The sequence below is a fragment of the Epinephelus fuscoguttatus genome, linkage group LG7 (assembly GCF_011397635.1).
Source record: "Epinephelus fuscoguttatus linkage group LG7, E.fuscoguttatus.final_Chr_v1".
Classification (NCBI taxonomy): domain Eukaryota; kingdom Metazoa; phylum Chordata; class Actinopteri; order Perciformes; family Serranidae; genus Epinephelus; species Epinephelus fuscoguttatus.
The window spans coordinates 39,226,878-39,371,056 of record NC_064758.1 but is presented as its reverse complement, the minus strand read 5'-3'; the positions used below and the strand labels follow the sequence as shown (position 1 = coordinate 39,371,056).

Genomic DNA, 144,179 nt, shown 5'->3' with positions numbered 1-144,179 from the left:
TCTCGCGAGAACTCTGGATTTCCAGGATACCAGCTGGGAACCACTGCTGTAGATTACTGGGAGAACATTAGTGTGATCAGAGGAGACAAAAATCTAACTTTTCTGCAAGAAGTACAACATATCATGTTTGGAAGAGAAATGGCTCTGCATATGACCTTAAAACAAGACGAGGTCAAAACCTAGTGTATGGCTGGACCGTGTATGAATTTTGAGAGGGCTTTTATATCAAAACAAGGACTTTTAATTTAAAACAGGAAGTGGTCAACAGTCAGACTTTTGTTTGCTTTGACTTTCACCTCACAGAGCTGTTGTGAGTTGGCCCCGTTGTTGCTGTCCAGCCCAAAAACTCCTGTGAATACATGTTAAAATGAAGACTAGTACACTTAGACACAGTCACGTAGCAGAAGGGAGCTGCTTTCTGAGGAGTTCTGCACATCGATCAAGATCCTTTTCTCTTTACTGAACACCCTTCTCTCTTAAGCTCCAGGATGGATGTACGTCTCTGTATGACTGGTGGAGGCTGCACAGCCTTTAGCCACTATCAGAGCCAAGCTCCGCCAATAATGGTAGCTTGTAAAGCATCTTATTGGCAGCCACACCCGTTCCAATGATTTAAAACATAATATTCACTTCCTCAGCATTGCATCTCTGCTTTTCGCAGATGATGTAGTTCTGTTGGCTCCATCACACCATGACCTCCAGCATGCACTGGGGCATTTTGCAGCCGAGTGTGAAGCAGTTGGGATGAGAGTCAGCACCTCCAAGTCTGAGGCCATGGTTCTCTGCCGGAAACAGGTGGATTGCCTTCTCCGAGTTGAGGGAGAGTTACTGCCTCAAGCGAGGGAGTTCAAGTATCTTGGGGTCTTGTTCATGAGTGAGGGTAGAATGGAGCGTGAGATGGATTGGCGGTTTGGTGGGGCTTCTGGGAGCTGAACCGGAAAGCAAAGCTTTCAATTTACTGGTCTATCTACATCCCAACCCTCACCTATGGTCATGAAGGTAGTGAAGAATGAGATCACGGATACAAGCGGTGGAAATGAGTTTCCTCCGTGGGGTGGCTGGGCTCAGCTTTAGAGATGGTGTGAGGAGCTCGGACATCCGGAGGGAGCTCGGAGTAGAGCCGCTGCTTCTTCGCATTGAAAGGGGTCATTTGAGGTGGTTTGAGCATCTGACTAGGATCTACTGGGCGCCCTGCTGGAGGTGTCCCGGGCACGTCCCACTGGTAGGAGGCCCCAGGACAGACCTGGAGGGATTACATATCTGATCTGGCCTGGGAACGCCTTGGGGTCCCCCAGGAGGAGCTGGAAAATGTTGCCGGTGAGAGGGACGTCTGGGGTACTTTGCTAGGCCTGGTCTAGTTGTATGGAAGGACTCCTGGGCGGAGAGTTGGTTTATGATTGATTGTGTATTGATAGGTGAAAATAGATCAGGGTAGGACTAGACAGTCAGTCTGCTTCTTCCCACTCCTTTGTTGCCGATTGAAAATCTGTTATATATGTTCACTGTATTTTTTACATATACATAGTTTTTGTTCAAAATAAAGTATATTCAATTCAATTCACTTAAAAAAAATCCATTTTTAGGCAGTAATCCTCACAAGAAAAGACCAAAATAAAATGTAAATCCCCACCTCCTCCCCCACCCCCTAATAATTTCCATACACTTCCTAACTAACAATATCTGACAAGCATAAGTCATGATCCAATATATTTTGGAAACCATTAATTTCTGATGATATACAGCATAATTTTGTCATATCTCTGAGTTTCCAGGGGTATTGAAGGAAGTGAGGAAAATCGCCCCATCACAAATGGCCATTAAAACCCAGCTTTGATTGATCTCTATATTAACTAAAGAACCCACTGAAGTTATTTGACGAGGAAGTTGGGAGACAGTGCTTTATCATGCTCGTTCAATGAGTCATGGATTAAGTTGCGCTGCAGTGTGGATATCTGGCACGTGTCACAGGATCGGAGCGAGGAAAGGATAATGTCTCAGTCTGGGGGTGATGAGATTTGTGCTTCAGACCTGTTATGGACTTCGATTTCTCCTCGAGGAAACGACTGCGAGGATACACAGCCATCTCCCAGTTATAGAGCTCTTGTTGCCATCTGTTATGTAACTCCATACATGCCATCTGTCATATCAAGACAGATTATGTATGCGTTAGCTGTGTTGCTGTTTGCATTAGCCGCTATAACACCACTTATCTCTGAGTAACATGTCTCCTTCCTCTCATTTCAGTCAATTTACATGTATGAACAAATCTTGCACCTGGTGCATATTTCAAAAAGACTGTTAAAGTGTCAAATTAAAGCGATTATTGTGTGGGATATTGCTGTTTTGTGAATGATGGACTCGAGGAGAAAGAGCGGCGGGATGTTTATAAATCTTAAAAAGCTGTCTGTTGTGGAGCTTTGCGTTTCCCTCAGCCGGGTGTCACTGTCTGTGCGGAGCAACAAGACAAAACACTGTGTGACTGGGGAATGTGCAAGGTGAGACGTGAGCTCTAAAGTGAATCAAATGGTTGATACGCTGGGTATTGACTGCCTTTGGAAGCTTAATAGGAGATTTAATAGGCCCAGACAGAGAAACAACTTACATTTTTCATGAGGCTATTTCTCAGGGGTATTCATGTTTGGACAAGCTGACAAACCTACATGATATTTATAAACAGTGTTTTGTGGTCGCTACAATTCATGTGTCTCTGAGGATCATTTTGGGCTGGATTCTTCCTTCTCGAGCAGAGGGCCCCAAATGGATTTCTCTCAAAATGAAACACAGACGTACCTGCTCAGAGAAAATAGGCTCTGCAGTACAGTACGGTTTCTTCACAATGTAACTCTACGGATAAATACCTCTGAAGCACTTCATCATAAAGAGCCCACAAAGGCAGATCGCGGGGTATAATTCAGAGAATATGCAGTTAATACAGCGTGTGAGAATCTGTGGATGGATCTATAGATAGATTTTATTTTCCAGTTTGTGGGTTTGTTTGTTTTCTGTCCTTCTGTGAGCTCGATGGAGCATTCAGTGGGACTGTAGGTGTGAGCTGGATCCTAAAAATTACTCTTATACGTTACTAATTTGCAACAGGAAATACATTTTAAACACAACATACTGGCACCATGATTACGTTTTCTATTAGTAAAACAATAAAATGTCAATTAAAGTTTTTGCTAAGTTGCAAAATGTACATGTCAGGAAATCTTTAACTAATAACAAGTTTTGTTTTCCTACAGTATCCTTTCCTAGCACCTAAAGCATGATTAAGTGTAACTAATGCTAGATAGCTTCTATACCTGGGGGCTTTCTGCTGCCTGTGATAGGTATTTTCCCAAAGCTCTGCCTGAAAGACGGAGAGTCACTCACCACATATCCACCCACAAGCTTCATCACTTCTTCATAGCTGCAGCTGTCCACAGTTAAAATCCAGTTTTGGTTGTGTAACCAGTGCAGGGCTACAGGCGACCTCAGAGGGCACACAGAGGGTGTATTTCCTGGAGCTTCACATTCGTAGTGGCCGAAGTGTTTCAGACCAGAGGTTTGAGGACATGTTTTTTGCAGTGGAAAAAGTTTTAGTCTGACTACCTGCAGCAACAGTGTTCTTCTCATCTTCAAAAATAGCTTGATGCTTTCTAACATGCGTGCGCAGCGCAACAATTATGAAAATAAGTCTGCTGATGCGATGTTGTATTTCAAGTCAGTAGTGACAAGATAACAAAAGTAACATTATACGAGATGTTTGGTTTTTGGGTTCAGGTTACTTTATTGATACCCAAGGGTAAACTAGTTTCGCAGTCGAGAGTCAAAACACCCATCACAGTTTGAACAATCAAAATAAAACATAGAACATAGAGTACAAGAAACTGTAATATTATTACTGAATTTTATTAGTAATTACTAATAAACGTGTTACTGCTGAACACTGGTAACAAAGTAAATGTAACATGTTGTGTAACTAATAACTTGTTTAGTAGTCTTGCATAGCCAGACCTGCCTCGTGCTGTAGATAGAGTTGGCTGAACCCGTCATAATTCTGCACTGAAAGAAAACAAAACCCTCTGCATTGTTTGTATTTCTTTAAAGCAATCACGATCAAGTTGGATGGTGATAGGCTCAGGGGGTCCATGTCATTGGTCCGACAGCCCATTGGTCCGACATCCCATTAGTCTGACGTCCCGTTGTTCCAATATGTGAGGCTAGAGGCTATACTAGGCTATACTGTATTTGTGTACCATAGAGGATCAGCAAACGCAGCAAAAGTAGGCTACTGGTCGAGATACAAGTGTCATAGAGAGAAGAGAGTGAAACACCATAACCTCCTGTTATTAACTCTGGGGTCGGGGTTGTGTTGGGAGCTCTCCACGGTGCTGAACGGCTCCCGGCGGGTGTATTTCTGCCTTGATGGTGCGCCGCGACCGGCTCTGGGTCAGCTGGGAAAGGCTTGAGGCGGAGCAGGCTCACGGCTTATGTGTTTGTCACTTTCTTTTTCATTTTAACCCACACCATGATCTTTTCCTGACCCTAACCAAGTGGTTTTTGTGCCTAAACCTAACCAGACCTTAACCACAGGGCATCATGATGATTTCGGAACAACAGGACTTCAGAACAATGGGTTTAATATGGTCGGAACAATGGGCTGTCGGACCAATGGGCAGACCCTGACTCAGGGCACAGTAATGCCCTTGTGAAATAGTGTTGGATGGGAACGTGGCGGAACACTTGCATGTGAGAAGGTGAGCTCTGGCATTAAAATGGCTAACGCCCCTCAAAAAAACAAAGCAACACATAAAATATTGACGGACTAGGTTGCTAGCTAGTTCATGGGTTGTTGTGTGGAGACTGAAAATGTTTACATTGTATGTTCATGCAAACCACAGATACGCTACATTTGCACATATTATACAGATCATACTAGTGTCTCTACAGTGATGTAGTATCTGAGCTGACTTTGTCATCTGGAGGTGGAGGGGACGGTGGATGGCATGTCTCCTAGCAAGACAGCTACCAAGTTGCAGTCAGTGTTTGAAACCAACAACACCAGTTGTTTTTGGCGTCACATCCCGGCATTACTGAGTGACGTTCAGAGGTGGGTAGAGTAGCCAAATGTTGTACTCAAGTAAGAGTACTGATACTTTAGAACAATATTACTCAAGTAAAAGTAAAAAGTAGTCATCCAAATAATTACTTGAGTAAGAGTAAAAGAGTATTTGGTGAAAAAACTACTCAAGTACTGAGTAACTGTTGAGTAACGTCTGATTTATTTGTAAAATAAGAACATGAACGTAATCAATCAATCAAAAATAATAATCTGCAAATTCATGTATTTTAAATGATACACCTTTAACTAAAACAAAAATAAATTAAATCTTTACAAACAAATCAAGGCACAAGAAACACGAATATATTCTTATATATACTGTACATATATATATATACATACATGTATATATGTGTAATTATGTACTCAGAGGTGGGTAGAGTAAGCAAATATTGTACTCAAGTAAAAAGTATTTTGCATTAATACTACTCTGGAAAGTACAATTTATCAAAAAAGTTACTCAAGTAAATGTAACTGAGTAAATGTAACTAGTTACTACCCACTTCTGGGTAGCCTCAAACCTGGGTGTTTTTCATGGACACGTCGTGGTGTTTCCCAGCAGTGTTTGAGCCACTTAACCTGAGTATTTTTCACCAGTCCATCCCCGATTTTTCAGCAGCTTTTGTGCCACAAAACTTAGGTGTTTAAAGCCAAAGCATGATCTTCTTCTAACCACAGCCAAGTGATTTTTGTGCCTAAATTTATTGACACCTTCACCACAGCGTTGTTGAGAAACATAATGTTTCAATGTGTCCGTTACAAAATAATGTATTAATGTAACGTATCCATGGCTATCAAAAACAAACATTTTATTCTGCTGATTGGGCTTATTTCACAAAGATGCAGAAGGCATGTTATCAGGCAGCCAATAACAGGCTCATACCCACAGTCTGCTTCCTGTGACCATGACTACTCGCTAAATAAATTAACTTTGGGTCTTTTTCTGTTGATCAGTGTCAAAAAAGCCACATGAAAACAAACAAACAGAGGGAGAATGGCCCGACACTCTCCCAATGATGAACAAGGTTAGCGTCACAGAAAATGAAATGCATCGTGCCTGCAGACTCACAGCTCTCTGACTGGGCTGGCTGCAGCCTCAGTCATCCGATGCACCCTCTCCTGTGGGAATGGATTTAGTTGGATTTTTAATTATCCGTCTCTGATTTCTAAATTAGTTTTTTATGCCAAAACTAATAATAACAATAGACAGTGATGGATCTTGGGAGACTCAAATATGCTTATGAGGAGACAGATTGTTCTCCATTGAGGCCTTCAGAGACTACCACCCCCACTTAGAGGCCTATAAGCAAATAAAAACACTTGTAAGACAATTAAATGACACAATTACACCAAGGTCTTAATCATTATTCTCTATAGCAAGAGCATTCGTCCACGTCTCATTGATACCCCAGCCTAATAATTCAAATATTTTTGCATTTTAAAGCTCTGTGTTTCCTGCTAGACTCCCAGTTGCTGAATGGAAATCAGTTTTGTAGTCACCAGGCTTTATATTCACACGACAAGCAAATATGCTGACTTGATTCAGCAAAATAAAGATGATGATTTTCAGTAATGTAACAGTGGAGTCTGCAAGTGAAGCGATCCTGGATGTTGGAGAAAGTGTCTTCTTCAAATCACAGCAATAAGTCTTCCTCTCCAACTGGGTAAAAGCTCACCCATCCGTCCACCCACGCACAGCCTCTGTCACCACCGTCACACACACACACACACACACACACACACACACACACACACACACACACACACACAGACTCCTAGACAAACCTTCATCCTTCATTTACTGGCACTGTCTCTGTGTCCCTCTGTACAGCTCACGCCAGTATCACTATATTTGACCGAGCTACACAGCGAGGTTGGCTCCGCTGACAGTTCGAGGTGAAAACACATGATTATTACCCAAAGGCAGCATACTGTATCCTAGCAGCTTGGACACCAGCTACAGAGGAGGATAGACAGATGGATATTTACTAATTCTGTGTGCTGCATAGAGACTGAGCAGTCTGCTTTGGATCTCTTGGTGTGTACCATCTCCGGGTTTGGCAGCAGAGTCCGAACCGAGACCCTCTGAATAAGCACATCCTCCTGCTCACATCTCAGGAGACTTAATTGTTGCTGGACATTGTTTGTGATTCCTGCCAAGTTGCCGAAATAGTTTCCCTCTCTTGCAGCTTTTTGTAACCCTCACACAGCAGGGTCCCTGCACTGTTATTCTCAGCCCATCATCAGATTCATGACTATGGAAAAAGCTGATGGGACCAAAATAACCACCGTCTGAGTTGCATCATCAGTCACATTACGTCCTCAGGGTCAAACACGCAAACCGCGAGGTCCCGATGGTGCTTGCATCTTAAATTCGCTCAGATTTTCTGCTTGTCTGACTGGTGTGTTATGCGGTTCATACACTGGCAAAACTTTGCTGAACTGTGTAATGAAATGTATTATGTTTCATATCGTGCTGATCTTAAGAATTTTATTGAAGATTAGAAAATAATGAGACTAAGATGGAAAAATATCCTCAATATTAAGTTAAGATACAAATTAAAGCCTCTAATGATTTAGTCAGAACAACATAATTCAAATATATTACAAATACAATCTCCGAGGTTCATCATGTCACTGAAGCATTCTGGTGAGGAAGCCTCACTCAATATTCAGAAAACAGAAATTTTAAAAGCACACCATTAACAAGATTAAAGAGATATCCTGCCAATTTTTAACCAGCTTTGTATCAAAGCAATGTGGATATTCTGTGTTTGAGCTGTGATAAACTCTCAGCTCAAATCCATTGGATGATGCGAAACATTTTGACAAGCTCTGGGGATGTTACTCAAACTACAGATCATGCTTCCTTATATTTTTATACCAAACTATGAATACGTTACATTTGTGCATTTCATATGTGTTATATCAATGTTTCTTGAGGTAGAAAGTGGTTTCTGGCACAACTTCACCGATTCACAAGGTGCATGGAGAGTGAGGAAACACTGAAGAATGTCAAAAGAGCTCCAGCAACACTTGTGGTATGGAAAGAAACTTTATTGACCGACGCGTTTCGGCTTGTGGCCTTCATCAGGGTCATCAATAAACATATTGCACACATCATTTAAATAGGTTCATTTGAAATTGAAAAGGTAGAAAAAAATAAAAAATGCATGCATGTGACCAATCCTGTGCATCCACATATATATATCTCAGCCAATCAATCACTAATAAAGGTGAGTGTGTTGGAAACACATGAGACCTTTGGACCAACCAGAACTGCCAGAGAAGTAAGGGGAGTGTCTAGCAGAGGTGTAGAAAACACCATGTTTGGTCGTGAACTAGAGAGCAGTAACATGAGGAGATTTGAAGTGCTGTACACAGAAAAAATGAACAAAAATTAAAAATAATAAAAAAAATAATAAAAAATAAAAATTAAAATTAAAAAAATAGCAATAAAAAAGGAAAAAAGGACCAGCAAAGACAGCAAAAAATAATAAAATATTAAAAGATAAAAAGATAATATCATACTAAACATTGTAAAGAGTACATTTTGTAAATACACTAGATAAAACACACATAAAACCCACTATAAAAAATTACTAATTGAAAGATCCTCATTCATACCCTGTGGGGAGAGACATTTCAGATAATAAATCCAAAATGCTTCTCTCCTTTTTCTCATGAAGTTGACATTACCCCCTCTTTGATTTGGTTTAATGACTTCAATGCCTAAGAAAAACAGAGAAGAGAGAGGGTGATTCATTTCATTAAAGTGTCTCGCCACAGGACTGGTGAAGTCCTTTCTTTTAATGGCACTCCTATGTTCTGTAATCCGCTCTTTAAGGGATCGGGATGTTTCACCTACGTATATTTTTTCACATGGACATTTTATTAGGTACACCACATTTTTTGATTTACATGTTATCAGGTCCTTAATATTGATAATTTTATCAGTGACAGGATGATTAAACTGTTTAATATTTTTGGTGAATTGACAGTTTATACAGGTACCACACTTGGAATTGCCTTGGAGATGATTTATTGCAAGTTTGCTGTTTGTGACTTTAGGCTGTTGGTATGCTTTGACTAATCTGTCCTTTATGCTTCTTCCACTTTTAAAAGTGACCATAGGTGGATCAGTAAAAGTGCTTTTTTAAAGATGGATCATTTTGGAGAATGTGCCAATATTTTAGAATTACACTTTTAATATTTTTGGTTTTGGGTGTGAATGTAGTGCAGAATACCAGGTTCGGCTTAGGTTTTAAAGATTTCTTTATTTGTAAATATGCATCTCTGCTTTTTGAGTCCACCTTTGTTTCTGCGTTTACAAGCCAGTCTTCTGGGTAATTATATCAGTGTTTCCAAAGTGATAGTATTTTAGGTGACTTTGTTGTCTAGAGGTGGAGGAGGTGGTGGATGGCGTGGCTTTTAGCAAGACATCTACCAAGCTGCAGTCACAGTTTGAAACCAACAACATCGTTTTTGTTTTTTTTTTTAGCAGCACATACCCACCGCCATTACAAACATAAAGAGTATAGAAGCCAGTCGAGGGAAAGAGAGACCCCCGACTAACTGTCTCAGACTCAGACCAAACTGCAAAACTAGGCAGCATGGATCAAATATTACTGAATTGCCTATTTCTTGCTTTAAATGTCTTCAGAAGCACACTTTATTGCACCATCTGGCTGTAAGACAAGAGTTTGTGAACAGGAAGTGGGCGCCAAACTGTTTCGGACGAGCAACTCGCATTATGTGATCCACCAGCGGGAGCACTTATTGGTCCCATGCTGCACTGTGAAAAATAGATGCTGCAATATTTTTTTTCAGATATTAAAATTTGGCAGCACTGATCAAATATGAAGCAACATTCTGTTAGTAGCCTAAGATGTTTTCAGAAACATATTTTAGCTTTCCGTCTGTCACGTGATGCCCTGCAGCCCAAAAAGGCTTTTTCCCATAGACTTACATTGCGAAATAAAATCAGTGGATACATTTTTGGAGCCTCACAACCTTTGCAAAAGGATTTGTCTCAGTAACAGGATTTGATCCATTCAGTGTGATAACATTTGGAAAGTTGAGAAGAGCTGCAAGATTAAATCTTTTTATCCCCAGTCAAGTTCGCAGAGTGCTAAACCGGAAGTTAGTCGCTCGGTTGCTCTCAAAAGAGCTCAGCTGCCACAAGTTGCTGTTGCACTTGCTTTATGGGCTGCGCAGGGTTGAAGTATAGTGCCAATGATCCCTAGACCATCTGAGCAACTCTCTTAGGAAGTAACAGGGCCCCACTTTCAGTGCTGTATCCAATTTTCCTAGTACATCCATGGTTAACAGCCAGCCGCCATGCTGTTTCAAACGAGCAACTCACATTACAACACCCACCAACAGGAGCGTTTATTTGCCCAGTGCAGTACTGTGCATTCTGGTAGTTGTAGGTTTTCTATATCTTGAGCCACAACATAAGTCAAAGCCCCTTTACGCTGTTTCCTCTGGTCATCTAGCACCAGCTTCAAATGTATTTGCATCTTTCCACTGCATAGACAGAATTTGGAGGGTTTTTCAGGTCTGTGAACGCAACACAGACAGAGCTCTTCTGTTTTCCTTCAGCAGCAGTTTGAAAAGTTTGAGTCAATAATTGATCAGTCAGTCCCATCAGAGCCAATCAGATCAGATGGATGGATGAGAGGAGCAGCTGTTTGTGAGTGAGAGCAAACTTTGAGAACCACAGAGTGAAAGGTTAAGTTTTATTTTCACTGCGTTTGGAGTACACTCTGCACTGTGAGACTGTGGAGCAATTAACAGTGTTAATAATAGTAACTTTTATTTATATAGCACCTTTCATACAAGCAATGCAGCCAAAGTGCTTTACAATAAGGGCAGTATAGGGACTGAATGCCTCACTTGAACATAGACATAATGGACAGGGCAATTTACTATAACAGGACATTTAAAACAGTTTAAAACATGGATTAACAACAAGTGATTAATAAAATCATAGAGCTGTAAAACTATAAATCATAAAATCAAGTCAGATTTTAAAAGAGTTGCAGCAGCGTGAAGCATAAAAAGAGTTTCAGACCTGTAACAGGAAGTCAGAGCTAGTTAAAGGCTAAAGTGAACAGATACGTGTTTAGCTTTCTTTTAAAAATATTTAGTGAGCTAGCTTCCCTGATATCTAGACGTAGTGTGTTTCATACAGCTTTGGCTGCATCCCCGATCTTCGTCCGGCTGTTGTTGGGAACCTCCAATAAACCAACAGCAGATGATTGCAGTGTTCTTGGAGGCAAATGGACGTTTAATTATCATTAGCCATGTGTTTAACTTCACAGAAAATAAAGAAAATAAATTAATAACAAGCTCATTTCTAGAAGATAACCAAGGGGTCCGGTGTATGAAACACAGTAAAACAAAGGCCAATTTGGTACAATACTGTATAGTATACTGGACTAGCTAACATATCACATCTGATCACATGCAACAAATATGAAGGACACTCACAAATTAGATGACTACAGAACCGCTCTCCTTTTTTTCTCCCGATTCCAAGGTAGCTTGGCAGCTGCCATACCTCGCCATTCCCAAATGACGCCTATGGTCCCAGCCCATGTAGGGCTTTGTATACAAGGAGGAGGAGCTTAATATAAACTCTAAATGTAACAGGAAGTCAGTGCAGAGCAGCTCAGACTGGCCTGATGTGCTCTCTCCTCTTGGTTCTGGTTCATAGTCAAGCTGCAGAGTTTTGAATGAGCTGAAGTCTCTTAGTGGTGTTTAATTGATGGTATATATATTTCAATTGCACCTACAGTTAAGAAAAAATAGAAAATCAAAATGTTAAAGCCGACGTTTTAATCATGGCAGTTTACCACCAATGAATGAATGTTAGGGAAACCCTGGACTGATAGATGATACTGCCATTTGTAGTGTAATGTCACTGTACAAGGCTAAAAAAATGCCTTTAATTATTTAGTGAGAACAACATAATACACCAATATCTAAAGGTTCATCGTGTCTGAAAACATTGTTGTGAAAAAGCCTCTAACATTCATGTTGGGGTGAACAGAAATATAGGAGGAGGCACACCATTACCAACTCTCTCAGTGGGATAAAAGAATCGAGGCAAAGCCCCTGAAAGCATCTCAGCAGTTTGCATTGATCTTGATCAGTGTTTCAGTTATGAACAGACAATGGAAATACATGAAGAATCATTGTGGCACAGAGTGAAACCGACACGCACTTTTATCTAGCCTCGTAAATATCTCTGAAGAGAGTCACAGGGAAATGAACTCTCAACAGTACAGTAAATAACAGCGTTAAGCGTCGTGGCAGAGCTGCGCACACGTTGCTCTGCACTTGACCTTGACGACTTTCAACTGTCAGTTTCCAGCCTGTTTATACCATTATATTACACTGTATTCTAATAGTGTTATTTTCAAGTTAAGATATGTCACCAAGAACACGATTAGCATGATTACTGGATATAAGTTGCACAGAATGATTTGCAAAATAAGGTTATCGTCACACTCATACTGACACAAAAGCCAGCCTTGTTATCTATTCAGCACTCGTGTCACAGCGTTAATACTGCAGCTCTGTCAGTGAAAGCCACTAGCCCTCACAATGAAGCAATCCAAGTGTTACTGACATGTTTTGTATCGCATGAGTCAAATCCCACTTGGGTTGGCGATTATAATAATGATGTGACGATGTGTTATTGGTCCCTGTGGGGAGGTTCTCTTTCTGTTTGCCTACTCTACAGGGACGTACCGCTTTAGGATGCAGTGTGTTGCTGAAGGACACTTCAGCAGGGCGGATGATTGCTAATACTGGAGTCTGAACCCAGATCCTGAAGATGATAGCGCTCCCAACTCGCAAAGCTAACCCGCTGATCTTGATGTGTTGTACAGATAGAGGGTAGTGGATGTTTTTGTGGTGTTTCCTGCACTCTGAGAGATAAGGCGCTCTGGCCCATTAAGTTTATTCCCCGATTTAATGCAGAATTTGTTTACTCGCACTTTTAATTCAGTTCGTGGCGCGCCAACAGCAAGGTTGCTCTAACCCTTAGCAGGTGAGGAAAAGACACAGCAACCTTATTTACCAAATTACAGATGCGTATGGATAGTCGTGCCAAGGGTGTTTTAGATTGAGATGCGGTCATGAATGGAGGGAAGTATTCATGTGGGAAAGCTGTCGGTGGGATGAATAAACACTCCCAGTCCGGGGATTTAGATTGTTGTGACATGCCAGCTGAACATCTCGATAAGTGTTTGGAGACACAGCTAAGGTAAAAGGATGTTGGTCCAGATCATTTCTCACATTCTTAGTGACATTTAGCTTTTGTTAAACCACAACATCCACAGTTAACCCGACCAAACTGGCCCCTAACTTGCTTTACGTAAGTGTCATCTAAAACTGAATCTGAACTTTAACACCCATACTAAAGCTATTAGGTCTGTTGTGACGACCAAATCTCCTCAGGCTGCTCTTTGTTTTGTATAATTTCTTTAAAAACTCTCCAGCTAATTCAGAATGCAGCAGCACGTGTACTAACAGTAATTGATTGTATATCAGTATAGAAGTTTTCTTGTTACATAAAATCTGATTTCAGTATAATAAATGTCAGTTCCATCAATACATAATAGTGGCAGTAATAAACAAATATCAGTGTTTAGCATAAGGCACGGTCATCATTCAGTCTCCTTGCAGCTTGAGGGCAGAAGCTCTTCCTGAGCCTCTCAGTGTTGTCCTGGTGTAACCGTCCGCTACCTTCTTCCCAACCTCAGCAGGGTGAAAAGGCAGTTATCCAGCTGGCTGGGATCTTTAATGATTCTCCTGGCCTTATTTTTGCAGCGCCTGGTATAAACATCCTTTATATAGGGTGAAGCAGCGGCTATAGTATATTCAGCTATGGGCGCTGCTCTGACCTACATAAAGGATGTTTTTGTTGTTGTTTCAACTCGGTCTCACTCTGAAGTTGTCGAAATATGGCACTTGGGCTGTGACTTTCGGCGTCAGACAAAGAAGAAAAAAGCCGTCCTTTCACTATGGCATGACATGCAGCCAGTTGCCGTAATGGTTTATTGGCACCCAGTGGGGTCAGGGGGAAATGCAGCAGGACATGAATGAAAGTTAAGGCCGTCAGACAAGGTGTGGGTGGGAGGGGTGGTGGACGGGTCCAACTTCCACCGACTTTCACTCAGGAGGATGGTGTTCCCTTCCCATAAGTTTGTAAAGCCAAACCCTGCTCTTTTTTTCCTAAACCCAACCACGTGTTTTTGTTGTTGAACTAAAAAAACATAAATGTCTTGGTGTTGTACTGACATAGTGCCTTTATTTTGAAAGAGCCCTTATGTAAACTTTAAATTTCCCATGAAAACTGAAGTATATTTTGAAAGAACTTGACACGGCGTCCTAGAACGTCAACAACCAACACACCCAGGGTACCTTGCACGTCGTATCTGGAAGTGGAACGTCAATATGTAACGAGATTGGAGTGAGAATGTGTTGGCTGTTTTTGATTTTTGCAGCCCTGCCTTCCAGAAATTACATTTATATGCAACTATTCTGAAACATCAAATTACATTTTCTTATATTTAGGGCTTTTAGCGTAAATGATTAAACGCATGCTGCTATTTTGGCCACCGCCTGTCTGTCAGAGGTTGTTAATGAGTTTCAAAGCTAGAGTGAAAAATCTGGTATCAGCTACTGTCAGGAGTAGCTCCACCCAGCTCCACATCCAGTGTTGGGCAAGTTCCTCTCAAAATGTAATGAATTACATTATACTAGTTACCTTCATTTGAAAGTATTACTCTCTATGTAGAGTAATAAGGTACCTATACAGGCAGCCTTAGGACACAGAAGCAGAACAGGATACATTGTATATTGTTTTATTAATGGAAACACACTGAACAGGATAACACACAGTAAGGCATAACACACATCAGCGGCACTGATGTAGTCTGTAGTGACATTACAAGACACAAAAACCTGGGGAATGTTTTTTTCTGTTGGCGCACTGGTGGATCAGTGTGGATAAATGAAAAATGAAAATAATCAACAGTTTGTCTAAGGTGGTAACGAGTTATGTGACATCATAAATGTAATAATAATAACCATACTGGTAACGTGGTAAAGTGGTAACACGTTATATTATGTTACTACTGCTTAAAATATATCATCCACAACACCTTCAAAACGGGAGTCCCCAAACAATGGTTGATGCCATAGTGGCTATGTCTGTTATTTCATGACGTCACACACAGCCCAGAGGAAGTGAAGGGTAAGGGAAACGCTTACTATGCTATTTACAGAGATAGCACTGGCAATCTGAACCAGTCAGTGGCGGGAAAAAGCACATTTAATACAGGACGCATTTGCCCCCATATCTACCGTTTTAGCTTGTTTTGCGGCTCCCGGCTGCATCCACCTCCCTCAATACTGAACCAATTTTAAAACGAGTAGTACCTATGAATCATACGCACACATACACATGGGGAAATAGAGCCCAGGTTGAAAAATACCGAAGTTATCCTTTAACTCGAAGTAACTAGGCAGTGATCATGTTTTCACCACAACAAGACTATCAATTAAATTTACTAATATGCAATGTAATTTCTAGGAGACCAGGTTGTTTTTTGTCTTTCCTTTACCACTACCCCTTAGTTTCAGTTTGCACTGCATTGTCAGATTTGATCACCAAATTCTCAGTGAAGTTTCTCTACAAAGTTAAGATGGAATTGAGGTTTTACAGGTGGCCTCACAACAAATTCTCAGTGCCTTTGCTTGTTCTGCATCCAATCTCTTGAGAGCTGATTTGGCTGCTGTTCCTCAACAAAAACAACCATAATCTAATCTTGATCTTATAATTTCAAATTGTATATCCTGGCATGGCACTTCGTCACAACTTTCTCTATGTGATTTTTTTTATGTTAGTCTTTCATTAATACGCACTCCCGAGATTTTGTTAGTCATCGATCTTCTGCCCATAAATAAACAATCACATTTACCTACCTTGTTACCTTGTTTTTAGCGAGATATTGCAGCATTTCCAGTGGCGACAGAGGCACAAAACTAGGTGTTTTTAGTGAGATATTGGCTTCATTTCCAGCAGCAATTGTGGCGCCAAAGTTGGGTGTTTTGTAGCCAGGCATCGACACCATTTCCAGCCACAATTGTGGTACCAAAGTTGGGTGTTTTGTAGCGAGACATCGGCAGCATTTCCAGCAGCAATTGTGGAACCAAAGTTGGGTGTTTTGTAGCCAGGCATCGACACCATTTCCAGCCACAACTGTGGAACCAAAGTTGGGTGTTTTGCAGTGAGACATCAGCAGCATTTCCAGCAGCAACTGTGGAACCAAAGTTGGGTGTTTTGTAGTGAGACATCAGCAGCATTTCCAGCCACAACTGTGGAACCAAAGTTGGGTGTTTTGTAGCCAGGCATCGACACCATTTCCAGCCACAATTGCGGTACCAAAGTTGGGTGTTTTGTAGTGAGACATCAGCAGCATTTCCAGCAGCAACTGTGGAACCAAAGTTGGGTGTTTTGTAGTGAGACATCAGCAGCATTTCCAGCCACAACTGTGGAACCAAAGTTGGGTGTTTTGTAGCCAGGCATCGACACCATTTCCAGCCACAACTGTGGAACCAAAGTTGGGTGTTTTGCAGTGAGACATCAGCAGCATTTCCAGCAGCAACTGTGGAACCAAAGTTGGGTGTTTTGTAGTGAGACATCAGCAGCATTTCCAGCAGCAGTTGTGGAGCCAAAGTTGGGTGTTTTGTAGTGAGACATCAGCAGCATTTCCAGCAGCAGTTGTGGAGCCAAAGTTGGGTGTTTTGTAGTGAGACATCGACAGCATTTCCAGCAGCAACTGTGGAACCAAAGTTGGGTGTTTTGTAGTGAGACATCAGCAGCATTTCCAGCAGCAACTGTGGAACCAAAGTTGGGTGTTTTGTAGTGAGACATCAGCAGCATTTCCAGCAGCATTTGTGGAACCAAAGTTGGGTGTTTTGTAGTGAGACATCAGCAGCATTTCCAGCAGCAACTGTGGAACCAAAGTTGGGTGTTTTGTAGTGAGACATCAGCAGCATTTCCAGCAGCATTTGTGGAACCAAAGTTGAGTGTTTTGTAGTGAGACATCAACAGCATTTCCAGCAGCAATTGTGGCACCACATTTCTGTTTTTTTTGTAGTGAGACATTGGTGCCATTTCTAGTTGCGATGTCGCACCAAAGCTGGGTATTTTGTAGTGAGACATCGGCAGCATTTCCAGCAGCATCTGTGGAACCAAAACTGGGTGTTTTGTAGAGAGACACTGCCTGTCGTGATTGTGGCCAAGTTTGTGTCAAAACAAAACTGTTTCATTTTTATATGGAGGGCAATATTGGGGACATTATTTAAAGAAAACCTTGAAAATGGTATATAAAGTGGGGAAATATACTTTCGGACAGCAGGTCCTCTTACTAAATCCTTTTGGACAGCCCATGTGTGTTTTGTTAACATTACAAACACCACAGTGTGTAGTGTCACATCTGCGGGTTTGACAAAATATCCGTATTTTAGGACCTGGGACTGAGAACAATATAGTGAGATGTTGTGAAGCTGAAGTGCAGAGAGTTTTAACTCAACAGAAGGTGCAGTATAATTGGACTGAATATTGGTCTGTGTAAGGCTGATTTTTAGCCCCTGTTAAAAAATACGAGGTAAACACCACAGGAAGCGATAAAAACCTTGGGAAGCAGATGTTAGTGGCTAATTGTGAATGAACAGCGATGGGGAAAATGTGTGCTGTAAGTGGTCGTCTGGGTTGAAGTGGGTTTTTTTTACATACCATCTAGATTAATGCCCTCCAGGATAAAGGTGATCAACGGACTCCAATCAATTCAACTTCACTGCAGACCATTTTACAATAAATAAAAGTCTGATTGTTATAATCATATTCATTTAAAACTTATATAATATCCCATTTCAATCTGAGGCACTAATCTTTGAAATTACATTTCCTCATAAATTGCACAGCATTTACTGTGTCTAGCCAGGTCGAAAAAATTTCTTATTCATGAGAGAGGTTGTTATGAGAGATGTAACAGTAACTGTATTAGTACAGATCCATGCCGATGTGAGACGAACAAAGCTATAGTAACAATGAGCAGTTTATTTGGATTATTCAGTGTTATACTAAGGGTTATAGGGTTAAAGCCAAACTGATATTAAAATTCAGTTTTGCTATCAGTGTAGTAAACATATATCCTTAGTGTTTTGACTTTTGTATTTATTTGGTAAAGTTTTATTTCTTTTCTGCAGTAGTGCCTCTTACATTGGTGTTCTCTCGGAGACAAGAACCTTTGGTACCGACAGACAAATAGTCTGTAAAGGTAATTTGATGCAGTATCTGTGTGGGCAGGTAAACAAACTACTTAATAACATTACATCAGTTCCAATGGCTCCACTGGCAGTTGCTTATTCCCATCTGTAGTCACTCATTAACAGTGTTGGGCAGTAAGGCATTACAGTAATAATGTTACTTTATCCAGTAATGAGTAGTGTAACTAATTACTGATAAAATTACAGTAATAATATTACAACTACTCCAAAACCAAACAACTCATTACAACGTTACTTTTGTTTTCACATCACTGCACCTCAGCTACTATGACTGACAACACAACAACGTGAAGCTCCGGGAAATACACCCCACCAAAGGTGAGCCCTCCTCAGCTGCAGAGTTCAGCTGTAGCCCTGCGCTGCCTAAACAACCAAAACTGGATTTTAACCATGGACAGCTGCAGTTACAGAGAAGTGATGAAGTTTATGGGTGGATATGTGGTGGGTGGAATGTTGCTCCATGAGTGACTCTCTGTCTTTCAGGCAGAGCTTTGGGAATACAGTGAGAGGCAACAGAAAGCTCCCAGGTAGTCTCGCTCACCAGACCTTTCTCAAGAAAAGAAAGGTCTGGCTGGGTCGACTCTCACTGTAAGATTGGAGACAAAAACGCCCTGGCTGCTTGTATTTCTTTCAACCAATCACAATCGTTCTGGGCGGTGCCACAGCAACGGTGCGCTTGCAAAAATATTCCCGGGGGGAAACAGGTTTTGGTGTAACACGCCCACAAAAATATCGCCTACAGGACGCGAACCATGGCAGAAAAATGGCTACATCCCCGCAAGATCAAACACCTCAAAAGTTAGTAAAGGACGTGTTGAAAACGGTTGAAAACTGCTACACAACCGGAGGTGGTAGGGCGGGACTTCAGCGGGTGGCTCGTTCCGCCCAATGAGAGGCTGATCTATGAAGCGAACTTCCGCCCACTCAGACTAGCTCCCAGGTAAAAATAAGCTATCTAGCATTAGCTACACTTACCAGCCATTACCCTGATATAATCACATAGAGGCATACATCTAAATTTTTGGGAGATACGCAAATATGAATTTTATAGGGCGTAATGGGAAAGTAATATAACCAGTAGCCTGGTGTAAAAATTACTGTTGACAGGGAGTAATAATTAAAGTCATATTATTACTCAACTTGCTCGACTTGTTGAGAGTTACTTTCCTATTCTTTATATTGTTAAGCTGTTGCCACCATCATATTGTCCATTGTGCCAACACAGTATGAGTTTATGGTGAACAGCAGAGTTGAAAATGTACAAGGGTCTTGATGCAGTCACGTCCAAATATTTAGTTTTATCGTAAATTTGGCATTTACTTGGGGCGTCGGTGGCTTAGTGGTAGAGCAGGCGCCCCATGTACAAGGCTGTTGTCGCCACTGTTGTCAACTCCTCAGTAAGAAAAGTAGCTATTGGCTGTCCTAAAAGTCGATAGAAGTCGCTAAATGACATCATCGCCTTATTTGCATAATTGTCCATATGCATGTAATTGTAATGGCTGCTGTAGGAGAGAGGAATAACGTCGTGGGAGAGACAAAAACTGAGTAAAAAAAACACCCTGAATATGTTTAGAACTACAAATGAACCTTCTTTCAGTGATTAGACAAAGAAAATTTTACATTTACATCCCGCCCTGACTGTAAACCAGGTTGGGATCAGCCAGCGGCGGTTCCGCGCTTGTGCAATTCACTTGCAGTCTGGACGTGGAGGGGTTAATATCTCCTGCTCTGACTGCTGCTGGGAGGGAGGACTGGGCCATCTGTGAGTGCTTTGGGGCGAGAGAAGGGCCCATGGCAGCATCCGCTGCCTGTTGAGAAGAATAAAAATGATATGTGCTCTCACAACAGAGTCTCCAGAAGTCTTCAGTAACATCAGAAAAAGTCGCTAGATTTGTCGCTAGTCGCTTTTTTGAAAAAGAGTCGCTAGAAGGGTCTGAAAAGTCGGTAAATATAGCGACAAAGTCGCTAAGTTGGCAACACTGGTTGCAGCAGAGGCCCGGGTTCGACTCCAGCCTGTGGCCCTTTGCTGCATGTCACTCCCTCTCTCTCTCTCTCCCCCTTCACGCTCATCTGTCTTATCAATTAAAGGCTCAAAAATGCCTGAAAAAATATCTAAAAAAAAAAATAAAAAAATAAAAAAAAAATTGGCATTTACTAGGGATGTTCTTGGCGACAAATTTCCCTGTCGACTTAACTAAACTTTTAATTAAGACCAGTGGGCTAGTCTAAGAAAGGGAAAACACTCAGAAAACAGTCAAAATTTAGCACAATTTATTGTTAAGTATTTGAAGCATTGTCCCAAAAAATATTGTGTGCATTAAAAACCCTTTGAAGCCTTCAATCACAATCTTCAACAACCATGTCGGATTTTAAATGCCGCTGAAGTATGAGACACTTTGCGCCGTGCGGTATGAATGTGAACATGACGGCAACTCAGTCAAAAGTTAACCACTAAATAAAAACATTGCCTCTGAAATGTGGGGCACATTGAACCAGATTATCTGACGAAAGTGTGTAATAGATTTCAGCTGAAATGAGAGGCATTTTGCTCCGTGCAGTGTGAATGTAAACCCTGCACATTATCTGACATCAACTCACTAAAGTTAACAAATAATATAACGTGTCAGAAAAGCTTAATTGCTGCTGAATTCATTTTCTAGATCAAAGTACTGCCAAACTGAGCATATTTAGTGAGAGGACGTCTCTCCAATTTCCCACTGTGCTGTTTTAAAACTACTTGAGCATTACCGCGGGGAGGGCGACTGCTGTCTGACAGCTCTGTAGCACCCACTAGTGGCAGGTGGCTGCATGACCGTTAGACGGCCTTGTACATGAATAAATTGCCTTCATCGACTAATATTTCTGGTGCCGACTAGCAAGGGGGCGGATGTGTAATCGTTTAGACAACTAATCACGTGCATCCCCAAAATTTACATTCCAGTAATATGACAGATTCAATTAATTTCAAATATTTTTGATATTGTCAGAAACAACATGGCGCTGGCTGATTAGGACGTTAATCAATCATGTGTCTCTTCATTGATCCACAGTGCTATTTAGCCTGTGTATCACAAGTTGCCGGCCCAGATACCCCTAGGTCCGAAGCCGGTTACATTTTCCTATGCAAAGTAATACATCAAAGTTCCTACGTATCCCACGTAATGATGAGCCAGTAATTTGTGCATAACCTATGTATTTTTAAAGGCTGCAATTACGTGACCAATGTGCTGACGGGAGTTAAGACAGAAGTGTATTCGAGCGGTCGAATCAGGAGGAAGGTTGAGCGGTGGATGGGTCACAAAACACGAGACTTTCCTCTGGGAGTTTCCCCGAGAGACCAGTGTTTGAAACCATGTGAACTTGAGTGAGTAATTTCAGGGTACGTCCTCATCATGGTTGTTTTCCCAAACCTAACCATAGTAATTTTACTTGCATTAACCCTAACCTATGTACCTTTATGTTAATTAAACAACTTACAATAAAGATGTGGGGTCATTCACGAGGCGCTAATTCGTGCGAGCATTTTCGTAGGATATCATACAAAGCGTTGAATGAGGATACATTTGTATGAGAATGGAGGGCAAAGGACCAGAGTACGGCCAGCTTGATTTCTAGAATGGCAATATGACATCAGCCTGAAAATGGCCGTTCATTTCAAGTATGTACCCCAGTCTCAATTTATTATTCAGCAAAACACAAATAATGCGATGGAACCAAATATTTATTCCACCCAAAGTTGCTTGGTTATAATTATTCGGGTGGGCAAAAATCATGATCGACATGTCTGTGTTGCAGCCTTTCTGTTTCTTCATATAGATTCTCATCACTGTGGATGGCCACAAGATGAAAATGCCCATTCTGTCTGCAACATAAACTTTGATTTTACTAACCCGTCGTTTGATTTAACCCACCACACATTACTGAAAATGATCATAGTCTCCCCCACACAGCAGGCAGCGGGCTGAGACCTGACCGTTCTGGTAGTGAGGCGCGGGTCAGTGTTTTTTAATACTGCACCTACCGACTTGTTAAGAGACAGTTTTATGTGTTATGGTGGGAAAACTCCATAATGCCAAGGACAGAGACAAGACCGAGTGCTGCGGAGCTGTCCGAGGTGTGTCTCTCTGAGAGAGAGGGAGGGAAAAAGAGGAGAAGAAGAAGGTGAAAAGCAGACAGCTGAATGTTTCTGTAAGTCATTAATAACTTACTCACACTGCTTTTTCACCGTCTGAGCTGCCCGCCCACACCTGTGGTATCTTGTGTTTTTTTCCACAGCGCGCATCATAGTTCTATCATTCAGGGAAACTTGAGAACAAAAGCCTGGTTTGGCAGCTGGATTTCTTTCATACCCTGCAAACTGTATATCAAAATAGAGCTAAAATCCTGTAGTTTTTTCATTTGTAGTCTTTGTTCATTTTCTCCAACAATAAACCTAGTCAAAACATAAATAAACGCAAATGCAGCATCATTGTAAATTAAGATTACTCCCTTCAACTGAAGGACATATTTCCTGTATATCTTTACAGTAATTAGTTTTTTATTTGTAAATACAATTGCATTGCCAATTAATATTAGGTTAAAAAATACAGCATTTGTGGATTTAACATGACTTCTGTATAAACCATGCTGACTTCTGGTCTTCTGTCTGAATACAGAATCAGAGATGATTTCGTTGGTGGAACAGAGGTAGATAATGTAATGTGAATGTCTTTGTGCACCTCGAGTTTACTGTAATTCTTACCGTGTACCATGAGCACATTATTACTCTTAGCTTTCCTTGCCTAATTTAAGCATATTGTAAACCAACGCGGTCTCACTCCAAAGTCGTCAAAATCTGGCGTGACTTCTAGCATCAGACACCTACAAAAAAAGCTGTCCTCTCACGTTGGTATGATACGCAGCCGGATGACTGTATTGTTTAACGGCGTCCGGGGGGAAACGCAGCAGGACAACAACATGAGTTAAGGTGGTGAAAATCCGAGTAGGCCAGGAGGCAAGTGTTTGCTTCCTGTAAGACTGTAAAGGCAAACCCTGTTCTTTTTTCCTAAACCTAACCATGTGCTTTGTTGCCTAAACCAAACCCTGTGTGTGTGTTGGCAAAATTCAATTCACGATGTTGTTCCAACATATTGCATTTATTTTGAAAGAGTCTGTATGCATGTAACTTGACACGGTGGCCCAGAACTTCAACAGCCAACACACCCAGGGTACCTTACACGTCTTACCTGGACGTTGAAAGTCCATGACCAAATGTCAGTATGTGACAAGGTCCATTTTTTGTGTTTGAAATGCAAAAATAAGTCTTTTTTTGGTAGCCAATAATTGTGGATTTGTAAAAGTATAGCACTATCAAACATCCCTCAAGACACTTGCTTAAGAAACCATTTTAAGCTAATTAAAATTGAATGAATAACTCACACTGCTTCCAGTTTTGGTGTGTGTGTGTCAGTGGGCTGATGGCACAGTGAGAGAAGAACAGAGCACTAATGTGTCTGAGGTTTTTTTTCAGCCATTTCCATCGCTTATAACAATCAAATAATAAGCGATGGAAATGGACTTATTTAGACTCCCGGAGGCTACTTCATGTCAGTTTAAGTCTTAGGCAAACTTGTGATTCATCAGTGTTCAAATTACACTCTGGCTTTCAGGGGTTTCTTCTTGTGTGATGTGAGCAGGGATAATGTGGATGCTACTTGACACGCTCCACTCACCGGAAGACCGTTGCAGACCAAGTAAATCCCCTCATGGCAACAGCACTTATAAATGGCAGTGGCCACCAAGCAGGACAATGCACCATGCCACACCACAAAAACTGCTCAGGAATGGTCCGAGGAACAAGACAAAGAGCTCAAGGCGTTGACTTTGCTCCCAAATACCCCAGATCCCAATCTGATCGAGCATCTGAGGGATGTGCTGGTACCCTAGAGGTACCACCGATCCGATAAAGGGCGCATGGAAGTATGTGGGCAGTGATGGTAACATCGTTTGAAACGGACGTATACATTTTCGTACGCAAAGGGAGCATAAATGAGCCTTTAATGTTCTGGCTGATCGGTGTATTTATATCAGCACTCTAAACATTTCTATGAGTTGTTATTTGAATCAGGCTTTTATAAAGTGCTGAAATCATTTCTCTATAAAAAGAATAAGACTAACTTTATTGTAGAAAACTTTTTGAGCTGACGGCACCAAGTGCTCTCCACGGTGAAGAAAAAACAAAACAAAAGCGATATTAATAAAGCATAAGCATGTACATACACCTACATATACACATAAACACATATATACCTGTAAGCATGCGTACATATACACGTGGCTGCACGTACAAGTAGGCTTAGATGTAAAAATGGGCTCGACAGAAAACACTGATGAAGACAGCGTGTGTGTGTGAGTGAGTATCAGTGCTGGACTGTTGAGGTAAAACATTGTGCAGCAGAGCTGTTTTTGATGGGACACCAGCTCAGTAAACATGATTCTCCTTAATGAGGCATTGAGATTGAGAGACGAGTCAAAATCAACAACTGACGCTGCTTACAAACAAAGAAGGTTTCAATACTGTTCCATTCAAAGAAGATACGAACACACACGATGAGTCGAATCAGAGGGTTTGACGGACAAAAGCAGCTCAAATTTCAAACAGATCAAACGACCTGAGCTGTGGAACTTTACTTCTTTTCCTTGATTGAATTCTTCAGGGGGAAAAATGATTAATTGCTGGACTTGAGAAATGTTACAGCAATCCACATATGACTGCTTTTGAACTTTTTTTCCATTGATTTTCAGAGTGATTAAGGGGCACTTTGAGCTCTCCAACACAAGCGCAAGTAATTGCCAAGCACAGAAGAATGAGTAATCTGTTATTCAAATCCATTGAATACTTTCCTTTATATTAGAGCATATTTTGCACATGAATGTTTCAGGTGTTTAGTTTTACTGTTTTAATATTCTAAAGCTGAATCTTCAGAAGATCACAGACCGTGATGACCCCTCTGACTCTCACATAGGTGCTGGGCTTTCTAAAATGCCACCAAAATGAGTGAAACACATTTTGCTGTAGTTACATGTAAATGTAGACTTGAAGAGCTCTCAGTTTTGAGCGATCCCTTTTCATCAAGGGAAAGATGTTTATTCAGCCTGTAAATGAATCTGTGAATTTGGTACGGATGACTTTGATGTCTGTCAAATCCCATAGCAACATCGTCTAAATAAATGAGTCACAGCTAGAAGCCCAGGTGAGATGCCTTTCGACCATATAACACTGAATACATGTTCTTAAATGTTCTAGAGGGATATTTAAGCAAATCATTACCACATTAATGTTTTCAGAAGATAGTGTAATTATCCTAAAAAAGCAAAAATCGCATTTGCAGCTGCTGTTCTGCATCAGCACATCCAGCAGGGTGAGATTTCACCGACTGCAGTCAGTGTTTGAGAAACACTGAGTGCCTCGCAAAAACCCTGCCTCCTAGGAATGACACTTTTATACTACTGGTTTGTTTTGCCAATTTCATTTTGCAGGAAGCATAATCACTGCCTTGGATTATGTTCACCTGTACTTTTTTTGTTCAAGTGATGGAAGTGTGCTTTTATTCCACCACATAAGGTGCGGGGAGGTGAATGTGGTTGTATGAAGTGAGACTTCAGCACTTGAGATCAGGGTTCACAGTCTCTACAGGTTTATTTAAGGCAATGAAAGCACTGTTTGAGAAATATTGTGATTTTTGTGAAGTGGATACATCTTGGTTTGGGTTTTAAGTCACTGCTGACTTTTTCTTTCCATGATTTTTTTCTCAACCTTCAAAGCTATAGTTGGGGACTTTTATGAAAATAACTTTGTCATATTTGCTGAAACTGTCAGCATATCCTGTACTACACTGCTCAAAAACATGAAGGGAACACTTAAATCACCCAGGAGATCTTGATGAAGGAATTATTGTTGTTGAAAACCTTTTCTGATGTACACTGTATAATTTGTTGAGAAAAAATGACGTAACAACAGTCAGTGGAAACCAAAATCATCAACCCACTGATGGCTGAACTCAGAATCACACCGAAAAGTAAAACTTCTAATCACAGGCTGATCCAACTTGTGTGCATTTTATCATGGCATTGCATCCACTCCCAACAGCATCTGGGCATGATTCTGATGAGTCGGTGGATGGTGTCCTGGGGGATCTCCTCCCAGATCTGGATCAGGGCATCACTGAGCCCCTGGACAGTCTATGGTGGTACTTGGCAGCGTCCGATGCACCGATACATAACCTCCCATAGGTGCTCGGTTGGATTAAGGTCAGGGGAACGAGAGGGCCAGTCAATGGCATTAATGCCTTCATCATCCAGGAACTGCCTACACACTCTTGACATCCCAGGGTCCAGGGCCCACTGCACCAGGAGGAACCCAGGCCCTGCTGCACCAGGAAGAACCCAGGGCCCACTGCACCAGGAGGAACCCAGGGCCCACTGTACCAGGAGGAACCCAGGGCCCACTGCACCAGGAAGAACCCAGGGCCCACTGCACCAGGAGGAACCCAGGCCCTGCTGCACCAGGAAGAACCCAGGGCCCACTGCACCAGGAGGAACCCAGGGCCCACTGCACCAGGAAGAACCCAGGGCCTGCTGAGCCAGGAGGAACCCAGGGCCCACTGCACCAGGAAGAACCCAGGGCCTGCTGAGCCAGGAGGAACCCAGGGCCCACTGCACCAGGAGGAACCCAGGGCCCGCTGCACCAGGAGGAACCCAGGGCCTGCTGCACCAGGAGGAACCCAGGGCCCAGGTCAGGGGAACGAGAGGGCCAGTCAATGGCATTAATGCCTTCATCATCCAGGAACTGCCTACACACTCTTGACATCCCAGGGTCCAGGGCCTGCTGCACCAGGAGGAACCCAGGCCCTGCTGCACCAGGAGGAACCCAGGGCCCACTGCACCAGGAGGAACCCAGGGCCCACTGCACCAGGAGGAACCCAGGGCCCACTGCACCAGGAGGAACCCAGGGCCCACTGCACCAGGAGGAACCCAGGGCCCACTGCACCAGGAGGAACCCAGGGCCCACTGCACCAGCATAAGCTGACACTTGCTTTGAGGATTTCATCCCAGTACCTAAGGGCACTCTGGGTACTGTTGGCTATGACGTGGAGGTCTGTGTAACCTCCCCAGACCATCTCTGACCCACCACCACACTGGTCATGCTGGATGATGTTACAGGCAGCATAATGATCACCATGGCGTCTCCAGACTCTTTCAGGCCTGTCAAATGTGCTCAGTGTGAACCTGCTCTCATCTGTGAACAGAACGGGGCACCAGTGGCGGACCTGCCAATTCTGGTGTTCTCTGCACGGTGCTGAGCTGTGAGCACAGGTCCCACTGGAGGACGCCAGGGCCTGATGCCACTTTGATGGCCTGACGTTGGGCTCGACCTCGAATTCCCATTTCCTTAAGCAGCCTGGTAGTTGACTGTCAACTAAGCCTCTGCAGCCAACTTCCACTGAACAAACCTTGGCTTTCCAGCTGTGTTGCTCAGTGTCAGCTGCCAGCCCAGTGTGCTCGAGGTTCTTGTGTTTGTAAGCCTTCTCCACAGCATTCTCCCAGGGCACAGTGAGCTTAATGATGTAGATGAGGCGCAGTGAGATGGGAAGTATAGCAGCTGATTCAGATGTGCCAGGAACCTCCAATCTCATGCCCCTTCCAGTTGGCTGGTGTCTGACTTTCCTGGACAGGCCTTGGGTTGTTTCGCCCCCTGGACAAACTCTTGTAAGTGTGGTAAGGAATGATGTAGGAGGGAGAGCAGAAAGGTGATCAAAAATCATCAAACACAGGAAGTTGCTGTTCATTCCCTGTTTCCAACCAACATATTTTTTTAAAAAGTGTTCTCTTAGGTTTGGTTGCCATCAAACAACACAATGACACCTACTCTAGTTATCCTATCTCAGTATGTTCTTGCTAAAAACCTGTCAAAGCACAAAAATGAATTGTGATATGTATGAAATTATGCAGTTACTTCAGATTTGATCACTGCAATCAGTTGAAGTTTGGTGTAAGTGTTGTCGACGTGGCGAATGCATCTGTACACTCGGAGCTCATCCTATCGAGAACCTCAAGTCAACACACTGCAATTAAGTCTACGACACCACCTTGAAACACACTTACAGGGCGAGGACTCTTTTTTGTTGGAGCTTCACATTTGAGCATAAAAGCTCTTTAAAATGCAGATTTAATTTTCAAAGGGTAAATATGTCTCGTTTATGCAAGTCAACGTTGGTATTTATGGATGATGTATGGTTCTGTATACGGAGGAAGAACTGCAGGAATCAGTTGTTAAACCTCATTCTGGGTTTGAGGGTTTAGGAAGTTATTATCAGCTGTTTAAGAACACACATCAAACTCTACTCAGCTGCATCATGTTTAGCTTCGGGAAAGGTCATCGGTTGATCAGTTGATGCCAATTGCTATTTACTCACATATCCATCATAAGACTGTCTGTGTATTGGTCTGTCTTTTCAGACTGGGAGATGCTTCACAACTTTCATGCTCATTGTCCATCAGAGCCACTAATGCACTTTTGATTTGAGTCATTCTTGAGCTGCCATGCCGGATAAGTAGTCCCTCCCTCCCCCCACCTCCCCCCCTTTTCCTTGCTTCAGGGTTTCACTGGAGACAGATGACAGAGACAATGGCAATTCATCTTCATCATGCTGTCCGCATTACCATTAACGTGCAGCTCTTTTCCTTATATAATGCAGCGCATCTCACTCACGAATGCAGTCAAAGGAAAAGTACAATATCCTGAGAGCTGGGCATGTCATCTATGGTTAATGTCATCAAGACGTCAAGGAAGAGTCGAGTTGAAGTTGACAGGGCTGGCCCACAAATTCTCCACGTGTGTTTAATATGAAATTACTTGCTTTATCTACTAAATTATTTTACCAAAAAAGGAAAACACATAAAAGAAGTATAATTTCAAAAGAGTCCATATGGAGCAGTGAAGTGTATATACAATCAGCTTATTTCTCAGGTGTAAAATGTAATAATACAACACAGAATATTGATTTATTCTATGGGGAAGGCCTTCTGTGGCTGCTTCACTCCCACTCTATTTCAGATGCACGCAGTGTGCCAGCACTATACACAACCTGGACTTTGTATTTATTTAAAAGATTGGATTTTTGATCAATAGACTTCAGGAGGATATGCTACAATGTTGTGCATGTGCTGTGCTCACTGACCAGGTAAATTATACTATTATCATACAGTTACCTCTGCAGACACTGATATTTGCTGTTCTATAAACTCCACCTGGAATTGATGGACGTATTGTGATTTAGCTCTCTTATTCTTACTTTCCCTTCCTGAGAAATGCTTTGCCAGAAATATCTTCCTCTCCGCAGCGCTCAGTCCCCTCTGGATACTGACAGCTGCCTGAATTACAAAGGTAGCAACGTGAGTAATGAACCAACTGAAATCTCATCATATAGAGCGACTTTGAGTTACCCTGAGCAGCCCCTCTGACCCTAACCCCAGCCTCTGAGCCTCGCCAAATGAGCTTTTCATTTGCTATTCAGAAATCAGAATGAGGCATGTTGCAGGCACAGAGGTGCTCTGAAGAATTGCACTGCATGCAAACGTGGTTTTGCAATCCTTAAGCCCAACAAATCAGCAATTCTGTTCCAAGCTTATTTGCATACAGCAGTCACATATTCTGCCTACGTGCACAGCGTGGAAGTACGAGTTTCACAGCAGCCCTGTTTGATGCTCATGAAATTGTTTGGAATTTCGTTTAAACTGTATTGAGACACGTGCTTTTATGCGTATCTTTTATAGATTTCTGTGAAGCAAAACATGTTATTATTTAATGTTCAACGCTCTGATCTGGTTAATGTATAATGCACCAGCATTAAAGGCCAAGTTTAATAGAGATGATTGGAGTTGTGATATGACACACCACTACATCCTGTCTTTGATCGAAAATGTCACATTTTGAGATAACAGGTGCCTCGAGAGAAATCAGCCATCAGCATGAAATACAATATTTGGAGTTTGTGCAACTGGGAACTATTCTGTTAAACTGACTTTTAAATTACTGTAACCTGCTCAGCACTGGTGAAATTAAAGTAAAATTTGTTTCAGACTATTAGAGGTCCAGTGTGTAGGATTCAGGGGATATGTTTGCAGAAATGGAAAATATATTCAGAGCTGTTTTTTCATGAGTGTATAATCACCTGAAAATAAGTATCATGTTTTCGTTACCTTAAAATGAGCCGTTTATATCTACAAATGGAGCGGGTCTTCTTCCACTGAGTAAGCCATGTTGTTTCTAAAGTAGCCCAGATCAGACAAATTAAACACTGGCTCTAGATAGGGCCACTTGTGTTTTTCACGTCAGCTACCGAAGTTCTCCTACATGCTAGACACACAGGAGAAGTAGGAGTTGTTGAAATCTACAACCTTAACGCTAGATGCGACTAAATTCTACACACTGGATGATATACTTTATGAGTTGGACAGCATGTAATTAACATGGAATTTACTAATTTCTTTTATACTTTGAGCAGCCACTAGGTGCGTTTCCATTCACTTGTTTTAACAAGCATTTTCAATTTGGCCAAAACAAATAAAAGCAGAGTCGGAAAAAAAAATCTTGAAATACCACAAATGTTTTTTACAACTGGAGGAGATAAAAAAAAAAGTGTGGGTATCGATTAAAGGTAAATGCCACTAAGTGCAATGGAAACAGATTCAGCGTATTAATGATGACATACAGTCATTGCATAGGCCACTGCAAGCTCTTGTCATCATCTCTGGATGGCTAGTTTTTGATTTAAAAAAAGGACAGAAATTTGAATTTTCTTTGGTTAAAATTTGTGTTGCATTGTGATGGAGACCCACCAATGTATAGTGCAGCCCGCAGAGGAGGTATAATGATAAAGAAAATACATGATGCAGTGTTTTTGTTTGAAACTATAGGTTTGAAATCCTACAACTTGTCTCCCAAAAAATCTGATTGGACTTGATTAAGACTCAAGCTATTGTTTGACAGATTTTATAAAAATATCAAAACATTTTCAGAACCTGCAATAACTTTTTGGCCACTTGGGGGCAGCAAAACAAGGTGCAAACACAACACAGACGCATCACCTTTCAAAGGTCCCGTGTAAAGGATAATGTTTAATTTACTGTATAAGTATTTGAAAATAAGTATCTTTATGGTTTTTTTGGGGGGTTTTTTAGCTGAGAATGAGTAGTTTATATCAACACAGCGAGCGGTCCTTGTCCACAGAGTTAGCCATTGTTGCTATGCTATATTTCTCCAGTAGCCCTGACTGGAAAAAAACAAACGCTGGCTCTGGATGGGGACATTCACATCTTTCTGTTTTCACATCAGCCACTGTATCAGCAGCCCCTTTGTGATGAGCAAAACAACATTGGGAATACACAGATTTTTACTGTGAAAGTGCTTTATTTTAGTGTTTTTACCAGTTTAAATCACCTGGTTTGTTTGTTTTCAAGAGAAAGAGACCTCTACGATTAATTTTGCTCCTGGTAAAAACCTCCTGAACAATGAACACTGAAGGGATTCTAACCAGGAGCTCAGGCTCGGCACATGGAAGAAGTTTCTGCTAATTACAATCTGCTGTCCTCTCCGCTAGTTGCCACTGAATCCTCCACACTGCTCCTTTAAGATAACATGGTTAACTTGGCAGCACACTGCTGCGTATTCACACATCTGGCAGGTACAGAGCATTAGCATTCATTGGGAGTCACCTTTTCAGCCACCTGAGGAAAGTCCAATATTCTTTTGCTCTGTTTTTGGTCTCCACTCCTGAGGGAAATATCCACTTCTTTAGCTTCTGTTTGCTCCACTATGTTCACTAGCTACTGCTAACTTTGTCTTGCCTGCCATTTTTTTTTAGTAAAAACAGTTTCCTGTTGCAGCCAAAAATGGTGCTGATGACACCTGTGAGAGTGAAAACCAAAACAAATCAAAAGAGGCCTTTAGAGTCAGATGATATTATGTGTGTTTTCATCACTTTCACATACAAGTGGTCATGTGATAAACTGTTAATATAAAAATATCTGTGATAGCTGCTTTAAATCTGGCTAACCCCTCCGCAGAGGGAAAAAAACAGAATCGTGTTGTATTATATGTCTTTGAAGTGCACTATTATACATCTAACTACAGCTGAGCTTAATCTGAAATAAAAAAGGAGTCTGAATAATCTTCACAGTGCTTTAAAGGTTAAGAGGAGGTGAGGTTAAAACAGTGATTATCCTCTGTCGTCCCGTCCTTTTGTCTTGTGTGTGTCTCTGGTGTACTGAACCATCTTCACTCCAGTCAGGTATCCCACAGGTTGATGCCATAACAGCAGCTGCGTGGCGGCGCGTCCCTGCTTCACTAAGGAGGAAATCAAAGGCTTCAAATCTCACACTTGGCCCGGCACCTTCTCTAACAATGAACGCTGGGAGGCTGGCTGCCACCAGCTGAATGTTTATCATAGAGGAAAACTGCTGCGCTTATCAGGTCAATTCTTGTCTGTTATGCTCAGAATGCTTTCTTTAAGACATGTGGCGAGACTCAAAAATAGGAACACCTCCCAAATATAATGCAGTCCATCACAAACGGCGTCACACATTATGGAACAGCAAATAGTGGAAATTGCAGAGCCGGTGTTTAAACAGTACAATGTCTTGTTGAGAAACTGTTGCCTCCATCTCCCTCCATGTGGTTACAAAAATGAGTCAGTGAAAGGAAAGATTCAGATCCTACACGCGTCGTGGAACTCTAATCTTTTGCTATCTGAAGCACGTAGCTGTCTTATCTGCAAAGTTGTTTACTTATTCAAGTACTGACTGACGCCTGCAGGCATACAGAGGAGAAGATTATGAGTAATTAACACTTTTTTAAAAACAGTCTCCATTGTCCTTGTTGGATTCAGTTGTTGTACTTGTAGATGTAACCTAAGCAGACTGTGTCAACATGAACAGTGATGTCTGTAAAGTCATACAGCGATCTGCTTTGTCTTGTCAAAGTGGGAGAGGGATTAGGGACAGATCGGAGGGGTAATTTTATAAAAGGGCCTCCATGTGGGTCTCAAGAACATGCAAAGTGATTGTTGCTACACCTTGTCCTTTTCACAGCAGGTACTGTAGCTACAACTGTCAAGCTTTTCATTACAGCACAGTGATAATGACGGCAGATTTAGCACTTAAATTCACAGTATTTTATTTTAAAAGCACAGTTTAACCTCCTGAGACCGAAGATTTTGTTTGGTATGGGTATGTGGAATCAGTAGGACGTGATGAAAATAAAAAAAATATGAAGTGTCTTTGAACAGGAAGTGGGGTTATGGGTTTATTTTTGATAGTCACTAGTGTGTAATCAAATATAAAACTTTATTTCAGTGCCTAAACACTGAAGTGCAAAAACAAAATTGCAAACAATGCAACATTAGTTAAGTGTTTTCTAACTCTATGGGTTAAAGAGTCACTGTTTAAAGTGGGATATATACTTGTGCGTTAGCTCTATGTGTAGCTTACGTCGTAGCTTATGCACGTGGCCTGTGCTGTTGTGAGCATTTATTCTTGTGCGGTGGTGTGTCTGTGTCACTCTGCAGTTACACCTCCAAAACACTAGTTGGCGGTGGGGTTTCTAAGAAGTGCTGTAAATTTTAGTTGATTCAAAACACACATTAAACACACATTAATCATGGCTTAATAGCAACAATTTCAAACACAAGTACACAAATCAGCTTCACTATAACTCGCAGCATTCACAGACACACACTTTTGGACACATTTTCCCCACAAATAAAACATGCTAATGTTTTTAGCACAAGCCTATGGCATTTTACATTGTATAAATTAGCCTAGCTGCTAGCAGACTTTTCCTCTACTCATATGAAACCAGGGACAACAGCAACATTTAACAAAGGTAACGTTACAAAATTTGGTTCCTTTACAACTCACAAGGTTCACTGACAGAACAACTGTCTTATACTAAACACATTTTCCAAACAAATACAACATGCTAACGTTATTAGCACAGGCCTATAGCATTTTACATTGTATAAATTAGCCTAGCAACAAGCAAAGATTTCCTCTGCTCATATGAAGCCAGGATAAATCACACACAAGACTTAAAATGCTATTTTTGTGGAGGCTTTATTGTCTTCACAATTTATTGTTTCTTACCTGTGAAATTAAAGTAAATAAAAATAAAAACAAAACTTCTGAAAGTACCACACCACTGACTACCACTCCATTCACACTGAATGAAGCACTGGTATCAGTATCACTTTTAGGGTACTGGCATTAGTACTGGCATAGTAACTTTTTAAACTGGTACCCAGCCTAATGGCTTCACATCAATGTGGACTTAAAATGAAGTTAGATTCAGGTAGATACGTTGGTGTCTGGTGATTGGTTAGGTAATACTGAATCCCCCTCCCCCACAGAAATCCGATGGAAAAGGATGGGACAGTTGCTGGAACGAGATGTAGAGAAAAACACCTGTGCCATTGTAAAGCACAAAAAGTGCTTTGACTGTCTGCACTGTTACTTCAGAGCTCTGGAAATAAAAAAAAAAATCCCGTTACTTACATGAAGGTTACTTACATGTTTTAAGGCACAAGATCAGAGCTGCAGAGCATGAACACAATATGCAGAATCCACTTCATAACATTTTTTTTAAAAGCTGTGCAAATCCACATTGAAATACGGCACATTCTTGTGCATATGTTTGTTAAAACTGTGGGTATTGTGGACAGCTTTTATCACACCTGAAGTGAATGCTTTTTTCCTGCTCAGAGAGGCTCATGTTTTGTTTTACTTGGATTAATGCTGAGTTATAATTCAGTTCAGGGGTTATGTGTCCCACCGGATGCAATCAAAGTGAATGGTGCTCTGCATATCTCAAACCAAGTGCTGGAAACAATCTGCGTAAAGTGCTACACTGTTTAGAGGAAATATATTCAATCACTACTCGATATTGTCCTCTGAAATGCCTGTGGAAAGGTCAGATTTAAGTTTGAAATTCAACACGGCACACCTGCCACTATATAGCTTTGAGGACAGTAAGAACTCATGTCACTAAAATTCTCCCTTTTCTGGGGCGGCTTCTTTTCCCTCGCAGCCACACAACCATAAAATCACAGAGTGTAAAGTTCTCAGGATGACCTTCTGTTTGCTGTCTAATGAAATTCATGTAAAGTCGAGAGATATGCAGTTTACTTAAAATGACTTTCTTGCTGGATCTTTCTTATCTCGTAAACAGTCAATCTGACGGCATGAACCCACCCGGGAACAAATCAAGCTGCAGTGGCAGATAATCTCCCAGCAAATGATTTTAGGATCAGATTCATTAACAGAGGGTATTATTGCTTTTTCGAGATGTAACACAAAAATGAGAGAACGGGATGTAGCACATTTACCGCCACTTTAATTCCAAAGAAATACAACATGTCAGATAAAAGGTCATTAAAAACCTCAGTTTGTTGTTCGTTCATGGCACCAAGTAACGATTACTGATGACACAGACTGCATGTTTTCTCTGTTTCAAAATGTTTGACACATTGGCATTCATGTTATAAGTGTAGCACCACGGTCTATGTTGCAACAGTCCACCTGACTGGTCCACCTTATTGAGTTATATACAGGAGTTTTTATTTCTGAACAATTTTAAAGACCAAAGCCCGGTGTTTATAGTAGTGATACAGTTTTATGGATAAGCTGACACAATGGATCAGCTGTGTTATACCCTTAGTCCCAACAGTCTCTAAGAAATATATAAAATAGACATAACCTCCCTACAATGCATAACTTGGTGGCAACACAAAAATAACATCAAAGCAAAGTCTACAACAAACCGTTGCAGTTTTAAACGTGTCATTAACGTGGTTGTGAAACAGTCACTGTTTGGTTCGATTTAGGGAAAGAAAATTTAGAGAACAAAAAAAACTTGGTTAAGTCAAGAAAAACATTGTGGTTTTGGTTATAATAAGTACGTTCAGGGCGTGAGTGACTTAAGGCCCATACACACCAAATAGGCTCCAGAGAACTAGTGGTGATGAAGGTCCACTGTTGTGCTGCCTGACATTGCCATGTGTCAGCCAAGAAAGTTGCACATGAACACACCGCAAAGACTACAGCCAACGGTCAACCAACACGCACATTCTGCACCTGCGGAAAAGAAAGTAACGCTCCACACCAGCAGATGGCAGTCGTCTGTAATCATCATATATAAATGGAAACCATCTTGACTAGTTAACCAGTTAGCACATTAACAAAATAATCCAGTGTTGAAAGGACAGAGCATATTTACGGCGCACCAGGAAACAGTAACACAAACCATCAGGAAGTGTTTCTGCTAAAAAGATAAATGGCTAAAGAAAACTAATCTTATGTAACAACTTTGTTTTGGTCTCCCTTCCTTTTTGATTTTAGCCTTTTGTTTACTTTCCTCACTTTCATTTCTCTTCGTACGCACTGACGATCACTCTGCCAATCAGAGTGATTTCATTCACCGATGGGCTCCGCCTCCATCAACGTAGATTCAACATGCTGAATTGGCAGAATAAAAAAGCTGCTTGAGGGCCAATGGAGGCCGTCGTGGGGCCACCATGCGGAATGGACACACTGCAAAGACTAGGGCAATAGATGCTCACAGACAGCCCAACATTAACAGTCAGCCAACTGCTGGCTTGGTGTGTCAGGGCCTTTGAACGTACGTACTTTGCATAGTCACGTAAAGCACTGGTTCCCCATTAGGGGGTTGCCAAAGCTTCATGGAGGGTTGCGAGACCTTGATTTTAAGGAGAATAATAAAACTTTAATTTTAATACACAGTAGGCCAGAAAAGAAAACTGAATGATATTATTATTTTTAAAGTTTAGATTATTATTAAAGCTATAAACTTAAATCTCGCAGGATAAGGGCGAAGTAAAGACCTAAACACAAGCTAGATCCACAGAGCCTTCACTCTCTGATAAACAGTCTCGTCCTGCATTAGAAAATACACAATTAAAACAACCAAAGTGCTGATAGAACAAGGACCAAGCATCAGAATGAAGAAAACGCTGAAACTGTCAAGACAGAAGCCTATTAAATATGAATGATGTTAAAAATGAAACAAATGACACAACATTCACAGGAAATAATTTGCTCATAATGCAGCAAAATCTCTCAATTTACACAAACTTCCTGTAGTTACTGCGTTCACTATTTGGGTCAATTGTAGTTTATTAACTGATCTGTAGTTTTATTGATATGCACTGAATATAATAAGAAATATTTATCACCTAGTCAGGGGTCATCAGTTTACTCAATGATAAAAAGGGTTCCTTAAGTAAAAAGGTTGGAAACCACTAACGTAAAGTACCGACATAAAATACTTTGCATAGCTACGTGAAGTCCATGAAGTTACATAACTAAGTTGGCTTTAAACAGCAGCATTCTGGTTGAAAGTCCATGTTTGTCCTACCTACTTTTTTATACTGGACTGGTGTGTCGACGCAGGATGTTCTCATCCTAAGTCGCCACTTTGTCAGTGGCCTTCCACGTCTACATTCTAGGAACCATCCTGCATCTGCCGTTAATGTCTGGCACGCCGCTACCAACACCGGGACATCAACAAAAGCACATGGTTAGGTTTAGAAAAAGCAACATGGTATGGCTCTACATTTATACGGGAGTCAAACACCCCTGCCATCCAGCCGCATATCATACCATCGCAGGTGCTGTCTGGCTGCATTGCGAACTGACGCAGCCTGTCTGCATATTACGGTGTTGTGTGGCTGACCAGCGGCATATCATAACACTGCGAAAGGTTACTTCCTGCCTTGTTAGAAACTGACTCCACCCAGCAGCGTACCATACCACTGCAAAGGGTGGCTTTTGGTATCAGGTGTCTGATGTCTAAATCTCTGACAGTGGTGTCATTTGACAATTTCGGAATGAGATCAGGCTGCAACACCTCGACAAAAGATCCTCATTGACTTTGCATTGGTATTGTTTTGTGTTGCCAGCATATAACTTTAACACATTTTGTGTCCACCACCACGTAATGTCAAGAGTTTGTCTGCTTCACATATTTCTCTGAGACCGAGCTGTCAGTTCAGCCTGTGTGCTCTAAACTCTGACTGACTGTGAATGGCTTTGAGCTTTTTTGTGTGGTGATCAATACCGCAACTCTGCTTTTTGATGATTCTCTCTGAAAATGATCTTCGTACTTTCAATAAGTCAACGTCCACTTGAGATTCACAATGTACAACTGTAAACATTTAATGTTCACTTTATACTTACATCATTCTATGCTTTTGAAATACTACATTAAGTTTCTCTCGCAAGACAACAAGTTAAAATCAGCTCATGAACAACTGTAGGCTCATATTTAAGGCCTTTTGTACCATGACAAAATCAGATAACTCTGGTTACGACATAAGTGCACTATTTCTGTTTCCACAAAGGCTGAGCTTGAACACTCACACAGTAAATTCAGTTCACTTTAGGACATCTCTCAGAGCCCCACCTCTACTCATCACTGGCTGATTTGGGAAAAGACAAAAAAATCAAAGAGCCATGAATGAAAACTCGATCTCTGATTGAGAGTGCTGACATCCAAAAACAGACAGAAATATTATAGAATATTTGAATGTAAATGCACAGAGGCTGAAAAGTAGGACCTGCAACAAAAAAAAAAAAAAAACATTTTCACACATTCGTCAATGTATAACAAGACAAGATGGTGTTAAAATGTCTTGTGTTTAAATTTGCATGCAAATGCAAACCTACCAAGACTTTCCGTCATCGTCAGACATCATACGCCTTTTTGCAAGACAGTGATATTTTCTCACAAATGAAACTGTACCAAGAAGAAGGTTCGTTAAAATGTAGATTCAGCTGCACCCTGTGAATCTTCAACTATCCCTAAATTGTTTTTCCAGTTTCTCTTCCTTTCAACAACCTGTACATGAAATGGGTTTTTCATTCCAATTCCGAGACATAATACGAACATAAGATACAGAAAAATAAGAAGAAAGAAAGAAAGAAGACAAAAAAACAACAACACGTGTGCCATCTTTGCAGCAAGCATGGAGTGAGACTTACGGTACTTGCTCTGTTTCAATTCTCTGATGAGTTCTACAGTCACAGACAGTTGTTCAGATTGCAGATGTCTCTGTCTGTTGTCGACTAAATAAATTATGTGTTTGCATACAACATAATGTAGATCTTTGAAATTGAGGATGTAAACTAAAACACCCAGATTCAGAGTTGACTTGTGCAACACAAAAATGAAAATGTTTTGCAACCAGAAGATTTGTGTACATATCATATTAATAATCACATACTGGCATGTATGGAGGCTGAAGTGTGCCATATTGATTAATAATGTATACATTTGAATATCTTTTTATGTAATTATCAATTCAATTTGCATTTAAATTATACCATTAAATAGCAATTTATGAAGAAAAAAAGTTTTTAAATGACTAGTAATGATATTAAAACTTAAAAATGGTCTAAAAAAAATGTTTAATTTTATTTACTAATGTACATTTTTGTCACACTTACCTATTTTGTACTGTAAAATTTAAAAAGTCAAAAAAATTGGCTCATGCACACCTTTGAAGAGTCTCCTGAACAGGTGCGTAGGAAAAAACTTCAGCAGGTCAAGAAAGAAAAAAGATTCCCGCACACTGTTGCTGAACTTGCAAAATATTAAATGGGACAAGGCAGCTACGTTTCGGTCATTAACTCTGCCTGATGAAGGTTGTAATGACCGAAACGTAGCTGCCTTGTCCCATTTAATATTTTGCAAGTTTGGCAACAGTGTGCAGGAATCTTTTTTCTTTCTTGTACCGTGAAATTTAGAATCAGAACCAGAAATAAGACGTAATAATAAGACGTTTAGCTAATTTTTGTGCCCTAAAAATTAAAGGAGGTCCATCCCAAAGAACAGCAACAGTAGATCCTAGTCGCCAACTTTCCGAATCTTAAATGAATTAAGTGCTGCAGGGATGATGTGTATTTGTTGGCCAACCCAGAACTTAACGTTTGGTTCCCTCGTCAAAAAGCCAATGGGATTTTTCCATTGGATTTTGGGTTATTGTGAAAAATAAGCGCTGTGGTAAACAAAAGTTCAGCAAGATAATCTCCACAAAGGAACACCACTTTCATGTTTTTTGAAGTAGAAATGCAAACACCAGAAGTAAAAAGCTAACATTAAGCTACAAACGAGCTACAACATGTCGCATGACTTTGACGTCACCACCAAGCGCGTTCTCATTCCAAAGTTGTCAACTACCACTGCTTTGTCAGTGATTTCAGCATCAGACACCAACACCAAAAGTCACTTTTCACGGTGGTATGATACACCAGACAGAAACTTTTGCGGTGTTATAATGTAGGCTGACCAAATGTCCTCTTTTGCCCGGACATGTCCACTTTTCACGTCTTGTCCGGGGCGTCTGGGGGTCTTTTATAAACTGATGATAATGTCCGGTTTTCCGTGTGTTTGTGTGTGTTAGAGTGCAGCACGGGCCACATATTTCTGTCTGAACCTGAACCGAGCCCAACATTATTTAATGACCAAAGCACTGAGTTTGTGTCACACAGTGGTTACAGACTATTTAACAGGCCGGGCGTGCGCCGTGGGTGCTCAGCTGCAGAGAGGGAGACCTCCATGTTTGAGATGGAAGCAGGAGGCGGGAGGTCCGACGCTTCGAGCGAGAGGAGAGGGAGAAATAAAACAAAATAAGATAAAATAGGAAAAACCTGTCTCCCTCTTTTATTTTATTTTCAGCGTTTAATCAAGGTGGAGGCGGGCGGCTGGAGGTCCAAGACTTCCATTGAGGGGAGAGGTAGAAACAAACAGCCAGTGTGTGTCTGTGTGTGTTATGTTCAGGTGTTATCACGTAAATAACAGTGCCCAAGCAATAAACAGGACAGACAATAGGATTTTATTTATTTTTACACTACATTTTCACTGAAAGCTGACCGAATCAAACCCGAGCCCGAATACAATTTATAGCTACATTTTTGACCAAACCCGCCCGACCCGTCAGGTGAATTTCTGTCTTTGAGAGCTATTATTTTGTAATATAACTGAATTTTCTATCCATACATATAAATTTTAAATATATTAAAATTATAAGTAAACTCTGAGTATCATTTAAGTAGGCTATGTCGTGGCTGGCCGAGTGTCCTCTTTTTTGGAAATCAAAATATGGTCACCCTATATAATGTGCCGCCAGGCAGCCAGGACGGCAGAGGAGATACCTGCACACCAATGCAACTGGGCTGAACAGCTACAAAAAGGTCCACAGGCTGAGATCAATGCAAAACCATTTTGTGGCTGTTCAGCCCAGTTGCATTGGTGTGTGGGTATCTCCTCTGCCGTCCTTTCTTGTTTGTCTATTGTACTGACACACCCAGGACAAACTTTTCTGTTGCCCTAAGTAGGCGCAGACTATTTCTAAACTTAACCATGTGCTTTTGTTGACGTCCTGGTGTTGGTTATGGCGTCCCTGAATGTCAGCAGCAGACGCAGGAGGATAACTAGTGCATAATATGTAGACATAAAAGTGGCGACTTGGGATGAGAATGTGTCCCTCCTTTGTGTCCTGACGTTCTGTAGTCTCATTAGCCACTTGTTAGCAACCACCTTTATAAAGACACCTAAAAGCTTCAAAATGCATCAGTGGGGTGTTAAGTGTCAAACAAAACGTAAAAGTCTTTGAAGCTTGTGTTCACCACAGACCTTATTTCAGGCATATAATGAAAAACACATTCAAAAAACCCACAGATTTAGAGACGAGGGAACCAGAAGTGCAACAATGCTAAATCATTTCCAGCTTTTAGGACTCATTCATGGAGCATCTGAAAACTGAAAACAAAAAATCCTTTGCAAAAAAATCACTTTATAAAAATCATAATATTTATTCATTATTTATCACTAGAATTCTTCAATACATTAATTAAGTGGAACATTTAATGAACACATTAAAACCCTCTATAGTTTACATTTGCATCATTTAAATACAGTGTTAGGTGATGATATAATTACCTACTGTAAGTATGATTGTTTCAGTGGCACAGTCCAGCTTCCACAGTCATTAAGAGCCAAACAATGTCACATAAAGGTAAGGCTATGTCGGCCCCAAAGACATATAGATTGTTTCAGTTCAGCTAGATGAATAAACATGATGTCATAAATATGAGCAGAGTGAGTCAGTAACCTTTCGTGTACTCTCTTAGCTGTGAGAGTGAAAATTTTTGCACACTTAATATCAGAGAGGAAACCTTCAGCCCTGTTTCCTTGAGCAATTGTTGGAATGAAGTGTGACACAACTGTAGCTATAAATCTCCAGGAGGCTTTTTGAGCTGCACACTGCTGTCGTTTTTACCTTTACCTCTTTATTCACACCAGAACACTGTAAGAAAAAAAAAATCACTTCCATCAAACACTTTCCCGGTTACAAAACACAATGCCAATGACGCCAAGGGCAGCTTATCAGTCACTGACAAAAATGTGTCAGCAAACAACACGTCGCAACTTAAATTCAATCAGCGCACATCCAAAACACTTCAGAGAGGTTCAACCTGATGAGGGTGCAGATTATTGTTTCAGGGCGAAAAAAATAATTTGAATAAACTCTCCAGAAAAGCCTCAGCAAGCTTTTCAGGTGGGTTTTAAACAGTGCAGCTGCACACTGCACCAGCAGCACACACTGCAGTAAGGCAGACAGTATCTCTGCTGTCGACATGAAGGGGAGAGCCATCACAGACTGTAAGCGCACATTGAGCTCAAGAGCAACAATTAGGGAATTTATTAATTCATCAGTTATCCCAGGCTGCCCGGTGGAAGCTGTTTATTCTCAGCAGCAGCGACAGGAAGTTGTTTATTATCTCTGTGTTAACTAATTAAGGTTCTCAGATGTCCATTAAACTTTATTAAGGTCCATAAACCACAAGTTGACTTGTGCGAGGTCTATTATAAATACACAGGTAGAAATTACATTTATATGTTTCTCATTTTCCAACAGCAAATACACTTTGGGAGGAACGTAACGCTGCCTGAATTATGTTTTTATCAAAATAATGAGAAATGATTTTAATGAATGAATGATCTGACAAGTCAGAAAATGTTCAGTGGCAACAGATTTTGTTTTCCCAACAATATCCACTTGTACTGTAGCAACCAAAGCATTATGAACACTTCCAAAGGTTAAAATTAGGCACACAGCATTTGATTAATGTCAGGAAAATATTGAGATTGTGGTTAAAAATAGAAAAAAAGTAACTTACCATAAAACTACAATAACTCGTTTTTTGCTGTTGTTTTTTTGGCCACGTGGGGGCAGCAGAAACAAGCTGTAAACACTGACGTATTATCACATTTTCAAGTCCAAATGAAGCAGCATTTCCAGAGTATCTAGCTTCAGGATCGTGACATAGGAGGAATTTGATTTGATAATTGAAAAGTGGGCGTGTCATAAAAGTGAGGCCCTGACAGTTTCTGCGAATTTAATAGTCAACACATTCTCAATCCGACCTCGTCACATATTGACGTTTGGTCATGGACCTTCCACGTCCACAAACGACATGCAAGGTACCCTGGATGCATTTACATGCAGTCTCTTTAAAAATAAACGCACTATGTTGGAACAACGCTGCGTTTTTTTCCTTGAATAACAAATGTACATGTTTAGGTTTAGGTAAAAAGAACAGGGTTTGGCTTTATAATCTTACGGGAAAGCAAACACTGCTCTCCCAGGTGAAGGTTGGAGTTTGGACCCACCCCACTCGCACTTTCGCCGCCTTAACTTTCATTTTGTCCCACCATGTTTCCCTCTGACGCTGCCATTTACTGTTAAACTATGACAGTAACCAGCTGTGTATAATGCCGATGTTAAAGGATGCCTTTATTCATTGGTGTCTGATGCCACAAGTCACTGCCCAAGCGCCGGATTTCGACAACTTTAGAGTGAAACTGAGTTGTTATAGTGGTATCCATCAGTTCACTGTGAAATGCCTGGAGCATAATCTTGAGATGTAGATATTACTTTACACAAAGTCAATACATTTTAGCCCACAGCCTGTGACCACTATATTTTGGGGAAACCAAGACGGTTGCTAGCTTAAACGTAGCTCTGTGTGGCTTAAAGTTGCAGATTGATTGAGGGGGGGTGTCATGATATTATTGGTTGACATTGGTTGGTATGAGCTTACATATGCACACACACCCTGTTTTTAAGGAAGGAAACATGATTGGATATATATATGAAAAAAAAAATTAAAATTTATTTTTCTTTTTGAACGTATATTATTAAATGGGTGCACAAAATTGCATTGGATGTGATCTAAAAGGGTTAAAAAGGCATTTTATCTCTTAAGTTCATATGGCAGGCAGTTGTCCATTTACACATTGAGCAGATACAAAGCAACATTAGCATTTAGTCCCCCCGTCCCACAACAAAATAAGTCCAATAATCTGTTTTCTGTTAGTTTCCTTTTACCTCCGTTTTGGCCTCCACCAGCTCCCAAAGGAAATATCTGGCTCTTTAGCTACTAAATGCTCCATTATCTTCACTAGTCGCCAACTTTGTCTGCTGTTTGGTAGCTGGGGAAGTAGTGTGCAAGTTTATTTAAGCTTGTAGAAGATAGATGCCTGATGCAGCTGAACACAACGCCAATGAGAGCCAAGCGAGTGAACAAATACACAGAAGTTGTGGGCCGTAACACAGAACAAAATGTATTGAAAAAACAAAAATGCTTCCTAAATCCAATGGGTGATGATCCAGTGGGTTTATCACTACACTCTCTATCCAATAAGTCAAGTGATCAATTATTAATGTAAAGATATTGATACCAAAGTGCTTCTGTTGCCTAAACTTAACCTTATGTTGGACTCAGGATGCTGACACAAGTCTCCAGAGTCATGGATATAAAAAAGTAATCATTGAGGATAACATTGCCACTGAACATAATCCAGGCAAGAATTACGTTTCTCTCATAACATATTTGACAAAACACATTGGTAGAATATAAATGTGATTCCTAAGAGACAGGGTCACCACTGTAATTCATCAACAGCAAAGATCAGTATCAGCATAAATGACCCGACATATGATTAAATCCGACCTCTGATCATGGATGGATTATGGCACAATGGGCCCCTGGGCCAGGGTCCGGTATCTGGTCCGATACCCATGGGTACTTGGCGGGTGAAGATGATTCACAAGTGGTATTTTGTCTTTATTTTATTTCCATGATCAGTTCTGCATAAAATAAAGAACTTGTGTTGGCTGGCGGGTGTCAGATGATAAATATGTTAATATAAAATGAGAATAATAATAATTTCATTTAATGTTTTAATCCTCTGACTGCTGACTTTGTGTGTCGGCTCTGTCTTCTGGGCCAGCTGGAATAAGAGAGCTGCTTCAGTCGTTACTAACACGTACGTTAACTGTGGAAATGTGCTTTTCAATAGAATAAGCAAAAATATTAATTTAAATCGTATTTTCTGAATTACCTTCATTTTTAAATGAAGTGTCTCAAAATTATTACTTCAAGAGTGCTGCCTAACAGAATCACGAGCAGCGCATGGTTATTATAGGATTTGGGGTTTTGGGTCTGGCTGCAGATCTCGATGGTGTCGATGGTCAGATTGTGGAACTAATTGGTCAAATACGCAGATGGCAGGGAGGGTGTGGAATTGCACATCATGTTGCTGGGATGGGGCTTGAAAATCAGACCCCTGCAGGACTCTGCCCTGGGCACAGACACGTACAAGACCTCCCATCCCTCCTACATATATTGGAGAGAGAGTCATTTAGTGTCTTTTTGCAGTCATTCTGCATCAATTTGTGGTCGTTGTGCGTCTCTCTGTTGAATGTTTTGCATCTTTATGTGGTCATTTTTGTGTCTCTTTGTAATCCTGTGGTTGTTTTGTAATCCTGTGGTTGTTTTTTGCAGTCATTTAGCATCTTTGCAGTTGTTTAGAATCTCCCAGTGACACTGCAGGTGAAGCCCAGGGGCCTAAAGCTGAAAACACTTCAGCAGCGCTGTGGCGCATCATGTGACACACGTCAAGTGCTGCTACTGGCAAACACTGGATGGGTCGCGCTGAAGCTTGTCAACAGATGACCACGCACAGGTATTACTACTTTTACTTAAAGATCTGCACTCCTCCACCTCTGCATTAGCTTAAAATCATGTGCGGACAGCCCCTAATAAAACTTAATTTCTCATCTGAAGAACCAGAGCTATGACTCACCAGGCAGTATCTTTTTGGCCTTTTATAATGACAGGGTTGTGGGTCGTTAAGCTCAGGATATTTCTCGATCTCAACACGTCTCTCCTCATCCATTTGTCTACACACACGGGACAGAGCAACAGCTACAGAGTTCTCTTTATACATTAGCGTTGAGGAGAGAAGTCAAGCTGCCATAGGAGCAGAGAAAAAGAGCTGCTACGGGAGCTGGTATGTACAAGCAGTGGGCTAGTGGAGGAAAATTCTGGGGGCGGTGAAGCTGGAAATAGGACAATGGCACATCCAGGAGCACGAATGCACGTCCAGCCGTTGCCGGTGTGGGATTGTACATTGCAAATAATAAGGTGTATTTTTTGATGTGCTGCCTGTTTTGGCCTTAAGGGGTCAGGGGCCCTTTGCACCCAGCAGGCCTATTCTATAATCCATCCATGTCTCTGATCCCTAAACACACTTTGCAATAAGCATTGATCTCCTTTAAAAAAATCTAATTCAAGGTGACCTCCACCATCAATCACCCCTCTCATGTGACCAGCTATTGACCTAAAACAATTAGCTCCAGAGAAGCTCCCCCACCCACCCAACCCACCCAAATACTTACAATGTGAATACTCTGGTGATGACAAGTCACACAAGTAACACAAGCATATACAGTTTACACCCAGAAGGCAGATGTACTTGAATGCAACAGTTGCCATGATAAAAATCAGTATGCTAAATATATTCCGACAAGTCAAAGTTTGAAAAGTACTTTTGGGATGTTTTAGTGTTCCTCTCTGAGGCTGCTTGAGTGACAGGAACATACAGTAGCGATAGGGAACATTTCAAGTCTCTTTCATCTGGACGGAGACTCAGCACATCCAGAGAATGTGAACTATTTCCAGAGTCGATTTCCATTTCCTCTCTCTTTTCTGATCCATTTATCATTTTTCAACAATTTGGCAAGATCCAACGGACGCAGCAGCAATGTTTTGATTATACAGTGACAACACATTATGAAGAAGTCAGTAAGCTTACAATCTTCTTTTCTTTTTTTTCTTTAGCTTTTTTCTTTTTCTTTTTTTTTCTTTTTTTTTTTTTACAGAGGGAACACAAGAAAGCCAGAAAATGTTGAGTATTGCCATCCACCAACTAGGTTTCCTTTCTCCAGCTTTAGGTAGACTTTGTCCTCTTTTTCTAGATAGAGCAGAACTCCATTGGTGGCAGCCTCACGAGTTACATCTTTGTCACCCGCAAAGGCAGAGATGACTGGTTTCCCATTCAACATCAAGTTCACCTGGACAACAGAAATAACAGTTAGCCACAGTAAAGCCAAAGGAAGCAAGCAGCAACCTACAGAGCTGGAAAATAAAGCCAACAACAAAGTGCCACAAACTGCAGTTCCTCTAATGGCCACTTGAGGCTGGCTCCAGGAGCCAGTCAATCCCCATAGACCCCCATGTTACAATGCCCAACTTTACAGCAGAAATTAACATGTTTACAGCCTGGTGCAAATATCAGTTTTGGTCTCTATAGCTAATTTGATCATTCTTGACAACTGTACGGGTCGAGAATTCTTTTCTTTAAGATTATTTTTATGGTTTTTGCCTTTATTAGACAGCACACTATTAAGCGTGAACAGGGTCAGGGGATGATATGCAGCAAAGGGCAACAGGTTCGTCACATATCAACATTTGATCATGGACTTTCTACATTCAGATACGACGTGCAAGGTACCCTGGGTGCGTTGGTTGTTGACATTCTGGGACACTGTCAAATTCTGCCTGTTATATGCATTGTCTTCTTTCAAAATACACTTCGGTTTTCACAAAATAAATGCGCTACGTCAGTACAACAATGCAAATTGACTTTTTTTGTTCCTTCAACAACTAATGCACGTGGTTAGGTTTAGGAAAAAAGAACAAGGTTTGGCTTTATAATCTTACAGGACACAAACACCACTCTCCTAGGTGAAAGTCGTGTTTGTTGGACCCATCCACCACCCCTCCTGGTGGATGGGTCACCGCCCAATCTACTCGCTGAGCTACTGAGCACCCAGGTGGCTGAATTTTTATATAACTCACTCATTTACATTTTATCAAGGCTAAAAGTTACACCTAATTAAGGGCCGGGCCACTTTGATTGACAGGCTTTCTGTCGATAATCAGATCCAACCCTCACTCCTCCACAGCTCCACCCTCTTGCCCAGATACGATCACTTCTGGATCCAAATAATCAAAATGATGACGGCCGTAATGCCAAAGTTGAGGCTTCAAAACAGGGATCCACAAACCAATGGGAGACGTCATGATAGCTAGGTCCATTATTTTTACACTCCATGTTCAGACGATATGTTTTAGTTTAGTTTGGGTCTTATTTGTAACATCTTAAATTAAAGTAGATGTTAGAAATTGTGTTACACTTGCCGCACAACTACTAAGGAAAACTAGTACTGTTATGCCTGTATCAGAAAGAAAAGAAAGGAGATTCAGGCGGGTCTCAGTGGTGCCTCCAGAAATTTTTAATAGGGGTGGCCAGATGGGGCCTTCCCTATCAAGAATGGTTTACCAAACCAATCTGTTTTAGTGTGCCAAAACCAAAAGGGCAGTGGTTGCCCTTTTGGTTTTGGCACACCAAAACCAAAAGCCATAACTGAATTTTAGGGATTCTGTTAAGCTGCTGAAGTACATAGTAGGCTTATTGAAAACTATGTCAGTATGGGAAGTTAAGGAATCACATGCTGATATACTTTAGCTTCTTATTTTACAATTAATATAAGGATACTAATTATCTGATGTGCATAGACTAATACCGGTACAGTTAACATTTGGAATCCCCAACAATCATATTTAATGTGTTATGTATTTGTATTTACATGTTTTAGGCAATTAGTTGTTCTTCAATCAGGCTGATTGTCCTTTTCTTAAAACAGATATAGAGACAAATATACAGCTTCAATTTGAAGGAGTACATTGATTGTAAGAGATATATAATATTTACTAGGAACAAGCCTTCTCAATTTAGGGGAGACTTGTGGAGCCCATTTTCATTCAGATATCTTGAAGTGAGAGTTCAAAGGACCCCTTGGAAAATGACCACGCTAGGAGCCTGGTCTCACTCCACAGTCGTCAAAATCCAGCCCTTGGGCAGTGACTTGCGGTGTCAGAAACCAATGAGAAAGGCGTCCTTTAACGGTGGCATGATATGCAGCTGGTTGCCATTATAGGCACCCAGCGGCGTCACGGGGAAACATGGTGGGACAAGGACGAAAGTTAAGGTGGCAAAAGTCAGACGGGGGTGGGTGGAAGGGGTGGTGGATGGGTCCAACAAACACCGACTTTAACCCGAGAGAGCGGTGTTCGCGTCCAAAAATATTCCAAAGCCAGCCCCTGTTCTTTTTTCCTAAACCTAACCATGTGTGTTTGTTGTTGAGGGAAAAGAAAATGTCAATTCTCGGTGTTGTGCCGACATAGTGCGTTCATTTCAAAAGAGACTGTATGTAAACGTGGGCGGCACGATGGTGTGGTGGTTAGCGCTGTCGCCTCACAGCAAGAGGTTCCTGCTTCGATCCCAGGAGGGAGCCCTTCTGTGTGGAGCTTGCATGTTCTCATGTCAGCGTGGGTTTTCTTACCACAGTCCAAAGACATGCAGGTTAACTGGTGACTCTAAATTGTCCGTAGGTGTGAATGTGAGTGTGAATGGTTGTCTGTCTCTATGTGTCAGCCCTGTGATAGTCTGGCGACCTGTCCAGGGTGAACCCTGCCTCTTGCCCAATGACAGCTGGGATAGGCTCCAGCCCCCCGTGAACCTCAATAAGCGGATGAGAGTTTACAAAAATGTATGTATGTAAACGTTAAATTTCCTGTGAAAACAGAAGTGTATTTTGAAAGAAGATAATGCATTTAACAGGCAGAACTTGACACGGCGTCCCAGAACGTCAACAACCAACGCACCCAGGGTACCTTGCACGTCGTATCTGGACGTGGACAGTCCATGACCAAACGTCAATATGTTCGCAGTGAGAATGTGTTGATGGTCGGTGTTCCCTTGCCAAAATTGTACCTATGTTTGGAGCATTATTTAGCCCCTTCTTAAAAACCTATGCTGACATAGTTGGTACCAACGGATGCCTTAGGTTGTCTAGTTCTAGAAGATATTACTACCCGAGTGCTAGATTAAGAAACGTGTGCACCCTAGCCTAGCCTCCTACACACAGTAATTTCAACCTCCGATTAGTTTCCTCAAGGGTCCCCAATGGGGGGGTGGCAATTGTATCAAGTGGAGCCCACTCTTGGGGGCACCACTGGTCCATGGACGTATTATAATGTGTTTTATACAAGCAGAAGAAAACTGGTCAAGAAAATCAAACAGCCACTGTTTCCATCAACCAGTCAGTAAGTAGGTAATGGATGTATATCATCAGGGAGGGAGGGAATTGCAAAATTTTTTCTTTCACGAACAGAGGTTTGACTTCAATTTTAGATGCTATTGTTGTTATTTCCCTGTTTTGGTGAGATGTCCCTATAAGCCCTTTCCCTTTTATCCTTTTAGCTCCTTTAAAGCCTTTGTGTGTGTTGTTAGTAGTGCAAATAAGTAAAGTAAACTAAAACTAAACTAAGGCAAAAGTAAAAATCTGGCAGAGAATAAAATAGATTTAGATAACAACGAAATACAACAAAATAAAATAAAATCAGTGTCTAAAACAAACTGGACCTGGGAAAATAAAACGTGGGGCAAAGATTTCTAAAAGGCTTTTTTGTTAAGTGACTCAAGATGTCACGATTTTAATTTCCTCTTGCAGATTGATAATAATAAAAAATAAATACATTGTGGAAATGATTCTGCCATTAACATATTAAGGGGAACTGTAAAGGTTGAGGTCAGGGTATACGATCTTAAAGTCTTCACATTTGGCCTGTTTTAAAATCAATACTGTTGTGTTACTCTGTGATAAATGGTTTTGCAGGGTTTTTCTGGAGGAGGGTTCAAATAAAATAGTGTGTAACTGTGTTTTCTTAAAATGAAATATGAGATTCTGCCATCCTTGTACACCAATAATTTCCTTACAGTCCCTAAAAAAATACATTTTGTCCCACTCCAACACTAAAACAGGTTTACAACCAAATCAATTGCACAGCTCTGTGAAATAAACAAAGAATAATACCTGTATGGTTTGGCTCTGGTACACTTTAATGACATGGAAGTTAAAACTGTAGATTCCTTTTCTTGGGGACAAAAATACTGATTCAAATGTGAAGTAGTTTCCTATATTCACAAGAACCTACGAGAGAGGAAGAAAAAAAAGACACACATTGTGACAAAGGTTTTCATAAAGCCAACATTTTCAACAAAGGCTTTCATTTCAGTGGAGTTTTAGGATTAGATATGTCAGTGCACACAGGCTGCTCACACACAAACTCAATGCAACACACTTCAGAACATATTCAATTCAACTTTTCCTGATGGATGTAAACCCAGCGTTGAACTTTTACACAGAAACCAAAATTATGCTTTTCACTTCCACATTTTACACAGATAAAATGCCTGATACTGATATATAGAGCGTTGTTAAATAAATAAGATTTTCTTACTTTTGCTTGCTAAAAATAATCCACCCTGAGCATGTCAATCAGCAAAGCATTTAACGCTGTCTCTCGAGTGTCACAAAATGTTTTCCAGTCATATCCTCCTGAGACCCTGGGTTTCCTGCACCTTATACTTCATTCTGCTTAACTCAGACCTGTTGTCCTGGTTTGTGGACACTGCTCAGTGTACAGCTGATCCGGACACAAAAGGGGACAGGGTACAAAACCTGATCAACTTTTGTGGTTGAAACTTAATTACTTGTGCTAAACAATGTCTGTAGTTTCATGTGGCATACAAACTTGACCAATTTTGGCAACAGTACCGAGCTTAGATGCTGTTAATTAGGAAGTACTTGATTGAGGACTTCAGGACTAAATTATCGGCTGTGTGAGGCGACAATTTTAAGGTATTGAAATAATTGAAACCATTTTTTAATGTATTACTTTAAAACTATTAAAAACAAACCCACCGTCCCCGTATGAGGACATCTTTTTTTTCCCCAAAAACTGCTAACTGTTCAAAGACAATGCTTAGTTATTAATGCTTATCAGGTCCTACATTCCCAAATACCTCAGAGAAATTAAAAATGCCTACCAAATAAAAGCTGGGGTCTCAGGAAGATATCTGACACACACTATATTTACAGTAAGACTTCTTTGGGTCAACACCTGGATACCTGCAGACTCTCAAACACCTGTTTAAGACACCACTGCAGCCTCAAACCACGACCTTTGACAAGTGTTGCTTTCATAGCAACAGCATGCACATGATCCACACACCAATCAGATCACTTGCAGTGTGTTGACAGCAAAAGATCACGTTATGTAATTCAAATGAGAGGGCAGAGGATCAGCTGAGTGATAGTGTTACAAACACCTGCCCACCTCTGTATGACTAATCACATTCTTGTTTGTGTTTGCTTGATTTTTTTTTTTCGGGGTGTATTATGTAGGTGCGCGTGCGTGGTGGGGGTAGTTTGAGCCAAATATGATGATGATGTGCGGGGCTCTGCAGGACGCCCGCTCTCCAAACATAATCCAGTCACTTTCAAACCCGCCTGCGTGTGATAGGTATGTGCACTTGTGCGGAATCCACATGCCAACTGCAACTAGCCTCAAACTAAACTCTGGGGTGCAGCTACACTTAACTGCAATGACACTTTAATGCTCTGCATCACAAGTCACAAACTGAGCTGAGGGATGAAGATGTATCACAAAGAAAGATTAAATTTGGCAAGAAAAGACTAGATAGGACATTTAGACAGGACATCAAATGAAAGATTAATTTGCAAAGTGCATTTAAAATACATTTAAGACACTTTTTGACATATTGTTGATAAAAATCATCTTAACCTGGTCGAAGTATATTATTCTCGTTTTGTTGCTCATCTCCGACGGTTCATGGTTGTTGCTCCGGACTGCAGAGAAAGCCACCTTGGAGTTGGCGGCGCGCACTGAGATCCCGAGCGGAGAAGACGAAGCCTTCCAGTCCGTGGTCGGGTTAGAGTCGCACACCACGAGACATTTCCCCTCCAGGACAATAGGCTCCGTGTCATTCTGAGCTCTCGCCACCTCAGAGATCACAGTCCAGCTGAGCATCAGTAAGAGGGAGTTCACCATGGCTCTCTTTTTCTCTCAGGCTGTTTCAGCGCCGATTCGTAAAGAGAGACCGTCTGCTGCACCACACAAGTTTCCGAGTCCCTCCGCTGGTCTCCCCCGCCGCAGACGCGTCTGACGCTGTGAAATTCTCTTATTGGATCCAGATATGTGCCATATCCGAGTAAGATATCAACACAAAAAATAAGAATTAAGTCTAAACCTTCTTTTTGAAACAACCAGGAAAGAAGAAATCACCGATTGTTGTTTATGCGTTTCATTTTTTAGGTTATTTACACATGAGACAAAAGTAAACCATGTGGACTGTTTTAGAGGAGATTTGTCCCACAGGCGAATCTGTCGATAAATCGTCCATAGCCCTCACTCCCACTCCGAATAACGCGTCTGACAGCAGCGATTCCCCGCAGTGATGTGCTGCGTGTGTGCGCGCCCAGCCATCCACTTTACGCACGCACATGTGGTTGAAGTTATAATTAACTGTCCCTGCGTAATTTGCCAAAAGCTTATATTCTTCCAATTCTATACCACAGTGTCCAACTAAAGTATACATTCATTAATTGGCTGTGTTAATGACACTGAAAGTACACTGATGTACAGCTCTAACTGTCCTTTTCTCTGATCCAGGAACAAATCCATAAAATAATTATCTCCAAACACATTTCTCGTGATTATCCAGACTTTAATCTAGATGTAAAGAAAATTAAAATGCCTTTAAAGATCTACCAGAGCGCACTGTCCACCCTGGCTGCAGGTTTCACTTCAATGCAGTGACTCATCATAATCTCATGGCACAGGTGGGCTGGAAAATCTTTCATCTTTAATTTACAGCTTCACAATCCTGTGGTGTATCACACAAGTCTGTGACGAGAAACTTTCCTCACCTAGTTAAAAATACCTTAACTTCAAATTAATTAATCTCACCTACAATTTCCCTGATGGCCTGGAAAAACACACATCTACATCAGATCTAACGTCACTTGGTGAAAGGAGTGTGAAACATTTATCACTCAGCGTCAGCAGCTGCAAAAATCTCTGACACCTCATGCTGCATTAAATCAACAGGTCATCCAAAGTGTCTGTGAGAGTATTGACAATAGATTGGAGATGTCAGAGAATCACCTCTGTCCTTGTGTCACTATGTACAGGCTCCCCAAAAAGCAACAGATCAATTTGAACGTCCTTCCACTGACTTGCAAAGTGCTACATGATCTGGCACCTTCAGTTTGTAACCCAGACAGACAGACACACAGACAGACATGTGGATAAGTAGAACTTAAAGTAAAAGGTAAAGTGTTTTAAAGTAGCTGTAAAGAGATGTAAGTGAGTAACATTCTGTTTTACAGGTCCTTCAGTAGTTTCCTTGAAAGAGTTATTGAGGACTAATTGCAGATAGAGAGGCTGGTGTTTAATTAGTAGCTCCAATTACTTCATTTGAAATAATCACTTAGCTAAGCCCAGCAGGTGCTCTGACATGCACACATGTACAAATGTCTACAGGGAAGTGTGCAATTAAACAGAAACATACATGAAGAATAATGCTTTTAATAATAACTGAAGGATGCTTGTGTGTTTCCTTAAGCTTCAGTGGAGCTGTTTCTCTGAGGAAATTGCTCTGGAGATCAACAACTGCCTTTTAATGCTGCACAACTAACCAGACTCTAACCTTAAGTGCTAAATCGTATTCAGCTGGACTTGCTTGAGTTTCTTGAGGACATTTCACCTCTCGTCCAAGAGGCTGCTTCTTCAGTTTTAATGGAATGGCTTCGAACTCTGTGTTGGTGTGAACCCTTACAGAGGTGTTGAGGTCACTCGTGAGCTCCAAGTCATTAAGGTCATGTGAGTCGTTGACCCACCAGACCGTCATGTGTCCAGCTGCCTACGATATAGCACTTAAGATTACCATGACCTGGATGAGTGAGAGTCTTCATCAACATCTAAACTCTAACATCACCAAGAAATAAATAAGATAATTTTAGACAGTCCAGTCAGCAGAGGTCAACACATTCTGTCTCTGACTTCTTCACATATTGACATTTTGGTCATGGACTTTACATGGTGACATATGACGTGCAAGGTACCCTGGGTGCGTTGGTTGTTCATGTTCTGGGACGCTGTGTCAAGTTCTGCGAATGGCGAAGACTGCAACGGAAAAAAGAACAGGGTTTGGATTTACAATCTTAAGGTGCGGACACACCAAACCGACATCAAAGAACTAGCAGCAACGAAAGCCAACTGTTGCATCGTCTACGTTGCCTCACGTCGCCCTGTGTCAGTTGCATTTGAACACACTACACGGATTACATCCGACGGCCAAGTGGCACGTACGTTCTGCGCCTGCGTGAGAGAGAGCGGAGTGAGGGAGTGGTACATCCTGACAGCCGAGGTGTTACCAATCTGTGCAGCCGAGCACCGCAGCACCTCCACAGACTATTACAGACAGTCCCGGTGTTTCCCCTGCAGGCTCCACTTCACTCAGCTGCCTGATAAACCTGCTGCTTCTTCCCACTTTAACCTGAATAACAAACCAGGGCTGGGTGCTCCGGTTGGATCCAAACGGAGAGCCGGGGCTAGCTCAGAGACTAGCGGAGGCTAACTGGCTGTGCGTCCCTCCGTCATGCTGCGACTAACCTCCGCTAGCCACTCCCAGCTAGCCCTGGCTTTCCATTTGGATTCAAACGGGTGAATGTCGGTGTTTGTTGGACCCATCCACCACCCCTCTTGCCTGCCTTGCTCGGACATTTGCCACTTTAACTTTCATCCTTGCCCCGCAGCGTTTCCCCCCGCCATCGCCAGCATTGTTAGACTATAACAGCAATCAGCCGCATATCATGTAGACGTTAAAGCATAGTATTGGAAGCACTGGATTTTGACGACTTCGGAGTGAGTCAGGGCTCAAAATTACTATGACCTTGGTGACTGAGAATCTTCACCAACATCTAAACACTAACATCACCAAGAAATAGGTAAAATAATTTCAGACAGTCACCAGAAGAAAATGTTGACATTGTAAGTCTCTGCAAACCACGAATACGTTACACGTACATGTTTATACGTTTCATATCAGCGTTTCTAAAATGACATAGTGTATGAGCTGACTTTCAGGAGGTGGAGGGGATGGTAAAAGGTGGTGTGACACCTCGACAAGTCACCTGACAAGCTGCAGACCACTGTTTGAGACCAAAACAATACTGGTTGTGGTTGGCGAGTCATTGCTGTGTTTCGTAGCAACCGTTCACTGTAAAAAGTAATGGATGTAGCTGCTGTGATGTCACTGAGTGGTTTGTGGACTCTGAGGCCTCAAGTTTGACATTACAGCTTTCACCAACTTGGGTGTTTTTAGCCAGAAGTGACCATATATGGGCAAGAAGCTGGCGCTGAGGAAGAGCAAGGGGTGGATCTGACTGAGAAGCTGAGGACACTATCAGCAGACAACCTGTCACTCAAAGCAGCCACACCCTAAATTATGCAAAAATTAAGCCTAAATTAAATTGAATTGAACTGAATTATATAAAAATGCACCCCCTGTACAGTTGTCATGAAGGGGGAAATGAGCCTTAGAGACCAAAACCATCATTTGTTCCAGGCTGTAAACATGTTTATTTCAGCTGTAAAGTTGGGCATTTTAACATGAGGGTCTATGGGGATTAACTGGCTTCTGGAGCCAGCCATAAGTGGTCGTTCAAAGAACTGGCACTTCTGTGTTGGCTTCATTTTTCAGCCCTGGAGGGTTGCTGCTTGGTAGCGACCCATCACTGTATTTCCAGAGGGGATAATGCCACAAAGAGCTTTTGTTGTTTTACTGAGACACTGGTGCTTCCCCCGAGAGGACTGTTCCTCCAAATCTGGTATTATAAACCAAACCAAGATTTTTTCTTAACCATAACCAAGTGGTTTTTGTGCCTAAACATAACCACATGTTAACCACAGCTTCAAAGTATCTGCTACCTGATAGCATACCAATGTAACATATCTGTGGTTTGCAGAAACGTACAATGCCAGAATAACTTAAACTTTTTCTGAACCATAACTGTTGTATAAACAGTTATTGAATATCAGATAACATAGTGTAGCTGTAATTATATTTAATGATAAATGATTACACATATACTGTGCATCCACCAAAACATTAAAACCACTGACAGGTGAAGTGAATAATACGAATCTTCTTGTTACTATACAAAGTTCTGCTGGGAAACCTTTGGTCCGGGCACTTATGTGGATGCTACATGACATGCACCACCCATCCAAAGACCGTTACAGACCAAGTACCCTCCCTCATGGTAATGGCTCCCCATGATGGCAGTGACCCTCCCAGCGGGACAGTTCACCATGCTACACTGCAAAAACTGTTCAGGAGTGACAAAGAGTTCAAGGCGTCAACCTGCCCTCAAAGTCCCCAGGTCCCGATCCGATCGAGCATCCAGAGAACTTGGCAGCACCCCACCTCATAACCCACAGGACTCAAAGGATCTGCCACCTATGCTGTGGTGCCAGACACAACAGGACACCCCCACTGGTCAGAGCGAAGTCGATCCATGGGGAGACCTCTGACCTGTCGAGGCATGGACACGGGCAACCCGGTCTCACTCCGAAGTCGTCAAAATCCGGCATTTGGGCAGTGACTTGTGGCATCAGACACTGATGAAAAAGCCATCCTTTAATGTCAACATGATACGCAGCTGATCGCTGTTATAGTTTGCTGGCACTATGCAGCGTCAGGGGGAAACGTGACAGTTAAAGAACGAAAGTTAAGGTGGCGAAAGTCTGAGTAGGGCAGGCGGGAGTTGTGATGGATGGGTCCAACAGACACCAACTTTCACCCGAGAGAGTGGTGTTCGCTAAAGCAGAACCCTATTCTTTTTTCAGCGTAAATTTCCTGTAAAGTGTATCTTGAAAGAAGAGAACTTGACACAATGTCCCAGAACGTCAACAACCAACGCACCCAGGGTACCTTTGACGTCGTGTCTGGATATGGAAGGTCCATGACCAAAAGTTGATCTGTGAGCAGGTTGGAGTGAGAATGTGTTGACACAGGATCTCTGGGGTACCACTACATCCCACGGACGCTCAATCAAACTGGGATCTGGGGAATTTGGAGGGCTGGCCAATGTCTTGAGTTCTCTGTTACCTTCCTAGGGCCATTTCTTAACAGTTTTTGTGGTGTGGCACGGCGCATTTTCCTGCTGAGGAGGTCGCTCACTGCCATCAGGGGGAGCTGTTACTATGAGAGCAGGTATGTAACAGTGTTTGCATAGGTGATGCATCCATGTAATTGCCAGGACTTAAGGTTTCCCAGCAGTACGTTGCATTGTAACAAGATGATCCATATTATTCACTTGACCCGCAGTGGCTGTATGTTTCGGCTGATCGGAGTATATTTATATTTTTAATATGTTGCACTTATAAAAAGCATTCATCAGCTGTAAGAACATCATTCTCAGGTGGGCTTTTCAACGTGCTCATAATACGATACGATGAAAACGTAGAGCTTGAAGGTTAATTCATGACCTTGGAAATAGTAGTGATAAAAAAAACAAATAATTACAGTCCTTTACTCAAGGTCCAGTTTCTTCATAGAGCTTCTCAGCTGCATGTCGTGGCCTTCAGCCGCAGAAGAAATTTCCTCAGCCATCATGAGCAAAGTGTTTAGAAATAGGTGACTACTTCACTCATAAATCAGCCTTCAAAGGTTTGACACATAAACAAGCAATATGTGTAGGGAAATGTAATGTGGCACAATGTGCTTAAGGCATGGCTAGAAAATAAATGTAAAGGGTAAAATTTCAAGATGCATGGATGGATGGATAAATGTTAGAAACCTTGCCGTAATTATTGTCTTTATGCTGTTAAACTGAAATAAGCCGGAATCCTGAAAAGCACATTTGATGTTAGGAAATCATTTGCCTTCTCATTAAATCCATGCTTATGAATGCAGCGTTTTGATCTTTGTGGCTGAACAACAACAAATCATTAGGTTACATTGTTGAAAGTGATAAAATGGTTGAATTTTAAACAGCCAACAACCAAAAGACATCTGAACCCCCTTCTAAAAACAAATCAGCCTGCGCCAGCACATGATGCGTTCAGGAGTGTTTCACACATAAATGTTTAGAAACAGAACATGTTGACAGCATGCACTGCGTGTCATTATCAGATCACAAAAAGAGATCAACAGATCATTAAACGTGGTGGCAAATTTTTCACAGTTGTCACACAATCGTAATTACAATACATCCATTCAAAATCTGAAAAGTTAGTCACATTCTTTATTTGGATCCGATGTTTTTTAGATCATTGAATGCAACTCCAAATCAGACCGTGTTGTTTTGGGCATCAATCCATCTGTAAATGGAAGACAATCTGAGGATATCACTCCGACCAATAGCTGCCATTTTGTGAGATTTCTGTCATCACCCAGCTCTGACAAATGGTTCAGTGCCTAATGTTGTGCATGTCAATATGTTTCCATGGCAATGGGGAGTTTTCAGAGCTGAGAGGTGGTTGCTTGTAATGTGCCCAGAAAGGAATTTTTACACAGGGAAACAAAGTTGTGTTTTACTTAAAGAGGACTGGATGTTACCTGACTGAGGCTCCTTTTATGAGAAAACCTCAGACGTTGATACCTGAGATTATTTGGTTATGAAAATAATGTAAGGAGCATTAGTTTCATTGACTTTACAGATTAAGATAAATCATCCATACAAGCCCACAGTGGTGTTTTTAGTCCTGGGCATCTATCTATCTATCTATCTGTCTAGACATCTAGACATTGATCCCTCTGAAGAATTACGAAGGTTACATTTAATATCAATGATAATATGTGCTCATTTTGTTAAAAATCACACTGAAACAACAAACCATGTATTTTTTCTCATGCAGTGTACAGTAATACATATATTTTAGCTAAAACAAAATATCTCACCATTTCCAGCTCCCATCTCTAGAGACAATATTATATTTGGCATGATCTTGAAAAACAAAGGTGACTCTGTTGTAATGTGATTATATGTTTGGCAAAATTTTTCATACATAAGAACAGAATCCTGAAATCGTCTAATTTTGATTTTTTTTTCTTAAATGGATTCAAACTTTACATACAGTCTTAAAACTGATAAAGGTAATAAAAGTAAAAGAGTTATGATATGCTAAAATGTTTATATTTACCTTTTTTTTAAAAAAATTATTTTATTAATTTTCCCTTTTGGTTCTTTAATATTACATGTCTAGCTGAATCAATTGTAATCAATCTTCAATGTCATATTTTCTTTTTTACATTTGTATTTGTGATTGTTTTTTGATAATTGTAATGCTGTTTCGTAAAAACTTAAAAAAAATCAAAGTTTTAACTACCTTGAATTTGTCAGTCACATTGCTTTACTTCTGATTGGTCGGCTGGCGGAGTGAAAGCTACCGGTTGGTGAAAGTAAGTTAAGTCCCGCCCCTTCGCGGTAGCAAGTTCTACACCGAACGGAGATGCTGAAAGTCAACATGAGTAAATGCAGGGAAACGGAGACAAACGAGGAGTTTAAAAAAAAAAAAAAAAAAAAGGTGTTTCATTTGTGTGAAACTCGGCAGTTTTGAGGACAGCAGACAAGGACAGCGACCGAAGGAATTCAGGGACCTTTTACCAACGTTTCGGTGAGTGAATGTTCAGCTAAACTAAGCTAGCGAAGCTAACTGACGTCACTGTAAATTGACGTTAGTCGGTGTGCGATAGCCCAGTGGTAGTTCATCACTGCACCTGTCACATTTTACTGCTTTAAAATATTAATGGGCGTTTAAAGTTAAAAGAAAATATATATTCTTTAGGAATATAAGAATATATGTATATATATATATATATATATATATATATATATATATATATATATACATGCACCTAAATGTCACATTTATTATAAAAACACCAGGTCTGGGTCTGTAAGAAGCAAATGCTGTTTAACATTACTATACATCAGTTCATGGAAAACACAAGATATATTCTATTGGTAAAAGTTTTTTAAAACCATAATTCATGTTTAAAAGTTTAATAATTATAATTCATAATTGACGCCAGAGGGAAAATTACACAAGAAGATGCTGTATTGTTTAAACCAGTGGTTCCCAACTGGTGGGTCACTGTCCAAAAGTGGGTCGTGGGTACATTCTGAATGGACCGCAAGTGATTTGCAAGCATGTCTGTTTCGTAAAAAACATTCCTTATTTTTCAGTACGGTGAATTTCAGGCTCAGAGCTGCATTTTTTAATGGTTTTCTGCTGTAGAGTGAGTGATGTACAGACAGCTACTTAACAGAGACATTAAATGCAAGTATGACATCGAATGTATGAAACTATGTGGCCTTTGAACTAATGACTCAGGAGAAGACTGGACCTCATGGCTGGACCAGTTGGGAACCATTGATTTAAAACAACAAATGATGATTTAGGGGCATCTATAGGCAGAAATGATGATTAATATTCATAGGTTTCATAGTTTATAATAACCCGAAATAAGAATGGCTTTGTTTTCGTTACCTTCACATAAGCATTTAATACCTATATCTATATCTGGAGCGGGTCCTCTCCCATAGGCCTAGAATGAACAAATTAAGCACTGGCTCTAGATAGGGCCATTCATGTTTTTGCATTTTTGCATCTGCTACCATAGTTCTACATGTTTGGCACATGGGAGAACTTTCAGTTCTGCAACCTCGCCACTAGATGCCACTAAATCCTCCAAACTAAACCTTTAAAATAACATGAGAATTTTGTGATGATTCAATGGTGTGATAACTCACTATGGTTGTAGATAATTGTTACTCTTGGACTGAAAGTAAAAGCCCTGTTGTTCTACAGGCAAGGAATTGCCTTTGACCTTGGATTCTGGATTGTTTCCTCCTGGACAAAGTAGATGGCAAGCCACCGTTGAATCTCAACCTCCCTCATTCCTGAGGAGAAAAACATCTCTTCCTTCACTCCCTCATTGTGATGTGTGGTAGGACTGTGTCACAAGTTCACATTGCCTTTGCTTTTCTGAAACTGACCCAGAACAATTACTGACCCCAGAGCACAGAACAGAGACCAAAACTGAACTGACTCCAAGCTAAATTAAAAACTGCAGGAACCTGAACTTATCACAGGAGAGACTTTGTCACATATAAGGAGCACTTCATTTAAAGGGACATAAAGACACTAAAAATTGTTTATATAGAAGTTAAAGTGGTCCAAGTTTTGCATTGTTTCAACCTCAGAAAATATTAGCGTTCTTAGGTACCATCATTATGACTGATGTTAAAATACTGTAGTGTAGACCTACCCTATACAGCTACAGACAGTTCACACAGGAAGCAGGTTTATTCCTCATTTGAAGATTTTTTATTGAGGTAACTCGAGTCATATCTACTTAGTGTTTGCTGCTGTTTGCTGCTAGCAGGTGCTGTGGAGACTTCTTAAGTAGCCACTAGCTCTTGCACTCAGTTCACTGTTGTCAGCTTAAACATGGCTGCTCAAAATATTCTCCTCCTGAGCCGCAGTTTTTCTTCCTGTCAGTTCCCATTTGGAGCCAGAATTGTTTTATTGGTTTAGTGTTTTTAAACCATTTGTTTTACCTTCATTCACCATCTTGCCATCACAGTTTATTTTGTAACTAATCATGGATGTATGTGTGAGCTACGTTCCTGAATGGGACCACATAGGGTGCCTCTGTGCGTCCGGGTGATATTTGACGAGTTAGGAGTGACAATAGGCTGAGCAGGCTGATATCGAAGCAAAAGTATCACAGGAAAGGCAAAACTTAATTGAAAATAAATTTCAGTGATCTCAAAGTGAAGAATTCTCATGTGGAATTTTGTAGTATTTCGATAATATCTGATGTTATAAAATTAGTTTCGATCCTTTTTTAAAAAATACTATGGTGATTCCCATGGTACCACCTGAGGGAGCTTGTGTACCACCAGTAGTACATATACCAGAGTTCGAGAACCAGTGGTTCACCACATTGAAGCGGCTTCATTCATTCATTCATCTTCTAACCGCTTCATCCTCTTGAGGGTCGCGGGGGGGCTGGAGCCTATCCCAGCTGACATTGGGCGAGAGGCAGGGTTCACCCTGGACAGGTCGCCAGACTGTCGCAGGGCTGACACATAGAGACAAACAACCATTCACACTCACATTCACACCTATGGACAATTTAGAGTTACCAATTAACCTAGTCCCCAATCTGCATGTCTTTGGACTGTGGGAGGAAGCCGGAGTGCCCGGAGAGAACCCACGCTGACACGGGGAGAACATGCAAACTCCACACAGAAGGGCTCCCACACCCGGGATCGAACCGGCAACCCTCTTGCTGTGAAGCGAGAGTGCTAACCACCACACCACCGTGCCGCCCCCCTCTGGCTTCAATGTGCTACATTTTTTCTTGCGCAGTGACTACCTGGAGTCTCCACTGGTGGCCAGGCAATGTCACGGTGCCGACCAGCCATTTCTACGTAGTGGTATGGTACTGTCACTTTTTAAAAGCTGTTATGATGTGTCTTCTATTGGAAAAGTTCTCGAACATTTCCAAACACACAAATAATCTCATAGAGACGTATGGTGAGATTTTCTGACAGGGATAACTGTTAGAAATATTTGTGTCAGAGCTCTAACTCACCCTTCAGAAATACAATTTAAACCAAAGTAGATGGTGGCCGTCCCAATTATAAAATTGCTCTACAATAGAATTATTGTGATAGTTAAAAATGATGTGTGATGCATGATTTCCACGGTAAAACATCATGAAAAAATTAATGTTATGATTAGATTATGTGGGCAAGACAAAGCAAAGCAAGTTTGTTTATATAGCACAATAACGAACAAGGGAATTCAGAGTGCTTTGCATAAAACATTAAAAGCATTCAGATTAAATGCAAAAGAAATACATTATAAACAAATATTTAAATACAATTTATAGGCTACTAGGTCACATTTTATTTTAGTTACGTACTTATTCATGCATTCATTTATATTAGATTAATTCAATTCATCAGTCAATAGTTCTACCATTCTACCATTTTTCTTTTTTTTTTTTCACATTTATAAACAGTGTGTGTGTGGGTGTGTGTTTACATGAGAGGGCCACCTGTCTGCTCCAATGTGAGGAGGTTATGTAAGTGTCAGTGTGTGTGACAGAGCGCCTGCATGCTCTTGAATTGTGTGCTCTCTCGCAATTCTACAGTGACAACTAAATCAGAGGTCAGAGGAATGTTGTGGTTTAGGATAAGTCCACTACGACCGTCCCAAAATTAATTTTTTATCCTCCCTGATCAATTTTTTTCCGTCCCAAGGACGGCAGGACACAGGACAGTTAGAGCCCTGCTGTGTCATGGATTCAGTATTGAAGTGTACAGCTAGCAGTAAACGTCTGTATGGTGACAAGAATGAAACCTATGATTACTGTCATAACGTTCCATTGACTTTCCCTCTGCAGTGATTCCTAAATATTAATGCTGGAGACACACTAAAAAACTTTTAGAGGGCCAGTGGTGCAGCAGCGTAAATGGGAACTCCAAGGTCAAAGAACTCATGGCCTGTTTTTATACATTCAGTGCAACTTATTATTTTTAGAGCCTGACCTTTACTGGATTTTTGGGTTTGATGCCGATATATATCTCCCTCTCATTCCCACTCTGTGGGGGTGGTGTGTGTCTCCCTCAATCCCGGGTCCTCTACCAGTGGCCTGGGAGTTTGAGGGTTCTGTTCAGTATCTTAGCTGTTCCTAGGACTGCACTGTTCTGGACTGGGACCTCAGATGTGCTCAGAGGTCATTCTCCCAGTTTGGGGGTCACAGCCCCTAATGCTCCTATTAACTCTGGGACCAGTTTGGACCTCATCTTCCACATCTGTTCCAGTTGTTCCTTCAGCCCCTGCTACTTCTCAGTCTATTCATACTCTTTCTTCCTGATGTTACTGTCAGCTGGGACTGGGACATCTACCACGACTGCACCTTGTCAACCACCACTATGTCTGTTTGGTTAGTCAGCAGCTGTTTGTCAGTCTGGAACCTGAAGTCTCATAGGGTCTTAGCTCTGTTGTTCTCAACCACTGTCAGTGGTGTGTCCCATCAGGACTTGGGGCTACAGCCCAACATATTGGTCGACTGATTTATCAGCCACTATCATCTTTTCTTTACTTTTCATATCGGTGCATACCAGACAACATAAAAGCTGGTACTAATACATGTGTGATGGGCCAAACCTGACCTCCCTGTCTTACATTTGGCGCTGCAGCTGCACAAAGGGGAGGAGCTGTCCTCCCTTTCTGTCTCCACATTTTGTGTGCAGTCCACATCCTCCTCCTCTTCATCATCATCCTCCTGAATATTACTATCTGACCTGTTGAATCTATTAAATGATTCTGTGCACCCCATTCCTCTGTCTTGACATGGCTGTATCCCGCCGCCACATTTTCTTCACTGATTCTTGGTCAAACGTCTCTAATGGCCGTGCTCCACCGGCTGCAAATGTAAGCGTCATGTCAGCGTAGCGTCACAGCGTGTTCATTTGGGCTCCATTGACTACGTATGGAAGCAACACGTAGAGAAGCCAGCGGGGTTGTTTACCGTTTGCCGAGCCGAGAGGCTGCATGTAGGCTGCGTGAAATGTTAAAGCATTTTCCACCTAAGTTATTACATATATTTGAGTTATCTACAAGTTTGCTGTACTGTTTGTCATCTACTCGCTTTCAAATGTCCTCCACGGACATTTACACAATGTCACGGATAAACATGGGTAAATGCATGAAAAAAAAATCATCACATATCACCTCTGATAATGGTTTATTCATTTAAAAACACATTGTGCTTGTTTAGCACACTATTTCATGTAGTTTTTAATCTGCTGGAGGGTCGCGTAGGGGAGCGTAGCGTGACAAAAATAGAACAGCCGTGTAAAATAGAGAGTTGTCGCATGACAGACGGGGGTTGTCGTGCCGCTCCCATTGCCAGTGGAGCCGCTGTAATTGATTAACAGGGGGGCGATGATGTGTCCGCACTGCAAGAAATAGGAACATTTGTTGTTCTTAGAACGCTGTTTTAAAGGACTTTATCAGCTCCTACCTCAGAGTAGGTACTCTCCGAGCACAAGAGAGATCATGAGTGACTTTAGTGTTGGTTGACTGGTCGAACACAACCGATGCAGCACTGGTAACCACCATTTTTAAAAACCTGTTAACTATGTAAACAACAGGCAGGTTTACTGAGCATATATGCCACGGTGAAAATTCAGTGGATTTTGATTCATCAAAGTGAGTGTGCCAGTACTATACCAACAAGTAGCTGGCTTACAATACGTCACTTCAGCCTTCCTTTTGGCAGGGGAAGTGCAAACAGAAATAAAAGCCCGTGAAGGTATGTAGTTCTTGGGCGAGCTCCCCAGTGGGCAGTTCTCTCAGGAAGTTTCCAGAACTGTTTGGTCTGAAAGCCCCTTTTGTCTTCTAGCCAGTGTCTTCGGTGTGTAAAATGATTCAGAAAAATCAAGTGGCAGTTGTTAAAATTCATTGGACGTGATCTTGTTCTCCTCAGTGATGTGGACAGCTGTGCTCTTTGGGCTCCTTGTGCTGAAGCCTCACTCCCCCATGAACCACACATAACATTATCTCAAGCACTCACATGTCACAGTGTCAGGCTGAGTTGAAGTTCAGTGATTTAAAAAAACAAAACAGTTAAAGCAAAATACCTTTCATCTGTTTGTGTGTGTGAAAAGCCATCTGTGATGCTGCCAGACCGTGACTCCAGGTGAGACAAGTTCTCTAAAAATGCTAAAACTGCTCATCAGATAGTGAAAAAAAATCACATTAATATTTCACCTGCTCCCTCCAGCAATTATTTCCTTTTAAAGTAATGCAGTCTATAGGGGACTCGGATCGTTTTATCATCGGAAAGGGACAAATAAAAAGAAAGAAAAAAAAATCAGACCGACCGTTGGGCCTTGATAAAAAGAACAAGTCTCAAAGGAATTTAATTAGTGGTCAAAAGAAGGAGTATGTACTCTGCATACAACACGATGACCATGTCGGACTGCCCTGTCGCACATAATGAGCTGCTTTGGTAATCTTTTAAAAGGAGCAGGTTCATTTTCACAAAGTCATTGTATATACTTTAACACTAATTAAACATAAATCCAAAGTAGTGCATGTGCCACTTTTCAAAGCAATAAAATAGGCAATGGGCTGGAGGCAATCAGAGATACGTGGTGTCAGTCACTGGCAGAGGCAGCCGCTATCCTTATTCCTTATTTTAACACTTTGTCCCAGGAGAGATTCTCTGAGTTTCTGAGAATCAACAATTTAGGAGTCATGATTTCTTCTCTTTTTACACTGGCATATTATCACCATTCAAAATTGATATGGCAAACATGTTGGCAAACAGTTGCTTATTGAAATAACAAGCAGACACGTAGCAACATTAGCATTCATTTGGAGTTGTGTTTCTGGGGATCTGATGAATGTAAGTCCAATATTCACCCTCCTTTTAGCTCTGTATAGTCTCCACTAACTCCTAAGAAACATATCTGACTGTTAAGCTGCTGAAAGCTCCACTGTGTTCATGAGCTGGTTGCTGACTGTGTGGTGCTGAGCAGGTAGTGTGCAGAGGGTTTATCAGAGCTTTTTTTGTGTGTTTCTCTCAAAACCGCTGCCTGCTGCTGCGGGATTGGGGTTGATAAGAGAGGTGACAATAAATGAAAAGAGTTCAATAGTGTCCCATAAAACAATGAGCTGAAAGATGCTGAAACCCCCTGTAGAGCTGAGGTGAACTGCAGAGTTTGGAGATAATACTACAGTCACCATTGAATCCATTGTTCATGTAAACATTTTGATTACAGCAGCTTAAAAGTATGGGCAGGTACATTGAAGCCTATGAAATGTGTGTATGTGATTTTGTTTATTCCCTCAGCTGCCAATTAAGCCGGCAGTACACTCGGAACAAACTTTCCCAAAATAGAAATGCAGTCCAACATGGAACCACATACAAATTTGCATTCAGCATGTTTCTGTGCCTCCTTTTAAAATCCATCCATACAATGATGCTGGGCATTCACAGAAATTAAAAACTGTAACCCTTTTACAAAAACTCTCAGATTTGTGCACTGCATGAAACCAGGAGGAAGGTTGGAGATGGTATTATGAAGTTATGAACAAAGGCAGAAAAAGAAACAGAAGCTTTTCCACACAGAAAAACACAAGCAGATGCGGTGTTTAACACCAGTGAAGGCTGGTGTATAAGGAAAGGAATTCCTCCAGTTTAGACTACAGATGCTACAAACAGGAAGCTTTGTTTTATTCTGCAAGCATGTTGCCAAATGTTGTTCTCACAGTAGGGATAATGGTAATGAATAATCACACTTTCACACCAGCAGCTTCCTGCTGCAGCTGTTGGCTAATGAACTTTCTCCACTGGAGCGTGTGAGGGATAAGTGCCTTGCTCAGAGACAGGGAATTCAAATTACTGACAGATCGTAGGGGTGTAACGATCCATTGATCTGATCTTTCAATGATCAGTGATCCAGAGTCATTGATGCAAAGTGAAAACATTGATCTGTATTTTCGTCTTTAGGTTACACCTTTATTTTGAAACTCTGTGTCACGGTCAAACAGCAGCAAGCAGATAATGACAAGCAGCCAAGAAAAAGATACAAGGATAACGTTATTTATTCTGTAATAAATCAGCAATAAATCAGAAAATAGGGGTCAACGGACAGAGCAGAGTATGAGACTTTCACGGTGCAATAACTGTCTCAGAAAATGTCATGGTTTCATGGTATGACGGCATTGCAGAATTATGATTATCCTAAGTCAAAATGAACCTGAAAGTAATGAAATGAAATGGTTGCTTGAGGTTGAACACACGTTTTATTTCTAGAATTGAAATTTGAAACCACATTTTTTAAATTTTAACATAAGCAGCAAACTAAGCTAAGCTAAACACTTAGACTACATACAGACAGCTGTCATTTCAGCGTATCTGTAATAATTCGCGACTAGCTAAACTAGCATGCTGTCCTTGTGTAAAAATGGCTTTTACTCACATACTGTAGGTTTAATTGCACCTTCAGTCACGAGCGTAGCTGCCGTCAAGTCGAGTAATTTTCCAGTTATCTTCACTTTGTTTCCACCGTGGCCTCTTTGCTGTTTACTGACTTTACTACGTGTCATGTGGGTTTGTGTTTGTATGTGGAGGAGTTCAGCCCCCGTCACAGAGCGCAGGATGACAATGAATTAAACCAAAATGTTACCGATAAAAGAACCAATTACGTCTGAGCTTATCAGTACTACAGTCTTTGATAATTTAGCTCCGGGCTCGTTTAATACTGGGTTTTGGTACACATCCCTATACATTTGTAACGTTACTTTTTAAACAGAAAATATACTTTTTACATTGTGATATTTACTGATGATGACACACAGTATCGCCAACAGCAAGTAGTGGAGCTTGTTATTAGCAAAGGTCATTTTAACTCACCAGAAGCTTTAAGCTCCCTCGAGATCTTTTTCCAGCCAGCCTCCACGTTATTTAGTTTTTTTGTTGTAAAAGAAAAAAGTATCGGGGATATTTCCTCATCTTAACTGCATAAGTCAGCCGGTCCTTGTCCATTGTGGTGCTTTCAAAGCCAGGGACAGATATAAGTAGAATACGCCATCCAACAAAAGTTCACTTCAAAACTGCGCAGCATGTTGCTCATGACCAATTGGGAGACCTCTTTCTGTCAGAATCAAATCCAAAATAATGCCATGTAGAGAAAATTTGGTTTCTTCAGAGACATATTTTGCCATGACTCATCGCCCTAAAAAGAAAATCAAAACATGACCTTACTAGTAAACACAACGTGCACTGCTCTGCTCCCCTCCCACCTCTACTGAAGTTTGACCTCCTTCATGTTGCCGTGCTCGGCTCACAGCCTGTCAGACATTGGTGGCTCCGCTAGTCTGTTTATAAACAAACATAATATTTTAATTAGGTTGTCATATTGCTTATTACTAATGCAATACAAGTCGGATATAGCGCTGCAGCGCCGTCAGCACAGGTTGCTCATGTAGGCTACTTTTTAGTTTGGCCGAATGTGTCATCGTGCTAAATGTCATGTCATGTCATGTAATTTATTTATATAGCACTTTACAACGACCACAGGTGAATCAAAGTGCTTCACAAGAGATTAAAAAACAATTAAAAACACAACACACAACAGATTCATGAATAAAAAACAGCAAATTAAAGGATAAAACAATAAAATAAGATAGGAGTGTCACCTCATTACTGAGTATTAAAAGCCATCCTAAATAAATAAGTTTTAAGTTTAGATTTGAAGAGGCTCAGGTCAGAGGCAAGACATATGTCAGTGGGGAGTTTATTCCAGAGCCTGGGCGCGGCAACAGAAAAAGCTCGGTCACCCCAGTGTTTGTATTTAGACCTGGGCTCTTCCAACAAGAGTTGGTTAGAGGACCTCAGAGCTCTGCCACACTCACGGACAGTTAGCATCTCAGATAAATAAGATGGGGCGAGGCCATTTAGAGCTTTAAAAACAAACATTAAAAGTTTAAAATCAATTCTAAAACGAACTGGAAGCCAGTGGAGGGAATAAAGGACAGGACTAATGTGCTCTCGTCTGTTAGTGTTAGTTAAAAGGCGGGCAGCTGCATTTTGCACAAGTTGAATGCGGCTAAGAGCAGACTGGGAGGCGGCAATATACAGTGCATTGCAGTAGTCAATCAATCAATCAATCAATTTTATTTATAAAGCCCAATATCACAAATCACAATTTGCCTCACAGGGCTTTACAGCATACGACATCCCTCTGTCCCTCTGAGGAGGGATCCCTCTTCCAGGGCGGACAGACGTGCAATAGATGTCGTACAGAACAAATCAACATAATAAATTAACAGTAATCTGTATGACACAATGAGACAGAGAGAGAGAGACACAGAGAGAGATGCAGGACAGACGATAATGACAGTAGCTTACAACAACAGTAATGAAAGTAATAATATTATAATTAATAATAATATATTAATATCTGGCAGTATACAAGTGTGACAATAGTCATATGTGTATAATAACAGTACAAGTATGACTAATGACTAATGACAGCAGCAGCAGCAGGAGGCACCTGGCAGGACCACGGCAGCAGCACAACCACACGTCACGCTATCCAGGCACCGCTGTGATATGAGTTAACCTGAGAGACAGTGGAGCACAAAGGCTCTGGAGAAGAAGCCGAGTTAGTGACATCCAGAATGGCCGAGTTAGCAAGATGCAGTAATAGGATACGAGAGAGAGAGAGAGAGAGAGAGAGAGAGAGAGAAGGAGAGACGGTGCCCGGTGTATTATAGGGGGGTCCTCCGGCAGACTAGGCCTAAGTCAGCCTAACTAGGGGCTGGTACAGGGCAAGCCTGAGCCAGCCCTAACTATAAGCTTTATCAAAGAGGAAAGTCTTAAGTCTAGTCTTAAATGCTGCTGCATTCTGAATTAGCTGGAGAGTTTTTAAAGACTTACTAGAACTAATAAAAGCATGAATAGCTTTATCAAGGTCATGACGGCTTAAAAATGTTTTGACTCTGGCTAAAAGACGTAGTTGGAAAAAGCTTGTCTTAACAGCATTGTTAATCTGTTTATCAAATTTCAAATGGTTGTCAAAAAATACCCCCAAATTTCTGACCGTAGGGCTACATGTAGAAGGCAAGGCACCCAAGCCGGTCGTCCCAGTATGCCCAAACACAATGCACTCTGTCTTATCCTCATTAAATGAAGAAAATTTTGAGTTAACCAATTCTTGATATCAACAATACAGTCAAGTAAGGAACTTAGTGCATTTTTATCTGTTGGCTTCAATGGCAGATAGATTTGCAAGTCATCTGCATAGCAGTGAAAAGATAGATTATATCTGGCTATAATTGAGTTTAGCCAGTTTTAAGCTTGTTCACCAGACCGGACTGGCATACTACTTTACACAGATCTAGAAAAACTCTGCAATAACCCGGAGAACCAAAAAGAAGAGCAGAGTTCAGCAGAGCCCAAACAAACTGAGGTGTCATCCTCGTAATGACACTGTTTTTGAGAAATGGAAGAAAAAGTGTTGCAGTACAGATTGTGAGGTACGAGAGGACAATAAATACATGACTATTCTATTTATCTGTCTCTTTAAAAGTGCAACTAATTCCAAAGTTGGAGAGAAAATGGAAACCTGTATAATTCAAAGTGACTTTAAAGAGTTGCTTTGCGCACATGCTTAATGTTGGGTCACTTATCTCTTTTTAATTTTAAAAGCGGTACAAAGACACTACATCAGGGAGAAAAAAACCTTAATGATCCATCCAGCTACAATTTTGACAAATTGGAAAATATAAAAATGAATAATAAGATAAACCTCTGTGAAGGAAACATTTAAATGGAAATATGTTTGCTGCTAATGAATCACTAGTTTCTCCAGATGCAAAGTTTTAATTAAATCATTGGATTTTGCTTTTACAAGAAAATGTGCAACTTTTCCCTCCCAGTGAGGGGTCTGGTTCATTATACCACCGTGGCTCACAGTTACTACTACAAATGATGTTATTGCTGTCAACTGATTAAAAGTCGCACACACAAACCTTTATAACACATAAATCAGTGCTAAGCAGTGCCAAGAATATCTTTCTACCTTTTGAAGGTGAGTTTTGTGTTTCTCATCATGCCACAGAGCAGATGTGTTGCTTAATCAGAGGCGGCCTTGGAGCTCCTCCTGGAGCGCTGGGATAGGAAGCGTCCCCGACCGCAGCACGAATGCATGTTCAAAATAATCACACACCCAAAGTACACCAGCCTCAGCTGGCCTCGGAAGTGCTGTCTGTTTTGTTCCTCTGCCAGCAGACAGCTGTGGGTATTAGCAGCACACTTCAACATCGGAGTGTTTTTTACAGCCCAGGAGTCGCAAATCCTTCATTACTGATTCGTCTCAAAACAAATGTCAGTAAACATGAAGTCAACTCAAATCAAATCAACTTCTGACATCAAATAATACGACATAAATCAGTTTTATATTTACAAAGTTGATTTCCACTCATATTCTGTCATCCAGGTGCACGAGCATCACTGTACACTTCATACTGTATGTCTACACACTGAATCACATCCAGGGCCCATTATATTATAAAATATCTGTACAACAAGACAGGAGAAAAATGCAAACAGATACAAAAAATACATCCATGCAACATTTTACTATCTTTAAAAGGGACCTATTATGCTTTTCAGTAGTTTGTGTCATACATATAGTGTTACAGTAAACGATGTTCATATTAAACGTGGCCAAAGTGTCAAATAATGAGGTAAATTCATGTGACAGTATTCCTTGTCAGCAAACACCTCAGGTTTCCTACCACTCTCAATACTCAGGTCAAACTTCTTTTTACTCTGGCCATAGTATGATGTCACAGTGTGCTGGATTTCCTTATATGGTCATCTGTTTCAGACACGCTACTGCAAGTGTTTACATTACGTAGACTGTATTGCTAAATGAAGCTACATGCTAATGTCAGGGAAACACCTAATCTTGGTTGCCAGTGTTGTAAATTTCTCCATGATATCGGATCATATTCCTGCTGGAACATGTGGGGCTGTGTTTAGAAACTTTAATTGGTGATTTTTTTACAGTGAAGAGTGCCATTGTTCTCTATTACAGTCATTCTTTGACTGCAAGTGCAGTGCTAACATGGTTACTCACAGAAATAGATTGTATGTGTGGTGGCAAGCAGAACTTTCCATGAGGACTTTTTTCCTCAGCAGCAGTCTGTTGAGTTTGAGTCGCAGGGTGGAGAATAGAGAATGAAACTGTTTGATTATCACATGCAAGACTTCCTCTGGATTAGTTTGTGGTCACATTGATTAGAGCTGATCAAATTAGATTTATGGATTAGAGTAGCAGCGGCTGCAGAGGCGAGTGAAAGCAGACTGTCTTCTGCTGCTGTTACACTGGTTAGTCCCAGCATTGGATTGCGGTGTGGGTGGTTTCCATAGGAACGCAGACAGTTTCATCGAAAGTAATGTGGGAAAACAAAACTATTGACGAGAGTACACTTAAAGAGAGACCCAGCTCGGAAACTATAAAGTCTATATATGGCAGCAGATGCAGATGTTGTGGTGGTGCGCCACAGATTAATTAATATGTACTGTAGAAAACCCTGGGTAATGTGCATGTAGCTACATGCTAACATCAGGAAAACATGTAATCTTGGTTGCTGATGCTAACTTGTCCCCGATGTCAGATAGGAGTGGGAATCAGTAGAAGATCCACGGCACGATATTATTGCGATACTAAAGTCACAATACAATATTACTGCGATTTTAAGTATGTTGCGATATGCTGAGTATTGTGATAAAATAAAAAAAAGTGCCTTTTTTTTCAACTGTGAATTATTTCCCCAAAGAAAAACTTCAACATCAATTTAATCTAATAAGATAAAGTTTTCATCTGTTCGTCTCACCTCAGCCATATTTTTTGTAGCAGCAAATTTCAGATCATATTCCTTTTGGAACATTTCCAGTTGTGATCTGAAGCTTTTATTGGTGTTTTTCACAGTAAAAAGTGGCACTTTTCTCCATAACAGTCATCCCATCGACTGTCATGAAGGTGCAGAGATGCCAGGTTAAGGATGACCTGGATACGCTGACCAATCAGAGCAGACCGGACTTTTTTGGGAAGAGGGCGCTTAAAAAAGACAGGCGATAGAATAGAGCATCTCAGACAGAGGTGGAACACAGGTGTTCCAGCATAGTATTAGGAGAATTAAGTGTTTTTTGACCATTAAAGCATGAACATGTTCTAGTAGAAACCTTAAATACAGGTATGTGCCTGAAAATGGGCATAATAGGTCCCCTTAAATATCAAATACTGCATTAGAGGTTACAGCCTATATTTTAATGGTTTTGTCTAATAATCATCACTGCAGTCTCAGTGTTTACTTATATGTACACTATACAGTTTAAGTCATGATTTCAGAATGGACCATCTTGAAGTCCTGGACGAACTGACAGATCACCCCAAAGAACTCCTGAGAGTCTTGATCCGACGGTTCACCAAATTTAACCTTGACAGGGAGAAACACAGGATTAGTTGCTTGGAAATTAAAAACTTAACTCAGACAGCAATTACACTCTGAGACCTCTGAGCTTATAAAAATTATTCTACAATTAGCAACTGCATTCACTTTCCTAAGTGAACTGGTGCCAAGGTCGTGTGAATTCATCTTAACAATGGTCTTTTGATATAATTAACTCATATACTGCCTCAGCATGCAATCCATTCTTTGAGTGCACTTATGCAATAAGGTAGACATGCACTGCTGAATTAATACTTAACACCTAGGTGGTTAAGGGTCGCTGGCATAAAAGTGTTAGTAATTCTCAAGTCAGACTATCAGAGAGGGTCACAGTGTCTAAGTGTACTAATGGGCTTATTGCATGCTGTTCACTGTGCAGGTTGAAGTTCAGGCTCAAGCTATGCTGCCATCACTCTCCTCATTTTCTTTACTTCTCATTATGTTTGACAGATATTAAAATTCCATTAGGTATGATACTTTCTTATTCTGTTTGTATGGTTACTGACAAAACCCAATGTACTATAAAGTCATTCATGACAGGTTTTTTAAAAGAACAGTTTGACATTTTGGGATGTACGCTGTTTGCTTTCTTGCTGAGAGTTGTGCCACATTTCCACTTTTTTTGGTTTGCCTTAAGCAAAGTTGTAGATAGTAACTGGTTCTGTTTTTTGGTACCACGGCCGTCAACGCTCCAAGCGAGCTAAGCAGATGCCAAAAGGTGGAGTAAAAACACTGCAGACCACTGATTGGCCAGAGAGAATCATCACTAGAATTGTCACTTGAGCAACACAGGACTACCCATACACATGATGTTTGTTAGTTAAAAGATCATTTTTAAAGTCAAGAAAGTGGCAGTTTGCCATAGTGCCATTTAGTTTTGTGTGAAAACTAGGGCTGCCCCCCCCCAATTATTGACCAATCTTTGGTCAACCAGAAAGGTCATTAGTCAGCAAGATTTAATTTCAAAACCGTGAATCTCTATTAGGAGCTGCTCCTTGTCAAAATAAATCAAAACCTATATGACTGGACCATGTGGGAATTTAATTTGAAAGGACAGACACAGGAAGTGTCCACGCTCAGCAGTCAGACAGGAGTCAGGTTAATTTCCAGGGCTGGTACCTGCGGTTATTCCACAGGCTAGTTAATAACATGTCGGGCAGGAAATCCAAAGTGTGGGATCATTTTGAGAAGGTGAAGGACGAACCCAAGGTGATATGTAAACTCATCTTCATTGATCGACTACAAACATGACGTATCATCTGAAACATGGAAGTAGCTACATGCCCATTAGCCCACAGCGTCATTAACAGGCGGCTCGCTCAGTGTGTGACGTGTTCTTGTAGATAAAATATAGGCCTATATTAAAGGGATAGTGCACCCAAAAATGAAACTTCAGCAATTATCTACTCACCCATATGCTGATGGAGGCCCTGGTGGAGGCACAAAGTATCTCCATACTGCTCATCTGTAGTGATCCAAGTGTGCTGCAGCCCGACATAAAAAGTTGTTTCAAAAAACATCATCTGAACTCTGTTTTTAGCCTCACTGTAGCCTGTAGCTCTGACTGCTTCTCTGTGCTCCTCGCTCACGTTTGCGCGCTCAGGGTGATCGGTGATGCACGGTCTCTGAAGAGCAGCAGTCTCGTCAGTACTGATGTCCAGATTCTCAAGTGCAGGCATCGCCAATTCCCAGTCTGAGCAGCAAAGACTTTCCTCATCCGTTGGCATTGCTTTGCATTTGAAACAACTACACCACCAGGTTTCCAGTGCTCGACTCCGACTCGAGGCTCATGAGCTGCGGCGGCTACTTCGTCCAGGAGCCTGAGTTCCGTCCGTATACTCGGGCTCAAACAAATACGGCTCAACAAAGAAATGCTGTTCCTCCTCAGTTTCAAAGTCTTCAGACATGTTGGGCTGTCCTTTGCTAAAAGACCGTAGTGCAAATTATCTTTTAGCTCTGTGGTTACTGCTGTCTCCCCCTGCAGTGCACGTGTCACGTGATGTAAACACAGGTGAGCAAAGCTCATGCTTTCGCTAGTCACGCACACGCGTGAGCGTGGAGCACAAAGAAGCAGTCAGAGCTACAGGCTACAGTGAGGCTAAAAACAGAGTTCATATGACGTTTTTCAAAACAACTTTTTATGTCGCGGCTGCAGCACACTTGGATCACTATGGATGAGCAGTATGGAGATACTTTGTGGATTCAATTTTGTGTTCTTGGATGTTAGTCTGGGGCGCCATCAGCCATCAGGTGTGCTAGCTGCTGCCCCCACCAATCTCCGCAAGTGATGTGAGGACTCTAAAACTTCACCAGGGCCTCCATCGGCATATGGGTGAGTAGATAATGGCTGAATTTTCATTTTTGGGTGCACTATCACTTTAATGAAGGTTCATTAGTACGGTTTTGTATTTCTCTGTAATGTAGCACAGTGTTAACAATGTTACTGATACTATTCTTTCTCACACCTTCAACTCAAACTATTGTGTTGCCCCGTCCAAAATATATTACTTAATATTTAAATTAATAACGTAAACATGCGGGCGACTAGTCGACTAATGGCCCTAAATGATGACTATGGGTTGACTAGGAAAATTCTTAGTCGGGGGCAGCCCTAGTGAAAATGCTCAGTGATAAGTGTCTTGTCTCACACGATTCAAATCACCAACACCAGCTAGCTAGCTAGGTAACTTATCTATGTTCCACACACAAATGTATCGTTGTCTTATAGGCTACTTGATGTATTTTTTCCAGCGAGTCCTGGTCTTTTTATCAGCTGGGAAGTGTAAGAATGTACAAGACTGTTGCTCTCGTGTGTACATCTAGGTATGAAACACACAGGCATCGTAGCTTCAGTGAGAGAGACAGCTATGACGTCACTTACGGGACTTGACATGTAGTCTGTCTAATTAAGTGTTTTCACACATTTGTGCTTACAGCAAACTGTGACTATCTTGACTTGCAGAATTATCTTTTAAATTGTCAAACATCATATGTGTAATTTATGGTACAATTCAAGTCTCGTCATTGGCTACTACAAAAGAAATTAGGTCCCATTGTGGTCCACCTGATTATTATAACAAATTATATAATGTGTAATTAGTGAGCATTACAGGTGCTGGTAGGCAGATTTTGTTACCTTTTGACAGCCAGGCTAGCTGATTCGTCCTGTTTCCAGTCTGTATGCTAAGCTAAGTTGCTAACTGTAGCATCATATTTTGAATACAGATGATGTGACAATGGTGTAAATATTTTCACCTAATTCTCAGCAGGAAAGCAAAAAAGTATAGTTCTCAAAATGTTCTGTTATTCCTCTATGATTGAACATTAACGGCAACGACAGCTAATTTTGGATGGCATGGGCAGATCAGGGTTTTCTGGAGGCAGTTAAAGTGTCATTGGTTGACGACAGAGCCAAACAACTTCAGGTTGTCAAAGTCTCACTGTGCCTGGCAAATCACCCATTTAACAAAACACAATTGCCACAGTTAGTGCAAATCTTAATCACTGACACTGATTTTAATTAAGAACAGCATTATTTCAAGCGGAGCACTGAAGATGAGCATTTATTAGCTGTTTCATTCACAGTCTCTGGCTGACTCACAGCTGTATGGCTATCAGCTGACCCATCTCACCCACTTATATTCATGCAGGTGTACAGCACATTGATTATAACCTGACACCTCATCGCACTGTTACTTTGCAGCTCCTTCTATCAGTCCAACTTCCTCTTTATGTACTGTATGTTTTATATTGTATCACAGATGTGATTGTACGATTTAATGTTGCTGTGTACATGTATTTAGGAGGGATTTGTTCACCTGGCAGATTCCTTCTTTCCGGCTGAAGCTTTTCAGCCAAATTAACTGTGAAACCATTTGCTTTAAATCATTAATTCCTTGGCACGCAACCAACAATTACTTTATTAAAAGATTGACAAATGGAGCAGTTATAAACTACATTAACTCCAGCTCCTTAAGAATACACCTCTAAATATTGTATTACTGTATTTAAAGTTTAAACATGAAATGACAAATGGACATTTTTTTTTAGATACTATTCAACCATAAATTTTATCTGAACTCTGACTGAACCAGTCATAATTACATTGGTAAAGTAACAGCTAAATTGCCTGTGAAATGTCCCTCGGCTCCTCCAAAAGCTTAAAATGTAATTGCTGACAGTGAGTGTGTTTGTATTAGCCTTGTGACATTTCTGAGAGGTTTACACAGGTGTAAGATGCCTGCTTTGTGCACAGTCCTTAATAGTGAGAGGGAGGTGTCGGCTGATAATAAACACCTGTTCTCTCTATAATGTATTGCAGTGTTCCATCAGATATGCAGATTCATCCATTTGCATACGTTTCTCTCAATATTGTGCACAGTATGCCCTGATATAGCAAACCAGTTGAGGCTTGAGATTTATTTTTGAGTGACATCATCCTCTCCATAACCCATTAGCTGATTAGCCTTGTTGATTTTTATGCATGTTGAATATTTGCATGCATTTTTACAAACGTGATGTGCCTAGTAAAGCCAATAAATCTACAACCCACACTTCAGAATAGCTTTAGGAGAATAAAGCGAGTGCCTGTTGAAGGAATCAATGTCTCTCCACGTTAATAAGTGAGGATAAGAAGGATAATGAGATTGCCTGCTGTTTGCATTGGCTGCATGTGTTATCATACCGGGGTGTTAATGCTACGCTGCAAAACTAATAAACAAAATTCGTTAAATGGATAATTGGTGTGCTGAATCCACCAATGTCGGCAGTAGAATTTTTTTGAAAAATGTAGCACATATAATCACAATTCTAAAATGAGTACTATGTGCAAATAGCAAAGGTAACACTACATTTTAAAGCTGGGTTAGGCAGTTTTATTTTGGCGTCACTGGGCAAAAATCCCAGCCCTCCTGTGTGCATGTTCTCCCTGTGTCAGCGTGGGTTTCCTCCAGGTGCTCCGGCTTCCTCCCACAGTCCAAAGACATGCAGGTTAATTGGTGACTCTAAATTGTCAGTAGGTGTGAGTGAGTGAGTGTGAATGGTTGTCTGTCTCTATGTGTCAGCCCTACGATAGTCTGGTGACCTGTCCAGGGTGTACCCCGCCTCTCACCCAGTGTCAGCTGGGATAGGCTCCAGCCCTCCGTGACCCCCAACAGGATAAGCGGATACAGAAAATGAATGAATGGGCAAAAATCCAATAATAAACTTTGAGCATATTGTAAATCAAGTGGTTTGAGAGAACACTGGACTTCTGCAGTTTTTAAAAAATCTAGCCCATGATGAGAAACTTTGGCCAGTCACAGCTCCGTGGGACTGGACAGCCCCAACTCTCTGCCAGATCAGGAAACTTTCAGTTGCTGCTGGTACACAAGTTAGACATAGCCCTGCTGCTGGCCACCAGCCCGCCGTGACATCCAGCAGTGGAGGGTTTGCACTAGCTGAATTTCAGCTGTTGCAGCTGCCAACCAAAGGTCTGTCTCTGCAGCTGCTGCCCAGTCAGAGTCCACAGCGAAGCCGGTTCTACGCAGGGGCAAGAGGGGGCAATGCCCCCTTAAAAAAATGTCTTGCCCCCTCAAATCAAATTCGCCGAAAAAGGCACAAAACTGAAAAGTTTTCTCATCTATCTCCACTCCACTCCATGCTGTGTGCCGGTTGTGTGTGTGATCTAATGTTACTGTCTGCATTCGGCAGAGACACTCCCCCCAGTAAACACCCAATCACTATTTAGTATGCAAATGAGCCAAGATGCATCAGCGTCAGGTTTCTCGGTCTCAGTGAGGCAGAATGCAGCAGTGAAGTGAAGCTCCGTTAAACTCGTCGTAGCGTCTCGTGTCATGAGATACTTAATATATAGTTAACAACAAAGTGTGAGCATAGAGAGTGAGCCTGTCAGTGCGAACATTTCTTCAAGCACACAAGCACAACGAGAGATGAGTGCCTGCTGCATGTCACATACTGAGGACAAATGCCCTGTGTGTGCCAGACCCCTACATAAAGCCCGCCCAGCCTCTAGTTCTGCATGCTCTTTTTTGATCATCACAGCTTTTTTTTTTTTTTACAAAGCTTTTATTAACTTTTCTCTCCTGCAGCTTTCAGCAGCTCAGAGGAGAGTGAAGAGAAATCTGTTAAATTGCTAACAAAATAAACAAAAATGACAAAAAACCAAAACAAAATATAAAATGTTCTGCTCTAGCCTATATCTGTTGTGTTTGTTAGTTCTGTTAGTTTGAGAAGTTTTCTTTATAAGACTAGCTTTGGTAAATACTGGCTATAGTGAGGTTATTGTAATTATTAGGTTAAAATTTATTTCATATGCCTAGATGCCTAATGGCCATCAAATAAGATAAATGTTAAGATGTTGGTTGTGCCTGGATGAAGGATATTTTTATTTTATTTTTTCTTAATTTTTATTTTATTTTTTGTTTATTTTATTTTTCAGTTTTCCTCCCTGAGGGATTGCCACCTTATTGTAGTCAGGGGGTTTGTGTGCCTCAGTGACCCTAAGAGCTATACCAGCAGGAGCTTAGTCTTCAGGTGGGACACCCAAGTTGGACAGGTCTTAGGGTAGAGGCCTGACAAAGTGCAATCCATTTCTTTAGGTTGGGGGTTGGACACACAGCTAACAACAACCCAGTTCCATGTAGAAAACACTGTTATCAACAACAAAACAAGCGGTGAGCACATTTGAGACCACTGTGCTTTGACACCCTCTATAGGGCACTCACACAGTGTCCCCACATCCTGTGAGTGAGTGAGTGAGTGAGTGAGTGAGTGAGTGAGTGAGTGAGTGACCTTTATTTGTCAGCTCTACCTATGCAAAAATGTGCTGGAACACGATGCCCCCTTCACATTTATGACTGCCCCCTCATATGTGCCTGCCTAGAACCGGGCTTGGTCCACAGTGACAGTGAGGGACAGTGGGGCATGGATGTATTAGAAGAACTGGATACAACTTTGAACGTGGGGTTGAATGTGGGGCCTCATTTAGGCTTGTGGGAGTTGCTCAGTGGCGCATGAAGCCAAAGTGATTGAACTGCTGTGTATAAAATTACCCGCATCATCTGGGGATTATTGGCACTACTTACACACTGTGCGGCCTATAGAGCAAGTGACCGAGTGTCTAACTTCTGCCAGCCAAATGACTAACTTCCGCTTTAGCGCTCTGCTAACTAGCATTTGGACACAAAAACTTCTTGACTGTTCAAAATTAATAGGACCAAATGGTTAAAATCCTGATAGTGAAACAAGTTGTTTCATGGTGGTTGTAACACTCAAAAAAAAAAAGTCCACTGATTAACATATGTTTGCTTGAAGATACATTTTTACGACTATGTTTAAGTGAGTTATAAAGCATTTATTAATGTTTTATAGAACTTTTACATGTTAAATAAGGAGGGTTAAAATGAAGGGTCTCTAAAGCAAAACAGAAATCTGCTGTTTACTTTAAAGACATAAATGAAGTTACAGGACCAGATCCTGAAATGTTTCTTACACCCAACAGAAGCATCTTGTATCATCTTTAATCTGCAGGTTTGAGCTCTTTGCTTGAAGAAGCGTGATTAAAAGCACCTTATCTGCAGTTGCTGAGGTGGAATTGATTCTGTTACGTCGCGTCTGACTGACATGGTGTTTTAAAGATATGTATTATATGACGAGAAACTGGTAATGTGACAGAGCAGTCAGATTTCAGCGTTGATGTTATGACAAGGCATGCAGCATGTCAGACTTGTTTGGAAAATCTATCAAATTATGAGAAATATGTTACGGAGAAGCACATTACGTAAAATGTCTCCTTCAATTTAATCTTCTTTAAAATCATACTTCCAGAATAACAGCTACCTCTCCAAAATCAACCCCCCCAAAAAATTTCCATTAGCTCCCTCTATTTGCATGTTGGCTATTTAAGGGCATCATTATGAATTCTCCTCCCCCCGTGACAAGATGTGACTAAATATGACACCTTTTCCCCAACCTGCTGCTCCCTCGCACAACACCATCGCCCAGTCTGTCTGAATCATCTCCTCCAATGCTCCTTAAGGGGTTTATTGTACATGCAGAAGGTTTCACACACACACACACACACACACACACACAATATTACAACAGGGTAAAACAGTGGGGCCGGGCACTGAGGGTTTGGCTGTGTCCATCTTCAAATGCCACTGGTCTGTCTGACGGCTTTGGTATTTAAAGAAGACACAGAATGGACTGATAAGGGTGCTACATTAGGGGAAAAAAAGTACATTTCAGACTAAATTATTAAAGGTAAGAAAAATCATCTGAACAAAATATGAATTACGTCCACTGGTCCAACTTTCATCTGAACATGCAGGAGTGATGGTGCTTTTTGGCCTGCCTGATGATTAAAAACAACTCCTGGCCTGAAGGGGACGCCACAGTTAAAGGTCAAATTGTTAAATTTTAAAAGGCCACAGCCACTACGCCACCAGACCATTTTCAATAATACATGGAGGAGTGATTTATGTTAAGAATAATAAGGAATAATGTTAAAATCTTAAGGATTTATTTTGTACGGATGTTTCACTTTAAAGGAATAGTTTGATATTCTGGGGAATGTGCTCAGATGGGAGATGATGCCCTTTCTAAAAAAGATTGTCCATTTGCAGGATGTTTCAATCTGTTGTTTTTGTTGTTATGCATGAACAAAGCCAGCTTGAGAGGTAATGTGTCGATAGGGTATTAAATGTAGTTGTTATACCAAAATAAGCTCGATTAAAACATTTATTTTGCTCTTATACCGATTCTTGATATCCACAAATTATATCATTTACATAATGAAGACGATCTCATCTAGAGCATTTGTTTGTTATTGATTTCTCTTTTACTCTGAGCTGAAAAACAATGTTTTTTTAAGGACAAGTTAATTTAAACAGACTTCTTTAATTAGGTTTAGCTTGAAAGGGTTTAGGCTTCAAACAGAAGAACAAACACGATTGCAGTTCTGTCACCATTTCTGCATCTTAAAGAGAGGTCTGTGACTGAATAATGTATGATTAGATTTCCTATCCTTCAATAGAACTATGATATAATGGCTTAATGTCGGAGATCATTATATTTGTGTCTTTAAATCATTTTAACACATCAGCAAATATCAGTCTACATAAAAAAAATAAGGAGAAGATGACCCCGTGTGAATTCTTCCCTAAGATGTGAGTTTTTTCACATTTGTAGAAATATATCTTAAATTTTACATGTGGTTTCAAACTAATGAATGGGTCCACACACGAATCTCCTTATTAGATTACCCACAATTTTTGTGTCTACACAGATCCTTAGAAAGCAACAAGGACTAACAAGTTCAGATCTCCTCAATAACAGCTGCTGAGTAAAATTCCACAACAGAAATGAGTATGACGTACATTTATAAATGGTAGCCCTCACTGAATGTATGCAATGCATGGGCATTAGCTCTACTTGCATTCGTTAGGTGAAGTCTGAGTTATATGTATGTGGGCATCCTCTCCCATCTCACACCAGTTTGGTTTGCCATAAGTTTGATGAGAAGACTGATACCATTATAACTTTCACCCCAAATACAAAGCTACAGCCAATTATCTAAGCTTGAAGAATTAATTAAAGGCACCTCTAAAGCTCACCAATTAGAGATATTCAGCCAATTTTCAGCCAGCTTTGTATCACAACAGTGTGGATGGTCTGTGTAAATGAACTGTGGTAAACTTCCTTGCATCTTTCCAGCACCCAGATTTCCCTGCTCATCTCTCAGCTCAAACGTGTCATTTTCGCTGGCTCTCAGACTGTTGCTCACACTACAGTTTCTCCACAGACACAAAATCCCCGTTTCCACCAAAAACTTTCGGTATGGTACCTTTGGAACCAAAAGTAACCCTTCAGACATGGTACCTAGACCCTAGGTCCATTTAGCATTTTTACCGCAAATAGTACTCCTAAAAGTGGGTGGGGTTGTTGTCACTAACTTCGTCTCGTCATCACTGACCTAGATGGAAGTCTGCACCTCATTTATCGTCCACAGAACAAGGTTATACACCAACATTTTAATAACAAAATAAAACAGGCTGCAGTGAGAGTCTCTCTCCATGGGATATTTAAAAATAGCAGGTTTGGGCATTTAGTCCTTCTCAGGCAAGCAAAGCGGTTTAGTGTTGCCGTAACTAACGGGAACAATGCTCCAACAAGGGATTGCTGATAAAATATAAAGCAAGATTCTGTTACTGTATTGCCTACTTCTCAACTACAGTGTCTTCAGAAACATGTTTTTTTATGCACTGTTGAGCTGGGATACTAGAATTTGTGAACAGAAAGTGGGCACCATATTGTTTTCTGTATTGTAAAAAAACAGAGGCTGAAAAACTAAGATGAAATGTTAAAACTAAGCAGTGCTGATCAAATACAAACATAGAAAATACAACTCTAGTGCCTATTTCTCACCTCAAAAGTTTCCAGGAACATGTTTTAGTGCACTGTTCCAGTCGACCGCCATATTGTTTCTTGTGTTTGTTCGTGTTTCTCAAGCTCGAATTACGTCACCCACCAGCAGGAGCATTTTTTGGTCCAGTGAGGTGCAGTGCATTCTGGTTGTTATAGGTTTTCTAACTCTTAAGCAAAAGCAATTGCCACAGGCCTTTTCCTGTGTTTTCTGTGGTCACGTAGCACCAGTTTAAAAGTATTTGCATCCGTGTACGGCATAGACAACTCAGCTTTATGAAAAAGAAAGGCAACATGTTACATCTTGGTTATGTTATCTGTACAAAAATCAAAGTGTACTTTATCTTTGTCCCAGGTAGTGATTACCTGGGGACACTTGAGGAAGCACCCAGGCTAGCTGTTTCCCCTTGTTTCCAGTCTTTATGCTAAGCTAACCAGCTGTTGTATGGCAATTTACTATACAGACATTTCTCATGTCACTCTCTGCAAGCAAATGAGCATTTGTTTCCAGAATACCACTATTCCTTTACCTTGTAAAAGCCTAGAACATACATGTAAAAGCCATCACACTACCCCTTGCTGATTTCTTTTATTTAATCTACACCAGCCACAAAGGAAGGGATGTAGATAAAGAGACTCAGAGATGGAAGCTGAAGGTCTGAGGCAATGTTGGTTGTGAAAGCAGTGCTGCAAATTGAGTATCAGTAGGATATCTCTATTTTGTGCACTTACTTTTGACTGTGACCCTTTGCTTACTTGTGGGAGAGGAGTAAAAGGGTAAAAAGTTTGCAGTACACAGGAATCTAATTGTGGACCTAATATAACACAATTCCTTACCAGTCCTAAAGCTCACAGCTCACACTATAATATCTCAGTGCTCAGACAAAGCAGGAAGGGCAAGCAGACTCTCTATGATGATGGATTGTCCATAGAGATATGGGAAAGGTGAGAAAATAGGCACTACTTTTCTATTGATTGTTTTTGGGGGCGACTCTATTAAAAAAAAAAAAAAGACATAGCACCTGTTAAGATGTCAAAAGTAGGCTTGAGCTCTATAAAGCTAATCAAACCAGGTTAGTGAGCAAAGAAAATGTCCTCCTTTATAGACAATGTGATAAAGGAATACACAGGGACAGGTACACCTCCACTAAATCTGACGATGTGTGACAGAGGAATCTTCTTTGTGAAAGATCTGATGTCACCACAAACGCCTAAAGGGACAGTTCACCCCAAAATCAAAAACACAAATTTTTTCTCTTACCTGTAGTTCTATTTATCAGTCTAGATTGTTTAAGTGTGAGTTGCAGAGTGCTGGAGATATCGGCCTTAGAGATGTCTGCCTTCTCTCCAATATAATAGATAGCTAGATGGCACTTGGCTTGTGGTGCTCAAAGCACCAAAAGAAAATACATTTGAAAAACTCAACAGCAACGTCTCTTTCCAGAAGTCATGACCCAGTAACTCAAGATGTTCCACAGACCTTGTTGTAAGCAGTTTCATGTAGGAACTATTTTCTTTGTACCGAACTACACTAGACAGCTGTATCACTGCGCAGAAGGAAGCGTACATCTACTCACTATAGAAAATATTTTTGACTGGTTACAAATGTTGATGTATAGGTTATTTTGCTGCTCTTCAGCTAACTGCTCTGCGCAGCACCCAGGTTTTGTATGAGCTAGCTAGTTGCAGTGCTAATTTGGCGATAACTAATAGTAACGCCATCCTTACTCAACAGTGTCATTGTGGAAATATTGTGCCGACCCTTCGGTCTCCACTCAGGTCTCTCCAATGAATATTCAGCTGACTACACACTGGAGCTGAAGGGTAGCCACCGGGTTTCCACAGCAATGGCATCCCACCACTGGGACGTTGTTACCAGCGGTAATCGCTGAATGAGTGGCATTGCTAATTAGCTTCTCTTTTTTTTTTTTAACTGTGCAAATAGTTTTGCTAGTTGTGCATATTTAACTACGTGGCTCACATAGTCTTTTTGTCTTCTGTGCTTCCTCTCTTGTTGTATAATGCCCTTGTGAAGCACTTTATAAATAAGTTTTACTTATTATACTTACTTAGCTCCAGCCGGGTCTGGGTGGTCTGCAGTGCAGAGCAGCCAAGGCTAACGTTAGCTAACCAGACTGGAGGGTGGGCAGTGGACACTATGTTTCCACATGTTAACAAAGCCAGCTGACTGTCGGTCAGCTAAGCCAACATAAAATAAAATAAAGGGCAACATTAGGGATGCACCAAAATGAAAATTTGTGGCCGAGGCCGAAGCCGAATAAAATTAAATGCTTGGCCGAATACCGGCACGGTACCAAAATTGGGACCCACAGTACAATACCAGTGAAAATATCATGGTTCTGAGTAGTATCACGATACCACAGCGAAAATGAGGCAGATGTGCCTTTTGTCATTTATAAAAAGATAAATCACTTTTCTATAACACATCCATGATATTTCAATGGAATAAATTACTTATTGACTTATTCATACTTCAAAAACAGCATCAATAAGTGATTAACATAGCGAGGGTCAAAATAAAATAAATAGATAAAATAAAAATCAACCAGCCACCCTCCTTCTCTGACAAGTAAAGTACGGTCCCTTCATAAGTAAAGAGCAGTCCCTAAAGTGCAGTGAGGTTTGTGGGCCGTTACCTGCCACAAAGATAGAAATGTGAACGGCTCGTTTCTCATTCTGACACGTCACATAGGCCTACCTGTGTGCCGCCACGGCTCGGCTGTCCAGGTACTTTTGGGCAGTCATGACGCCAAGAAAAGGATATTATTGGAGCCGGACTTCTCCGTCGCTGGTAAGCCTATGGCCGCCGTATTTGACAGGAATACATTACTGTCTGTGTCTGTGACCCCCGTTCAAACCACAACGGGTGGGATTTGTCTTTCATTTCTGCTGCTGGTTGAAATCTGTGAATGATTTATTTTGCTCGAACAAAACTATTTTTAGTCGCAAATGCGAGTGCGGTGACGGACGGAGTAAAATATCGCCACACTGACGACATTCTACTCCTTCCGTCACCGCACGCTGTTAGATTGCGTTATCAAAACGCGCCGCTATTATTCAGCCTTGCTTTTCACTTGTTCCAATGAATACCAAATGTGTGTTTTTGCAATATTCAGCCGAATATATTCGGTTACCGAATATTTGGTGCATCCCTAGGCAACATATTTACACCACAAAACATTACAATTTCACCACCTTTAAATGGGTTGTGCTTTGAAATGAGTCATTTAGTCAGTGGAGCACTGGAGCCTCTTGTATTTAACGCCATTTTGACTTTAGTTACCAGTTAATGAATGCTGCGCTATCATTAAGCATAATTAACTGAAACATCCCCAGCTGTAACATTAGTGAGCTGAGTGGTGCTAGGTGAGCTAGCAGTAAATGCACATTTCCTTCTGCACAGTGATGCGATTGGCCTTTGTAGTTCAGTGGAAAGAAATAGTTCCTACATAAAACTGCTCACAACAGGATCTATAGATTAGCTTTACTAACCGGGTCATGACTTCTGGAAAGAAGCATTGGTGTTGAGTTTTGAAATGTATTATGAGTGCCATCTAGTTCCATTATATTGGAGAGAAGGCAGACATCTCACTCTCCAACAAATCTCCTGTAATTTACAGAGCCATTACAGGATGGAACTCTTAACCAAATGGCATTATTAAAATAAATACCAGAGCAGCTTTTAAGAAGAGTTCTTAATGCAGTTAACTGTATTAATGGACAGTAAATGAAATGACATGATGTAACTTATGAACTAACTCTTGCCTACAGGTTTTGTTTGAAGTGTTGTAACATTAGTGATTCTTAATTACTTTTTTGTATATAATTTGATGTTCAAAGGTATAAAATGTACATAATTGTTTCTTATATTGTATGATATATGTGTCAGACCGCAGGAGGACGAGCTGATGCTAGGTTGCTATGGGTATCCTTATAAACTAAACTAAACTAAACTAAACTAAACGCGGCAATTCACATCAAAATAATCTAGAATGATAAATAGCACTGCAGAGAAGAAGAAAAATATGTATTTTTGATACAGGGGTAAACTTTCACTTTAAATTGCTGAATTTCTCTTCGGGGATGAATAAAGTTCTTTCCATTTCTAAAGTCAGGTAAAGTTTTCAGAAAAGTGAATTAAAGAATACCATCATTTTTGGTGTCAGAGTCCAGTCAACACCAGAGAGCACTTAAATCATAAAGTCTGAATAAATGCATTGTATGATGTTACCAGTGAATTTAGAATTAGATGATATTATTAATAATGAATGGAATAAATGAAAAAAAAAAAAGAAAGAAACTACTACTACTAGAATTAAGCCAAAGAACTGTGTGGAATGTGTCCTTGTGGGCTAATACATTGCTTTTTTAAAAACCACATCAGAAACCCACCGGGGATGCTCTCACAGCTTCTCATTTAAAGTCTTCTAAATACCATTCATCGTTGTGACATCGCACGTTAAGGGCTAGGAAGAACTTGTCCCTCGCAGTTTCTGGCTACAGTAGACAGCCGCAATCGTTCTTCAGTAATCCTGAATTATCCAAAAGAATAAGTACAGTGTATTTCAAGGCTGCAAATCAGCAATGCTTGCTGTTAAATGATGTGGAGGCCACTGCTATACACTGTATCAGATGCATAATATCGTAGTGTGAGCCTTGAAGGACACCTAGTGAAAAAGAAGTAACCTTGGGGACTTAATCCTTGTGAAATATATGTGCTCTCTCAGTGTGTAGGGATGGGGAGATACTGTAAGATGACAAATAATTGAAGAGGGCCATCTCGACACTACTGGAACAGGGAACTATCCATCTGTGAGGCTGTACAAAAGAGATATTGAAATAATAACTCATGGATTACCAGTATGACAGAGTAGAGTTTCTTCATCTCCTCACACGTCTTCGTCAGAGCAGAGAGATCCGTGTTGTATTTCTCAATTGCCAACTGGGGTATAGAGAAAAAGCACAAGGAACTCCTGGTGAGCTTGTTCATTCATTCGGTCAGTCATTGCTCAAACTTCACTGTTATCTCTTACGAGTCAGACTCTACAGCCTGCATTTAGAGCTGGGTTGGAAACAAGATATATACTGTACGTATCATTAAGATAAGATAAGAAAATATATATATATATAAGCTATATGTTGAATGTTTACAATACAAATAACCTTCAGCAGTGTATTGTATTTGTGAACTGGACACAGCTGCAGCCAATACTGTACATTTTATTTTATTTACCATGAAGGACGGCATGAATTGACAACTGATGATCTGTTGTCTGGAAATGTTTTTAATAAGAGTTTTAGATTTTTAAATGTTGGCCAAGTCATCACATAAACATAACATACATAACAACATAACAAAAACATACAAGGCGATGGTAGAGGAGGTCGTAATAATCTGCCTTTAAATAGAGGCAGCATTGTAGATGGCATTGGTCTGTGAGGCCATTACATACATCCCGACATGGACAGAAAATTATTTTCACTATATTATCAGTTCATTCCATTCTGCTTTTGTTTTCATTTCTTCATCGTCTTCTATTGTTGTATCTCACTTAAATTGCGCTACACTGCCCCCCCGATCCCCAGTGGTAAAACATGCAGAAATACCTGAAATGAATGCAGAGTACGGACAGAAGGCTCGATCTGTTTTTGTCTCTGTATCTAACTGTATCTAGTAGGGTTGACCCAAAAAATTTGAAGCTTCGAAGCTTCGTTCGATGGCATGGGATTTGATAGTGGAAAAAAAAATCGAATATTCAGCCTTAAACACAACTTATCAGCAACCAGACGTGTTTTTTTGTTTGTGAATATTTTTATCTTAATTCTAGGGTTGCAAGAAACTACCTTTTCACCATAATCTTTAAGTTATTAACTTTTTGGACTTTTTTTTCACGGTCAATACCAGCCCCCGAGCCCCCAGTCGTCGAAGGCTTCGATTTAAAATCGTTCTGAGCTCTGAAGCTTCGATTTTCCAAAATGAAGTCAAAGGTCAGCCCTAGTATCTAGCATAAATTAGCCCTTAGGTTTAGCCTGCCTTTATGCAGACTGTAGATTCGCAAGTTTAGCGTTACATAACTTGTATTTCACATTCATTTTGTATATTTTGTTTGTCTCGACTAAAATACTGAACGTTATCTGCAGCTGAGCAGATCTCAAATTTTTATTATATGGATCTGTGATTACTCTTTATGTTGAAAAAATACTGACGTCCAAATCGAGTACTTGGGCACTCGTATCTATCCCGTAAACTGTATATAAAGATGAACAATATACCAGCTCCCTAAATTTGAAGCCAGAACATTTTGATTGCGCCCAGGTGGCTGGCTGCAGTATAGCTTATAAACCCCGCCCCCTCTGTGTTTGCGGATGGGACACAGGCCAAACTAAAAGATCACAGTAACCATCAAATGAAGATGGTGTCTTTCATTTTAGGTAGCTCTTAAAAAGCTGATGTCTGTTCAAGTGTTTTTAATAAGTTTGGTTTTCATTTGTTATTCGATGTTATAAAAGAGGGTTTGACGTCATGACTGGCAGCTACGTGTGCCAATCGAGTGCGAGCAATCAATGGCACACATAGATGGTCAGAAGGCGGGAACTTGATACAGCAGAGATCTCTACTGTTTCAAATGACGTGACCAAGCATCTGTATTCGGGATATTTGGCTAATCCATCTTTATAAACAGTCATTGGTCCATCCCTACTGCATAACACACAGCAATGTGCCAACAAACAGAAGAGAATAAGAAGACCACTATTACATGGAAGCAAAACAGATAGTAAACAGTTCATTTGTGTGAGAAACAATGAAGGTGATAAATGTCCTGTTTGTTCACTAGAAGACACATTGTACCTTTAAATGGATGCGTAAATAAATAATAAACACAGGATTTACTACTTCACCTTCAGGTCTTTGGAGAAGTTTGGGTGATGAACTCCAGCATTTTTCTTCTTGGAAGTTTTTTTATACTGAATGACTTTCTGCAGTTCATTCTTCAGGACTGAAGCAACACACACACACACACACACTGGTTACCATCCATCATATTTGACCACTGAAGCAAATAGCTGCTTTAAATCAGATGCTGTCTCCTGTGTGATCCTGTGAAGAGCTGTATTTGTGCTTGTGGCAACTGTTTGTAAGTCATCACATAGACAATATATTGGGTTGAGCCCGGATCTCCCCTTGACAATGAGATTGTGATGTTTCAACAGAGTATACTGAAACTACAATTGCAGAAAGATCTAGTAAATGTTACTATCACTCTTCCTCACAAATATCTTGCGTTGGCACAAAAAAAGAAGTCAGGTCAGTATTACAGGGATGTCAGCAACTTTGAGAACAACGGTCTTTGGACACAGTAGTAAAATGCGATCTACTCACCATCTATTTCTGCGGTCAGGCCTTTGATGGAAGCTATCCAGCAACAACCAAAAAAAAACAGTGACACACACAGAAAATACACGTTTCACTTAACAGACCTCGACTGAAAAGTTACACACAGATTTTTTTCAGCTTTGATCAAAACTTGATTAGCAAATACCTCCTGGGACAGTTTCAAATTCTGCCAACTCCTGGGTAAAAGTGGCCAGGCACGGTTCATGCAACATGATCTGCTCCACAAGGGCATGAAGCAAGGTGAATTTCTTGTCTCTCCCACGGAGCTGCGAGAGCTGCGGAGTGAGAGAGTACAGTGAGGAGAAAAAAAGGGCATAGCCTGTACAAACCTATAGTTCTCTGCCACACAGCACAAGGACATATAACACACAGGAAACAAGACATACATAAATAGTAGGGATGTCCTGATCTGATTTTTTTTGCATCCGATCCGATACCGAGTCCTTTATTTTGAAACCGAGTCCGATACCGAGTCCAATCCGATACTTGGCGAAGTATTAAGAAAGAAGAAAAAGAATATTTCCAAGTTGTCCCATAAGGTTTGTTTTTTATTAAAATAGTATCCAAAAAGCTTATCGGTGGTTCAGTGGCACAAAATGTAACCATATTAAATATCTTCTTCTTGTCTTCAACAAACAAAATAGGCCTATGTCTTTTGTAGCGGTTTGACACATGAAACAAATATTTTTCTTTTACTCAGTGAAACCCCACAAAGAAACCATAAAACCCATAACCAACCCTCAACACCAAAATTAAATTGTTTTTACCTGGTTTCTGTAGAACAAAAGAATTATACTCAATTTTCAAAAATACAAATACAATAGTAATCAGTGTCAAGAAAGTATATATTTTTTCCACCAAAGAAAAGAAATGTTCCACTCCGTTCAGTCAGTTCAATCCAGTTCAGACAAAAAACTCCACTGCGGGATTTCCAAATAACACACAGCTCACAGTTCACAGTTCAATTCAGTTCAATCCACACAGTTCGCTAAACAAAACAAAACTCCACCCCAGGTTTTCCCGCAACCAAGGAGGTGAAGAAAATTCACTGTTGGCTCTGACTCAGTTCAGTTTCAAAACACTAAATCAACCCGGCCCGAACGTTCCAAATAAGGAATAATGAAATGGAAAGTAACCTCCAGCTTTTGCCAACTCACGGGACCGTGTGTGAATACCGTAATGCTCCGGCGTTGTTTCGGGTGTGGAGGCTCCGTAGGATCCCTTGATATCCATGGCGGAATCTCTGAGTTGAGGCCAGTGGCCGGATGGATGATATTCCACGGGGAAGTGCACTTATTTCGCAGACTTTGAGCAGTGTAAAATGCCGTGGTAGGCCGAATACGCAGAAGACTTCTGGCTCATTTCTCACTTGCCGGCGACTCTCGCCATACTGCCAGGAGCAGCATAATGTAGGGGCCGGTCTACCTGGGTTCAGCTGATTGAGCCATCCCACTGGCCGATAGCACTGGTGGGTGTGTCTGGAGGTACCTCAGTGTCTAGAGGTGAGCAAGCCATCAGCTGACTGTCTTACAAAAAAAATAGATTTAGAAAATATACAGGATTGCCACACTTTATACATTGGAAAGCGGAGGCAACAGTGAACAACATAGATGAAAAACCTGGCCATTGTTTTGATTCCTCCGATCTTTTATTACCGATTCCAATTTTGTAAAAATAACGGGATCGGGGCCGATACCCGATTGGGACATCCCTAATAAATAGGGATGCACCAAATATATTAGGCCGAATATTGAAAAAAACCCCACACATTCGGTATTCGGTGGAATAAGTTAAAAGCAAGGCCGAATAATAGCGGCGTGTTTTGATAACGCAATCAAACAGCGTGCTGTGATGCGCGGAGTCAAATGTTGGCAGTGTGGCGATCCGTCCCTCACTGCACTCGCATTTGTGACTAAAAATAGTTTTGAGTGAGTAAACTAGGCTTAAATCATTCAGCACGCTGTGCGAGCAGCCTACAGATTTCAACCAGCAGCAGAAACGAAAGGTGAATCCCACCGATTGTGGATTGAACAGGGGTCACAGACTCAGACACTAATGTATTCCTGTCAAATACGGCGGCCATCGGCTTACCGGCTACGGGAAGTCGGCTCTAATAATATCCTCTTCTTGGCGTGTGGACTGCACAGAAGTACCTGAACAGAGGAGAAACGAGCCGTTCACAGCCCACAAACCTCACCGCACTTTAGGGACTGTTCTTTACTTATGAAGGGGAGGAGGGTGGCTGATTGATTTTTATTTTATTTATTTATTTTATTTTGATCCCCCCCTATGTTAATCACTTATTGATGCTGTTTTTGAAGTATGAATAAGTCAATAAGTGATTTATTCCATTGAAATATCATTGATGTAGCCTATAATAGAAAAGTGATTTATCTTTTTATAAATGACAAAAGGCACATCTGCCTCATTTTCGTTGTGGTATCGTGATACTACTCAGAACCATGATATTTTCATTGGTATTGTACAGTGGGATCCAATTTTGGCACCGTGACAACACTAATCTGGAGGGTGTTCATCTGCAAAAACTAATGAAAAACTAAACAACGATATTCGGTATTCGGTACTCGGTATTCGGCCAAGTGTTTAATATGCTTCGGCTTCGGCCACAAATTTTCATTTCGGTGCATCCCTACTAATAAATAGTGATATCTACAGCTGTGTGTGTTCGCTGAAGGCCATGGGAAGAATAGGATGGCAATGCATAGATTTTGTTGACATTCATCAATATATTTTTTTTTCCATGCCACATCATGTCTATTGTGTTGTGTATTTGTATCCTCAACAAAGGTTTACCTCGAATTATCTGTTTTAAATAGCTGCTAACACCTTGCTGTGAGGGTTAATACCACTGTAAATGCCTGCATTAGTAATTCAGTGTAAAAGAGCTTGTGAATTCTGCACGTGTGTGCTTTGTTTGGAATTTTTATTACTCATAGTTAGTAGTAGTAGCAGCACTTACTGTGACTGCTTTCATATATTTGTATAAAATGGTAATGATGGCTCTAAAATTCAAGCCATGTTGCACTTGATGGTGCCACCTAATTGAAATGCAGGAGGGACCTCTCTAACCCTGTGATAGGCACTCATAGTCTCTTTCTAGGTTATGTTGTTTACCAATTTAAGGCCCTGGACAGTCTCTGAGGACTACATATACAAGACACGCACCAAGTATTGACGCTCGCAAGTGAAAAAACAAGAACCCAAAAAAAGATCTGAGATAACCTCGACGCATTTTTCTTGGGAGCAGTCAGCCATTAATTTGATGAGAGTCTGTCTCAAGCAGCAACAGTTTACTATTCTCAATTAAACCTGGAAACACCTCTGAGGGAACACGAGGCCTCGGCTTCATTAAATGGAGCAGAGGACGTTTTACTTCTGTGCCGAGAGCACTGCCCCTTAAACCTTCCCAGCAGAGAGACATGAACACAAAAGAGTGGCTCAAACTAAATTCAGAGAAAGGCTGAAAATACTCTTACAAACCCCTGACAGCACTTGAAACTATACACCCAGCAACTACTAAACCTTAAAAGGAATAGTTCAGCATTTGGGGAAATACTTATTCACTGTCTTACGAAAGTCATACACCTGTCCACCAAAATTGGCTTGTATATGCAAGTTTTCTAATTTTGGGAAAACATGAAAAAAAGGCAATAGACTCATTTCCCATTGCCAGCAGACGAGTATGCCTTTCTGTTTTTTTGTTTTGTTATGTTTTGTTCTTTTTTCTAGACGCACCATAAGTAGAAAGCAGCATGGGGGGCAGTAAAAATGTTACAGATCTATTACCTTTTTCTATACTCTTTTAAACTCGATGCCAATTGATTCGGAACGATGTTTGAGCACTACTTGGACGGAGAGAGAATTTTTGGCAGCATGTCTTTGCTTTGTACCAGGAAAGGAGAAACAATTAGCATGTCCACCTGGGTGTCACGTTTCCATCACTGTTAGTCGGAGCTGGAGCTGATAAACACCCTTGGCTACTGCAGAGTAATTTGTTCCAGGAATGAATACCGATTGTATTCTTTCATACTTAAGACCAAAGTCAGATATTAGCGGTTGTTAGTGGGTTCTTGTCCAGTGGGCAATGGGCTTAAGATGAGAATATTGAACAGGGTAGACATGGATCATTAAAAAGTGTAAGGCCCTGATCAGGCAGGAAATATTTTAGCAGCAGGAGGCGGCTTTTTATAATTGTTTTTAATAAGAGTTTAGCTTTTTGCTTGCTTTTTTTGCGTTGCTATGCATCTCGTGTTTCTGCACTCTAGGTGGCTGGCCTTTCCTCGAGTTGAAAAAACTTCAGCTTAGAGCGGAAAGGCTCCCCAAATCATCTCTGCCTTTTTTTTTTTTTTTTTTCCACATTGTCCAGTCAGATAATTTGAGAGGCGGGGCCTTCTGTGGTGTTTACAATGGGTAAACACTGGTGGAGAAACTGATGGTAGCGGTCGCTGGATACCCAGAGTTACACAACTTTACAAATCGCAGTTACTCTCACCCTCTGCCTGTCCATTTTAGTAGCTAGCTACTTATTACCGTGAAATTAATAACATTTGAAAAAAGACAAAAACTGTAGAATGATTACACGGATGATAAGGCTAAGGAGGTGATGGGGTGGCACAGCAGTAATATTTAATCTGTAAGGAAAAAAAAAAAAAAAAAGCAGTGCTGTGCACCTCACGTTTTGCAACCTGCAAAAAGCGCTCTGTGTGACTGGGGCTTTAAAATATCTCACAATTTCTGTTGTGTGTCACAATTTCTATCCAAGTGCACCTCCATCCTAATCATTCAAACTACGCTAGAAAGACAGGCAAGAAAAAGACAAGGATGATATTTACTTATATCATCTCATATTGATCGTAGGCTCCTAAAATTGAATTGAGTCCATGTTATATCGTGGCAGACATTGTGACATGAGAAAATATTTTGTCATTGTCCAAAGAATCAATATAATATTATATCGTAATAAAACCCTTGCGGTGGAAACCCTGTTTTTGTTTTGTTTTGTTTTTTTAAGATATTTTTGGGGGCATTTTTAGTCTATATTTGATAGGATAGATGAGTGTGAAAGGGGGAGAGAGAGAGGGAGTGACATGCAGCAAAGGGCCACAGGCTGGAGTCGAACCCGGGCCACTGCGGCAACAGCCTTGTACATGGGGCGCCTGCTCTACCACTAAGCCACCGACGCCCCGGAAACCCTGTTGAAACCACTCAAATGTCTGTAAAGTAAGAATGAAGCTGCAGCTAGCAGGCAATTATTTTAGCGCTTGGACTGGCAACAGGAAAATAGCTAGCTTGGCTGTGTCCAAAAGTATCAAAACTCACAGACTAGCACATCTAAAGTTCACTAATTTGCATCGGTTTTATTTAAAAAAAAACCCAACAACAACACATTGTGGTTTTACTGGGGTTATGTGCTGGACTCCTTCTTCGTAGAGTCAAGTGAATTCCTGGGGTCTTATCATCATTCTAAGGTTGCTGCTCCTCACCAAAATGCAGTTGTTTTTATACTTCAGTTTTGTATGAATCAAAAAAAAAAGAAAGAAAGAGCTGTAAAAACTTTTTAACTGGTGAACTTAAATGCTGGTGAATGGATTTTGGTACCTTTGGACAGAGCCAGGCTAGCTCTTTCCATCTGTCTCTAGCCTCCATGCTAACCTAAGCTAACTATTCCCTTGCTCCAGCTTCATACTTACAGCTAAGGGTAGATATATAAGTAAGTATAAGTAAGTATTAATCATCGGCAAGACTGCAATTAAGTATATTTCCCTCCAAAAGTCAAACTATCTCTTTAAATTAACCCCAAAACAGGCTCAGAATTGTTGCTTTGATGAAAAGATCCACTGACTGACTGTATTTAATGATGGTTGACTTCTAAGAGACTCGACCACACTGTGTGCAAAGTTTCATTTCTCCTGTGACGCCAGGTAGTAGTGACACAATCACTCAACGGTCAGAAGGACTCTGTCAAAGACCTGAGTGAACCTAAGTGGGAGAGAAAGTTGAAAGAAGATGCAGAGAAGCCCTGCTGTGTATATCAATGAGTAGTCTTATTAGCCTTGTGCTGCAGCTCTGTCAAAGGTCAGGCAACAGTGGTGGAGTCGTACTTTAGTTAAGGAGGAGAGGCGGAATCCCTTGGCCTTTTCCTTCCTGGCGTTCTCATTGAGGTAATTGCCAATGGCGAGGAGGTACTCCAGCACGGAAACAAATGACCTGCAGTTGTTCAGCTGCGTGCACATTCTGATCTTCTGGTTAATCAGCTGGAAGACAAACACAAGGGGCACAGAGCAAAGTCATTTTGTTCTGTAATCCAGTCGCATACAGGTTCTCGCATTCATTTCTCCACACAACAAATTTGTGAGATTTAAGTGGTGTAAGACTGAAGCTTTTTTTGAGGCTCTCGGTGCTGACAAAGTGTAGACAAAAATAACTCAAGGCTTCAGTATTTTACATTATAAAGATAAACAGCAAACACCTCATTTGACCTCATAAAATGAATAATCGAGGCCTTGTTGTTTGGCAAGATCATTATTTGGTATGCAATTGTGTCAAGTAGAAATATCCCTCTAGAATATTGCACAATTTCCCTGCTTAACCAGTTCTGAACAGATCCTGTTGAATATGGATAGAAATTATACTGAAAAGCTGAAAAGAATTGAAAGTGGGATTTTAGGTTTTGCCAATGGTGTATTGGAGGAAAAAGGAGTTGATGCTGTGGGAATCGTAGTCCTTGACAAAGAGTTAGCTTTTCCAAATAAGGTCTATGCCAGCCAGCAACAACACTCCCACCATATGCTCCTGTTTTAAGAATAACTTCCCAAAGCCTACCAGAGGGACAGCCTCAATTACACAAAAGAGAAAGCTACATTATATCTGCTGGCTTTGCAGAGGACCATCTGTACCGCCGTCGCAAACTACTGTAGTTTGTATAAAACAAATAAGACAGCTCAGCTCCTGACGTAATGAAGCACGCTTTTAGAACAGCATCTGATTAGGTATAGAGGTTGAATTTGACAGGAATAAGTCTGTGCCATCGTTACAGAACATTTTTACACTCTCATCCTGAGTCACTGTGTTAATGGTTCAGTTATGTCTTGGAAATACACTCACCAGCCACTTTATTAGGAACACCTCACCAGTAGCAGGTTGAACTCCCTTTATAACTGCCTTAATTCTTTGTGGAATAGATTCAACAAGGTGCTGGAAACATTCCTCAGAGATCCATTCATCCATTTTCATCTGCTTAGCCAGGGCCGGGTCGCGGGGGCAGCAGGCCAAGCAACGCTTTCTAGCTCCTCCTGGGGGACCCCAAGGCATTCCCAGGGCAGATGAGATATGTAATCCCTCCAGTGTGTTCTGGGTCTGCCCCAGGGCCTCCTACCTCTGAGACTTGCCCGGAACACCTCCAGCGGGAGGCACCCAGGACGCATCCTAATCAGATGCCCAAACCACCTCAACTGACTCCTTTTGACACAAAGGACACCTCACGGAGGAAACTCATTTCGGCAGCCTGTATCTGCGATTTCAGAGATTTTGGTCCATATTGACATGATGACATCACACAGTTGCTGCAGATTTGTCAGCTGCACATCCATAATGAGAATCTCCTGTTCCACATCCCAAAGGTGCTCTGCTCTCCAGCAGCAGCCTGAACCGTTGATACAAGGCAGGATGGATCCATGCTTCCATGTTGTTTACACCAAATTCTGACCCTACCATCTGAATGTGGCAGCAGAAATCCAGACTCATCAGACCAGGCAACGTTTTTCCAATCTCCTATTATCCAGTTTTGGTGAGCCTGTGTGAACTGTAGCCTCAGTTTCCTGTTGTTAGCTGACAGGAGTGGCACCTGGTGTGGTCTTCTGCTGCTGTAGCCCATCTGCTTCAAGGTTGGACGTGTTGTTGGTTCAGAGATGGTCTTCTGCACACCTTGGTTGTAACCAGTGGTTATTTGAGTTACTGTTGCCTTTCTGTCATTTTGTACTAGTCTGGCCATTCTCCTCTGACCTCTGGCATCAACAAGGCATTTTGGCTCACTGGATATTTCCTCTTTTTGGGACCCTCTTCTGTAAACCCTAGAGATGGTTGTGCGTGGAAATCCCAGTAGATCAGCAGTTTCTGAAATACTCAGACCAGCCCGTCTGGTACCAACAACCATGCCACGTTCAAAGTCACTTCAGTCGCCTTTTTTCTCCATTCTGATGCTCAGTTTGAACTTCAGCAGGTCGTCTTGACCATGTCTTCATGCCTAAACGCATTGATTTCCTGCCACATGATTGGCTGATTAGCTATTTGCGTTAGCGAGCAGTTGAACAGGTGTATCTAATAAAATGGTTGATGAGTGTATATGTCAAACATATAATTTAACATTGAACAAAATATGTCTTTTTACTTACTCTTGAAATGTTAAAATGTTTGGGTGATTCATCTTGAACTTGTGTATAGGTATATATGTAGGTCGACTAGCTAACCCCTCCTATCGTGTATAACTTCACCATTTGCTTGTGGGTCATAGCCATGTATGGTCTTAATTACCAGGGCAATATCATCGAAAGGGGGTGGTGTCTGTTTCAGTTGGCAGAAGCTTTGTTTACATCTCCAAAAGTGCTTGGCTGTGCTCTAATTTATTTATCTCTCCCCTGTCCTCCACCTCCTGATCTAACAATGCAGGTGAGGGAGTTGTGGGTGGAGGCTGGCCCCATTTGGGACTACCTCATCCCCGGCATGGGAGATGGTGGTTTCTATGGAAAAGCTCAGGGAAGTGGATGTGTGGTGTTCTTCTAAACAGGTGGGGAAGTTAATTAACAAGATGTACATTTGCCAAACTAAACCATTAACACCCTTGAAGTGTTTTCACTTGTAAAACCAAAAACATACAGTTTGAAATAAGCAGCAGCCGCTGAGGCCGAAAAATGAAGTCATCGCCGTGCCAAGAACTGCAGTTTCACCTAATGGCCACTTGGGACTGGCTCCAAAAGCGAGTCAACTTCTGCCAAACAGCAGAAATAAACACTGATTTTAAAAAAAAAAGTATTTTATCCAATTCATGACAACTGTAAATAGTATGTAATTTAGATTCACCCCTCGCCCCTTCACAGCTCCACCTTACTTTCCAAATATGTTCACTTCTTGCTCCAAAAATCCAAGATTGTGGTAGCTAAAATGCCAAACTTGTGGCCTCACAAACCAATGGGTGACACAACAGTTACTACATCCATTACTTCTGTACAGTCAGTGGTTTGAGAACACTTCTGATATAGCATATCAACTCTGTGACTTGTTCAAATTTTCAAGTGTCACACCTCCTTTGCCTTATTCTGATGAGCCAAACCATGATGCAAACTTATTGCTGCCCCCTGGGGTCGGAGGGCAAAAAACACACACTGATAGTTTATGCTTGGTGAGAACTGTAGTTGTAGAGGCCCAACAGCCTCATGGGGCAACAGTGAGCTTTTTCCAAAACAAACTTTGACACTACAGATTTCCCGATTGACTTTATACATTGGTATCGGGGCCATCAAGCCATTATTTAACTGATCGGTTAGCTGTATTGAATCCGATACTGTTTTACCTTAGCTGTCACACAGGTGTGTTTACTAGAGATTATTCATGCACAGCAACGCAACAAGTGCAGCCATCCTGAACTCTTTATCTCTTCTCCAATCTGCACATTGCCAGCTGCAAATCACCGCACGCCATAAATGACATCAAAACGCAATATGAGACTGTTTATTTATGTTGTTTACTGAAGTTATGAGCACTTGTTTCAGCCCCCTGTGAAAGCCTCTTGCTTTCAACTGTCATCTCTGGTGCATGGTGTTTCACCGCGGGCAGAGGGGAGACAGAGAGCTGTCTGTCAAACTCACCTCCCCACTGCAAGTGCAACAAAAGCCCCACAAGCAAAAAGCCAATGAGTAATTTATTATTGTGATCTGTGCAACAGACAATAACAAAGAAAACTCGAGTCCAGTTCATTCAGGTAACAAAGGCTGCACCTAAGCAACAAACACGGAGAATACTCTTTGAAAAGGACAGAGAAATTCAGACAGACAGCAACGAGGCCAATTTATTCTGTAAAGAATGAAATAACAACACATTAAGGACCCGCTTAGATGCTGGGAATGTTGTTTAATGCATTAAAGAGCTATTCAGTTGCCATGCATGTACACTGGATTGATTTTAATAACGTAAAAGTATTTGAAGTGTGCCCTGTGCAGCTGTAGGCCTGTTGTCTAAGAAAATATAAGTACTGTATTGGAAGGTGGTATTGGCAGATATTCGGAAGGGGCTCGGGGGCAAAAACCTTGATTGGGACATCCCTGTTTGACACATGACACAGAGGTGAGATTTGTGTTTCATCAGAAGTGTCCTCAAACAGTATCGTATGACAAGAGAAAAGACTAAATGAGGAAGACTAACTGGTTGGTTTGGCAAATGCATGTCTGGTAAACTTCCACACTTCCAGTAAAGACCAGCGCACCCTGCATACCTGAGCTTTCCTATGGGACCATAATCTGCAGCCCAGTGTCTCACTACAGCTCCACATCGCTCCATATTCATACCCACAACCACTTTTGTATGCCAGCCACATTTTCTGTTTCCATATGTCACATTAAAGAAGCTAAGGATGCTTTAGCTTTTGTTTCTTTGTGACTTCAGTTGGAAAAATGGAGCAATATTTCCAATTAAAGTCACAATGAACAATTAGAAACTGCTGAAAAGAGCTCCATTTGGTTTTACTATTCAGCACATCAGTTTCAGGGGGTGCCTTCCCATCCACAGCTCTACCTGTCTACCGCATCACTGGCTTTGGTTCGGTGTCTTCTCTTATTTATATTTGGAAATGGCTGCACACAAAGCACAGCAAACAGCTTAAAGAAGAAGCCAGGGCCACAATGCAGAATAAAACCTGACATCCTGGCAGTGAGACGAAGCACCAACAAGCACATCATAGGTGAGAAACATCCCCCCAGGTGGTGACTTCTCCATTTTCCCTCCTAAAGCCTCTATGTCTGTCAGGTGGCGAGTAAATCCTCCTTAATGTTCGGGCCTTAAGAAGTCTGTTGTGTCAGAGAATTGAAGGATTTAGAGCAACAGAGGACCCTAACTTCTTCATGTTTGAGCACATTGTATTGTGACATGGTGGCATAATACTCTGTAGATTGTATCTTTAGAAGCCAGATAGTCACAGAGTACCTGCACGCAAATACCATGGTCTGAGTTTTAAAATAGACCTTTTTTTTTTTTTTTGGATATATCTAAGCTAAGACGTTGCAGAAAGAGAAAGAGCAGAAAGTAACACCCAAGAGTAAATTGAAACTTAATGAGATTGCTAATCTTTCTCATCAACTCATTGTGCCAGCACACAATATGTTTGTCTCTGTTTTAGACAAAGAGAAATTACTGCCACAGTCAACGGATTACAGTGCCATCATTCTTACCCACTGTTGCTCTTCATTCTCAAACAGTCAGCAGACAAGAGATTAGGACTGAAGCACTGATGCAGAAAGGAACAGAGGCTTGAGAAAATCACATAAAAAAAAAAACAGCCAAGGAGCTGGGAGTTATTCTTGTCTGACTGCAATATCTTCACACCCTGCAGTCCTCAGTGCCAATAAACAACAATCCTCTATAAGAGTGTTAACGATTAGTCTGACTAATGATTAACCTGAGATGTCCAGATACTGGCACTGCACACACCTTAAACATTTGGCTGTATGTGGAAGGGTTAAGGGTTCAGTGTGTAGGATTTAGGGAGATGTATTGGCAGAAACGAAATGTAATATGTTGTTTTTAGTGTATGATCACCTGAAAAAAATTGTACTGTTTTTGTTACCTTAGAATGAGACGTTTATTAGGGTTAGACAGGAGTAAAAATTTTCTAAGGGTTTGATATTAAGCCAAACTCTGGATCGGACAGATAGAGTAAATCTTACCAAATGTCCCACTTGATTCAGCAGCCACTCCTGAGTGGAACATGACGACACCGTGTGTTGACAGAAAACTAGTGTCTGTCACCTAGCATTGCTTAACATTGGCGTCCTCTGTCCTCACTGAATCCATTAAATACGTACCTCTGTTACGTCATGTAAACAAACCACGTAAATATCAGATGTACTCGAGATCAGACTGCAGACGTAACCACCCTACCATTGACGAGATATTCGGTCAATCTGTGTTTTCACTGTTATAATTAGGGATGGGCATCAATTTTCGATTATCGATGATTGATTGTTAAGGCTTTTGATGGATCACAAATAATTTTGATCGATAGTCGTAGTTTCCCCTACAATGCCTGGCATAGGTCCAGCGAGCCGCCGTGCCAATGAGACCCCCCCGCCCAGCGAGTCGCCGTACCAACGAGACCCTTCCGCCCGGCGAGCACAGAGGCTCGACAGGCCTTCGAGACCCCCGCCGGACCTATGCCAGGCAAAAAATCAGAAACAGATGGAGGCTCTCATCGCTCTCCAAAGCCTCGGTGGCTTCCCTTGAGACCTCTGAAAACACTATGCCATTGAAAGACAGAGGTTTTGCTGAAAACTGAAGCCTGTAACTCTGGCTGGCAACGGTTGTAAACACCCACGGTTGAACTGCGCATGCGCGCCATTCTTCCTCTTTGGCCTGGGGGGTTGAAGCTCAAAACTGGAGCAGCTGCGCTCTCTTGTGGCGACAGTCTGTACTGCACTCTTTTGTTTTCTCTCTTTTGAAATACTCGCTTATCAATTAATCGATAATTGATCGTTAATTTTTTTGATGATCGAATAATGAATTTTGATCGTTTGCCCATCCCTAGTTATAATATAGGGGGCGCTGTTACACATCTTGTGAAATACAACAGCACTGCCATGCCTAAAAACAAACAAAGACGAAGATCCGCTGGAAACTGGATGTTGTTTATGGAAATGTAGCAGCTTGTAAACTGCACAAAAATGCCGCATGAAGAAGCAAATAAGTTTGGTGGGACGAAACGGGATCTTCATGACAGGGTCTTGAAAGATCGGTGAATATGATCAAAAATGCTGCCGTTGGCTGGCAACTTACAAATAATACTCTGGCGGGGAAAGTGTTAAAGATAGGTAAGTTGCCAGCTTGCTATCTTACCACATTTGTAAAGTTACTTTTTAAAATCGAAAACATGTTTTATATTGTGATATTTACCGGTAATTACACAAAATATAGCCCACTGGAAGTAGCCTAGCTTTATTAACAATGGCCATTTAGCTTTCTAGAAACTTTAAGCTCTCACCAGTCACCTCCTGGACACTACCAGGGTGCCCTTGAGCAAGGCACTAAATCCCCCAACCGCTTGGGGCGTCTGACCAAGGCAGCCCCCTCACTCTGACATCTCTCCACTTTGTGCATGTATAGGTGAGCTGAATTTAACACCCTGACGCCATTGGCAGAGGTTGCGGATATAGGCTAGTTTTTTCATTCGCCAGAAGGTGGAATAATGACAAATGCTGTCTCAGGTGGTTTGAATAAAATTAAAACAGTTTAATCTCCCACAGTGGACCAGACCAGACAAACTGGAAATCAACTCAACTCTACTGCTTATATCTACATAGGGAGCGGCCCTCTTCCATGGAGATTAGCATGTTGCACCACCATGTTTCTACAGTAGAACAAACAAACCAAACATTGGCTCTTGATAGGGACATTTGTGTTTTCACATCGGCTATCATAGTGAGCAACCCTTTTGATATGAGAGTGTTGGGAAAAGTGCAGATGAAGAGGGAGAGGAGGAGAGGTAAGCTCTGTTTATCATAGGAAGTCCTCTGGCAGTCTGGGACTAAATAGCAGTCTAACTAAGGGCTGGTTCAAGGCAAGCCTGAGCCAGCCCTAACTATAAGCTTTATCAAAGAGGAGTCCTAAAGTTTCAGTGTGTGGCGTTTAGACAGATATATTGGCAGCAATGGAATATAATTGGTATATTTTCTTTAGGGTATAATCACCTGAAAATAAGAATTATTGTGTTTTTGTTACCTTAGAAGGAGCTGTTTATATCTAAAAAGGGAGCAGGTTGTTATTTATGGCGATCGCCAAGTATGACTGCCATGTTTCTTCAGTAGCCCAGAATGGATAAATCAATAACTGACTCCAGATAGGGCTATTCGCGTTTTTGAGTTTTAGCATTTTCACCTCAGCCACTGTAGATAGAACCCTGAGAAACACTGATTTTTTAACATGTAACTACTTTATTCAGTGTTATTACCAGTTTAAATCACCTGGTCCATTTGTTTTGGAGAGGAAGAGACCTCTGCAGATAATTTGGCTCCTGGTAAAAACCTCCTGAACGTCTGGATCTTAAGTTATCAGAGAAAAAGATGTGAGCACACATTAGCAGGTGCCAAACAGCGTTGGAGAAACACTGATTTGTAACGTGAAACTGCTTTGTTCAGTGTTTTTACCGGTTTAAATCACTGGGTCAATTTGTTTCGGAAAGGAAGAGACACCCCCAGTGAACAGTGAAGGAATTCTAACCGGGAGAAGTTTCAGCTGGTTTCAATCTTAAGTCCTCAGCGCTAGATGCCATTAAATCCCCCTGAATCTTCCACACTGTTCCTTTAAAAAAGTTCTAAAATAATATGTATTTAAAAAGTAACTTTGTCTATTTTCTTTATTTTGTTTTATGTGTATTCATTTAAGAGTGCTTGTCTTTGAAGAGAGTCCAGAAGTTTGCCAAATGAAGTTAAATTCATGAATTTTTCCAAAGCTCTCCGTGGCGAAAACCCCAAAGTGGGTTTTTATTGGGTTTCTGATAAAGATAAAAACTTTGTCTGTTTTACACCACCTACAGAAAAATGGGACTTGATTTGATTAAGATCCATCTTTTCTTCTCTGTCAAATGAAGAGAGGTGTCTTAAAGTGCCTCTCATGCCTTTCTGTTTTCAAGACTCTTAACCATCCAGCAAATAGAATAGAAACTACTTCACCCACCACTTCAAACATAAAACTCAAACTGGAGGGAGAAAAGCTTTCATGTATTAATGTCAGTTTGTCCCCAGATGTTCTTTTCATTTATGTCTAAAGCCATGATGTATCTGAACATTAGCATTCGCATTACGGAATAAATTTGCATGTTCGTGTTTTCCTCGTGTGCCGTGGCGGCTGCGGTTTTACCCATTTTTTCAGCTTGTAGGAAAGGAACAGACTTTAAAACAACTCAACATCTGATTCAACCTTTGATTTGACACCATAGGTGATTGAGTAAACTCACAGGTTGCAGGTCGTTCATGCTGATCGGAAGCTCTCTCAGAGTCAGCAGCAGGTCGAGCTGTGTGCTCAGGCATGGGATGTTGCACATCTGTAGCAGGGAGGAGATGTGTGTTATAAGCTGTGTGTATACAGAGGAGAGCGCAATTATCACATCATCACACAACCTATTTCCATGTGATTATTCAGAATTATCTAAAAAGCAGTGCAGTGGGAGATGCTGCAGGGAGATAAAGTATTTGGATGGCTGCAGCTTATTCTCACACACTCAACTTCTTTGGCGAGATTACCTCAGGCTAAAGTAGAGTGCTGCAGGCCTGTCGACAGGCTGATTTAACAGAGAAACTGAAGGCTTGACACCTTGAAACGATTGGCTGAGCTGCCTAGTCGACCTTTGAGTCGGTGCTAACCTCTAATAAATCATTCCACGTTGTCAGACCGTCTCGCTCATGCTCAGGTACCGTCTCCTAAAAGCCAAAGGGCACCTGGTCTGACGGATGGTTAGGGAGAGATATTAGGATTAGTGTTAGGAATCAAGACCATGTAATCATTTAGCTATTTCTGAAAAAAAAAAAAAAAAAAAAAAGAGAGAAATATCCGAGAATGTCATCCTCCACATTCTCCAGCACAGTGCTCCTTGTCTTGTCACATTTTCTGACACATTTTAAATTTCTAATACAAGGTTAACAGATCACACTGATTCCATGCCAAGGTAACAATTTACAATTTAATTCCTCCTGGGGGAAAAAAATGTGTTCACACATTAATCACTCAGTTTAAAGTAGTCACACTCTCGGGTGTTTTGCTGACTTTAACTCAGATCCATAATCAGAAGCTCTCGTGTTCATTAAATCGGAGATATAAAAGAGGAATACTCTTTTGCTTTGGCACAGCACACGATTGAAGTTCCCAGAGAAAGCATGACAGGCATGATTTAAGATCATACAAAGACCTCATATACAGTGTTGTGCAACACTCTTGGAAAAGGGTAGCCTGCAGAAGCCTTATTAGGATTTGATTCATTTTAGGGAAAAGGTCAGTGCTTCCACACTAATATGCTTTTAGTTTTCTTTAATGGTAGAACGTTTGTTCTCAGATGCCACTCTCGTGTCCTCCACAGTCATCCTGAGAGGAAAGTGATTATTCAGAACTGTTAGACAGATAATCAGGGCATTTTCAGCCATCTAAAGGAAAACAAGTCTGAAGAGTCTGCAGCCGTGCTTTCAGCTCTGTCAGGCAGTAGACATGGGCACAGTGGTGTTTTGAGCTAAACGCTAATGGCAGCACGCTAACTTTCAGCCCTTTCGACGGCTCTTTAAAAGTTCTTAGTCTGTGTTAAAATGTCTTAATAATCTTTATTTTTCCAATGTTGCATTTTAAAATCTCAAGATAATTGGCAACATTTGTGTTTTTTTAAATGATTTATTGAATGCTCATCGCATTAAGGTCAGGCACATCAGGATAGCAGAAACAAAAAACGCTCAAATTTTGTGTAAAGCCAGGATGCTCAGAGGATCAACTGTCTGTTAGCTAGCTATCACTCAGTACAGTTAAGTCCGACCGAGCTACAGTCATAGCTCGACTAGGCATGGGAGGGGAATCGATTTATTGACCGAAGTATGTCCAACTCCACTACAATAGGTGGCCATATGCCTCCTTTCAGCTTATTAGTATTGGACCATTTTCCGGTTGACCTATTACATCATAGACCAAACAATTGACAACCAAGTTAGCTACGGTTAGCTAGCGGCAAACTGGTACCATGGTGGACAACTTTACAGCTCTGTACATTTCGTCCGTCCAAAAATGCACAGCTCTGGATGTAGATTTAACCATGTTGTTACCGGCTTCTTCTTCTGTTGTGCATTTAATGCTATTCGACCTCCAGGTCAAAGCCCAGGGCGGAAACTGTGGAGCATGCTCAGAGCGCCTCGACCAGTTTGGGTCTGATTGACTGTATACATGCAGGAGTGATTTGATTCCCATTCGCATAATCTGTGTGTTAGTCAGACTTTGAAAAATTCAGTTTAGTATGATTTCAGTGGGACTAATGTGTTTACATGTGTTTTAAAACATACTGACTGTACTGAGGACGTGGCGTGGGAATGCTGCTAGTTTTCGGGGTTTTCCATCGTAAACTGTTGTGTGAACAGCAGACTGTGAAATCACCGTGCAGGAACCTTCAGCTGCCCAGGCTGCAGGACTCAGAGGAGAAGGACAAGCTTTGTTCCCAGGGCTGTCCAGTTCCTGAACTCCCAACCCCACTGATTCAGTATCCGCATCATTGCGCCCCCCCCACCACCACCACCACCATGCACTTTATATTGACTCATTTGTTTCTGACTGTCATTTGTTTATCAATTACTCTCCCTGTGTTAATGTTGAATTGGTGAAGAAAACTTGCATGCCTCCAGGGGGAGGCCAGGTAGGTCCAACAGCAAAACTTTATCAAAACATCATTTACAAACCCTCACAAAACTTGTGCAGTATAATACAATAGTTACATACAATAGTAATACAATAATTATTTATCCAGTTGTATGCTCAGTACTTCCCAAACATAAATTTTCACTAAAACCTATTTAAAACTCTTTTGCAAACCAGTAACCCAAGCAAGCTCATGCATTTGAATTCTGCTTGTGCATACCATTTTGGAGAGTTCAAAGCAGTGCATACCTAGGCCCACTACTTGCCTGTGCATGTGACTGATGGTGCAGTCACATGCAACGCCTCCTAACGTCTGATTTCTGATTGAGAAAGTCAGAGGAACCTCACCAACCCGACTTAAAAATCCAGTACAGCTGCTCTGCACATCAACAGCAGTGAAAGCTGCTGTAATATACTGTTTATTAGCACCTCTGTCTTATCATGTCTCATTAAAACAGCCATACAGACACAACTGTCCAACCACTGTCTGTTTAGATGTTACTACAGTGTTTTTGTGAGCAAAATATGGCATAATGTGTTCTCATCAACTGGTATTGCTAACAAGGGCTAACCTGGCTAGAACTGGTGTTGCTAATAACATCTTAGTTTTCCAACCTCTTGCCCTGGAATGCGACCAACATGGGAGTGAAGTCACTCTCGGCTCCAACCTCCGACTTCTGAGGTAAATTGAACGCAACATGTTTATGCAGATGTGTTTTAAATATTAAGCATATAACCATAGACAGAAGCACATAACAAGGCACATAAGCAAAAACAAGACATAAGCACTATTAATAAAACATAAGAACATACTATATGAGAGAACAACATAAAACCCAACATAGACCTAAGCACCTAGCCACAAACACACAAAAGCACAAAGCAAAGCACAAAGCAAGGACAACAGCACACAATACTATACTATACTATAAGTTGTGTGAGAGTTTGTAAACAGATTTTTGATATAATTTTGCTGCTGTGAAACTCAGACCTCTACGACTTCAGTTCATCAAGAATTTTCTCTGTTTTTGGATTCTTCGTTCACTGTGGAAGCATGAAAGAAAAATGAGTTTTCCTCATGAATTTAATACAACACAGGGTGAGTGAATATATATGCAAATCATTATTTTGGGAGGTAATCCTTTAAGACATTTCACAACAAACTAAAAATGTCAACCACAGGGTGGCTCTGCAGAAGAAGCCACAGGGGTCACTTAAGTCAGCATGATTCATCCTCTGGGCACCATGATTGTGAGTCGAAAATTTCATGGTGAGCTGGACGGTTAGCATGGCTGAAACAAGCTAAATCAAAGCACTAACAGACACATGTTGGTGATATGAGAGTATACAGAGAAGTACAAAGAGCATCCGAGGTTGACTGTGTGTCACGTGGAGAACACATTTGACTCCAAGTAATGGTGATGCTAAAAATCGTGAAACTGTGATGATTCACAAGAAATGTGTCAGCCCTTTCATTTTCTTTAATAATTTAATAGATGTTAGGGGGAGAATGTGTGGAATGACTGGAAAATGCAGAACATTAGATTTTGAAAAAAAAAAAAAAGTCTCAAAGGGGTGAGCAATCATCTCTAATCTTTCAGGTTTCAAATGATTGCCATTTCAGATGCTATTAAACACAATATTTGAATACCTGCTTTCGTTGGCAGCAGTAAAGAAGACTGATTATGTTGTTGATTTAGTGGCATTCAGGCTGACTGCAGTCTCGCACAGAAGGCTTGTGCCTCCTGAACTACATGATGTTTCCATAGGCGATGCCACCCTGTCTCTTACATACGAAATCCCTCATGACTGGTGTCAAATATTCCTGAAAGGCACTGTGGGCTGATCCCGCTGTTCATCTGTTACCCTCCTGCAGCCTTTAGCCAACCACACATGGGTCAGATGACTGCCAGGCATGCTGGAAGGTGATAACCAGATGAATGTTAAGAGCTTGTCATGACGCCTACAGTGTGTGAATGAGGAGGCAGGTAACAAGCCCTCCTAAAGAAAGTGCTGCATGAGCAGGAGGTGAATTTGTTTCATGGTGTCACAAGTCAAATCCAAAGCAAACTACATACTTAATTCTAGTTAATATGGAGAGCTATAAACTGTACCTCCATCATGTACTGGTCCACAATATGCAGCTCTGTCACAGGTCCCTTGTGTGATTTGTACTTTTCCACATCCTCCAACGTGGGGACGTACCTTGAACAAAAAACAAAGATGACATATGAGTATTTAAAATGTTTTAAAGGGCGAGAAAAAGATTTTGTCATTCAGCTTTTAACTGTGAGCGATGGAAACCTACAGGGAAACATTATTTTGAAATATCTATCTGTTTGGCGGCTAAATGCTCCACTGTGTTCACCGGCTAGTTGCTTTTTTTTTGCCAGAAACAATGATGAGAGCAGTAAGTGAACCAAAACAGTACAGCTGCATGCCATAAAACTAAAATATTTAGAATTAAAGTAGTGAGTTGTAGTCCTTTTCCCATTACACAGAGTCATTTGATGCATTGCCATTATAAAAATACAAATTACAGCTGCGTTAAGTAGGGTTGGGTGATAGTGAAATTCCCCAATTGACAATATTGCTTAAATTCCTGTTAAATTCACCTAAAACACCTATTCAAAGCAAACCCAAAGTCAATTAAAAACTAACCTTGTTCCATTTTAGTACATATACATGCATGGTCTATTTTGAAAGGTAACACTCAGCAGTCAGAATCACTGTAAGTGCTTCTGTCATTGAGTTATATAAATTTTAATACACTGGGGAAAAAAAAGACTTTTTTTATGTTACGCCTGAATATTTTCCTGGAAAAAGGAGCTACAGATGACTGCAGGTATTAGCTGGAAAACATAATGGGGCCATGTCATGAAGCTTCACACAGTCCAATTTCAAAGTAGGTAACAAAATCACAGAAAATAAACATTTTACATGTTTTTCTAGGGTTTTGTCCAGGAGCTTTTCAAAAAAGCATGTGAATACTAGTGAAAAACAAATCAACATAGACGGAAATGTCTATTTAGGAGCTTACTGTATACAAACACCTCTAGATAACCTACAGTGATAAGAAAGACTGTTTATTCCTTTAAAACAACAAAGGAGCCATTTGTTTTCTGTGTATTTATAACAGGCTATATTGACAGTATTGCGTTAAAAACTCAGGAGTGTCGTTGACTACAAGACCCCTAAGCCTCAGGTGAGGTGGGCCAATCGCTGGCTCTTAAGATACCTCTAAACTACAGGAAATGTTAGTGACGTATGTTTCTCCAGCTCAGGCCCTGGTAGGTTATTAAGGCCATAGCAACAGCAATGGAAGCTCCCATTGGCTCGAGTGAGGTGTCAATGGAAAGGCCAGGAGCTTGCCTCCATTTTGAGATTCAGTTGTCGGTTTGTTTATATGCACAGCGGGAGACATTATGGATTATATGTGGAGAAATATTAACATTTGAAAGGATGTAACAGGGATGTATTAATGTGTTTGGATTAAATATTTCGCTGGATTTAAATCCTCTGGACTACTGTTAGTGTGTGAGAAATGAAATGGGAGCTGTGTAAACTGTGATTTGGTCTGGATAATACAAATCTGTGGATTATGATGATGCTTCATAGGCGAGTTATAACTGTTTGTTTTTAGTCTGATGGAAGCGTTTATTAAGCCTATTGTGGTGGTTTCATCTTGAAATGGTCAGCATTAATGGCAAAGAGCATAGCTTACAGATTTTATGTCATATGAGTAAACGACTTAAACGCCTACAAATACAGCAGTTGTTTTACATATAATCATCATAAATCACCTTAGGAAGGCCATCAGATTTCTAACAGTTTTGGGAAAAAAAACAATATACAAGACCCACATAAATATCTATGGACTGCAGCCACATATGTTGAAGTACTCATCAGTGGCCACGATGTGTAGGCAGTAAGCGCTATTTCACACAAGGTCATGCTGAGATTAATAAATCAAATCAGTCAACTGGTGAGGTTTCTTTTATTCAGTTGCACGTTTGACTGTCCTCATTCGGTCTCGCCACTGTTAACTGTCACGTTTATATTTTCATCTTTGTGAAAACTCCAGTGATTGGTTGATTGCTCACTTTGGTAGAGGTTTGTGACTGGAGTTGGTGGCAGATTTGCATATTCTGTTGAATTGTGCGTCTTGCGATGGGAGCAGAAATTTGTGGTGTTTCCATCTTTAGTCACGTTGCACGTCGCTTGCAATGCTGTGTGTCAGACAGAGTGGTGAGCAATACCGGGGCCCCGCAGGGGAGTGTCCTCTCTCCCTTCCTCTTCACCCTCTACACCACGGACTTCAGCTATTGCACTGAGACCTGCCATCTTCAGAAGTTTTCTGATGACTCTGCTATAGTTGGTTGTATCAGCAAGGGTGATGAGGATGAGTACAGGGCTGTTGTGGATAACTTTGTCACATGGTGTGAGCAGAACCTTCTGCAGCTCAACGTGGCAAAGACAAAGGAACTGGCTGTGGATCTGAGGAGGACCAAGACACCGGTGACCCCTGTTTCCATCCAAGGGGTCAGTGTGGACATTGTAGAGGACTATAAGTACCTGGGGGTACACATTGACAATAAACTGGACTGGGTTAAGAACACTAACACTCTCTACAGGAAGGGCCAGAGCCGTCTCTATTTTCTGAGGCGACTGAGGTCCTTCAACATCTGCCGGACTATGCTCAGGATTTTCTATGAGTCTGTGGTGGCCAGTGCTATCCTCTATGCTGTTGTGTGCTGGGGCAGCAGGCTGAGGGTGGCGGACGCCAACAGACTCAACAAACTGATCCGCAAGGCCAGTGACGCTGTGGGAATGGAGTGTGACTCTCTGATGGTGGTGTCAGAGAGGAGGATGCTGTCTAAGCTACGAACTATCTTGGACAATGTCTCACACCCACTCCACCATGTGCTGGTCAGGCACAGGAGTACTTTCAGTGGGAGACTCATACCACCAAGATGTACCACTGAGCGCTGCAGGAAATCATTCCTGCCTGTGGCCATCAAACTGTACAACTCCTCCCTCTGAGTGGCCCTGAGACTTTTTCACACACTGCAATAATTTAATTTAACTTGTGCAATAACCCCATTCACCCTGACTGTATATATTCTGTTTGTGTAAATAATCTTGTTCAGTTTACAATATATATATGTATATATATATATATATATATATATATATATTTATTTGCGTTTATGTTTGTTAATAATTCCTGTTTATTTAACTATATATTTGTTAATACTACTGTTTAAATTTCTTATATTTTTACGTATCTTTCCTTTCTTGCAAGGAGCACCTGTAACATAAATAATTTCCCCTCGGGGATCAATAAAGTATTTCTGATTCTGATTCTGATAGTTCCGACTTGTAAATCTCACAGCTCACAACATGCTCTCTGGCTATCCTTTTTCGTTTGGTTCAAAACCAAAGAATCGCCAAATCATGGCATTCTGATTCTTTTTGTTAAACGTGTGCTGCTGAAGTTTCAGCTACATGCATAATTACGGACAGCATCAGAAATAGGCTAACATGTGTGGTTACTTTTTTTGTAATAGGCTAAGTTACAACAATACGGTGACACATTCGGAAGGCAAAGTGACAGAATAATTGACTGTCTGTTATCATGGACATGTGAGGATCATTATGGTGTTGAACAATAACCATGTTGTATCACCCAAGCCTTTTACACACAGTATTTTGATCCATTGCCATTATAAAAATACTGATTATAGCTGTTTTAAGGGTCCACATCAAACAGGCAAGAGAGACGATGTAATCACATGGCTTAGCATACAAAACAATCACATGCAAAAACAAAAATCACCCTCACCTGACAAAACGGAGGAAAGCCTGACAACAATCACAAAAGTAAAAACCTTCCTTCTACAGCTGATATCTGTAGGTGCTATAATGAATATTTTATTGCTGAGAGGAAGGAGTGCATGTTGAAGATGTATACCGGTCAGCTGCATATGGAATTATGGATTTGATTTCTTGTGATAGTACAACCAGTATGTGAAATACTGGATCTCTATCTAAATAACATCTCAAATTTTGAGAGTTTGTGCTTTATTTGCATGTCACGTTATATTGAAAATTGAGGAGCAGAACAGAAAAAGCCGCTGACAGTGAACAGCTGCAGCAGCTGGCACGTTTAATGGCATCACTGGTTACAGCTGATCAGACTACAGATACAGGGTAATTAATACATTTGAACTGTGCAGTTCTGTTCCTTGTCTGTATCTTTAAAAAGTCCCATTTGTGTCTTTAAAGTACAATAAGCATAAATGAGCCCATGAGCAAAATATCAGTCCTTATTTATTCAACAGGCAAAAAAGAAACCACAACAACAAACCCCCAACATAGACTCATTTTAAAAATGTATGTCACAGCTGGGAATGTTTTTTTTTTTGCTTTCCCATTTTAACCTTTGCCTCTTCATGACATCACATGTTCTTTAGCTCCCTGCCTTGGACCGATGCCATTACATTGATTTCTAGTGGCCTGGAGAAAGGCAAGTGATTAAAAGCCAAGTAGCGCTGATGGCCCTCGTCAGCTTCTATAAAACAGCACGACGCTGATGTGAACAGCCATTTACTCACTTGCACTGAATTTGAACCCCGCTCGTCTTAAATTGGACTTCCTCCTCCTGTCATTTCCGTGCGTTCTGACCTCAAACCAAAGGCATTCACTTTTTCATGAGCCAGGCTATGTGCCACTGGAGTAGCTCCGGCCATTAATATTGCAGCACCTGTTGGGAGTGGTTCTTTCAAAATTGTATTCCTCAGGCCTACGCCACAGCGCATTAAAATATATATTATGTTTTCATAGAATAAATAAAATCCTCCACACAGTACATTAGATCACTCGCCCTCCAGGAGGTCAGCAACCAAAGCCACTGAGTAAACTGCAGGTACGAGTCAGGAAGCATTTTACCCACCTCCACTGTTTTATTCCCAGAGGCATGTCAATAGTTTCCATTTCCGCAAATAACCCGAGATAAAATTTTTATCAGTAAGCTGCTCTGGTAAAAGGTTCTGGCATCTGCTTTTTAGTATTAGAACACTGTGAAGACTGCTGCGCAAACCATGTGTCTTCCTCACATGAGCTGGCAGCGGTTTCCCCTGTTCCACATGCTCCTGACTGCAACATGCACTCACATCCCTCGCTGATGATTTGCTTGGCTGCTAGTTTTGTCTCTGCCAACGGAAACACACATCAACCTCCCATGAACTCAGGCGCAGAAAGTCATTCACCTCTCAGCTTCGGTTGTGACGCTATCAGGAATGAATACAAATCAGAGTTTTTTGGCACAAAGTCATACCTCCTCAGAGAGGTGATGTGCTCATCAGACAGGCCTCCATCTTCCTCATTAATGATGAACAGTTTGTCCTTCAGCTCTCCCGGTTGCACTGGAAAACTTTTGAGGAAAATGTCTAGAAGAACAATAGATTAAAAAAAAGTCAACAACACTCAATGGTACATGAAAGCTTTCCTCTTGACAGATAGTCTTCTCATCGTGCGATGAAATGACTCAAAAAGCATTCTGAAGACAAAGGGTCCTTTGCTTAATTACTTTCACCAAAATGCCTAAGGGAAATGCACAAATTTGCATTCTATCAAGTCAAAGCTGATGTGAATTTTTTTTTTTTTTGTTTTACAGAAAATGCCTTTGCATAATTCACAAGCAGTGAGACACATTCATTAGGAGCCAGCTTCAGGAATTTTAGACATGTATGTAAAGTACATGGTGAGTTTAACAAAATACAGCCGAGATGCTTGAGCCAGAGTCAGACACTCGGGCATTGATTTGGAAGTGTCACTTCCAATTTTCTCTCATGAAGCTGTGAGGTTGTCAGCTAACTTGTGATGAAAACTTTTCCAGAAGTGGAGCTTTGTTGCCCTTAATTTCAAATGCTGAAAATACTCCCGAAGACATGTAAAAAGGAATACTTTGACATTTTGTGAAATGAGTTTTCTTGTTGTTAGATGAAAAGATGGCAGCTCAGTCGCCAGAATAAAATGTTGCCATTGTACATTTCTCCAAACCACGGATATGCTTAAATTGTACATTTCATACAAATGACGTAGGGTAGATTAAACATATATGAGCTGAGTTTCTCATCAGTAGTAGAGGTGGTGAATGGCATGGCATGTAGGACCACTGTTGAAGACCAAGCTGCAACCTCCAGGGCATAATAAAGTGCCAAAAACTGCAGTTCCTCTAATGACCACTTGAGGCTGGCTCCAGAAGCGAGTCAATCCCAATAGATCCCCATGTTAAAATGCCCAAATGAACATGTTTATAAAAATGGTTTGGGTCTCTAAAGCTAAATTCCCTGTTCTTGACAACTGCACAGGGGGTGAATTTATATATAACCCGTCTATTTAAATGGTATTAAGGTTTAAAGTTATGAATATTTAGGGGGTGTGAGGCAACACTACAGTCTATGACTCATCCACAGTTCCAGTCTCTCACGTCTGGCACCAAAAAACCAAGAAGGCGACGGCCAAAATGCCGAACACAAAGCTTCAAAACGGGAGTCAACAAACCAATTGGTGCTATGTACCTATGTCTATTATTTTTGTACAGCCTATTTTTAAGACCGAAAAAGCAGGTGTTTTGTAATGACTGTTTGGGATATGTCCAGCTGTGTTTACAGCAACAAAAGCTCATCTTTTAACCCTTTGAAACCAGAGCAAATTGGCTTGATTTCTTTTAAAAACATGGGAAGAAGGCAATGAGTAACGAAAGAAGAAAATGACCCAGAAAAATTAGCGAGATTAGCAGAAGGAGAAAATTAAAAACAAGAAAATTAGTTTAAAAAGAACGGGAAAAAAACAAAGTTAATTGTGAAAGACGTCTGAAAGCAGTGCAAGAAAAGTGATGTTGCTCCAGGTTTCAAAGTGTTAAGACCAAATATGATGTTTTAGTAACCTTTACCAAATGGTTCTTGTGCCTAAACCTCACCACAGCATTGTCACAACATAAAATTCACAACAAATACGTAAAGAAACATAAAGTTTCAACATAACCACTCCATATGAAAGGTACAAATGTAACACATCAATAAGTTTGCAGAAACATACAATGCCAATATTTCTTCTGGCGACTGGGATGACGATCGATACCACTGTCTGGTATTAAGCTACATATATGATATAAATACGTTTTTATATAAATTTATGTTCTTCTCAACCGTAGTCATTTATCAATTTCTTTAAATGTAATTCTCAAATTCATTCATATAATACAAACAGGTTAATCAGCTCCATTGTTCTTTTTACAAAACAAAACTTGGCCAGTCCTCCCTCAGATATCGTAGTGCACAGATTTGGAGCACCAAAGAACATGGTGTCAAGAGCTCTTTATGTTTAGAACATTTTAAAAGGACATTATCATTACATTTAATTCATGATGTCGAACTATTTCTCGATTATTCCCCCTTTTTTTCTATTTTCTCCGCACTGTGTACTATGTATGTCTTGTTTTTTATTGGATTATTTTTCACTGACCACTGAATGAATGAATGAATGAATGAATGAATATTCACATACAGTGAAAAGTGCTGTCTCTCATAACAGACAAATTGTTCCATTCAAACAGCACACACTCACATACCCACACATTTGTGTTCAGTGTGCTTCCTGTTGTTATTTATCTTTTGTTGTATTTTTCTGTATAATGTTTGTTTATTTGTCTACTCTCCTCCTTTTTTTTTTGTTAACGTCTGTGTTTGTCCTTTAGTTGAGCTGAGATCTGTTTGTGTAAGCCTGTGGCTTTTCGACCTCTCCTGACACATTAATGATTTTTTTCTTTTTTACTGTTTCTATTTTATGCAGTTTTATCTGTGTGCAAATTTAAAAAATACATAAAAATACAACCAGCAGCTAGTTAGCTTAACATAAAGACTGGAAAGGGAAAAAGAGCCTGGCTCTGTCCAAAGCTCTAAAGCTCACTAATTAAAACATAATATCTAATTTGTTTAATCTGTTCAACAAAAACAAAATGTTTAATGACAGTTGCTGCCAAGGGAAAAAATGGGCTACTTCTAGTCAGGGTCAAAATTCGGGCCTGGCAGTTTTCCTCTGGATTGGATCCATTGCTACCAGCTACCCACCAACCGGTTCAAGCATCCATTCACCTGCACTTGAACACAACAGGAACACTCCAAACCAACAGCACAATAACTAGAAAGAAATTCACCTGTATTCACAACACAGGACACACAGCTTATTAACGACGACATATATTCACCTGCATCTAAACAGGATTTACTGCACGGGAACACTCAAGGCCAACAGCACAGTAACTATGGGATCATGTAATGAGCCCTGAGAGGGTGATGTGTGGAGAGGTTCTACATCCCTCTGGAGCTCCATGTTGATTTAGAAATAATTGTATAGCTTGTGTAAAGTGTCTGTGCTCAAAACAGCATCCATAGCAATGGTCCTTTATGCATTGCAGTGGTCTGCTATTCAGAAAAAAACAGACAGGATTTACAGCACAGATACACTTAATAAAAGACTGATGAGAGATAAGTTCAAGCCACCTGAATGGTATAGCACTGGCACTGGGATAGTTTATCAATTTTGATTGTAATCGAAAATCGATCTAAACGAGATTCTGACTTGATCATCAAAAACTAAAGCAGGATCAGTAATTCTCCCAGTGTTTTGTCCTCTCTAACCCTGCTTTCTTGTGTGCATCCAAAGGCAAAAAACAACACTTAAAAGACGACACAGCGTAGCTTAGCGGTAGCCTGCAGCTACACTTTTCCAAGACACCTTGACCATTGTTGTCGTCTGAGATGACAGACGAACAACAGAACTGGAAAATATAAAATACATTTTGCCTTCCCCGTGAGTTATGTAAACCTCAAATGTGTCAATGACAGAAAATATACAGTTTAGTTTATAGTTCAGATTAGTTTATTTTTTAGTTTAGTTGATGCTAGTGAAGTGAAAGTGAGGCAAGACCTGGTGGCTTCTTGCAGGTGAGGAAGGTCTACTTCTGCAATCTAGTGGCTTCTCTTTTTGCTCCCAATTAACTGGTGAAATAAGTTACTATATTTTTGATTAATTATTTAAATTTGAAAACACCTCTATCCTGTATATTTGTATATTTTATAGATATTTAATACTCTATTGTTCTAAAACTGGGCCTAGTGAGTGACCCTGACCCAGGGAACCCACTGCTTGTTCTGGTTGGTACTGGTTGTGAATCGTTAAAATTGTGGTTACTGTACTTAGTTACTGTAATTTGAAGCAATCTATGGCACAAGAATTTCCCTCAGGATAGATAAAGTTCAATTGAATTGAATGGCTTGAGCGTGGTACATTCCAAAAAAAAATAAATATGATGGTTAAATCACACTTGATACCATGTAGCTTATCTTTTTAAAGAATTTGTAAATGTAACTAACAGTTGTCAGTGAAGCCAATGATCTGTTGATCTTAAATATCAAGACTTGTGAGTCTAACAATGGCACAGCCTCGGTGCTGAAGAAAACTTTAAATCAAAAATTGAATTGAGTCATGACATTAATATCAAAAGTCAAATTGAATCTCGCGTTTGGAGAATCTTGACACCCCTAATAATGGTGCTTGTAGGCGAATTAAGTTGCCTTCAGACAGAGCCAGGCTCGCTGTTTCCCAGTCTTTATACTAAGCTAAGCTAACAGGCTGCTGGCCCCAGCTTCACACTGAACAGACAGACAGACAGACAGACAGACAGACAGGAGAGTAGTATTGATCATCTCATCTAACTCTTGGCTAGAAAGCAGAGAAGCTGTCAAAGATGTCAAACTCTTCCTTAAACCATCAATAAAACTTGACTGCCAGCATTTCCAGTGAACAGGAGTTAAATTGTTCTCTTACTGAATCCAAATCATCAAGCTGTTTGAAAATCTACTCATGACAAAGTGAATAACCATGTTGAATGATAAGAATTTCGGAAGTACAAAGCTGTAATCAACACATCTCTAAGTCCTTAACATTAAAGACCAGAGACAGTAATTCCCTCACCAGGGCCAACAAAGGCTTTCGTGTCACATTTTCAAATGAAGAATCACAACATCAAATATTAAGAACAATGTTGAGTGCTACCAGTGTCCTCGAGTGTGAGGGCGAGGCGTCTGTCCTAAAATAACACGGTGCAAATCAAGCCCTTTGTCGACTGACTCTCAGACAAACTGGGCATTGCCCTGGCAAATTAGAATATGGAGATGTAGAGCGTATCCCACTGGGCGCAGGAAGCCACAGGTGTACTTTTAATTAGGTGTGCGACATTTCCAGTCATTAAATAGGCAGCATGCACAGGGGCTCTCAAGGTAAATAACCACATTAGTCGGACACACACACACACTCTAAACAGAAATACACTGCAATCATACAGAACCGAAATGGGTCTCAGCCAGTGGTGGAAAGATTCAGTCCGGTACTTAACTTAAGTACACTTCTGTAGTTCAGTATTTACATTTTATAATACTTTGTACCCCTAGGGCACAACTTTTTAGTTTAGTTTCATTTATTCCACTGTGATTATCTGATAATTATAATTACTAGTTACTTTCCACATTAAGATCATACATTAAAACATGATGAGTTTATTGAAAAAAATACCGCATTGTCTCGTTCTTTGCTTGTGGCCCTTTCAGAAAAAGCTGTCTCATTTAGGTTCCTTTATATTTTTGTCAGCAGCTCCACCAAAGCGACATTTCCCCTCAAAACCTCTCACATTATTTAAATATCTCTAACGCAGTATTCAGATTCACACAACAGCAAACTGTTAGAAAAGTGAAATGATTAATAAATAAATATATAAAAAAATGCTCATTGTTGCAGCAGAGCTTTGTTTTGTCTTCTCTCTTCCATTAATCATCTCCCGACCCCTCACATTTATCTTGCGACCCTTTGGAGGGGCCTCAACCCTGGGAACAAGTGGACTACACTACCTAACTGTAGCAGTCATTAAAATAGCACCACCTCATCCAGTTAGAACAACATAATGCAGTATATGGTCTGATGCATCAGTATTAAACTGATAATGTAAAAATTATTTAGACATTACCTGGCCTTTTGCTTCATCCACCACTTCTGCTTGGTGCAGGTTTTTTCTTTCAGCTATTTCAAGTGTGGTAATAGAGTCATGCAGGAAAGAGTCTTATAACCCAGAAATAAATACTCTTAGCACTCTTGCTTCCCTTTCCTCAAATTCAACAGGTTTGCCAAATGGGTTTTCAGTTAGATGTCTGAAAAAAGGTTTGTGGTTAACACAAGCTTAAAAGAATACTCAGACGATTTGGGAGTTATGCCCTTTCTCTATCAATTTCATAGTGAGACAACATGATCGATATCTTTTTTGTGTCTGTACGTCCAGTGGCTGGGTCTCAGCGGTTAGCATTGCACTTATAGGGGGTCAGTATGTCCTGCGCTGTGATCCGCGGAGTGATACACTGGTGAGCAGGCACAGGCACAGATGTAGCCTGTAAACAAAACTCAGTTGTTTATTTAGCCTAACGATATCTCTGGATAGCTGCAATGAACGACTTTGAGCGCGATTTTGAAGAGTTTCTTGTAGCAGACACAGATCCAGAGCCATACCTGTTTGAGCCGGAGTACACATGAGGAACTCCAGGTGTTCGATGCTGAGCGGGTGAGAAGAGAGGCTGAATCCTCCGAGGGAGCGGAACAGCAAGGGGCCCAGGGGAGGATTGGTGGTGTAGCTGCGGGGCTTGCTAACCTATGCCTACGGAGGTGGAATCATTTTGCTGCACAGAATGGGATTCGGTGCTACCATCGTTGGGGAGGTATATCATCAGGAGGAAAACCGCTGCAGAGAGTGCATCACAAGGAGTGAAAACTTAGCAGCAATCACTAATCCTGACATGATTGAAACATTTTTTCATGTTACTAAGATAAACTGGAAAAAAACGCCCCAGGCCTGCAGGAGCTGATGGACAGCTTTCAGTCGAGTGAGTAATATCGTCCGTGTCGTCTCTTTGTTTGGTTTTACCAAGTGACCTAGCGTAACGTTACCTGTCCCAGAGCCAGCTGCAGCCCTTGCTCACCGGTGTATCCCTCCGTGCAGAACGTAAACACACTATAGTTCCATGTATCAAACTTCTTCTAAAATGACTAAAAAGGACTCGTTTTTTGAATTAATGTTTAAACATGCTTGTTTTAAATGCACGTGCAGAAATACCAGCTTCAGGGTTTCTGTAACGTTTATTTGTTCACTTTTACCGTAGGCTACTATAAGCGCAATGCTAACCGCTGAGACCCAGCCACTGGACGTACAGACACAATAAAGATATCGATCATGTTGTCTCAACATGAAAATGATAGAGGAAGGGCATAACTCCCAAATCGTCAGAGTATTCCTTTAAGAGCTCACGTATTGTTCTACGACATAGGGGCAGCTGTGGCTCAGAGGTAGAGCGGGTCGTCCACCAATTGCAAGACCGGCGGTTCGGTCCTCATGTCGAAGTATGTCAAAGTATCCTTGTGTGAGTGTGTGAATGGTTACTAAGTAGCAGATGGCACCTTGTATGGTAGCCTTAGCCACCAAGTGTGTGAATGTGTGTGTGTGATGTGTGTGTGAATGTGACTCAATGGTGTGAAAAGTGCTTTGAGTGCAGGGTAGACTACAAAGGGGCTGTACAAGTGCAGTCCATTTACATAAAATGCGTCAGTAGATACCCAACTCAAGAATTTTGAAGGTTTAAAGTGGCTAAAGCAGACTATAGAACGTCATCACGCCGAGCGTATTTTCTGCACTAATCCAAAATTCAATAGAAAACTCCTATTGGCTTGTTGAAGGGAACCAGGGGAACCCTATCTTTGTGTCAGCTGACAGAAAAACTTCATCCATGATGCACTAGGTCTATAACAATGGGTTGAAAGAGTACAAGTTGAAATGTCCAAGTTCCCAGTTGGAAATTTCAACTGGAGTCGGATTGCAGACTTGGAAAGTCAGAGGAACTACACCAACCCTGACCTCAAAATCCAAGATGGCTGCACCCTGCTCTCTCGGGTGAAAGTCGATGTTTCTTGGACTCATCCACCACCCCTCCCACCCGCCCCAGTCAGACTTTTGCTGCCTTAACCACAGCAACCAGCTGCGTATCATGCCAGCATCAAAGGACGCCTTTTTTCGTTGGTTATTGGTTTCGTTGGCACTGTCCAAGCGCCAGATTTCTATGATTTCAGAGTGAGACCAGGCTCCGGGGGTAGTTTGACAACCTGCTGTCTATCCTTGGGTCGTATAGCTCTGGGTATCTGGCAACCACTACCACCAGTTTCACCTCCGTTGTTTACCAACTGTTAACATGTTCTCATGACCACCACAGAAGGCCTGACTCTTAAATAATCCTATTGGACAATGGACAAAATGAGATGATGTGGGGTGCTTTTCCTTTCTGAGTTGAAGTTTTTTCAACTCAAGGAGTTTGGAGCTCTCAGGCAAAATACACCAGGCACAGAAACGTGAGGTGCGTCACAACGCAAAAACCGCAAGCAAAAAGCTTCATTCTTATTTAAAACAGTTACCTGAAGCCGCCTCCAGCTGCTAAAATACTTTCTGTGTGATCAGGGCCTTGGCCTGTCTCTGTCTCCCCTGGCTCTCTTGTCTGGCGTGTGTGTTAAACCTCAGATTTTAGTGCACAGGCATCACCCCTTCAGTAGAGGAATGTGAAAACACCTCTCTAGCCCAGATACAAGTCAGTATAGTGAAGGTCAGACATTTTAGGCGACATAAACATCAGAAACACACATTTTTCAGTGGAGGCGGGCTTTAATTAAAGGATCGTAACACTTCTTTCACCACTGATCTCATCAAAGTTGACGGGTGACATATTGCAGACGATATTACATCACACTTGATCAAAATATAAAGTGATTTGAAAGTCATGGTGGCATGCAGACACACACACACACACACATCCACACAAACTTTGTCTTTCATCTGCTCTTTAGGTATTTTGCTAAAGAATGCAATCAAAAACAAATCAATATGAGCTGCCATCTTGTTGTCAAAAGTCTTTCAGATTCCTGCAGAGCACTTAAAATACTATAAATAATCACATGGATCATTACAGCATTGTCCTGTGGATTCTCGACGCAGCCGATGTTCTTCTTGCCCACAAGGATCAAGTTGATTACCAGAGGAAACCACTCAAAACCGCAGTACAGCAGTAATACAACCACCTGCTCAAGCTGTCTGACTCCATCTGCCTCAGCGTGTAACAGCAAACAACATAATGTTGTTAAACTCGCTGTGGACACAGTGAGAGTTCCAGCTTTGTACCTGATGCTAATTATCAGTTCTGAGTTTGTTCGTTAATTATTGATGACCTGCTTGCGATATCATCTGATTGAGGTGTCGACTAACTGTCTGCTGAGCTGTTGCTATCTTTGTATAATAAAAAAAAAAACCAATGCAGAGACTTTGCATGCATACAGGCTCTCAGTGTAATGGGATCAGATGAATAAATAGTGTGGCAAAGAATGAGATATGAGCTGAATAAACAGCACAAATTTAGGCAGGTTTGTGGTGATAAACATGCAAACAAACACAGTGTGTTTGTGTGTGTGTGTGTGTCTGTGGGGGGATGCCAAGAGATAGGAAGAGAAGGAGAGAAAAAGAAGTCCTATTAAGGATTTTTTTTTCATATGTGGCTTCAATGAAATCTGAATCCTGGGAGAGTTTCTGTGTTTTTACAGTCAGTTAGCACCTTCTGCCTTATTTTGTTTTTAATATTTTAAAGGAGATCTAATTGATTGTTTTTCAGTTGTTTATAGTAAAGGTCAGTACAAATACAGTGGTGTGAGGTTACTAAGTTCATCTACTCAACTACTGTGCTTAAGTCCAAAATGCAGGTACCTGTACTTTACTTGAGTATTAGCATTTCATGCTACTTTATTCTTCACTTTATACTCCCCTAATTTTATTTGACAGTTTAGTTACCAGCAAATTAAAGTTTAAATACAACACACGTGAGTTAACAATACATAATGCAGTGTTACATGCACAGACGTGCATGTAACTTCTGTGCATGTAACGTCTACATGCACAGACATTTATTAGCACTGTGTGCACACTGTGCTAATAAATGGGCTGAACATTGGAGCCCTGCGGTGTGCGAGCTGTTTCTTCTTTGCATTCTATGTTTTTTTCGGCTCAGCACCTGCTTTTTTTGTGGCTTGTGTGTGGACCTTGCACTCTTTATTTTTTTTATAGAAATGAATAAAATGCTGAGATAGAAGACTACTGTAAGTTTTCTTACACCATTTCCCATCTCCAGCTCGTTCAAAACTCGGCTGCCAGACTTTTAATTCCAAGAGAAAAGACCACAAAACTCCCACCGTTGCAATGCTACACTGGCTACCTGTTAAGTATAGAGTTGATTTTAAACTTTTATTGATTACTTTTAAAGCCCTACATGGCCTCGCTCCAACATGTATTTAATTTTTACTTACGCCCTTTGAGCCTTGCCGCTGCCTGCGCTCCTCAGGTAGGACCCTCCTAACTGAAACTGGGTATTTTCCCGTTAGCAAACTCAGTGTCTTTCTTTAAAACACTCCTCAAAACATACTTTTACAGGAAGGCTTTTTTACAGTAAGTCTGTAGTGTGTCTAGTTTTTATCCTTCCTTTATCAATTTTATTATTTATTTACAAAATTAGCATCAGTCATAATAATCCATATGACTGTTTAACACTCAAAGACGCCATTTTTCTGGATAAATAAAACTGTCAGTTTTGATAGTGTAATTACACTTTGCTGATAATACTTAAATAATAACTTTAATGCAGGACTTTAACTTGTAATAGAATATTTCCACATTACAGTAGTGCCACTGATGCTTCCACCACCACTGCTGAAATGTCACTTTCTGTATCGGTGTTAATAGGACCAAAGTAGGAGAGACAGCGAGACAGAGAGTTTCCCTTGTTCTTCAAATGTCTAAATTTTTCTAAAGCTTGCAGCAGAAAGATGCGTGGCCTCGGGTTGCCTGCAGGCTGTCATCACTCAGCTCTGGCTCCTGACACAACCAAAGTTTCCAGGTCAGGGAGGAGCACAAACTCTGACTGCTGGGGTATTCTGTATCAAGGCAGGAAATCGCTGTCGTCGTCGCTCACATCCCCTATCCATATTTTATGAACATGTGAACTCTAATTATGTTGCCGGTCTGCACACTCACACTGATTCCATTTAGCAGCCCTCTACCACCGCCACCTCCACCACATCTGTATCACCTCAGTGTCGCTGCCTGTTGGAGGAAGCTTCAGAGATGTTCTCCCCTGGCTTCTTGAAATATACAAGCCACGTACACTCAGTTAATCAAAAGTGAAAAGCCATTAGATGAGATATAGAATATGTTCCACTTCACAATGGCTCTGCAGATTGTATGGGCAGTTATGGCACTGCAGGGTTGGTGACACACTGCCCCCTGCAGGCACGTCGCAGGAACATCCGTCTATCTGCTTTACAGCTGCTGTGGCATCATTATAGCCTCAACCATCGTTTTAAAAGAGCAGAATGGCAGCATTTATAGGCCCTCCCTGAAAGAGTTCTCAGGTCATCTTCCTCCAAATTGGGCAATTAAAGTCTAATTTATTAAAATTAAGGAGCACGACATTAACACTGCGTCTGCACAGATCTCTCTCTATGTGGTGCTTCCCTCTGCTGGGTTTATTTCACACCACAACTTCTAATTTACTGAAGGAATAAGCTCCTTTATTTGACTTAATCCAGAGGAATGCCTTTTTCATTACAATGTGAAAATTAGATTTATTATTTTGCTGGAAAAATCTAATCTCCCCCCCCTAAAGTGTTGCAAATGATCCATTGCAGCAGACAATAGTCACAACTTCAGACACACATTCATTGTTGAGTTCTACTCACTGAAGTTGTGTGCAATCTTCTGGTTGAGCATAATATGCTGCGTATGGCTCGGCTCAGCGGCATCAAACGTCCCCAGATCTTTGATGGCAAATTGCTCGTATAGGCGGGATGTGTCGATTTCAATCCTCCTGGTGCTTTCTTGTATCCAAAATGATTTTGCAATCTGCCAAGAAACAAATTAATTCAGGGCTGAGACAACTCCATTATACGAGGAAATCAATGTTAACATTACAAAAGAGCAACACTGGGGAAGCAATAACTGACAGAGAAAACAAAGAGTAATTCCCAACGATGATGCAATATGAGGAATAATGAAGTGAAACCAAGTTGAAACTGACCTTTCAGAGTTTGCCACAGTCAGAAAGCACTGCATTTAAATATGAATAATTCACACTAATGAGATACGTTATAAGCCTCATATTTAAAGGGGAACCTTTGTATTTTCCAACCTGCTCTCTCTTTTCCCACAATGTTGTGTCTGAGAGATGAATGGAGACAAATGTTTTTTAAAATGGTCCAGTACTGAGCGACAGAAATCGACTGCAATGTAATTACTCGGGGCAACTGAGCGAAGTCTATGTACGTCCACTAAAAGTGTTTGTTTTTGCCACTTGCACGCTCAGATTGTTCTCATAAGTGTCTGACAACATTATTGAAAACATTCTTCCAAAGATGCACCTTTTTGTTCAAGAGTTTGTTTCACCAGACACAGCTCCAAAATCACCAAACCCACCAGACTCCATGTAAATGAACTGTAATTTTAGCGTGTATAGAGGCAACATATTTTCACATCTAACTGGGTGAATTGAGGGTTTATTCAACCAAACCAGAGCTGGTGATTGTTAGAACAGTGAAAAGTCAAACCAAGGTGGCTTTTGTGAATTTTATTTTGTTTCTGTCAACTTTGAAAGAATTGTGTTTGACAATGATAGAGTTACTGTTTATTTAAATGGAGTCTGGTTGGTTTGACAGAAATTTCAGAGCTGTTGTGGGTTAACCCTTTAAAAACAGCGGCCGGCCACGATCGACCATGGGAGATTGTTGCTTGCATGATCTAATTTAATAAATCGATCTATAATAAGAACCATATTAGCGAGAGCATTTATTGTTTTTGCAGCAGGAAACTAAAGCTTCTGTCTTCAAGCACCATCACATCATTACCTTACATTACCTTACTTTACCTTACTTTGGGAGTGGTGCAAACATGGTATGTTCCTGTAATGGCCATGGGAGATTGTTCTTTGCATAATCCTGTACATATCAATTTAAAATAAAAATCATAATAGCAAGAACCTTCATTCTTTTGCAGCAAAAAGCTAAGGCTTCTAAGGCTTCTGTCTAAATCATCATGTTGTTACCTTACATTACCTTACTTTACCTGACTTTGGGAGTGGTGCAAACATGGTATTTTGCTGTAATTACAATGGTATTTCCCTGTAATGGCCACAGGAGGTTGTTATTTGCATAATACTGTACATTTTTATTAGGGCCCAACTGTTTTATCGGCTGGCCAATTTAATCGGCCGATTATAGCCATTAGACAGTAATTGGCAATAGGCCAAAAGTTGGCTGATTGATGCCGATGTTAACACTAATATTTTCATCACTATTAAAATGCAAGGAATATGGTGTTTTACTTAGAATTGATGTCTTTGTGTTACTTTTGGCACTATAACCTACCTCTGTTAAATTGGCGATAATAATTAGAACTCTGGTACTGTGAACATACATGTGAATGTCATAATTCATATAGACTTTGCATGATTATTTTATTTCCCAGAGGTTTACTCCCTTTTTGACATCATATTTTTGATTTATTTTGTGTTCAAATTGTTCATGTGCTGCTTGTTCCACACAGTTTCTGAAAATAAAAGTATTTGAAAATAGCAAAATGTTCTTCCTTCAATTTATATCTTTGTAACGAGTGTTTGAACTATATTTAAGCCGTCAAAAGCAGGTATTTCGGGGGTTTATAAATTGAAAAACGTAAAAATTTAATCAGCCAATATATCGGTCATCGGATTTTTTTTTCCATAATATCAGCATCGGCCCCAAAAAATCCATATCGGCCAGGCCCTAATATTTATTTTGAATAAAAACCATAATAACTAGAACAGTCAGTCTTTTTGCAGCAGAAAGTAAAGGCCCTCCATGTCATGATGTTGTATGCTCGTAATGACGTCATTACGGTATGTTTCATGTGGTGCAAAAATGCCCTGTGGCACCAGACGAATGAATGATAAATCTGTCAAAATGCCTTTGCACTCTGCTCATAAAAATGTGCATATCACAAAAACTAGACGATATACATAATTCGAATAATTTATGTTTCTACATTTAAAAATTGTTGGATTAATATTTTATGTGTTTATTTTGTGAAATCTGATGGAAAAACAAAACAAACAAGTTTTGTATTTCTTTTTTATGACCCAAAGACTTTAACAGAAAGGATCTTACTCTATAACAGAAAGGTTACTGTCTCTGTAAGGATCATTTCCATAATGTTGACAGGCACTTGAAATAACATTCTAAGCCTGTACGTGGCGAAAACACGCACTTTCATTTTACGTAAATGGACGGTGCTCGGTTACCCACAGGGATTACATTGCAGACAGACAAAAGTGATTGTTCCCGTTAGTCACTTAGACATTAAAACAAGACATAATAGGGTCCAGGTTACCCTTTAACTGTATGAGTACTGTATGAGTATGGTGATTTAGTGTTTTCTGATGAAGGAAGTTTTGACTGACAGGTGACAGTGTTACCTTGTCTGAGCCAACTTGGTCCCAGTGGAAAGCCTTGGTGCGTGGTTTTTTCAACTTCATTGGGATTTTGAAGGGTAAAGGTGGGGGTGGAGGGATGCTGGGCGGTGAAGGCCCTTTCACAGCTGATGAGCTTGATTCATGGTTAAGAGACTCTGGGACTGTGGTAGAGGATGTGAGGGCAGTTTTGGAGGGTTGAGGGGAGGTGGGCAAAGATATGGGAACGACACCGGGGGAGGTTGGTGGTGGGACGGGAGGCAAAATATCAGGCGTGATAACAGCAGTGTTCTTCGTGCTGCGAGGTTTAGGAACAGGCTTTGCATAATCGGCTGAGGGATAACTTTGATTTGTGTCACCAGATGATAAATGATCTCCACCGGCAGGAGTTGGAGCCGCATTTTCATAATCAACTGGAGGATAAGTTATATTCTCGTCACCAAATCCACCACTTGACTCAGGCTCTGTGCCACTGTCCTCTGCATCTTCATCTATGCTGATATGTCGTAGATCCTTTGTTTGTTCAAACAATTGTTCCGCCATTGACTTCCTCTTCCAGTCCCTGCACAGTCTGTGAATGGCATGGACCCAAGCGTCTCGTTCCTTTTGGACAGCCCCAGGAGCAGCAGTCTGATCTGGTACAGGCACCCGGAACCTGTTATAAATCCACAAAACTTAACTTCACTCATGAACTGAGGCAATTCAGGTAATTAACACTTGAGGCCTATATTTACAACATTTGCACTAAATGACGCTGCATCATAAGTGCCACAGTATAAATAAATGCATTGCAAAAGAGGCTGCTAACTGACATTTCACGTTTTTTTCAAGACTGTAAATTAATTTGATGAGAAACAGCTGATGTCTGAATTAATTTACTGCTGTTTATTTCCACATCTTAAAGAGACATATTCTAGGGTTGTTTGAGGTACCTATCCATAGTCAGTACAATACCTACAGTAGATGTCTCTCTGAACGCCCCCAGTTTGGAGAAGCAGACAGAAATGCCAACACAATAGCTAAGTAATGTACTGCTGTGGACAGGGGCAGCCTTTAAAGTGTTTTAGCCACCTTAAAATAAAAATCAATGTCAGTTTAAGCGTATGCTAGGATATTTTCAGTGCTTTACTTTGCTGTCAGACAGCAATATCCGACAAGGAACTAAAGCTGTTTTCTGTGTTTATATAGGTTTATTGCTTTAGCATTTTAAAGGTCCAGTGTGTAAGATTTTGGGGGATTTAGTGCCATCTAGCGGTGGGGATTGCAGATTGCAACCAGCTGAAACTTCTCCCGGTTAGAATTCCTTCGATGTTCATTGTTCAGGAGGTTTTTACCAGGAGCCGAATTATCCGCAGAGGTCTCCTTCTCTCCAAAACGAACACACCAGATGATTTAAACTGGTAAAAACACTGTACAAAGCAGTTTCACATTACAAAACAGTGTTTCTCCAACGCTGTTTGGTATGACGGAGATGTGCCCAGCACCTGCTAAGCTGTGCTCACGTTTTTCTTTGATAATTTACAATCCAGATGTTCAGGAGGTTTTTACTGTGAGCTGAATTATCCACAGAGGTCCCTTCCTCTCCAGAGTAAACTGACGCAGTGATTTAAGCCAATAAAAACGCTGAATTAAGCAGTTGTATATTTAAAAAAGAAAAAAAAAAAAAAAAAAAAAAGCACTGTTAGTCCCCAAGGGGCTGCTAGCTATGGTGGCCAATGCGAAAACGCAAATGGCCCTATTTAGAGCCAGTGTTTGGTTTGTCTATTCATAGCAGTGCAACATAGCAATCTGTGTAGACAAGAATCCACTCCCTATGTAGATATAAATGGCTCAGTCTTGGGTAAAGAGAACAATGATTTTTATTGTCAGGTGATTAAACACTAAGGAACAAAGGTATTATTGTATTCCATTTCTGTTAGTATATCTCCCTAAATCCTGCACACAAGTATTCACATGGGGAGTGAGTTCCCCTCACATTTTGGAGTAAACAGGTGTTTTTTTGTGTGAAACAACTAACAGCAGGGAAGTCAGGTTGAAATAAGGAAGGAAGAAATGCTTGAGAGACTCCCACCCCCACAGCACCAACCCAATATAAACAGAAGCAGAAGAAAAGGTACAAATTGGTGCAGAAAAAATTTACCAGAATGCAGGAAATTAAGAGTTTGACGCCCTAAAGCGAACACAGATATATTCCATTTTTGCCAATATAGCCCCCTGTACACTGAAACTTTAAAGGGTAAGTTTGGATTCACCAAAGTCACACACTAACATGAACTAACCAATGAAGGCAGCAGTAAACCAGCAACTCCAGTGTTCTGCAAGGTAAAATTACTTATTTTGCCAAAGGAGATTGGATGCTTTGACTCTGAAGCCACAGGTGGATATGATGACTTCAACTCCTCATCAGTAAGGGCCGTCTGATGGCAAAGTCAAGAGGTGAATATATTCTAAATATGGCAAACACTTTTTAGGTGGCTAAAAACCATTTTGCTGCTTCCCCCATCCACACCAGTACATCTCTTAGCTTCTGTGTCAGTACTCCTGCCTGCTTCTCCAAACTGAAGGATCCTCTCAAGTCGGGTCCTACAGAGGCGAGAGTTCTTCCTAGCATTCGGTGAACACACATTGAAACTGGCTACCGAGTACCCCCAGGTTTGCGTCATTAACCCCCTGGGGACTGGGAGGGTTTCAGGATACTTTGATAATTTTGGCACTCTCTAATGTTGTTGTACAATTTGGACAAATGTAAGCACTATTTTCAGAGTCACATGACATTTGGGAAGAACATATTTCTGGGTTATTCTTGGTCACTTGAGGCAATTCTGTTAAGTCTTAGGAATCTATGAAGCATTAAAACTTTCATCTGCTACACTGATTTGGACAATTAAATGGCCATACAGAAATATATGTCCTGTTGTTTTGGAATTAAGAGTTGGCAGCAGAAGGGGTAATCCCTATGTTCACTGAATATGCAAAAGGTGCTATTCACAGGTGAGGCCAGGTCCTTGACATTGGAACAGACCTTAGACAGGATTCGATGACGTAGCCTCCTTGAAATTTGTCCATTTATGGATCCTTCCTTGACTTTGAGAAACACCTACCGAACCCCAAATTGCTCCTGATGGCTGTTCCATCGGTGTGTGTGTGTGTGTGTGTGTGTGTGTGTGTGTGTGTGTGAATGCTTACTGAGTAGCAGGTGGCACCATGTATGGTAGCCTCGGCCACCAGTGTGTGAATGTGTGTATGAATGGGTGAATGTGACATGTAGTTTAAAAGCACTTTGAGTGGTCGAAGAGTAGAAAAGCGCCATACAAGTGCAGTCCATTTTACCAACCACCACCAACTGTAGATAACACACCGACTGTTGAGTACCTCATACAACTCCTCTTTAAAAAATTTGAACTGTCTCTTTAGTAATTCTCACTTACTTGTACTCATTTTTGTGGGTGATTAGGGTGAAAGTGTCGGAACTGTGAGGTTTCTGTACGCTGGTGTCGCCGTCTGACAGGTGAATCACGATGGACCTGGGCACCGAGTATGTCACCTCACCATCGGTGGAGCCCCGTCGCCTGAAGGGGACCAGTGTTAGCTGGCCCGGGTGGAGCTGGACCTCATATCTGGAACAAAATAGAGAAGGTAAACCACCACAACAGGACCTGAGCCGTCCAAAGACCACAATACATACTGTTTTCGCAGCTAGTATACTTGAATTCCATTTTATTTATAGTGGAAGTACTGTAGTTATGGGGATTTTTGTGTAAGAATATTATATCAGACAGTTATTACTCAAACCACCAAAACCAGTATTTTTATGTCTTAGAAGATGTCTGGAGGAGATCTTTGTTTTCTTTAGTCGTCACTTGTCTATGTGAGCACAAATTAGTCTTGATTCATATAAAGTGAATTAAAGAGTTTTACTGTAATAAGGACACATCCTTACTTCACCCATTTGAATGATGCCAGGCCTCCTCGGTGCAGTAACAAGACGCCTTCCCGAAGGCTCTGTGGTGTTTGAGGCTGCTGACCTGTCTCTGCATCGCCCTCAGAATCACTGTATATGTTCCCATAAATGATCTGATTCACAAGCTGCATTATCTGAGAACCACCAGCAGGAAAAAAAATACCAGTGAAAGCATCAATAACAGCTGGCCACAAAGGAATACAAGACCTCCCTCGTCTCAGCACACATTATTTTAACATAATTGACAGCCACAACAGAGTTTTACAGAGTATAAATATAAGCAAGACAGTTTTACATGAACTGGTTTCTTTTTATATTTTAAATGTACTCAGAGTATAAATTCACCTTGTGTTTGTCCTCCAGTGAAGTGGCCTCCAGTTCATAATCATGGTGTCCTTTAAAGGAAATGGAGAACCTGGAACCTGACCCATCATCACAGCTCTTGACAGTTGAGAAGGGAAACTGTCGCTTGATGATGCCTTTCTCGATGCTGCACAGCATTTTGGTCTTGAAATCAATCTGGGTTGGTCACAAGAGTTTAAATTAGTGTGGTAGCACATGTCTACTGAATATATAACACAGGACAAATGGTCATATTTGATCTTATGATATAGTTTTCTAGCCACATAAGCAGGCTGGTCCACCTTAAAATATCTCAACAACTACTGATTGATGAATCCTTCTGACTTTGAGATTTGGTGCAAGCATTCATGCCTCCCTCTGGATGAATTGGAATCACTTTGGTGATCTGTTAGAGGATGAGTGTATGCTTTCGATTGATTTTGAGAATTGTTGTGTCTTTGTCAGCTTAGAATGAGCCCTTTGATCGACATAAGCGTCTCTACTCTTCCGACCACTCAAAGCTCTTTTACACTACATGCCACATTCACACACTGGTGGCCGCACTACCATACATGGTGCCACCTGCTACCCACTAACTATTCGCACGCACTCACACATAGAAGGAACAGCCATTGGGGGAAATTCGGGGTTCAGTATCTTGCCTAAAGATACTTTGACTGGAGGAGCCGGGGATCAAACCACTGACCTTCTGATAAGTGGATGATCCCCTCTACCCTCTGGGCCACAGCCATGCCACTTGTGTGGGGGGAAGAGTTGTCTCGTCTTTAAGCTGGCAGCAGAGGTAGTGATTCGATGTCTGTGTAATGTGTGTAGCCCACCGCTGGGAGATTTAAAAAGCAGCTAACAGCAGTTAGCAGCTAACTCAAAGAAGAACAGCTGCCAAAAATGTCCACAAACTGGGGAGACAGGTCCAGGAGCTCCTTAGCCTTTGAGATCACCCGCCAGGACAAGAACAGTAAATGATTACTTACATTCATGTTCATTAATTGCAAATGGGCGGCACAGTGGTGCAGTGGTTAGCATTGTCGCCTCTCAGCAAGAGGGTTCCTGGTGTGAAGCCAGGGTGGGGGAGCCCTTCTGTGTGGAGTTAGCATTGTCTCCCCGTGTCAGCATGGGATAGGCTTCAGCCCCCCCGATGACCTCCAACAGGATAAGCGGTTACAGAAAATGAATGAATGAATGAATGAAGTAAATGATTTTAGTTGACATGTTATGCCATTATTATTGTCTAGAAAGCAATGCTGATGTGTATGTTATGTGTCACACTAGAGGCTGATTTGTTATACGTCACAACCATCCCGCCTCTTTTGCTTTCACAACATCGCCATGTTGTTTAAAACCACACACTAGGGCTGCATTATGCTTGTGTTGTTTGCTTCTGTTTAAAAAAAGCAAAGGCAGGGTAATGAAGAGACTTTGTAGCCGCCCTAGCACATGAGCTCTGTGTAAAAAGGGTTATAGGGAGTGGCTCCTCTTCCACAGAGCCTGTTATATTGCCTGCCATGTTTGCACAGTAGCTGATAACAGACAAACCTAACACTTGCTAGAGACAGTGTTACCAGAAGGACACTGTAGGTTCTCTACATGTGAGGGATTTTCAGGCGGTTGTCTGCAATCTCGCTGTTAGATTCCACTAAATCCTACACACTGCCACTTTAACTTTTCATATACTTTTCATATAGCACCTTATCGGGTAAACTTCAGTTTGTTTAATACCTTAGTTTCTAACCATATGTCTGCAAAACTAATGACATTCCTGTCAGCCTCAGCTGTACTTTGTGTTAAGTGCAAATTAGCAAATGTTAGCAAGCTGAACTAAGATGGTAAACATGATACACTTACACATTATACCTACCAAACATGCTAGCATTGTCGCTATGAGCATGTTAGCATGCTGAACGTCAAAGCACAGCGGTGCTAAGGACAGCTTCACAGGGCTGCTAGCGTTTCTGTGTGCTCTTGAGCCCTTTGTACTCAGAGATTGAGCTATAGAGCTGCTACAAAGTCCCTTCTTTATGCCTCATTAGCATTTTTACACAGAGCCAAATGACGGTGGCATCCGTCCGCTCCAGTGTGTGATCATAGACTGCATCCCAGCATCGTGGAATCAAAAGAGGTATGGCGGGCGTGACATGTAACACATCAGCAATGGCCCTTTAGTGTGACAGTTATGTGTCAGCAGCGCTTTCTAAACAATAGCTTAACATGGCAATAACAATCATTTACCTTCCCTGTCATATGGCGGCTCATCCTGCCCTCTGCTCTGAAGGTAAGGAGCTCCTGGACCTCATCGTCTTTCCAGTTTCCAGTTTGTTCTTTATCTTTGAGTGAGTCACTAACTGTTAAAAGCTACTTTTTAAAACTCCCACATTCGGCTGCACTTGTGTTAACACATTGCCGTGTTTATACAGACACTGTTTCAGCGCTGTTACTTCCTCCCATGGTGGCTTAAAGGCGAGAAAACTCTGTACCCCCATTCTGCGATCATACCTTATATACAGCAGTGAGAGGTGGTATAATGGCGTGATATTCCCACCTGGAACAGGCGGTGTAAATGAGGCTTTAGTTATGTTTTTTTAAACTTACCTGAATAACCCGCTTCTGCCACCTGTAGCGGCTGTGCTTGTGAACACTGAAGTTGTACTGTGACGGTGGCGGTTCCTGCAACAACAGCCAGAAAAAATCCACAAATGTCAGAAATGAATACCTGATGGTAAAATTCCTTTCAGTGGACATACTGGTAGTAATGTAAGAGGGATATTTTAAGGACACTATCTTTCGTCCTCTGTTTCCTGGTGTAGAACAAACGGCTGCCACATTCCTTCGTAACAATACCTCTGGGCAAATCAAACTGGCCACAGACGGGTTTATTCAAAAACCGATCCAGCAGGCTGAGCAGCTCATTAACAGAACACTGTTTCCAAGACAGGTTTCCTCCGGCTTCAGAGTATACAAGGAAGTCATTCACAATATAGGAAGCAAATAATGTCCTCGAACTGAGCAAATGTCAAAGTGACAGAGAGTTGGAGGAAAAGAATGATAGCACTGTCATGTGTGGAGATGAGGCAGGGGAAACTGTTCGCCCTTTCTCAAAGTTAAAACATATACCTACTAACACCTCTAAAGATCACTAAGTAACATTCAGGTTTTTTTACACTGACATTGAGTCACATTTAAAATTGATATGAGAAACTTTTTAGGGAACAATGACCTGTTCAGACATCCAGCAGATATGGAGCAACAATAGAGTTCATTTGGAGTCGTGTTTCTGACCATGTGATGAGTCTAAGTCCAATATTTACTTTCCTAAATTTTAGCTTTGTTTTTGGTCTCCACAAACTCCTGAGGAAAAAAGGTGTTTTTCTAGCTGCTGTGTTCACCAGCTGCTAACGTTGTTGATGTGTTGTATTTTGTTTGTTTAATCTGTACACAAACAGAAGGCTCCACTCAGTTCTATGGTCAGCACAGTCACCAGAGGAAATTATTGGCATTGCACATTTCTGCAAACCAGGCGGGAGCTGCAGGCCAATGTTCAAGACCAACAAACAACAAACTTGTTTTTTAGCAAGACATCTGCGGCCTTTCCAGTGGCGCTCCCACCACCAAGAGTAGGTATTTTTACCCAAGGCATCAGCGACATTTCCAGCCGCAATTCTGCCACCAGTTTTTATAATGAGACACTAGCAGCTTTTACAGTGCCAACTGTACAGTTAAAAGTGGGTGTTTTTTAATAAGACATTGTCAGTTTTTCCAGCTGTGATTGTGTCACCAAAAGCACTTGTTTTATAGCGAGACATCGGTGGCTTTTCCGGTGGCGCTTCTGCCACTGAGAGCAGGCATCAGCAGCATTTCAAGCTGCGAATCCACCACCAAAACTGGATGTTTTCTAGCAAGACATCGGCTGCATTTCAAGCTGTGATTTTGCCACCAAAACTGGGTGTTTTTGTGGTGAGACACTGCAGGCAGTGACAATTGTGCAACCAAAACCAGTGTTTTTAGCAAGACTTAGGAGGCATTCCCAGCTGTGATTGTGTCACCAAAAGCAGCTGTTTTTAGTGAAATTTCAGAGGCATTTTCAGCTGTGATTATGTCACCAAAAGCAGCTGTTTTTAGTGAAATTTCAGAGGCATTTCCAGCAGCGATTATGCTGCCAACCGTGATCATGCCACCAAAGCAATTGTTTTTAAAAAGACATCAGTGGCATTTACAGCCATGATTTTGTTTTTGGGGAGACATCAAGGGCATTTCCAGCTGTCATTATACGTGGTTGTTTTTTAGCAAGACATCTGCGACTTTTCCAGCAGCGACTGTGTCACCAAAAGCACTTGCTTTATAGTGAGATATTGGAGGCATTCAGCTTTGATTGTGCCACCAAAAGCAGGTGTTTTAAGCAAGACATCTGCGACATTTTCAGCTGTGATTTTGTCACCAAAAGCAGATGTTTTTTAGGGAGTCATCAAGGGTATTTCCACCTGTGATGTGTCATTAGAAGCAGATGTTTTTAGCAAGACATCGGTGGCTTTTCCAGCAGCGATTGTATCACCAAAAGCACTTGCTTTATAGTGAGATATTGGAGGCATTCAGCTTTGATTGTGCCACCAAAAGCAGGTGTTTTAAGCAAGACATCTGTGACATTTCCAGCTGTGATTTTATCACCAAAAGCAGTTGTTTTTTGGTGAGACAGTGACGCTATTTCAGCAGTGATTATACCTACAATAGTGGGTGATTGAAGCCAAAACATGAGCTTTTTCCTAACCCCTAAAGCATGTCATTTGTGCCTAAATATAACCACAAATTAATCACAGCATTGTAGAAACATAAAGGAACGTAAAGTTTCAACATATTTGCTACATTTGAAATGCTCAAATGTTGTAGAAACGTACATTACCAACAATTACTCTGCCAATTGGGTTGCTTTGGAGTGTTACATTGTTTAGGTTCTCTGTCCCATAACTGTACAGATTTTGTTCATTTCACTGCTCTCAAAATGTGTTTTTTTAACAGCTGTTTCCAGTGAAAAACTCTGTAAATGCCCACCATGTGCTCCCTGTCCAGCACCAAACAGTAAGGCCCTGATTTTCCTTATAGCAGAGTAGAAAACCTTGCCACACTCAAACTCACATCAACTTGAGAGCTTTGGGATCACAGCCCACAAACATACGGAGAACACTTGGATTAAATGTTGTTACCTCTTCAGCCAGGCTCTTGTGTTGGAGCAGCTGCTGCCTGTCTTTCCTGGCCTGGTTCAGAGCGTCCTCGATGGACAGCTCTCCGCTCTTCACCTTGTTCATGATGCTCAGCTGCATCTCATTGCTCAGCTGAAGGCACAACAGCCAGGTAAATAAAGATTAATTGTATTAATATGTTAAGAGGTCATCCCTAACTGTGAACTAGCATATTTTATGTGAATTTTGGTTAATATTTCTCAAGATATTCAGATACAGATATAAATACGTACGACAGTGTGACAAAATCTCTCTTTAAAGTGTTACATTTGGTAAACAAATAACTACAAAGTCATTTTCAGACTTCCTTTAGGGCTTTCATGCTCTCCCATTTAGCTGTCATGGAGTATTTAGCTTTAGCAATATTTCTCCTAAGCACTGCTTTAAAAGTGTTCTCTCAGATTATGTATGATGTTGATAAGAGAGGCAGGATTAGTCAGCATCAGCTCTCTAGAACTGGAAAGAGGAACCACTGCATTGCAATGTGCATCTGTTAAACACATTCCAGGAACATACGTGTTCTTTAAATCACTCATTATCTGACACAATTCTGAGTAAACAGTCATTCCGTTGTGGGAAACTACTAACAGCAGGGAAGTCAGGTTGAATTGAGGAAGTAAGAAGTGTTTTAAGAGACTCCCATATACTAAAACTTTTGTGTCTACTCTGCACAGACGTGACATTACTGAAAGTGAGAGGGCTGATCTGCAGAGAATTGGTTTTACACTTTCATAGTCATAAATCAGATTCTGACACTTGGTATTAAAATAACTTATTGTTTGATATTTGTGTCCTTATCTTTGTGTACAAACTGAAATCTTACCTGTGGAAAGTCTTCACTGGGTCTGTCCATTTTGGGTAGATTGTCTTTCTTCTTTGATCCTAAACTTGGCATCATAACGTTTTAGATTTTACAGAAAAATCCATGAAACCGCTCAGTCCAAGAAAGAGGTCCTCTTTTGTCGCAAAAATGTGAACGATGTTTTGTTTTTCCCCTCATGCAAGACTCAGAGAGAACTCTGCTTCTCTGACAGGGGAAATGCGAAAGTGCCGTGATTTGTGTCACTCTTTTTACCACCGCCCTCTTTCAGTTCAAGTTACACGTCTTGTAGGTAAGGCAGGTATTCAGTGTTCGGCCACACCTACAGCAGCACACAGGCTATTTGTGCATTCTGCACATTGAACGCTTCCAGTCAGGTTACATGTCTCCACTCGCAGGACAGTGTGCCTTATCTGCTGCTCAGTCTGTTTGATCCAAGAGAGAACACTGAGATTCCTGCAGCTATGTCCCAGTACTCAAAAATAATAAAACACGACACAGTAATGCAGTAAACATCTCTCATAGAGGCACATTCATGCGCTTCTAATGGGGATCATTGAATACACAAACAATGGATTCTAATCAGAATATTATTAAAAAGTATAATTCCCTCTTAGATGTAGAGGAGTA

General features: G+C 41.0%; 2 protein-coding genes and 1 long non-coding RNA gene across 5 annotated transcripts; 1 reads left to right on the top strand and 2 right to left on the bottom strand.

Moving 5' to 3' along the window:
• Positions 1 to 47,333: 47,333 nt before the first annotated feature.
• cbln4 (cerebellin 4 precursor) lies at positions 47,334 to 54,313 on the bottom strand. Its single transcript, XM_049581447.1, has 3 exons — positions 53,654 to 54,313; positions 51,880 to 51,996; positions 47,334 to 48,012 (listed from the first exon to the last, which is right to left on the bottom strand). Exons 1-3 carry the CDS (start codon positions 53,918 to 53,920, stop codon positions 47,815 to 47,817), a joined length of 582 nt encoding a protein of 193 aa, XP_049437404.1. The 5' UTR covers positions 53,921 to 54,313; the 3' UTR covers positions 47,334 to 47,814.
• A 7,150-nt stretch (positions 54,314 to 61,463) lies between these two features.
• LOC125891890 (uncharacterized) lies at positions 61,464 to 136,804 on the top strand. The gene is made up of 4 exons (XR_007449665.1): positions 61,464 to 61,555; positions 62,753 to 62,891; positions 133,740 to 133,886; positions 136,689 to 136,804. It is a non-coding gene; the product is annotated as an uncharacterized LOC125891890 (long non-coding RNA).
• Positions 73,157 to 143,776, bottom strand: LOC125891828 (uncharacterized). 3 transcript variants are annotated; one of them, XM_049581365.1, is made up of 17 exons: positions 143,553 to 143,776; positions 142,694 to 142,822; positions 140,091 to 140,165; positions 137,487 to 137,660; positions 137,121 to 137,275; positions 136,609 to 136,797; positions 133,187 to 133,835; positions 130,422 to 130,584; positions 118,837 to 118,948; positions 113,612 to 113,702; positions 109,075 to 109,161; positions 99,965 to 100,117; positions 93,988 to 94,117; positions 93,828 to 93,860; positions 93,347 to 93,444; positions 91,305 to 91,388; positions 73,157 to 75,988 (listed from the first exon to the last, which is right to left on the bottom strand). In XM_049581365.1, the coding sequence occupies exons 1-17, from the start codon at positions 143,625 to 143,627 to the stop codon at positions 75,884 to 75,886; spliced, it is 2,502 nt and encodes an 833-aa protein (XP_049437322.1). In that variant the 5' UTR covers positions 143,628 to 143,776; the 3' UTR covers positions 73,157 to 75,883. The 3 variants fall into 3 exon arrangements, with proteins under 3 accessions (XP_049437322.1, XP_049437324.1, XP_049437325.1); XM_049581367.1 differs by lacking the exon at positions 99,965 to 100,117; XM_049581368.1 differs by lacking the exons at positions 73,157 to 75,988; positions 91,305 to 91,388; positions 93,347 to 93,444; positions 93,828 to 93,860; positions 93,988 to 94,117 and adding an exon at positions 94,153 to 95,364.
• Between the last annotated feature and the right edge of the window lie 403 nt (positions 143,777 to 144,179).

What these genes read in the sequence shown, in the direction of transcription:
- cbln4 (XM_049581447.1), bottom strand. Translation starts at nt 53,920, where the DNA reads ATGGTGAACTCCCTCTTACTGATGCTCAGCTGGACTGTGATCTCTGAG. An exon ending in GAATAATATACTTCGACCAG is followed by an intron (nt 51,997 to 53,653) that starts GTTAAGATGATT and finishes CCTCTCTCGTAG; the next exon opens with GTTCTTGTGAATATAGGAAA. An exon ending in ACCAGAGCCAAACCATACAG is followed by an intron (nt 48,013 to 51,879) that starts GTATTATTCTTT and finishes TCTGTTGTCCAG; the next exon opens with GTGAACTTGATGTTGAATGG.
- LOC125891828 (XM_049581365.1), bottom strand. Translation starts at nt 143,627, where the DNA reads ATGATGCCAAGTTTAGGATCAAAGAAGAAAGACAATCTACCCAAAATG. An exon ending in GGCAGAAGCGGGTTATTCAG is followed by an intron (nt 137,661 to 140,090) that starts GTAAGTTTAAAA and finishes TGACCAACCCAG; the next exon opens with ATTGATTTCAAGACCAAAAT. An exon ending in TGGACCAGTACATGATGGAG is followed by an intron (nt 109,162 to 113,611) that starts GTACAGTTTATA and finishes TCCCTGCTACAG; the next exon opens with ATGTGCAACATCCCATGCCT.